Source organism: Myodes glareolus, chromosome 3, assembly GCF_982192425.1.
Source record: "Myodes glareolus chromosome 3, mMyoGla1.1, whole genome shotgun sequence".
Lineage (NCBI taxonomy): Eukaryota > Metazoa > Chordata > Mammalia > Rodentia > Cricetidae > Myodes > Myodes glareolus.
This window is the reverse complement of record NC_142028.1, coordinates 78431767-78568688: the sequence shown is the minus strand read 5'-3', so window position 1 is coordinate 78568688 and position 136922 is coordinate 78431767. Positions and strand designations below refer to the sequence as shown.

Genomic DNA, 136922 nt, shown 5'->3' with positions numbered 1-136922 from the left:
TCTTTGAAGGAAAGGGAGGGAAAAGAGAGAAACTAAGTGGGAAAGTGTTGTAGGAAATCCTACAGCGAGTAGCCTTTAAGTTACCCGCCCACTTGGACATGGCCTCTTATACTATTAATGCCTATGTAAAGCCCACTTGGCTTCTTTTCTGTCTGTGAGATTTGGTTGCAGTTCTCCATTCCAGCAGAGGAGTGTGACTTGTGAGTCTACCCCTAAATAAATAACCCTCTATTATTCTCAATTCTGAGCTAGTGTGGGATTTCTTTTAAGTGTCCGTCTTCAGGAGAGAGACATTAGGAGGTGATAGGTCCCCTTTGAGGCCAGGGAAGGAGGTGACATCTGCTTCCTGGTATTATGGATCCTCTCTAGACTGTCAAGACGGATCCCACGTATTTGACATTTGATACCTACACTTGCTCAACTCTAAGGTTCTTGCATGACTGAGCTTAGACAATGGTTTTTTTGTCTGTGAGCTCAGAGGAAGAAACACATCTCCTGTGAAAAAAAATAATGAGGCCTCTGGGCTATTAAAGTATTAATATCACTCACTAATCAGCCTCCAGTCTATTCAAGGATTAACAACCCTCCCATTTGATTCTTCAGAAGAGCACCAAGGCAGAACCTGATTTGACCTGAGCAAGAAAGGGTTCAGGTTTGGTTAGTAGGTGAGCCTTGGGAACCTTGCTCTTCATAATACTAAAACAGTGTAGCTTAGCCATACTATCGGCCAGCTTGTCTCACTGTAGGGTTAGTCAGTTCTTCAGAAGGCTTGGGGAATGGACAGATGCCCAATGAAGGATGAAAAGAGTTTAAAAGGGAAAATAGGCCTTGCTAGTGGGAGACCAGAAGCAGATCCTCCCACACAGGACTCCTTGGTGACCCTCTGCCTCCCTTTCTGGCAACCCTGAAGGAGAGAGGACCTCATCAATCCTGCTGACATCTGATAACTGCCTGAGTGTTGTTGCTCATGACCCTGGGGACTGTTGCCTACACACATCACCCATACACTTGTTTAAGTTTGCTGGGATGCTGTCTCTGCATCTAATACCTCATTTGAACTTAAACTTGCTTCTCTTGTTTCTTGTAAACACAAGTTTCTTGCTTTTTCAAACTATTTCTAGATCAAAACCCTGGATGCCATAGGCAGAACTCCCTGAGGCCCTCTGCTTGGGATATGATGTCATTTTTGCCTCCCTGAGTGACTTTCACGCCACTGTATTACCTTTAGGCAGGACCTTGCTCTCAGTTCCTTGGATTTTCAGGTAGCTAGATAAGGTCAGCTATGTTTTGAGAAGGAGCAGAAAAGGACAGGCTGGACATCCATACAGAAGGTTTTGAAAACACCCTGAAGACTGTTAGAACTGTAGAAAAAGTCCTAGTAGCCAGAGAACCTTGAGCAAAAAGAGCGAAGTTGGGAGAATTATAATAATTCACATTAAATTGTGTTACAAAGACCCATAAGATCCATTACATAGACACCAAATGGAACAGAACTCAGAATCCAGGAGCAAAGCCACACATTTACCACCAAGTTTTTTTTTTTTTACAAAGTCAATAGGAATGAATACGTTGAAGAATGGAAAATCTCTTCAAAGAAAGGGACTGGGGAAACTGAATCACACCTAGATCTATACATTTCAACCTGTAACTACTACAACAGAACATAGGAAGGAGACTTTGGGACACAGGACCAGACAGAATTTTTGGGATATTCTCTAATAGCACACTCAACAGATGTTAAACTAGACTAATGGAATATATCTAACTAAAGCAGCTTCTGCACAGCAGAGGAAACAACACAGAAAGCAGAGACAATGTGTGTTCCAGCTAATCATTCAACAAATTAACAGAATATGCAGCAAATTCAGCAGCAAAAACCCAGAAGAAGTCTGATTTTAAAATGGACCCAAATTAGAAATCCCTCAAACAAGAATGTACAAAGGGAAATAGATGTGTGAAAAGTATTCAAGATCACTGATCATTAGGGAAACACAAATAGCAATCAAAATGGAGCATTATCCCCTCACAGTTTAAACAGTCATAATCAAAAAGAAAAAAACAAACCTTAGTAAAACTTCAGAGAACACTCATATAAAGGTGTAGGAATATTAGTAGAGTCACTGTGTAAAACAAAAAAAAAACTATATAGAGGCTAGTGGGATCGTTTCTGGTACAGTGTTTGCTCACATTCGTGAGACCTTGGATTCAATCTACAACACCACAAAAGGAAAAAGGAAAAAAAGAAACTAGAAAGAGCCAAGGTATGATTCAACAATCTTACTGATGGGGTACATATGAAGGAATTGAAATTAGCGTGTTGAAGGGATGTCTGCACTCATGTGTTCAGGACAACTCTTTCCATAATAGCTAAGACATAAACCCAACACTGGGTACCCATAAACAGGCAAGAACACATCTGTTATGAGTTATGTTGTATGTATGCATGGTGAATATTATTTTGGGATACAATGCATAAAATTCTGCCATTGGTAGCAATTTGGAAGTAACTGAAGGACATTATACTAATGAAATGTTGAACACAGAAAAGGAAAGACTACATTTTTTAATATATGTGGAAGCTAAAAAACAATCTCAGTGAGGCAGAATAGAGAAATGGACATTAGTGCCTGGGAATGGAGTGAGGGGAGGAGTGATGGGAAGAGAAGGGTTAACAGATGAAGAGGTGCAGTTAGGAAGGAAGACTGACCTCAGATATGTAAAGCTCTATAGGAAAATTATGGTTTACAACAAGCAAGCAACTATATTAATAGATTTAGTATAGAGGATTTTGAATATTGAATTATTTAATGTTCCCAATGCTATGAGAGATGTCTGGAGTGATAGATTGCCAGCTACCTTAATGTGGTGACAACTACACATTGAAATATCGCAGTGTGCCCCATAAGTATGCCCCTTAGTAATAAATACTTCTTGTGTTTGAATGTTTGCATTGGTGTGCCACCGCTTAATCCATGGTGGTCCACTTAGGTAATTCTAACTTTAGGTAGTTGTATGATACTGATGGTGACATTTTAGCATGGAACATGTATTTCTGGAAGTTTCCCTTTTCTTTCCCTCCTCCTCTTCTTTTTGGATGTGACAGTGTATCTCAGGCTGACTTTGAACCCTTCTCTCTTCCATCTCCCAAGTACAAAGGGTTGTAGGTTTTCACCACCACGTCTGGCTTAGATATGATCCTAAAAGACAGAAGGACATGATTTTGCTAGCTTTTAGCTGTTGAATATTCATTTCCAAATTTGAATGATAAAATTAGAATGCTGGCGACACTAAGTGTGCTATGGAAGAAAGCCATTCTGAATGCCTCTAATCTGTCTGTGGCTTTAGAAGCCAAATCCTTGCATTGTCTGGTATCTGGAAAATTAAGAATTCTTGAAACACGACAGTAGAATTGGGTTTGAAGTATTTTGGAGGAACAGGAAGTGTTTGTATTTGTTCAGATAATAGGATAAAGAAATATTGGGTTATCTTTTCACAGGTTTTTTTTTTTTTGATTCTCTGTTTACTAGAACAACAGGGAAAAGGCTGAGGCCTGACTTTAGACATTCCTAACACCATGAGGATCTGGAGAGATCTAAGCCTATAGGTGGGAAGGTGGTTATAGAGTCTGAAAACCTATAAAGGTAAAAGGAACTCCCCACTCATGGTGTGCAAGATTAAGGAGTTACCCCAGTTATAGAGGTGATCAGAGATGGGTTAAATAGCAATGATAAAAACACACAGAGGAGATTCCAGTTGCTTTATCAGGGTATCTATCAGGAAATGGTGCCTGGTAAAGCAGAGAGGGGTTTTGGCTACCAAGGAAATTCATGCGATTAGGGTTCAATGATGCCTTTTGGTTTTAAGTTCAGAAGGTCTAGAGTCATTTTGGATATATGTGTAATAATTTGGAGGCCCTGTCTGTTGACATAATGGTGCACTGTACCAGGCTTTCTCTAGGGTCACCAACTCGTTCCTAAATCATGACACACAGAAACTTATTAGTTTTGAATCCTTGGCCTTAGCTTAGCTCTTTGCTTGCTAGTTTTTATAACTTCACTTGTTACTTTTCATCTACATTTTGTTTCAGGGCTTTTCCCCTTTTCTTTCTTTCTTATTGTCTCTGTATCTGACTGGCTGATGGTTGCCTGACTTCTGGCCCCAGGTATCATGTCCCTCATTCTTTCCTTTGGGCCCAGGTTTTGCTTTTTATTTTCTCTCTCTGCCTGGCTATTGGCTGTTCAGCTCTTTATTAGATCAATCATGTGCCTTAGACAGGCCAGATTAAACAAATGTAACACACTTTTACTTAATTAAATAAATGCAGCATAAACAAAAGTAAAACATCTTTGTCTAGTTAAAATAACATTCTACAGCAGCATACGCTCATTCAGTAAAGACAGGATCCTTTTGCTTTGACACCCACAGTGACAACTGTAAATTTACCCAAACTGGCAAGAATGGACAGATAGAGTTGCATAAAATTAACAAGCATTTTTACAGCAAAGGGAAAAAAATAAATTGTAACAGACTAGAGAATTGGAGAAAATCTTTGTCATCTATACATTTGACAAGGGGTTAAGATCTAGAATACACAAAGAACTAAAAATAAGTAAACACCAATGATAACTCTTTCTATTGAAAATAGATTCTTCTCTTATACAATACATTCTCAGCACCCTCCCTCCACTCTTTCCAGCTTCCCTCAATTCCCTCTCCGCCAGAACCACTCACCCAGCAGGCCTCCAAAAGATGACAGTCAAATAGGACAAAACAAAATACAATAAGACGAGGTGAAAACCCTCATATTGAGGCTGGATAACAGGAGGAAAAAGTCTCAAGAGCAGACAAAAGAGTCAGAGACACACCCGCTCCCACCATTAGGCGTCTCACAAGAACACCAAGCTGGCAGTCAAAACATACACAGAGGACCTGGTGCAGACCCATACAGGACACATGCTTCCTGCCTCAGTCTCTGTGAACCCACGTGATCCCTGTTGGGTTAATTCAGTGGACCATTTTCTCTTGAGTGTCCTCCAACCTCTCTGACTCCTACAATCTCCCCTCCCCAATTCCACAACGTTCTTCAATCTCAGAGAGGAGGGACCTGATGAAGACCTCCAATTTAGACTCTCTTTCTGCATAATTCCTGGCCGTGAGTCTCTGCACCCAACCCCACCTGCTGCTGAAGGAAGCCTCTCTGACAATGAGTGGACAAGGCATCCATCTATGAGTATAGTAGAATATCATTAGGAACTGAGTGACAGAAAACAAAATACAAAAAGCCAAAGGTAACTCTGCAGCTGCTGAACCAGTTAAAATGAGGCGCTTTGCAAGCTTGTACCCACTGTGCCTGGGACACACCATTCGGTTAATGGTCATGAATTTCCCTTCAGACCTTATGGACAAGTATGTGCACACATTCCTTAAGGGCATACACCATAGATCTAAAGATCTTTTCAATTAGATGAAACACTAGAAGTAGAAGGAAAACAATACCACAGAGGAGCAGTTCAGTCTGAGCAATGTGTGGTCCCAGATAACAAGTCAGCTGTGTTTGTTTTGGATTTGGTATGATACTTGTTGGCTTGAAGGTGAATTGAATGTAACTGGTGCTGGTTAGAGGAGCCTTATATTGTTATTATTACTATTATAATTATTTACTATATCTTGATATTTTTATGACATTATGACTGAGTTGAACATAACCAAAGTACATTGGTAACTGATTTCCCCTTCTCCCTGAATGAGTGAGGAGACGACTAAGCACCGATGTCGGCGTTCTTTAGCAGAATAGAAAGAGTAATGTTTGAGTGATGATTTGAATAGGAATGGCCCCATAAACTCAAATGTTTGATTACTTGATCCTCAGTTGATGGAACTATTTGGGAAGGATTAGGAAGTATGGTCTTGTTGAAGAATGTGCATCACTGGGGGCAAGTTTTGAGGTTTCAAAAACCTACACCATTCCTCCCCCCTCTCTCTCTGCCTTGTGGTTATGTTTCAAGATATGAGCTCTCATTTACTCCTTCAGTACTATGGCTACCTGACTGCTGCCATGCTCCCTATCATGATATCCATAGATCCTAACCCTTTGAAATGGTAAGCTGCAAATAAACTCTTTGCTTCAGAAGTTGCCTTGGTCATGATGTCTTATCACAGCAGTAGAAAAGTAACTAAAGCAGTTTGACTTCTGTTTCTGTTTGAAATGGTGTCGTTTTGACTATGGTCTGAAGCATTGAAACACTTGCCTGCACCTCCTTTCTCTCTTGGAGCTCTCACTGTTCAAACAGGACAGATTTGCTGAAATGATCAGCTGAGCTTTGCTTGCCTCCATTTACTCATTTTTGTATGAGCTCAATAGTTGCAGAGTCTTGTTTGAAAGGGATTTTTTCCTATTATTTAACATATTTCAGCTATTATTCATGAAGAGAGTAACTACATAGATCTGTGCTGAAAATCAAAAGAAATGCTAAAGTGAATTTGTTTATAGATCTGGATCATACCACCTCCCACCCCCCCTTTTTTGTAAATGTGCTAGCTAGTTTTATGTCAACTTGACACAAGCTAGAGTCATCAGAGAGAAGGTGGTCTCAATTCAAAATATGCCTTCAGAAGATAAGACTGTAGTCAGACAAGCCTGTAGGACATTTCCTTAATTAGTAATGATTGGGGTGAGGCTATCCCTGGATTAGTAGTCCTGGGTTCTATAAGAAGTCAGGCTGAGCAACTATGATGGGCAAGCCAGTAAACAGCACTTCTTCATGGCCTCTGTATCAGCTCCTGCCTCGAGGTCTCTGCTCCGAGTTCCTGTTCTGACTTCCTTCAGCGATGGATTATGATGTCAAAGCATAAGTCAAATAAACCCTTTCCTCCCTAACTAGCTTTTGGTCATGGTGTTTCTTCATAGCAATAGTAACCCTAGCTAGAATAATTAGCTATTTTCTTTATGTCAGTTTCTCATTTTAAATACAACTTTCACCTTCAAAATGGTATTAATTTCTTCCTACAAGGCACACATCTACTCTGGAGCACGCATTGGAGTTTAAACAGACTGTGTGCTCCTTGAGAATAAATATGTAGATCTAAATCTAAAAATTTTCATTTTTCCTTGTTTTTGTTGTTTGAGACAGTGTTACTTTGTCCTAGGCTGGCCTTGAGTTAGCCGCCTGCCTCTGCCTCCTGAGTACTGGGGTTAAAGGTGTGCGCCACCACCTGGCTCCATTTTCTCTCGTTCACCACAACTCAGCACATTACAGAGAGTACAATCATTAACAAGCCAAGCTTTGAAAAGCATGTTTCTTCCAGGGGTATTTTGGACTTTTGATTAGTTTCTTTTACTAGTAATCAAATAGTAGTGATCAATCTTTCTTTTGGGCCACCAACCAGCTCCCAAATCATGACATGGAGACTTATTGTTAGTTATGAATGCTCAGTCTTATCTTATGCTTGTCCCACTAGCTGTTACAACTTTTATTAATCTATTTCTCTTCATCTTTGTTTTACCTTGGGGCTTTTTACCTCACAAAAGGGAGTTCCTGGGTTTGGGGAATGGAAAGAAACATGGCCCTTCCCAGCAGGCAGACCTAAAATGGCAGCTGATTTGCCACCAGTGTGGGAGAGGGAGCAGGAAGTTTAAACTATTTACAAACTCTAAATATTTGTAGAAATGGGGCAAGAAAATAGTATTCAACTGTTTGTTGAATTGGCTTGGATGTATTTCAATAGCCAGAGTGGTTGGGGTTGAGCAGAAACAGATACAGAGATTTTTAGAGTTTTACTCCTAAGTTAGTCACCTTTTATCCGAGTGCTCCCTTTTTACTTACACCTGCAGTGTCTTACGTATCTGCAGTGTCTATCACGCTCTCTCTTGTACCACTGGCCACACATCTGGGAACCATCTGTCATAGCCCCACACTGGGGCAACATCTGTTGGGGTCCAGCCTTGCTGGATTTGGGGGTTCATACATTCCACAATAGCAGCATGTGAATTAGAAATGTCAGGCAGAACAAACAGAGATACAAAGGAGATACAGAGACATAGGATAGTGCCAGAGGGCAACCCAGTGAATTCTGATTCTACCTGTGTTTATTTCTTATGGTCTTTAAATACCCCAATTCAAAACAGCAGAAGAAAGCAAAGACTTTTTTTTGATACAAGGAACAAAATAAAGTGATTACCATCTTAATACCCAAAACACCAAATAACCACACCAAAGGCCAAGATATCTTTGTTAGTAGTCAGACCTTAAGTCAAATCTCCTGTCAATAACCTTGAAGGAGCAAGAACAGGCTTAAACTCTCTGACCTTTAGTCAAGCTGGAATGGATTCATTTCTGTGGACCCCCACAGGACCCCAGGGACAAATCATCCCCTCTGCTTGTCTTCTTAGGTATAATCTCCAAAAACTGTCGGGATCCATCTTAGCACTGTTTGGTTGGTGAACGAATAACCTTTCAGGATCTTATTTTTCTATTTTTGCTTTACTTATCCTACTTATCCTCCCTGGACAGAAATTACTCAAGCATAGCCCTAACAAACATCTTTTTCAGAATTTACCAACTTCGAGCTCAAGAAGTGCAATGGTAAAAGTAAAGTGCTATAAATCCCCAACAGGCAGCGGGCCATGAGACCCTGCCACAGGTTCCCAAAGTGGTGGCAGGCAGCAGGCAGTGGGTCCTGAGAGAAGCCAGTCCCAGGCAGGAACAGTGCAGTTCTCCAAGTGGCTGCAGTGGGCCACGAGAGTCCCAGGCAGGGAGCTACGTGGAGGGTGAGAGACCTCAATGGGGCAGCCAGTTCCACGAGGAGAGACAGATGAATGGGTAAGCCATGAGACCATGCCACAGGTCTCTGAAGGTGACTGGTCCCAGGCAGGGAGCCATGCTGGCAGGAGACAAAGGCATGGATAGGCACGCCATGCAGAGTGAGGTTAGATATTTATTTAGTGTGTTGTGGAAGGGAAGGGGAGAAGGGGTAAGAGGAGAGAGAGAGAGAGAGAGAGAGAGAGAGAGAGAGAGAGAGAGAGAGAAACAGAAAGGGAAGAGGAGAAATGGGGGATAAGGAAGAGACAGAAGCTGCCTCTTCGAGAAGGAGACAGAAAAGGAAAGACTGGAAGATCTGCTTGCCTCAGGGGTGGATGGGGTGGGGAGTGGGCAGGGTTTGTCTCTTAAAGGTACAGGACAGACCATTACAAGAAGTACTTCTGTAATTAATTCATGGTTAAGCTCATGATGGGCATTTGGGAAATGTATAAATATCTCACCCAGTTAAAGAAGTCACTGAGATACAGAGAGGGTAAATTGCTAACTGCCTAGTAGTGAGAGTCATCTGGACCTTGAGTTTCCTGAGTCCACTATTCCATCCTCCAGTAGCCCTGGGTTAAGATGGTAAGGTGGCTGACTCCAGCCCTAGGGAAAATATTATACACACACACATACACACATGCGTGCGTGCGCGCGCGCACACACACACACACACACACACACACACACACACACACACCAATTTATTTGGAATTCAACACAAACTCTTGGATCTTCAATAACTATATTTAGCTAGATGCGTTAACCTATCCGTTTTCATCTCTGAAGTCATCATAATAAGCAAGTAACTACAACTATTAGGCATTCAGAAAATTAGAATATGAATCCCTTGCTGGAGGCTAGGAAAGCAGAGTTTTGACTCCTTTCTCTTAGTTATCTCCCAGTGAGTGCCTTTGCCTGAAGGCAGTACGTGATCATGTGACTGGAATTGAGAGGAGACCTGTGGTTGTCCTCAGCCTCCTCCCCACACCTCATCTTTACTTCTTTCATTAAGTCCTTTAAAAACCCCTCAGATTACAGCTGAATGATAACCTTCCTTCAATACAGAAACTATTCTATCTCTCTTTGTCTCTCTTTCTCTATCTCTCTTCCTTCCCTATAAGTTCATTATTAACCAAAACTCTAAAACTCATTCTCTTGACCTATGAATGTTTTTCCTCACATCTGAGAGGCAAGAACCTAAAAGTCACTGGTTTAAGGTGGTTTGGTGGCCTTCAAGTCTCTGAAACCCTCACCTTCTAAGAGAGGTTCCATCATTTTCAAAGGTACCCTAGTAATACAGTATCATATCCATGACTATTCCCAAGGCCAGCTGATAAGGTGTTTATAAGGGCTCAGACGTGTCAGAGAGCATTCAGACAGACTGTGTCTTAGGACACAAGATTTTTTTGACACCAGAGAGAATATGGTGAGTCCATTGGGAAATAAGAGGATTTGGAAAAATATCAGAAAGGCAAAAAATATCCACTTGAGGAGTTGGTGAGATGACTTGGTAGTTAAAGTTCTTACTGCTCTTACAGAGGACTCATCACTCTAGCTCCAGAGGATCTGACCCTGTGGACTTTCCTGGGTACCAACACTCACATGAACATGCCCACTCGTGCACACACTAACGCTTATACATATTGCCACTAAATAAGTAAACAATAAAGACTGTTGAGAGGAAGAGGGAAGGAAAAGTTTGAACTGTGGGGTGTTAAGGAATGACCCTGCTTACTGTGTGACAGAGGGAGATGTGGGCACTGGCCACTTTAAGGTGTCTTGGTTGGGCAGCAAATGCATCCTATCAGAGATCCAAGAATCAGCTATGAGAACCAAGCTACCACAGATGAAGCAAATTGCCTCATCTTTGGGATTTGAGCCTTTCTTTTCTGAAGTCCAGGAACCCCCAGATACGTTGTAGACTTGCAGACATATATTTTGCAAGGTGCCTGCTCATAATCATAAGACTAAAGGAAATGTGGTCTGATGAGTTCTAAGTTCAAATCTAACAGATTTGAATTCACTATTTGCTGAAGTGGATCTTTTTGATTAATCACCTCTGGACCCTGAGGCCACTGGCTGTCCTCTTCTTTTTCCCTCCCACAGGGAGGTGGGACAAATTACACAATATCTAAATGTAGGTGTTCAGGGAGTTCAACAACAGTCAGTTATCCACAGGCCATTCCATTATGGGTTTCTTTGCGCTGAACCACATCACAAATGTGTTTGGTATCTCTGGACTCCTCCAAGTGCTCTCCTTGCTTGGTCTGCTGCTGCTGCTCTCCAAAGCTGCCCAATACTACCTACACAGACAATGGCTCCTCAAGTGTCTCCAGCAGTTCCCATCCACGCCTTCCCACTGGCTTTTTGGGAATCTCCTAAAGGTAAGAAGACTCAGCCTGTTATAGGATAAGCATGTGATCTCTGAGAACTTCTCAATCTACTTACTGTGAGATAAGTGTACAGCCTTTTTCTGAGGGTTGATCTGTTGTCAATACATGTATTTCAAATGTGTCAAGGCAAAGAGAAAAATAAAAAGAACCAGACTTTCTTGTGGGGGAACATATGAGGTACAGGATACAAGTGACGAGACTGAGGTAATTTCTGAAAGTGGTGACTTGGGGGGGCAATCATGCAAGCACTGCCCTATTAAGCGGACGGATTTAATTTTGTGCTTTATTACACACTCCCAGTACCATGAGCTCCTAACCATCAAGAACAGCATCTCATTTACACTAATACCTAGCACAGAACCTGGCACATATATGAAGTCATGAAAAATGACTGTAAAGGGCTTCCTGAAGGATGGGGTTAGGCATCACCTTGCTTCTGTGTCTCCAACTCTGGTGTAGAGTACTGTTTGGTAAGTGATTGTATGGAAAGGCACTCGGCAAGACTTCTGCACTGACCACACTTACGAATAGAAAGAGTATGTGGAGCTCCTACCCAAGGGTGAAGTTCTTACTGAGGAGGAGCGCTCCATCCAAGGCTATAGTATCTAGTGAAGACAAATCTCAAGACACAGCAAAGGTCTGGATAATAATGCATACAGGTCATCAAGCTGATCTGAGCCCCACTTTCTGCTGAAAAATTCTAAGTTGTCCCTGTGGAGGTCCTTCCTTTCTCATTTCTTATAATAAAGTAATTACATGATTATTTCAAAGTTATTTCTTTTTGTGTGTCTGTTCCCCAAGGACCAGGAACTCCAGCAGACACTTTTATGGGTAGAGAAATTCCCAACCACCTGTTTAAAGTGGTTTTGGGGGAACAAAGCAAGTGTTGTGATCTACGACCCTGACTACATGAAGCTGATACTGGGGAGATCAGGTGAGAGCAAACCACACTGTGGCTGCGGTAGACAGGTTCTGCAGGGTTTACAACCTGGGTCTGTGAAATTCTAGGAAAGGATGACATTTCAGTCAACAATTTCTAAGTACTGCTAATCATTCCCCTTGGTCTAACCCACATGTGTACAATGACTTAGACTTTAAAGCTCTAATTGTTGATTTTCTGAGGTCATTGAGTTACGAAAGCCACAACTACCTACAGAAGAGCCATAAAGCGCTCTTACTCTTCTCCTTTGAAAACATGACTTGTGTTTCTTTCTGAGCATCACAGTGACAGAAGCAATAAAGCCTGCTTTCTGAGGCCAGCTTTGAGAACTGGGATAGAAAAGGATGATGAGGGTGTATAAAATAGCCACTGAAAGTCATCAGGAGTTTCTGACAGGTCAGAATCTGAAAAACAGTCTGCTCAGGGATGTTTCATCGGATCTTGATTAGCTGTTCTTATCGGTCTTCTCTTGCAGATCCAAAGCCTGTAAAATCATATGGTTTCTTTGCTCCCTGGATTGGTATGTATGTCTAAACCAGGACTGAGAATTCTACCCACTTAGTTATCCCAATATGTCTTTGTATCATAGGGTAACTGGTGCCTGTGGCTTCTGTCATGGTCTCTCCCTAAATCAAGTCTTATTTTTCTTCTTCTAGCCAGACTCACTTCTTTCTAATGCTGAGCCCACCAAAAGTTCAACTTTTGGCACATCATTCCTCTGAAATTCCAATCAGCACTTATGTTCTTCACGACTGTTTTCCAACCTTGAGCTCACCGCTGTCACGATCATGGCAATCACACCACCCTATCTCCATGACTTCCATTTCTGAAGTACATTATGCTGTTTAAGCCTTTGTCCAAGAAATTCTACCTTCTTTGGGGGGTTGTTTTGCATATTTTAAATTATAGTTCCTTCTAAAATGTCCAAATGGTCTCTGGTTCCCTCTTTCTTCAACAAATATGTATACATATCTCTGGCCTAGGCTATGGGTTGCTCCTGTTGGAAGGGAAGAAGTGGTTCCAACACCGGCGGATGTTAACTCCAGCATTCCACTACGATATCCTTAAACCTTATGTGGGAATCATGGCAGACTCTGTCCGTGTGATGCTAGTGAGTATCTGTCTACCTAAATGTCAATCTATCATCTGTCTGTCTGTCTGTCTATCTATCTATCTATCTATCTATCTATCTATCTATCTATCTATCTATCTTCCCCTCTTTTCCATACCATTTTATTTCCTCTGTTCTTCTTCTTTCATACCCATACAAGTATTCAAGGTGCCTATGACTCAACACTCACACATTGGCCCAACCATACCTATTACACACAGTCACGAGGAATGCCACTCATCTCATTACTGTAGTGAGTTTCCCCAGTGTGGATTAATGGAGAGCTCACCATAAGCAGACCCAAGCCATACTGGAATCATTTTCTAAGACAGAGAGCATCTCAGTAATTATAGGCCAAAGTCTTTATCACAATGGAATCCCAGCAGAGAGCATGACTGTAAGTTCCAGGGCGACCTGAGCAATGCCAGCTTCACTGTCAGAAAGGACCACTTCCAAGGATGTCACAAAATCAAGTTTTTTTTCCTGGATATCTTGAGTGACTCAAGGCCAGCACTTTTCTATCCAAATGTTCTGCACAATCACCATCTGTTAGACCCTGATTTCTGATTCACAGTGATCAGAATATTTTTGGTAAGTGAAGAAATTAAAGTCTGTGGTAGTCCTGCTGAGGCATATTTATGCAGGCTAGCAGGCTTTCTTCCGCTCTCACATGTGTCCTCATCTGTGTGTTCCCTCTGATTCTATGAGCCTAGTAATCCATCAGAAAACTGAAGGGCGACCCAGGCCCATTTCATCAAAAGTCCTAAGTCTTTTCACAGAAGTGAACATTATGTTCTGACATCATTAAGTGATGCATTCAATTTTGTTAAATTTTGTAATAAACAGACAACAGATTATAAAACTTTGATTCATGCTGGTTTTTTCCCCCTGATCTCAAAGATGTGAGATTCTGATCAGATTGTCTGTAGATTCAAAGACAGACCACAGTCTCTTTAACAAAGATATTTAGTAGAAAATAAGGTAATTCCCCATTCTTATCACAGGACAAGTGGGAACAGCTTGCTGACCAGGACTGCCCTCTGGAGATTTATCAACACGTCTGCTTAATGACCATGGAGATAATCATGAAATGTGCGTTCAGTTACCAGGGCAGTGTCCAGCAGAATGAGTAAGTAACCATCCCTGAGCTGCATGATCCTTGGTGCTACCAACTGTTGTGAATTTACTTGAAGGCATTTTAGAGGGACAACTCAGATGCTCATAGCCACAATAAGCAAGGTTCTGACCCAGCTCTCGGCCAAGTTAAACTCCAAGCCAGACACAACCCAGACACCAAACAGGAGCCCATGGGAACAATAGCAGAGTGAGTGCAGAAGCCTGGGTGTAAGCAGAGTTTTTCTGGCTATTTGGGAGCAAGTAGTCGGGACAGACATGGATCCTTAATATGAATTATAAATGCTTGGCTGATAGCTTAGGCTTGTTCCTAACTAAGCTCTTTCACTTAAATTAACCCATATTTTTAATCTAAGATCTACTACGTGGCTCATGGCTTGTTACTTCATTTTCTACATGTCCTGCTTCCTCAGCGGCTGGCTGGTGTCTCTCAAACTCTACCCTTCTTCTTTCCTGTCCTTTGTTTGGTTTTTCTACCTAGCTTTATCCTGTTGAGCTATTGGTCAATCAGTTTCTTTATTAGACCAATCACAGTGTAAAGGAATATTCCACAGTACCTGAGTGTTCACCCATCTTCAAAAGCTTAAGGATCAAAATTGCTGTAAGACAGAAGTGCTTTGTACCCCAGTGTTCTAGGTTCCAACAACTGGGGGAATATCTACAGATACCTTACTATGTCTGTAAATCAGGCATCACTGTGACCAATATTTTGTGCCTTTTAAGCTGCGAAAATTTCAGATCCTACGTTCAGGCGGTTGAAGAGCTGACTCGTGGGGTTCACTCAAGAGTGAGGACTGCCTTTCACCAGAGTAATATCATCTACAATCTGTCCTCCAGTGGCCGCGCATTCCACCGTGCCTGTTGGGTTGCCCATGAACACACAGGTTCTGACCTCCCTCCCTTCCAGTCTCTCTTCCTTTCTCAGGCTCATCACAAAAATATGATCGTGCCCTCCCTCAGGCTCAGTCTACCAGGTCTGGCCCCTCTGTAGGACCTGGCATACATTTGTGTGGGGTGCTGCTTTAGCACAATTTGGGGAGCTATGGTATCAGCATGAAATGCTTCCCAGGATTTACCAGTGTCATTACATTATTGATGCTTTGTGAGACCCATGGGACAATGTTTGCCATTATTTTGGTGGGCTGTGAATCTGAATAGAGACATGGTCTAAATAATCTAATACTAGACTCTTAATCCTGATCCTCATACTCATGTTTACATGCATCCTGGGTTCTGCTGGACACAAAGATTGTAGAATCAAGAGTACTTGCATTGCACTAAAGTTTACCTCTAGTTGGTAACTGTTGTCCTTGGACAGACAGAATGATTAGTATGAGGAAGACTCAGCTGGAGAATGAGGGAGAGCTGGAGAAGGTGAAGAAGAAGAGGCACTTGGATTTCTTGGATATCCTCTTGCTTTCCAAAGTGAGTGGAGTTCAGGAGTGTTTTTTAGCCCAGAAACAAGGTTAGATAGATACCCAACGCTGCTCTCTTACCTGTGCTTTTCCTCAGATGCAGGATGGGAAGAGCTTGTCTGATGAGGACCTGCGTGCAGAAGTGGATACATTCATGTTCGAGGGCCATGACACCACAGCCAGTGGAATATCCTGGATTTTCTATGCTCTGGCCACACACCCTGAGCACCAACAGAGATGCAGGGAGGAGGTGCAGAGCATTCTGGGTGATGGAACCTCTGTCACTTGGTGAGAAAAACTCAAGATGAAGGAGACCCCTGCCTTCTTAGAGGAGAGGCCTTCTAGCCCTCCCAGATCTGTGTGACTTTTGAGGATGGGCCTCATTTCAGGGACCACCTGGACAAGATGCCCTACACCACCATGTGCATCAAGGAGGCCATGAGGCTCTACCCACCTGTACCAGCAATAGCCAGAGAGCTCAGCACACCTATCACCTTCCCAGATGGACGCTCTTTACCCAAAGGTATGAACTCCCCAGACAGACCTAGGCCCCCAAGAAATCATGTTTCTGATGTTCTCAACCTCACTTGGTCTCTCACTTCTTAGTATATTGGATCTTTACTCTGAAGCTGGAAGAAGGCTATAAAATCCCAGATACTAATATAGCATGAATTCTAATTGGTCTTAATAATAAAATCCCGGAGTCAGATATAGGGGTTAATGATGAAAGATCAGAGAAGCAGAGCCACTAGTCACTGGCTCTTATCTCTAATGACTCCTCAGCCTATAGCGGCAATTCTGTCCCTAGGAATCCTCAGACGGAATGCATCCTTTCTCTATGAAACCTCAGACTGCATCGGAGCTCCTGTCTCCTCCACCTTATAACCTTTTCTCTGCCCAGCCATATCACTCCTGTCTCTACCTCCTTAGTGCTGGGATTATAGGCATGTGATCCCAGCACTTTGTGTGAGCTGTTCCTCTTTTAGACAGATTCAATCTCGTGTAGCCCAGGGTGCCTTGAACTCACAGAGATTCATCTGCCATTGTCTTCTGAGTGTTGGGATTAAAGATGTGTGCCACCACTGCCTGGCTTCTATGGCTAACTAGCGACTTAGCTCTGCACTCTGATCTTCAGGCAAGCTTTATTTGTTAGATTACAAACAAAATATTGCTACATACTAATGCTTTCCTCTGCAATGTTTTGAGAAATAATGTGACCCACTAGTTAAATGTCATTCTCAGCCTTGAAACATCCATTAATTTAAAAAATCAGGTCTGAAAAGGAATGAGACAAGTCCTTGTGGGGATGAAGTTTTGTCTGTGAGTGAATGCAAATGAGAGAGATAAGGGAATCCCATGCTATGTGCTAAATATTCCCCAGTTTCTCAGAAACCTCCAATTTGGTGAAGAAGAGAGATGATGGTGATACAATCTGAGTTTCCTGTTGTGGTAGTCAAACACAAATTAACTAACTCACCACGAGGTGTGATCTCACCTCTGACTCATCCAAACTGTGTGAACATAAGAAATATAACTAGCCTCATTGAGACTCTGCAAATGAATATAAAACAATGTCTTCCTTGGCTGGGCAAGGGTCTTAGAGGTGTCATATGAGCTAATGTATAGTCCAAAAACTGATGGAAGGCTGTGTATGTATTTTCATTTATGTGCTTATCACAAGCAAGACCCCTTGATTCATTATTGCTAGGTGCACTTTTTTTTTTTCTAATGGATTCTTTACTCAGTTCCTCATCCCCAATAGGAACATTTTGCTCTGTGATGATTTATGGATGCAAACCGTTAGTGTATTTTTATCCCTCACTTCCTGAGGGTCTAAAAGCTCTACATCTTTTTTTGCTGTTATTTTTTAATTGATTTTTGTTGAGCTCTACATTTTTCTCTGCTCCCCACTCTGCCTCTCCTCTCCCCTTCAACCCTTTCCCAAGGTCCCCATGCTCCCACTTTACTCAGGAGATTTTGTCTTTTTCTACTTCCCATGTAGATTAGATCTATGTAAGTCTCTCTTAGGGTCCTCATTGTTGTCTACATCTTTGGCATAATTACCTGCCCATCTATGTCCTTTCTGCCCCACAGGTTTCACGGTTAGTCTCTCCTTCTATGGCCTTCACCATAACCCAAGATTGTGGCCAAACCCAGAGGTATGAAAACCCTGGGAGGAGAGGAGGGTCTCTCAATTTCTAATATAGGCATTCTATTCTTTTATGCATTGGAAACAGGGTCTTAACTCCCATTCGTCCTGGCCCTCATGCTCTCTCTACAGATCTTTGACCCTTCTAGATTTGCACCAAATGCTGCCCGTCACAGCCATGCCTTCCTGCCCTTCTCAGGAGGAGCAAGGTAAGGAGAATGGGATAGTGGACATGGTTGGCATATGCCAATGTTTGATATTTCTCATTGCTTAGGGCTTTATGAGGCCTGTTTACACAACAGTTCTCATATGCATTTAGGTGACATGTGTGTCTGTATCAAAAAAAAAGAAGGCATTTCAGTCCAAACCTCAGAAATTTAACCCACTGCTCTGTGGGCACTGAAAAAAAATCTATGTTAAAATTAGTATATTTTCTTATATCCTTGATTTTTGAATATCAAATTTTCAGAATTTCATATGAACCAACTTTAAAGTGTTCTTTTCAATTGTCAGAAACTTGAAGGGAGAATTTCTTTTACCCAAAATCTCAATAGAGCAAAACATATTTTTTCTGTTTCTTTTCTTTTTCTTTTTGTTTTTTTGAGACAGGGTTTCTCTGGAGCTTTGGAGCCTGTCCTGAAACTAGCTCTTGTAGACCAGGCAGGCCTCAAACTCACAGAGATCTGCCTGCCTCTGCCTCCCGAGTGCTGGGATTAAAGGTGGGTGCCACCGCAGCTGGGCTTCCCAACATGTCTTTTCAATTATATCAGCAAGGGAATACTACCATGAACTTATGTATACTCATTTATATATATGAGATACATATAGAGTATTCACATTTAATACTGTAATGTGACATGTTAGGTAGCAACCTATATTTCAATGTATTGGAAATCAGAGCTTTGCTGGTCCTTCTGTTGAAGTCATGTATGTGTAAGATTACAGATTATTGTAGGCTGGACACAGTAACAGCCATCTCACACGTTTTTGACTCTTGGCCGCACAAATATTCACCGTGTATAAAAATTCTGGCAATTTTCCCTGTTTGAAAAATTAATCATGAGGAAAGGGACTTAGTAAGCAGGCTTGGCCTGCCAAGGAATGTGGTGGCAAAGGACTGCTCCTGAGAAAATCCCTCTGCATGGTGCTGCTGGCTGAGACAAGCAGCAAAGTGCTGCTGCGGAAACCCACCAGATCTACAGGATGCATCTTATAGATCACAAATGGCCCGAACCTCATAATGAATGGGTCCAAAGGTTGCTCTTCTGATTCAATAGTTCTGTGACTTCTACAATGCCAATTCAAATTCCATTGAGCAAGTTAGAGGTACAGTGCTTCACTGGAAGGAATATTTTTAGGATAAAGTTTATCCAGGTATAAGAGTTTCATCTTAACAAGCTTAAAAAAACAAAACAAAACAAGGTGCAGCCACTGGATGTCAGGAGCCTAGAGGATACATGGCTACAGATGCTGGTAGTTTGAAGGACTAATGGATGACTCTGACCCCGAATGGAAAGAGGATTAAGGGAGCAACTTGAGAAACACCAAGATGATGTTTAACTTTTCACTAATGCTGAAATCATTTATATGTTTGATATAGAGATAATAATGTCCAGGAATGTGACCCACCCCTTAGCGTATTGCCCCAAACCGGAGAATCTAAGCTGGAGATCCAGGGATTGTTAGTGAGGGAATCGACTGACTTTTAACTCATTAAAAGTCTCGTGTGGAAGGACTCTGTGCCCCATAGTGCTGGCACTATTCAACTGATATACCTTGTGTCTGAGGGCAGGACCAGGGTCAGAGCTAGTCCTGGAAGAGTAAAAGACTTTGTCAAAAATCAGGAGTCAGTCTAGGACCATGAAGGAGGACCTAATACCCGGCTCTGAATGGGGATCATGGGCCAATGCTTAATTAACTAAGAACAGGTCTGAGGCTAAATCTTAGTTTACTGTCTCTGCCTGGCCCAGAAACTGCATCGGGAAACAGTTTGCCATGAATGAATTGAAGGTCGCCGTGGCCCTGACCCTGCTCCGCTTTGAGTTGCTGTCAGATCCCACCAAAGTTCCGGTCCTCGTGCAAAGAACTGTGCTAAAGTCCAAGAATGGGATCTATCTTCGTCTCAAGAAGCTAAAATAACACCAGTGGAGAAAAGCACAGCCTTGGAGGCCTTTTGCCTGCAGTACTTTCTGTCTATCTCCTGCTTTGTTCCTGGTTATCTATACTTATTTTGCTTACTTTCTGGCCCCCATCCCCTTCTCCTATGCTGACTATAATGTCTCCTGTCATCCCGCCTTTCTGTCCTTTCTCTAACTCTCCCCAGACTCCTTACAAGATTGTGTGTGTACCTGTTCCCACCTGGTTATGTCTCTGATTCACCACACAACCCCTGAACACCTGCCTGTCCTCAGTGTACCCTTTATAACCATTGCTCCCATGGATAAATGGATACATTAAAAGAAGACACCTGTGTCCCTCCTTATGGTTGTCAGATTATTGAAGAGATGGACCCGAAGGAATTAAAATGTCCTTAGAAATCCTACACTGGGAGTAAAATAAGGCTAATATTCTTGGTGCCAGCTAGAAGAATTTGACTCTTAAGAGGTGACTTTGCACAATTATGAAACCTTTTTTTTGTGCTTAAATTAACATATATGAATCTTTGGGGTTTACTTCATATCTTTTCTATAAAATGATATCACTGCTACCAAAATGATGGAGAAAAATCAGTAGCATTTATCATGTTGTTTTGATCTAGGTGTAAATAAATTCACTTTCCATTACCAATTTTCTTTCTTTTCTTTTTTGAAAAATTTATTCTTCTCCTGTACAATATATTCCACCTGCAGTTTCCCCGTTCTCCACTCCTTCCAGTTCTTTCTCCACCTCCTGAGATTCACTTTCTCCACCTCCTGAGATTCACTTTCTCCACCTCTCCCTGAGATTCACTTCTCCATTTCCCTTCAGAAAAGGGCAGACCTCCCAGGGATATCAACCGAACATGACATAATGAGTTACAAAAAACTAGGCACAAACCCTCTAATTAAGACTGTAAGAGTTAACTCAGAAGGAAGAATAGGGTCCCGAGAGCAGAGACATCCCCCAGCCCCACTGTGTTAAAAGTCCTACAAGAACACCAAACTACACAATCATTGCATATACAGAGGACCAAGTTCAGAACCATACAGACTCTATGACTGTCAATTCAGTCTCTGTGAGCCCTTATGAGCCCTTCTTAGTTGATTCAGTGAGTCATGTTCTCATCGTGCCCTGGGCCCATCTCTAGCTCCTACAATCTTTCCTCATCCCAGTCTGCAAGGTTCCCTGGGCTGCACATAATGTTTGATGGTGAGTCTCTGCATCTGCTCCAATCAGTTACAGGATGAAGCCTCTCTAATGATGATTGGGCTAGGATCCAAACTATGAGTATAGCAGATATCATCAGGGATCATTTAATTGATTTTTTATTTTAGTTTGTGTCCAGTCATATTTGGTTCTATCCTAGGTCCCTGGGCTCCTGAGCCTATGTTCCTGGTCATCCAGGCTATGTCAGGCATGGGCTCCCTCTAGTGGTGTGAGCCTCAAGTTGGACCAGTCATTTGTTGGCCACTCCCACAAAGTTTGCACCTCTCTTCCCCAAACACATCTTGCAGACCTTACAAATTGTAGGTCAGAGGTTTCGGGGCTGGGTTGATGTCCCATTTTCACCACTGGAAGCCTTGCCTGGTTACAGAAGATGGCCACTTCAGGCTTCATAGCCCGCATTACTAGGAGGTCACTAGGGTCACCCTCATAGATTCCAGGGAGTTTCTACTGTACTAGGTTTCCACAAAGCCTCCCAAATGTAGTCCTCTCTCCCAGTACTCTTTCCGACCACCCCTCCCCAATTCCCACCTGACCCTTCCTGTTCTCATCCTCACCTGCCCCCAGTCCACCCAAAAGATCTATTCTATTTCTCATTCTCAGGGAGATCCATGTGTCCTCCCTTGAGCTCTCCTTGTTACTCAGTTTCTTTGGGTCTGTGGATTATAGCATGATTATCCTTTACTTAACAGCTAATATCCACTTATAAGTGAGTACATCGTCTGTTTGTCTGTCTGGGTCTGGGTTACCTCACTCAGGATGATTTTTCTAGTTCCATCTATTTGCCTGCAAATTGCATGATGTAATTGCTCTTAACAGTTGAGTAATACTCCATTATGTAAATAAACCACATTTTCTTTATCCATTCTTTGGTTGAGGAACACCTAGGCTGTTTTTGGTTTCTGGCTGTTATGAATAAAGCTGCTATGAGCATAGCTGAGCAGGTGTTCTCATGGTAAGAACACCTTATGGAGCATCCTTTAGATATATGCCCAGGAGTGGTATAGCTGGATCTTGAGGTAGACTGATTCTCAATTTTCTGAGGAACCACCATATTGATTTCCACAGTGGCTATACAAGTTTTCACTCTTTCCAGCAATAGAGGAGTATCCTTTACTCCAATCCTCTCCAGCATGAGCTGTCACTTGTGTTTTTGATCAGTCATTTTGACAGCTGTAAGATGGAATCTCAAAGTAGTTTTGATTTGCATTTCCCTGGCAGCTGAGGATGTTAAGTGTTTCTCAGCCCTTGAGAGTCCTCTGTTGAGAATTCTTTGTTTAGATCTGTATCCCATTTTTAGTTTGTTGTTATCTAGTTTCTTGAGTTCTTTCATTATTTTGGTTTTAGCCCTCTGTCATATGTGGAGTTGGTAAAAATCATTTCCCATTTTGGAGGCTGCTATTTTGTCCTATTGATTATATCCTTTGCCTTATTAAAGCTTTCCTGGTTCATGAGGTTCCATTTATTAATTGTTGATCTTAAGTTTTTAGTGTTGGTGTCCTATTCAGGAAGTTGTCTCCTGTGCCAATCAGTGTGTTCAAGGCTGTTCCCCACTTTTTCTTCTCTCAGGTTCAGTGTATCTAATTTTATGTTGAGGTCTTTGATCCACTTGACTTAAGTTTTATGCAGGATGATAAATATGAATCTATTATGATTCTTCTACATGCAGACATCCAGTTAGACCAGTTGTAATGAATATTTCTCTATCCCACCTGCCAGCTTCCAAATAATGACATGGAGACCTATTATTAATTATCAATGAATAACCTATAATTTAGGTTTGTTTCTAAGTAGGTCTTAATTAATCCATTTCTTTTTTACTTTTTAAAGAACAATTTGTTTATTTATTTATTTATTTGGTATACAGTTTTCTGCCAGCATGTGCGCCTACAGACAAGAAGAAGGTACCAGATATCATTACAGATGGTTGTAAGCCACCATGTGGTTGTTGGGAATTGAACTCAGGACCTCTGGAAGGGCAGTCAGTGCTTTTAACCACTGAGCCATCTCTCCAGCCCCAAATTAACCCATTTTTATTACTCTACAATTTACCACATGGCTTTTTACCTATCTTTAATTCTGTATGTCTAAATCCCTCCATCTTTTGTTGGAATCTCCTACATACCTAGATTCCATCTACTTCCTCTCTCTACCCAGAAGTCCAGCCTATGCCTGCTGCCTAGCTATTGGCCATTTAACTCTTTATTAAATCAATCATTGCAATGTATCTATACACAGTGCACAACCAGCACCATCTGTTGAAGACGCTTTAGTTGTTTTTTTTAATTGTATATTTCTTGGTTCTTAATCAAAAATCAGGTGTTTATAGGTGTGTGGATTTACATCTGGGTCTTCAATTTGATTCCAGTGATCAACCAGTCTGTTTTTATGCCAACAGCATGTGGGCTTTATTACTATATCTTTATAGTACATATTGAAATCAGGGATGGTATACATCTAATAGCTCTTTTGTTGTTCAGCTATTTGGACTTTTGTTTTTCTATATGAGGTTAAATATTGTTCATTCAAGGTATGCAAAGAATTATGTTGGAATTTTGATGGGTTGCTTTCTGTAAGATGGTCATTTTTATTATGCTTATTCTACCATTTCATGAATGTGGGACATCTATCCATCTTTTGACAAATTTTTTAATTTCTTTCTTCAAAGACTTGAAGTTTTTGCCTTACAAGTCCTTCACTTTCTTGATTTAAGTTATCCCTAAAATATATTATATTATATTATATTATATTATATTATATTATATATAATATATGTGCCTATTGTGAGGGTGTTGTTTTCATGATTTCTTTCTCAGCCCATTTGTTATTTGTAATTAGAAAGAGTACTGATTGTTTGAGCTAATTTTGTGTCCAGCCACTTCACTGAAGGTGTTTATCAACTGTAGGAGTTCCCTGGTAGAAGTCTTGGGATCACCTGTGTATACTATCATATTATCAACAAATAGTAATACTTTGACTTCTTCCTTTCCAGTTATATACCCTTGATCTCCCTTAGTTGCCTTATTGCTCTATCTGGAGCTTATATACTATATTGAATAGATAGAGAGTGGACAGCCTTGTCTTCTTCCTGATTTTAGTAGAATTGCTTTGAGTTTCTCTCCATTAAATTTGATGTTCGCTATGGGCTTGTTGTAAAGTGCCATTATTGTGTTTAAGTATGTCTGTTACATCCCTGATTGCTCCAAGAATTTTATCATGAAGGGGTGTCAAAACTTTTTCAGTATCTAATAAGATGACCATGTTGTTTTTTTCTTTCAGTTTTGTTATATGGTGAATTACATTGACTAATTTTCATATGCTGAATCATCCCTGTATCACTAGGTAGATGCCTATTTCACAATGGTGAATTATCTTTTTAATGTGTTCTTGGATTCTGATTGTTCGTGTTTGTTAAGTGTTTAGCATCTATGTTTATGAGAGGAATTGTCTGTAATTCCCTTTCTTTGTTGGATCTTTGTGTGGTTTAGGTATCAGTGTGACTGTACCTTCATAAAATGAATTGGGCAATGTTCCTTCTATTTCTATTTTGGGATACTCGATTAATCTAAAAACTCAGAGATATAAATTAAGGTTCAATCTGAAGACCAGAAAAGCAAAGCAGCCAGCCACTAGCTCATACCTGGACCTCAGTCCGAAAATGGTGATCCTGCCTCCAGAAATCTCAAAATTAGACTGAGACTGAGAGGTGTCTCCTCCCATTTTATAATCCACTCTAGGGCTGGAATTAAAGACATGCCCCCACTGAGATTAAAGGCATGCACTGCCTGGTTTATATGGCAACTAGTGTGGCTACTGTTATTAAAGGTATGTGTTACCACTGCCTGCTATGTAAGGCTGATGAGTGGGGCTGTTTTTTCTTTATTTACTTTTTAAATTGATTTTTATTGAGCTCTATGTTTTTTCTCTGCTCCCCTCTCTGCCTCTTCCCTCCTCCTTAAGCCCTCCCCCAAGGTCCCCATGTTCCCAATTTACTCAGGAGATCTTGTCTTTTTCTTCTTTCTATATAGGTCCATGAATGTATCTCTTAGGGTCTTTTTTGTTGTCTAGGTTCTCTGGGGTTGAAGACTGTAGGCTGGTCAATTTTGGAGAAAGTCCTGTGAAGTGCTCAGAAGGTAAATTCTTTTGAGTATATGTTAGGTCCATTTGGTTCATAACATTTGTTACTTCCAGTGTTTCTTTGTTAGTTTTTATCTAGATGACCTGTTCATTGGTGAGAGTGGAGTATTGAAGTCTCCCACAATATCAGTGTGGGAAGGTCGATATGTAATTTAAGCTTCAGCAATGTTTCTTATACAAATGTGGGTGCCCTTGTGTTTGAGGCATAAAGGTTAAGCATTGATACTTTATCTTGCTGGGTTTTTCCTTTAATAAGTATGAAGTGTTCTTCTCTGACTCTTTTGAACAATTTTGTCTTGAAGTCTATTTTGTTAGATATTAGAATTGCTACACCAGCTTGCTTTTTAGGTCCATTTGCTTGGAAAACCATTTCCCAACCCTTTACACAAGATAATATCTATCTTTGATGTTGAGGTGTTTCTTGTATGCAGCAGAAGGATGAATCCTGTTTTTTCATCTATTCTGTTAGTCTGTGTCTTTTTTATTGGGGAAATGAGTCCATCGTAAATGACATCAGTGACAAATGACTGTTAATTTCTGTTATTTTTTTTTGTTGCTGTGAGTGTGTGCACAAGTGTGTATATGTCTCTCTCTCTTTCTCGCTCTGTATGTGAGTGTGCTTGTGTATGTATGTGTGTGCGTTCTGTTCCTTTCTTTTTGCTGATGTGAGATTATTTATATCATCTATTTTAATGGGTATAGTTAACATTCTTGGGTTGGACTTTTCTTCTAGTATCTTTCATAGGACTGGATTTGAAAATAGATATTGTTTGAATTTGATTTTTTCATGGATTATCATGATTTTTCTATCAATGGTCATTGCAATTTTTTCTGAATATAGTAGTCTGAGGTGGCATTTGTGGTGTCTTAGAGTATGCAAGACATCTGTTTAGGTCCCTCTGGTTTTTAGAGTCTCCACTGAGAAGTCAAGAGTAATTCTAGTAGATCTTCATTTAAATGTTACTTCATCCTTTTCCTTTGCATGTTTTAGTAGTCTTAATATTCTCACTTTGTTTTGTATGTTTAGTGTTTTGGTTATTATATGTCAAGGAATCTTTCTTTCTGATCCAATAATTTGATGTTCTCTAAGCTTCTTAAAATTTTTCTTCTATGATCTTGTTGAAAATATTTTCTGGATTTTTGAGCTGGGATTCTTCTCCTTCTTCTATTCGTCTTATTCTTAGGTTAGGTCTTTTCATAGTGTATCAGATTTCCTGGATTTTTTTCATATCAGGAATTTTTTAGGTTTAACATTTTCTCTCTTTCTTTTTCCCTTTTTAAACAAGTTTTTATTTTACCTAATAATTCCAATCCCCCCCCGCCTCCTCCTCCTGCTTCCTCACCTTCACCTTACCTCCGTCTTCTCCTCATAGAGGATAAGGCCTCCATGGGGAGTCAACAAAGTCTGACACATCACATTGAGGCAGGACAAAGGCCCTTCCCCTGTATCTAGGCCAAGCAAGGAATCCCTCCATGGGGAATAGGCTCCAAAGAGCCAGTTCACTCACTAGGAATAGATCCTAGTCCTGCTGCCAGTGGCCCCACAAACTGCTGAACCATACAACTGCCGCCTGCATTTAGAGGGCCTAGTTTGGTCCTATGCAGGTTCACCTGCTGTCAGTCCAGAGTCAGTGAGCTCCCACTAGCTCTGGCCAGTTGTTTCTGTGGGTTTCCCCATAATGATCTGGATGTAGGTTCCATTTATCTCAACCATCCCATTCCCTAAAGTTCTTCTTGCCAACCTACTTCTGCCCTCTTCCTTTCTTTCTACCACCCCTCATGCTCCCAATTTACTAAAGAGATCTTATCTATTTCCTCTTTCCAGGGGGATCCATATATATCTCTCTTAGGGTCCTCTTTGTTATATAGCTTTTCTGTGGTTGTGGATTGTGTTCTGGTTATCTTTTGCTTTACGTCTAATATCCACACAGACCTCAAACACACTTTCCCATTCCTTCTGCTTTTTTTTATGGATTCTTTTTCCCAGCAGCAACTTTTGCTTAGGAGCCAAACAGAGATAAAATGAGGTCCAAATGACAACCTTGGAGAACCCGGTCACAACTGGTGGTAAGACATATGAACTCCTCTTCCTTGGTTTGACACAATGGCATTTTTTTATTCTGTTTGTTTGCTCTGCTGTTTTGGGCTTGGCTACCTCAGGACACTTCCTCCTGCCCTGTGTGTCTATCTCTTGCATCTTTTAGATCCCATGAAAACTTTTGTCCTGATGGGGAATGGGCCAATTTTATCAGAGAGCTGAACTCAAAAAGAAGCAACCATGTAACTTGGCCAACATCTTAGCTAATATCAAGAAGGTGACACCATTGAACTTGGCTAGTTAAATGGCTTGGCTAGTGATGTCATCTAGATGGCAGCAACCAAATAACTTAGCCACCATCTTGACTAGTGATGTCATCAAGAAAGTGGCAATCTTGTGATTGGTCACCATCTTGGTTAGTGACATCATCAAAGTGATGATACCTAAGTGATTCCCTTCCAGTACCACTGAGCCTCCAAGGTGATCACACACACCTAGGATTTCCATGCCGCAGGCATTCAGTCACACCCCAGTTCTTTGCTCCCAAACTTTCCTTTTTGGTTTTCACTGTTCTGGACTCCTAATGGGATCATGGTAATGAGACCCAGATGAGACTTCCACACAAGCCCTCTTGTACCAGACCACTGTGGTTTGTTGTTGGGGGACATAGCCTTGCACTGTCCTTCCAAACTGCCAAAAGTTAAACCTTGATTCAGATGGCAATCCATGTTCAGCTGGCCACAATAAACCATTGAGTAATTTTGGCTGAGCCAGATGAGGATAGAGAGACACAGGAAGGAATAGGGAGAGGCCTAAAAGTTTGGTGAGCCTTTTTATCTGGAAAGATGGAGAGACGGGTCAGTTGATCATTTTGCCATGGCTTTTTGGTTTATACCCTAATATCTGACTCCTGAATTTTATTTATTTACAGAAAAATGAAAGTAGCCATGTTAGTAGATCCTTTGTATTTTTACATATTGTTTTACAAAACATATTTACTGCTTCTTCCTCTGAATTCATTTATTTGGAAGATAGAACACAGTCATTCAAAATTGTGAAATACAGCATTAACATAGAAAATTAGGTCAGAAAATAAGAGAAATTGTTATATTCAATTTGCATAATAAATATTTTTTACTCTTTATTTATTGAATTTATTTTAATACCAACAACAGTTTCCCCTCCCCCATCCTCCCATTCCCACCCACACCTACAATAAACATTTTTAAAGAAGCAAATGTAGACTTTTAAAAGCTTCACTAGGCACCAAGTCACACACCATTAAGTTTTCTACCTAAATTAACTGGTTTTGATGTCAAATGATTATAATTATGTATCAATTACATGTCATTAAATAGAAATACATAAAAGTATATTTAAATATATAGTATAATGTAAGAGGGAAAGTTATTCTACAATAATTCATCCTTCTGGCTTGGTATTAAATAAAAAGAGTGCTGGAGAGCAACAATATATATTACACAGATTATCCACCTTTAATGATTTGTTAAGTGAATTGCATATTTCTGATACAAAATATTTTGTCAGAATGGTGCCTATTTTTGGTAGACTTAGAATTTTCTAACTCTTTGGTCACCTAGCCACTTGAGCTACTTGACTTAGGAGACTTGGGAGTGTCTCCAGCCTCGTGTCGCCAACAGTGACCAGCCACCAGGGGGAGCTTTGAGATAGCTAGACCCAGGAGGTTCTATGTGAATTTACAGCAGTCTAGAATTGAGTCTTGGAAAAGCATAGATTCCAGTCAGGACCCAAATGATAGGGTGCCAGGCGCTGGACAGGCTGTTGCCAGAAGGGACAGCTGTGGTAGCTGAGATGGGATCGGCTTGCTTGTGTGGGAGGCTGGAGACAGATGCACGTTTTGTGATCTTGATGCTTGCTCAATTTGTATTTTAAGGTCTCTTTCCTCTGAGATAGAATGCACACACATACACGCACACGCACACACACATGTACGCACACATGCAGGCACCCCTCCCCCCAAGATTTCTTTTCTCCACACTCTTCTGGCTTTCATTTTGCTCCCCAGATGCCCTTAATTTTGTTTTAGTTGCTGTTGTTATTTGTTTTACTTTGTGGTTGCTATGACATAGACAGGCTAAAGAAAACAAGCATCCTGATGCCATCTCCCTCCATGGTTTTTTTTCATGTCTTTGTGTTTGATAATCTCTAGATTTCAAGGACTTAAATCTAAGTTATGTGTGGTAAATTACAGAGAGGCTCTCCTAATCCATACACTCTAACTGGTAGGCCCCTTTAAATGAGAAATTCATCCCATGATCTGTCACACTTGTTTCTTAGCTAGATTGAGAAATATGATTGGGGGGGTGACAGATTTATGAATTTTAAGTAACAGGAGACAGTAGAAATAGCATTTAATGAAATTGTCAGAGGCTAAACAGACAAGAAAGCCAAGACACTCCCTTGTCTATATAAGCATTAGAAGTTACCTTAGGCTTCCCTGGCTTGTGGTCTTTATTTATTTTGGTTGAAAGTCCTACACAAGCAGGCCAAGATTCACCAGAATATGTAGAATCAATCAAGGTCAAAGGGTATCAAGGTCATGTGGAATCACATGGGTATGACCAGACTCAACAGGCTCTCCTTCACCGTTGCTAAAGAGTGAAGAGGTGACACAGAGAGCTTTTCTCCAGGAAGAACAACTATTCCAACAAGTTGCTTCTTTCCCAGTGGTCATTTGTGAGGGAAGGAAAAATAAAGTAACCTACATGCAATGCTCTTGGGGTGGGAAGACAAAGGGTTCCACTATGTTCCCTTAGTCTTACGAGGTGGTAACAAAGCACTATGAGATAGCATCCATTTGACCCAGACTTTAAAAAAGAAAACACTTGATGTATTTCTTTATTTGAGCCTGGCATAAAGTGAGGCTGAAGTCTAAGAAAGCGACCTCTAGTGGGAGACATCAATCATTATCTTATAACTTGATATTTATTTATTTATTTATTTATTTAAATTTTCCACCTCCTCCCATCCTCCCATTTTCTCCCACTCCCCCCACTCTCCTTCCCCATTCCTCTCCAGTCCTAAGAGTAGTCAGGGTGCCCTGCCCTGAGGGTCAAAGGCCCTCCCCACTCCATTCGGGTCTAGGAAGGTGAGCATCCAAACAGACTAGGCTCCCAAAAATCCAGTACATGCAGTAGAATCAAAACCTGGTGCCATTATCATCGGCCTCTCAATCCGCCCTCATTGTCAGCCACATTCAGAGAGTCTGGTTTGATCACATGCTTGTTCAGTCCCAGTCCAGCTTGTTCAGCTTTTCAGGTTACCTGGCTCCACTTATAAACAGTGACTGTGGGTACCAGTCTTCCAAACAGTTGGTCCTCACTGCCAAATGTAGACAATGTGAATCTCATGTTAAACACTAGTAAAGACATATACTTCTGTTAGTTTGATCCCTCTTGATCATGAGTAGCCCCTGCCACACATCACGACTTTACAAAATTTAAAGCACATAACCCTTCAGAATCAAGCATTTATCCCTAATATCATTCTAAGGGAGAAAATGGTTTTGATCTCTGGTCAGTCCCCATTTCTGATGCATAGCCCAGCAGATAAGACATACCTGGGTAAATCCATGCAGGTTAGAAAGAGGACAGGTGTTCTGGGTTCTGCATATTGCGACTGGACTCAACACAAACCTGTTCAGCATACACCACTGGGCTCCTTCTTTGTCCCTTCTGTTCTTTTAGAACAGGTAACGATTTGATATGATCTTCTATATTATAGAGGAGCAAATGTGTCTTTTGCAGATATATTGATGAACTGTCACATACTGTGTGAATTCATCAAGAAACTTGCTCTGGAGAGGAGATCTGGCTTTCCTACTTCAGATCTGTGTGTGCTTGTCTCCAAACATCGTCCAAAACCTGTGAGATAAACTAGATAAAAAGTCCCTATTGCTGAAAACACTGTGTTCTTTGGCCCAAGATATGGAAAAGTAAGCCTGGGACTGAGTTGCAAACTCTTTCATTTCTGGCTGGTTTTCACGGTGTTGAATAAACTACAGAGGATTCTGGGAAAGAACTATCCCCACACCGACATCTGGTACTTTGGAAAACAGGCCCAGCTGGGAAGGCCACTGTTGTTCTGCTCCTGTCAGGTTGTCTTTTAATATCTGTATCTACCCTGCCACACACATAGGTTACTCCTGCTGTCAGATTCTATGCCAGGAACCTCTCACCCCAGTAATAGACCATATAGTCTCAAGCTCCTAAGACAAAAAGTTGCTACAGCGGTGTGGCCTAATACTCTGTCATAGGTGAGCAAAAGAATTAAATATCTATATTCCACTCTCTTAGGCTCAGAGAATATTAAGCAAGAAAAAATGGAAAGAATGTAAGAGCCAGAGGAAGGAGTATAGTATTGTATACCTATTTCTTCTGAATGGAAATACTCCGTTAAAGCACAAGAAGTCAACACAACACAGAAGTCCCAGGAAGCTTCCTAAAACTTAAAAAGGTTCACAGTGGCATTCTCCAAGACTGTGAAAGCTGGAACAACTACAAGGGAGAAGAGACTGACCAACTCACCTGCCTAGAAGTTAAAATCCAAAGCTCCAAATTTCATTAACCGTCACCCAGTTTGGGATGGGCTTTTTGGTGATTCAAATAACTTTGGGTCACCCATGCCCACTAAGTCACCCCTGTTATACTTCTGTAAGTAACCCGAATAAACTTACTGCTTCACTGAGCTGAGCTTGGCTGTAATCCTTTCTTTGTTGTCAGTGTCCTATCCAGAGTAAATAGACATTAGTTCAAGTTGTCTTAGGAAAACACAGATGACAGTCACAAAGTCAAACAAACTGTTTAGTAAATAGCTCAACTAAATCTTCAAAACATTCTCCTTTATTTTACTGAAAATATGAAAATATATTTTTAATAAAATATATTATGATTATGGTTTCTACCCTTCTAAACCTCTGAGTTCCTTTCCACTTCTCCTCCCAATTGAACCCATACCCCTTCTGTCTCTCATTAGAAAACAAACAGACATCTGAAGAATAAAAATCAAATATGATAAAACAAAAACCAACATACTGAACTATGTCAAAAAATAGAAGAAAAAGAGTCAAAGAAAAAGCCTGAGAAACATGTATAGATACAGAGACATACCTTCATACACATAGGAATCCCTTAAAAACACAAAACTAGTAGCCATAGTATCGCAAAGGACCTATAAGGTGAAAAAAATTCTCTAAGAAAATATTACGAGATGAAGAACCTCCAAAGATGTTATTGAGTTTTTCTGTTAGTTATCTACAGCTGAGCATGGAGTTTGCCTTGAGAGTGATTTGTATCCCCAGTGAGATTCTGTGGGACTGTCTTAGGGTTTCCACTGCTATGAAGAGACATCGTGACCATAACCCTTATAAAGAAAAACATTTAATTGAGGCTGGCTTCCAGTTCAGAAGTTTATTCTATTATCATCATGGTGAAAAGCAAAGCAGCATTCAGGAAGACGTTATGCTGGAGAAGGAACTGAAAGTTCTACGCCTTTATTCACAGGCAACAGGAAGAAATCTGTGTCCACACTGGGTGTAGCTTGAGCATATGAAACCTCAAAGCTCACTCCCACAGTTGTATCCTTCTTCCAACAGGACACACCTATTTCAATAAGGCCACACATCCTAATAGTGCCACTTTCTATGAACTTATAGGAGCCAATTAAATTCAAACTACCACAGGGAGAAAACTAATTTTCATTTGCAAGTAGTTAGCAATTGCAGATAACCTCTGGGTTATGGATGGGGCTTGTGTCTACTTCTCCACTCAGCAATGGAACTCCATCTGGTGCAGATCCATGTAAGCCCTATACATGCTGCCTCAGTTCCTGTGAGTTCACATGTTCATCAGTCCTGCTGTGTTTAGAGCATCTTGGTTTTCTTGGTGTCCCCCTTCTTCTCTGACTCTTATGATCTTTCTGTTTCCTCTTCTTCATGATTTCCTGAACTCTGAGGAGAGAGATTTGATGGAGACATTTATTTAGGACTGAGTGTTCCAAGGTCTAATTCACTACACATTGTCTAGCAAGGGATCTCTGTATTTGTTCCCATCAACGGCATGAAGAAGTTTCTCTGATGATGTCTGAGCAAGGCACTAATCTATGAGTATAGCAGAATGCCACTAGGAGTTGTTACATGTTCCTGTAACAGAAGAGTAGTCCTTTGTTTTCACTTGGGTTCCTGGCTTATCCGGCCTTAGGTTCTTGGCTACCTGAGCATTGTTGGATGTGGATGGATTTCATTGGCTGGACCTTAAATCTGAATCAGATATCACTTGTTTACTATCACAAGCTTTGTGCCACTATTGCACTAGCACATCTTGCAGAAAGGTCATCCTTGTAGATAGAGGAGCTTGTAACTAGATTGGTATTTACCTTTCTCCTTTGGCAGAGTGAAGAGTATGTTATGAACACTAACTAGTCCACAGGAGTGAAGGCACTAGGTAGGCACCAGCTCTACTTTGTGTTCAATAAATTGTATAAGTGTTGTCTTCAGCAGTAGGGTCTTACTGTATGTTTGTGGAGAGCAACCAATAGCCTTAGCAATGGCTTGGGTTGTTTGGGGTTTCTCATGGAAAAACTTTGCCCAACAATTCAATTAGATGTAACCCATTCCTGGTACTGAAGCACCATTTGGTGATGAGCGATCTGGTTATCTCTGTCTCTCCCATTATTTGATAATTTTGTTTGGATTGCCTTCATACCTGAATATATTTTAGGAGGGTTCTACTGTATTAGGCTTCCATACGACCCCTCAAATGGCCTTTAGTTTTAGCTATCCCTTTTCTTATCCTCCCTCTGCACCCCTCTTCCATCCCATCCTTGTTTGCTCCTCCAGTTCTCTCTCCTTCCATCCATTTATAACTATCTATTTTATTTCCCTTTCCTAGGGAATGTCATCGCTTCCTCCCCCATTTCCATACTCTATCCTAACCTCCTTGGTTATATGGATTATAGTTTGCTTATCGAAGACTTAACAACATTCACAGATAATACATACTATACTTGTCTTTCTGGGCCTGAGTTACATTATTCAGAATATTTTCTCATTCTATCCATTTACCTTAAAATTTCATTATTTCATTTTAAATAGATGAATAATATTTCATTGCAAAAAACTAGGTTGCTTCCAGTTTCTGGCTATTTCTAGTTTCTGACAATTATGGCTAGTGCAACAATGAACAAGGTTGAGATAGTGTCTCTGTAATAGGATGAAGGGTCCTTTAGGTATATACCCAAGAGTGTTATAGCTGAATGTTGAGGTAGATCAAGTCTCACCTTTCTGATTTGCATAGTGGCTATACAAGTTTGCACTCTCATTAGCATTAGATGAGAATTCTTCTTACTCTGCATCCCCACCATCATGAGTTGTCATTTGTTTTACTGATCTTGGTCATTCTTGGCGCTGGTGTAAGATGAAATCTCAAGGTAGTTTGATTGGCATTTCCCTGATGACTAAGGATGTTGAAAATTTATTTGTTTCTTGGCCATTTGCATTTCCTCTTCCGGAAATTCTGTTTAGATCTTTAACCCCATTATTTTTTTTTAATTGGGTTGTTTTTTTTCTTAATGTCTAGTTTTTTGGGTTATATATTTCAGATATCAGTCCTCTATCAGATGTGTAACTGCTAATCTTTCCCCATTCTGTAGGCTGCTACTTTGTCCAAATGATGGTGTCCTTTGGTATACAGAAGCTTTTCAGCTTTATGGGGTCACATTTACTAATTACTGATCTTAAGGCCTGCTATTGGTGCTCTGTTCAGAAAGTCTTTTCCTGTTCCAGACTATTCTCCACTTTCTCTTCTATCAGTGCATCTGGGTTTATGTCCATTTGTAATTGAGTTTTATACAGAGGGATAAGTATGGATCTATTTGCAATATTCTACATATAGGGCATTCAGTTTGACTAGTATAATTTGTTGAAGATTCTGGGTTTGGTTTTCCAGCATGACTTTCTGGCTTCTTTATCAAAGATTAGGTATCAATAGGAATGTGAATTCATTTCTGTGTTTTCAATTTCATTCCATTGATTTATGTGTCTATTTTTATACCAATACCATAGTGCTTTTATTATTATATCTTTGTAGTATAATTTAAGGTTGGAGATGGTGATACCTTCAGCAATTCTTTTATTATTCAGAATTGTTTTGTTTGTATTATTCTGTCTTGTTTTTTTGCTTGGTTTTTTTTTTTTGATTCTTTCTGCGTGTTTCCATCTTAAAATGAGAGATTTTAGGGTCACTTGTGGATATTAGCATATCATCTGCTAAAAAAGTACTTTGACTTCTTCCTTTCCAATTTGTATCCCCTTGATCTCCTTCAATTGTCTTATTGCTCTAGCTAAGATTTTAAGTAGAATATTGAATTAGTATAAAGAGAATGGGCAACCTTGTCTTGTTTTTAATGGGAATGCTTTGAGTTTCTCTCCATTTAGGTTGATATTGGGTGTGAGCTTTCCTTAAATTTCCTTTATTATGTTGATGTATGTGCTTTGTATCCTTAGTCTCTCAAGGACTTTTGTCATAAAGGGTTATTAGGTTTTGATGAAGGTCTTCACTGCAGCTAGTGAAAAGATCATGTGTTGCTTTCCCCTATGATGTTTATATGGTGGGTTATATTTATTGAATTATATACATTGGACCATCCCTGCAACTGTCTGAGGAAGCCAATTTGATCATGGTGAATGATCTTTTTATGTGTTCTTGGATTTTGTTTGCAAGTATTTACTGAAAATTTTTGTGTATATGTTTATAAGAGAAATTGTCTCATATACACTGTCTGTTTTTCAGAGTAGCTATGGCCTTTAAAAGTGAATTGGGCAGTGCCCCTTATGTTTCTATTTATGGAATAATTTGAGAAGTATTGACCTTACTCATCTCTGAAAGTCTGGTAGAACCCTGTGTTAAAATCATCTGGCTCTGGGAATTTTTTTGTTGTTGTTGTTAGGAGACTTTTTATTATTGTTTCTATTTCAAATGAGGTTTTAGGTCTAGTTAAATGACTTATCTGTTCTTGAATTACTTTTGTAGGTAGTATATAGCCAAAAACCTATCTACTATTTTTAGTTTTTTCAGTTTGATAGAGTGCAAGTTTTAAAATATTTTCTTACAATTCTCTAGATTTCCTCAGTATCTGTAGTTATGTCATCCTTTTCTTCTCTAAGTTTGTTAATTTGAATCTTCCCCCCTCCACCTTTTAGTTAATTTGGCTATTGATTTTCTTAAAAAAACTAACTCTTTGTTTTCTGTTATTGTTTGTTTGTTTCTATTTTATTGACTTCAGTCCTGAGTTTGATTATTTATTGCCATCTACTCCTTTTAAATTTCTTTTTTCTTGTTCTTCTAGAGCTTTCATATATGCTGTTAAGTTACTAATGTCAGATCGCTCCAATATTAGCACTTAGTGGTATGAATTTGCTTCTTAATATTACCTTCATTATGTACCATGGATTTGAATATATTATTTTTATTTTCATTCAATTATAGAAAGTTTTTATGTTCCTTCTTGATTTCTGTCTGGTCCACTTTCCATTCAGTAATGTATCATTCAGTTTCCATGAGTTTTTAGTTTTCTGTTCTTGATATCCAGCCTTAATCCATGGCGATCAGATAGGATGTTTCTAGTTTTATTGTATCTGTTGAGACTTGTCCAAATACATGACCAGTTTTGGGGAATGTTCTATGAGGTGTTGAGAAAAGGGTCTATTCTTTTGTGTTTGGGAGAAATGCTCTGAAAATATCTGTTAGGTCTGTTTGGCTTATGACATCAATTAGCTCCAGAACTTTAGTTTAGCTTTTGTCAGGATGACCTGTCACTGGTGAGAGTGTGGTATTGAAGTCACTGTGTGAGAGTCAGCATGTCGCAGTCATACTGTAGGCGCTATAGTCATACTGTACAGTCAGATGTAGTAGTGTTTTATGAACTTGGATACTATGTGTGCGGCGCAGAGATGACAAACACTTTTCCTTATAGTTAGTGCTGTTATCGCCAAAGAATCCGGGTCCAGCTCATGTGAGTTTAGCAGGAATTCTTCAAATCTCTGAATTGAATAACTAGGTACTCTAAGCAAATAAGGTCAGGTTAAAATCAGAAAACTCCTTAGCTTTACCAAATCATCAGTCTGATATATAGACAGCCAACTCAAAGGGTCACAAAGCAAAGAAAACCCCTCAAGAGCTGAGAATTCTACCACACCCTAACAGTAGGGACCAGACAGTAACAAGATTCCCTGATGGCTGGCTTGCCAAAGCCCCTTTGGGACACTTAGGTTCATGTGTGCATCTGAAACAAAAATAGGAAACAGAAGTAGATAAAGTAAAATGGATTTATTTTCAGTTTGGATCAAAGTAGGAAAAACTATTCATTTCTCTGTAACAGTATTATTATTTCATAAGAAAGATGAAGCAAATGCCAGGAAATCTGCACCCATTAACTTAAACAAGAGGCAAGTAGAAAGAATATGGAGAGCCTCTGCTTGTGAATCAAGTTCCTCTTCTGGGTGATACAGACTTTTAATGTTAATTTATCCTAGCATGTGATTCCTAAGGACATTTTAATTCATGGTGTCCACTGTCTCAAGAGTCTGAGAGCCAAAGGGAGAGGCTTAAGTGTCTCCATTTAAAATATTTCTTCTTTCCGGGTGATGGTTATTAAGGGTAAACTGAGGACAGGCAGGTGTTTAGGGGTTATGTGGCCAGTCAGAGACACAACCATGTGGCAGACAGGCACACGCACAACTGGAGAAGAGTCTAGGTAGAATTTGAGAAAGCAGGAAGATGGGATGACAGGAGACGTCACAGACAGCAGAGGGACAGGTGTCAGAAAGAAAGCAGAAGTACAGATAAGCCCGGGGCAAAAGCAGGTGACAAGTAGAAGGCCCTGAGGACAGCAGGCCCCCAGAATTGTCCTTTTTTCCTCCAGATTCATCTTAGCTTCTTGAGACGCAGGTGGATCCCATCCTTGGACTTCAACACAAGTCTGAACAGGGGGACCGGGGTCCTGGTGGGATCTGGCAGCAGCTCAAAGCGGAGTAGGGTCAGGGCCACAGCCACCTTCATCTCATTCATAGCAAACTGCTTTCCAATGCAGTTTCTGAACCAAGCAGAGACATAAAGTGAGATGTGTCCTCAGACATGTTGGGAATTAGGGTCCCCGTCACGGTACCAGCCTAATCATTTTCCATATAGGTCACACACCTAAATTGTTCCCTTGCTTTGAGATCACACAACCACACTCATGCAAAGACTCCTGAGCTATGACAAATTTTCACTCCTCTAGGGCTACCTCTAAGCCTAGTCCTGCTCTTGGTTGTGAGAAATGTCATTTGAACAGTGCCAGTATTGTGGGACATCGAGTGCAAGCACATGAATTATTTAATGAGGTAGTCATTAGGTTATCAAATTCTCTCCTCAAAGATTTTGGATCTCCACCATGAACACCCCTAATAGGTATAAGATGAGGACGGATAAGTCACCATACTGGGGATTATCATCTATGCATAAAAACTGAATTGATCGTATAATGGGAGTCAATTATCAGTAGTAGAAACTTCTGGTGAATGCATCTGATTGTTCCTCCATCTTCCTCTCGCTCAATTGTTGGGCTCCGACCCCTCATCCCTCTCAGACTGCCATCATTCACAGCAATAAGAACATCAGACCCAAAAAATACCTCATTTACATTTTTCACTCTTTGTTGTACACACTTCTTCCTATGCACTCCATCAGGTAGAACAGCATCCAGATGCTCCAGCCATAACCACACTTAATGCAGGATTGCTGAGTCTCTAGCCTCACTTCCTATTTCAGAGCACACTGCTGAAGTTGCCAGAGATGATCCTCAGTCCCCTCACTATCACATCCACAGGACAAGCTAAGAGCTAACTAGCTCTGTATTCTCAGTGGTTGATGTCCGTTCCCATATGAATGACTTGCAAATTGGGAAATTATATAAGTTCCAAACATTTGTCTATGTGGTAAAATTTTTGGAGGTTAGAAGCCAAAACCATGAGACAATGGCCTCTGGTGTCCATCCTACAATGAACTGTGAACTCTTATATATATTACTTTAACAGAAACGCTCATAAAATTTCTAGAATTTTCTATATATCACCTTTAATACTCAAAATATATTAATTACATATATGTTTATAGGTACATATATTTCAGAGATACATAGAAACATCCAGCTGTTGAATTAATAAGAAAACCTACTGGGCTTTAATGGGAATTTTGGGAAAGAAAAATTCTCCCTTTAATGTTATTGAAAACTAAAATTCTTGGTTTAGCTTGCATAAGGCATTTAATTCTGAAATATGAAGTTCAGCATTTGTGAAAATACCAAAATATACTAATTTTTCTTACAAATATTTCAGTGACCACCGGGCAGTTGGTTAAAACCCTCTGTGGCATACTGAATTGTCATCTTTCTTTTTGGCACACGTATACCTGACACTATCTTTCCATATATACCAATAATACACAAAAGTAGACCAAATGAAACATAAGAGATCAGAAATAGAAAATATTAATATGTGCCAGGGACTCCCCTTCTTTCCAACCCTTTCCCATCACCTTGCTCCTCCTGAGAAGGGCAGGAAAGCGTAGCTGTGCCTAGAAGAATCTGGTGCAAATCTAGAGGGGTCAAACACCTGTAGAGAGAGCACAGGGACCAGGAAAAACTGAAGTCAAGTCCATTTCCAACGCAAAAGGAGACAGAATGTCTAAAGTTGCAATTGAGTGGCTCTTCTCTCTTCTCAGGACCTTCATACCTTAGGGTTTGGCCAAAACCGTGGGTTATGGTGAAGGCCATAAATGCTGATTGCGACTGTGATACCTGTGAGGGGAACAGAGAAGACATGGAGTGAAACATAATTAAGCCAGAGAAATGGGGCTCTAGACTCACATTCAATAGGAAACTGGCATGCGCTTAAGGAGTCATCACTTAGAGCTGATGATCCTTTGGGCAATAAGGAGCTTATCAAAGCATGCCTTAGAGAACCATGAATCCGGTGATGTCAGAGAGCAGTGAAGTATGGGAGCATCTGCTTCTAGTAAGTGAAGTGTCAACACCCACTCATCAAATCTTTTACATGAACCATTGAAGAACATACATTAGCTCACAGAACACTCACGAGTCCCTCCCCACCGTTTCTAAAGGTGCTGTTTTATGCTCATTTTTCATATGAAATACTCAATTCTCCATGAGGCCCGTTGTCTTTTCTTATGTTTACACTGCTAGTATGTGGCAGAGGTGGGATCATACCCAATGATCAGTTCACTAATATGTGTTTTCCTGAGGAGACAAGGAGCCCAGATCTTATCACTGCCTCCTATCCTTCATCAACTCAAAATTTCCCGAGACACTGGGAAACATTGCACCAACATGTAGCATTCTATTATCTTTCTTATTTGCTTTTACTCATGAAGAAAACTGTATCGCCACAAGACTTGAGTCACTCTTTTCAACCCTGAATATCTCAAGTGACTGCAATTTCAACGCTGAGAATGATATTTAACTAGGGGGTGGCATATCTTCCAGAAGACTTCCTCACTCTCAATTTTTTGACCTCATCTAAACTTCAAAATAAGGATCCAATTTATTGAGACAACAGAGCACACATGAAGACTTGTACAACTGGTTCTTGTTACCTTTGGGTAAGGGGCGTCCATCAGGGAAGGTGACAGGTGTGTTGAGTTCTCGACTCACATTTGGTACAGGTGGGTAGAGCCTCATAGCCTCCTTGATGCACATGGTGGTGTAGGGCATCTGGTCCAGGTGGTCCCTGAAATAAAAGCCACCCTGAAAAGTCACACAGAACTGGGGTACTAGAAAAATACCATCCTAAGCAAGGCAATCCAGACCCAGAAAGACACACATGGTATGTACTCGCTTATAAGAGATATTGGCTGTTAAGTAAAGGGTAACCACACTACAATCCACACACCCAGAGAAGTTAGATAAAGAGGAGAGGTCTAGGGTGGAATATGAATCTCCCTGGGAAGGGGAAATAGAAGAGATTTTGTGGGTTGACTGGAGACAGGTGGGGATGGGAACAGGCAGGATCAGGAGGGGAGGAAGGGACAGAGAGAAGATATAGGGCTTGAACCAGCCATCTTCTATAGCCAGGCAAGTCTCCCAGTGGTGGGACTGGGACACCAATACAGTCACAAACTTATGATCCACAAGGTATCTTGTGGTCATCAAGATACACTGGAACAATGGTGTCCCCGAATTCGTGGGGATGGCCAACAAATGGTTGGTCTAACCTGATGCCCACACCTCTATTAAGAGCTCATGACCAACACTGCCAAGGCAGTTGGAATCAAGAAGCTGGATGGATAAGAGATCTATGATTGAACCAAACATGACTGAACAAAAAAGTCAATGAAATTATTCCTGATGATATTCTGCTATTGTTGTGAATCTGTGTCTCACCCAGTCATCACCAGAGAGGCTTCCTCCAGAAGCTGATGGGAACAGAAACAAAGACCCACAGCCAAACATTAGGTGGAAGCCTAAAGAAAAGGGGAAGTGAGGATTATAGGAGTCAGATAGGTTGAGGACACCCCAAAAATACAGTCACAGAATCAACTAATCAGGGCTCATAAGGGTTCACAGAGACTGAAGCAGTAACCACGGAGCCAGCATGGGTCTGAACTAGACCTTCTGCATACATGATGTGATTTTTTAGCTTAGGGATTTTGTTGGATGCCTAACAGGGAAAGTAGGATTATCTCTGACTCTTTTGCCTACTCTTGAGGCCTTTTCCTCCTACAGGGTTGTCTGCAGCAGCCTTGAAATGAGGGTTAATGTCTAGTCTTACTTGTTATGCAGTGTTTGCTTGATATCACTTGGAGGCCTGCTCTTTTCTGAAAACAAATTGAAAATCAGTGGGTCTAGGGGAAAGGGAAAGGGAAGAGGTGTGGAAGAGACAGGAAGTAGGGAAGGGGGAGAGGCAGTGGTCAGGGTGTATTATGTGAAAGAAGAATAAAGAAAAAAAACCAATCTAGAAAAGTTCTCTCTCTTAAGAAGGCAGGAGTCTCTTTCATCTTAAGTTTTTCTCACCAGGTGACAGAAGTTCCATCACCCAAGACACTTTGAACCTCCTCTCTGCATCTCTGTTGGTGCTCAGGATGTGTGGCCAGAGCATAAAAAATCCAGGATATTCCACTGGCTGTGGTGTCATGGCCCTCGAACATGAATGTATCCACCTCTGCACGCAGGTCCTCATCAGACAAGCTCTTCCCATCCTGCAACTGAGGAAAGGCACAGGTAAGAGAGCAACATTGGTATCTAACCTTGTTTCTGGGCTAAAAAACACTCCTGAACTCTACTCACTTTGGAAAGCAAGAGGATGTCCAAGAAATCCAATCGCCTTTTCTTCTTGACTTTCTCCAGCTCTTCCTCATTCTGCAGTAGAGCTTTCCTCATCTTGATCACTCCATCTACCCCATGATAGCATTTATCAGATAGATCTCAGAGCTTCTGTAACTCACAGAATCCCTAAGCCCAATCTGGATGTCCTAGGGAGCCCAGGATGATGGCAAAACGGCCATCAGAGGACATTTTGTAGATGGTGTTATTCCCATAAAAGGCACTCCTTATGATTGAAGGCTGCACAGCCTCATATCCTACAAGACTCCAATCAATATCATGGGCCGCAGAGCCATGTTAAAGGCTGTTGGATGTAACTCCTGCAGTGTCACCAATGCAATTTAATGAAACTGGGAATGCTTGTAATTCTAACTCCCAAAATTATATCTTAGTAGTAACTAACATGAGTCCTATAGAGGCTTTTGGTAAACTCATTCTGTCTGAGATGTATCATCATATCTTTGCAATGAGCCTGATAAAGGAAGAAAGGCGTGGAAAGGCAGACCTGTGTGCTCATGAGCAAGCTGGCAGGCATGGTGGAACAAACGGCCATCAGACGACATCTTGTAGATGGTGTTATTCCCATAAAAGGCACTCCTTATTCGATGGAATGCCAGATTGTTCAGGTCCTCAACAGCCTTTGTGTAGGACCTGGAATTTCTGATGATAGAAGATACAATGTACTGGTTATGGGATTGTCTGAGCCAAGAATAGAGTGGGCTCTGCAGTCATCTTTTTAACTGTGGGACACACAACACCAAGACACATATCTTTTGTGTCTTATAGGTATTTGAATCCTTGAGCATTTAGAAAATGAGCATCTACATTTGCTAGAGTTCTACTTTGTCTTCCTGGGGCTGGCTTGAAATTAGCGCTTGGCCTAGGCCTAGGTGAGAATCTTGCTTTCTATAGAGGAAACTGTCTTCGTTACCACATACCTCTTACTAAGCCACAACAGATTGGTAAGAACAAAGACTACAATGAAGACTTCACTCACTCATCCAACTGGACACTGTCCCGGTAACTGAAAGCACACTTCATAACAGTGTCCAGCGTCATCATGGAGATGTAGTGAAAGACCTCCAGAGGGTGGTCCTGTTCAACGAACTTCTCCCATTTGTCCTGTGGTGACAATGAAACAATTGTTTTCTTTAGAAGACCTGTGTTTGGGTTAAGATTTTTCAGTTTCTCTACACATAATCATTCTGTAGTACCTCAACATCAAGATCATATGTGTGTAGCAAATTAAAGGCATGAAGCGAATGTTTGTAGTCTGATGCCTACTTCTTCCAAACCTTTTAACAAAACAATAAGCCCTTTCATGGTGTTCAGTTATTGTTTGTTTGTTTTTAAAACAAATATAATCCTTTAGTTTACAAAAAAGGCCCCTTCTGTTTTTGAGAGTGAATGAGACTTAAAAAAATATTGCAAGCGATAATATAGGCATAAAATGTGTGAAGGGAAAGAAGCTGTGGACCTAAATGAGCATGTCTCATGAGTGGTTTTAATTCTGTTTCACTCATCAAAAGTTTGCTAAATATGGCGAGAACAGAAATTGGGCCTAATAAAAGTGATGATATGTCAGAGGTGAATGTCAGAATGTGGACCTTGTGTCCTCTTTTTTGTGGGTCACTCAAGATTATGCTGAAGCAGTTGGTCCAAGACATTCTTGGTCCTATAACATCTTGAAGTAGCCACTGTCCAGTCCAGCCAGAGACAAAGAGTTTCTATTGCATGGTGTTTTATCCTCTGTGGTAAATTCTTGGTCATGTTCTTATCACAGTGCTCTCTGAAGAGTGTTATCCACTCTGATAAATGGAAGTGCTCCGATTTATGTTTTTGTGGAACACTTACTTTATAGCATGAGTTATTAGTCTATGCGACAGTCTGAAATTTGTCTGAGAGTGCGGTCATCGTGAGTGTGTTGTGAGTGGGTGTGAAGAAATGAGATGAACCAGAGCAACTCACTAGCATTGTATTGACGGAGTCCGCCATGATTCTGACATAGGGTTTGAGGATATCATAATGGAAGGCTGGAGTCAACATCCGCCGGTGCTGGAACCACTTCTTCCCATTCAACAGAAGCAAACCGTAGCCTGGGCCAGAGACTGGTATGTGAATGTGTCCAGTAGAAGTGGAATCAAGGGTACCCCTGGGATCATTTGCTCAGATTCATTGGGATGGAATAAGGAATGGAAATTACAGTAATGGTGGATTTTCTCACACAAAAACATAGAAAGTGATACTCCAAATTTGTTTAATAAATCCTCTGTGACTAAGAAAGAAGTAAGATAAAGGATGAAAACATGTTGGTATCAGATCAAGGGGCATATTTAAACATCTGGCCATGAATGTCTGAAGATGTGATGTGGCAGAAACTGGATATTGTGAGCACTTACACCAGCAGTAGCAAGGACTAAGGACTGACTAGAAGAAGAGAAATAAAGCCTTATTTAGGGATGTATCATGGGACTTGTGGCCAGGCACCTATTGTTCTCCATTAGCCCAAGAGCAGTCAGGAAAACATATTATTTATTTTTATATACTTACCAATCCAGGGACTAAGGAATTGGTAAACACCGGAAGCCTTTGGATCTGAAAAGTAACATAGATATTTCAGACCAGATAAACAAGATAATGTTCAAAGTGCAAGTCTTTATGAATTCTTTAGTTTTTCAGAATTTAAACTATATGTATATATGTGTGTGTGTGTGTGCATACGTGCATGCACTTGCTACAGTGTCTGTCTGGTGTTAAGAAGACAACTGTGGAGTTGGTTCATCCTTCTCAATTTCCGTGTGGGTTTCAGGGCTCAAACTCAGATCATCAGGCTTCAGCAGCAAACCCCGTGACCAGCTGAGCCATTTTAGCAACCACGCTGTCAGTTCTTGGCGGATTTCTGCTGACTGTTTTTCCTTATCACCACTCTCTGCTTCCCATTCCTTTCTATCTCTGTCTTGCCAGTTATCTGGGTTTAGGAAGACAGACTTCATTGCACCAGCAGCTGAATGTCTCTGTCACGCTGATTTTTAAAAAACAAAACCAAACATCTCAAAGCCAAACAATAACAAGAAGACTTGAGTTTTTTCTATAATCGACTCTGGCTCATTATCCTATGACCCAGGTAGGTAAGAAATTAGAGATTTTGAATCCAGGTCTCTAGATATAAAATTTGTTCTTCATCTACATGGAAATTTGTAAAACACATTGACTCAATTTGTTTTAAAAGAAAAAAAGTGAATAAAAAAAGAAATTAATCCCTGTGCAGCTATTTTAATTAATTAATTTAATTAATTTAATGTTAATAATAATTAACTATGTAGGTATTGTTAGTCATATGTTGGTCTCTGCACAGGGAGAGCGGTAGTAGATACCAGTTAGAAATCGATGGCTGAATGACACTCTATTCTTAAATGCCACAGACTTGGGGTATGAACGTTGGGTGGTAGACATGCTGCAGCTGCAAGGAAGCTACTGGACTCTTACCTGATCGCCCCAGTATCACCTTCACATAGTCGGGGTCATAGAGCAAGACTCGTACACGACTCCCCGAGAGCCACTGTAAGCAGGCACTTGGGAATTTCTCTACCCAGTTAAGAATCTGCTGGAGCTCCTTATCCTTTTGAAGCAGATACCAGGAAAAAGATAAATTAATGAAATTATTCTTTGACATCTAGTATTTTGTTTGGTAGGGGAGAGGCAGGACTATCACAGGGACATAGCCTCTGAAATGTTCAGAAAAAAAGACAGAATTTTGGGTCAGTTCGACAATCTGTCTTTTCTTCCATCCAGACACTTGCTGTGTCCCAGAATTTCCCTGTCCAGATCCTAAAGTCTGGAGCTACTAATCCAGAGGAAGTTATGGAGCTATTGATCCATAAAGAAGTTATGGGGATAAGAGCCTCAGCATTCTCTCGGAGCTCTAAGTTTCTTTATTCTTAAATGTGACCCGTGTGTGATCCTCACTGAGGACCTCTTCATACAGCCCCTTACCAAACTGTACTCTACTGACTGCTAGTAGCAGTCAGCCATCCTTACTGCTTATACACACTTGGGGATGGAGGAGACTAGTGAATCCAGCCAGTTTCAGGAACTTTTTGAAGCCTTTGAGTTGCTTGCTTCCTGGACTTAAGGACTTCCACTGCAGGATGGGATGGTTCACCTCCCCAAAGAACTTCCAGTAACTTAGGGGCTTCCTTTCTGAATGAGATATTTTACATCTCTTTACAACATCCTGTGTTGTAATCACAAGTTTCTCTTCAAAATGAACAGTTTTAATCTCGGAGGAAACTGATACATAACATGGCCCCAAATCATCATTTATAGAAGCTCTGTCAGTCTTAACAAACCTAGATAGTTGTTCTCTGTACCCGACATCACTCACCCACTCCATAAGGACAGGCTGTTTCCCTATGCCTTTGGACATCCTGAGTCTATTGACAACACACATCTTCTTAAAAGGGTGTGTGCTCCTCATGGTTAAGGCAAGCTCACTCTTAGAAGTGAAATGAATATTCTTCTTTCAGAAACCACCTGCTCATCACACAGCAAACTGCCCCATGGACTGAAACTAAACTATCAGAGCGCCAGCTTTTCTTGTCCTTCCACTCTCTCCCTTCTTCCTACCTTCTGGTGGTGCCCCCAAAGCCAATGGGAAGGAGTGGATGGGAACTTCTGGAGGGTCTTGAGCAGCCACTGCCTTCTTAAGTAGAACTGGACTGCCTTGAAAAGCACCAGACATAGGCTGAGCAGGAAGACCACTTGGAAGAACCCAGAAACACCATCCAAGCTTCTGGTGGGGCTAAATATAGAGAAACCCATGGTTAGTGGCTTCTGATCACTGGCGGCACTGAACCTTTGGAACACCCACATTTAAGTGATGAGAAAGTTGATCCGCCTACTTTGGGGAGGGATAATGGAGAAGACAGACAGGTATTGACCTCAGGTTCCAAAGTTTATTAATATGAAACAGCATTGGGAAACATTGAAAACAGAGCCTTAGCAACTGACCAGGGTCATTGCTATATAAGCACAAACTTTCCTGTATCTCCTTACTGCTCACAAATACTTATTGAGCACGTAATATATGTTATGTACCATCCTAGTTGATGAGTTATGGAATAGACATAATTAGCCTTGATATTCAGAGATTCATATTCTAACTTCCTAAACATTTAATACGGTTAGCTGCTTGCACAAGATGAAAATGATGACAATGAATAAGTTGGTGTGTTCAGACGAATGTAGTTGTAGAGAGTTTCTACACATAGTGATCATTGCAGCTGGACCCCAAATCCAACTGTTTCTTATATTTTACTTAGGGTTAATCCTAACCCTTCTCCAGTTATGATCTGGGATGAATGTGTCAATGGGTGAATCATTGCAGCTGCAATTATTAGTGCTCAACCCCAGGTTAGCCTCACTACCCATGTAGCCTGCTACAGTCTTTCTGTGCCTCAGTATCTTGACTGGGTAGGATAATAATACCTTTACAAAATTCTTAAAATTCCCATCATCATCACAATATGTTAAGACATATTTCTTGAACTCAGTTTGCATAAATTTTAAAAAAGTAATCAGTGCAATGATACATGTTATGGTTGGCCTCAAAAAATATACCCACCCAAGATTAATAAAGAAAAATTATAAAAATGGGGCCTTGAAGAATTAGTAACCCATCAATTGAACAGTGCTGGGATGGTTTCCAAAAAATTTATGGATATTATACTTAACAAAGAAGGGATGATTTGTTTGTGAGCCTAGCTGCTAACATGAATTTGGATGGGTAAAAGGATGGGGAGGATCTGGAAGGAGCTGAGGAAGGCGAATAATATAATTAAAATGTTATATTGTACTGAAAATTAAATAAAAAATAAATTTTAAAATGGCAAAATAATTTTAAAAAAGAACAAATAGAGAAGAGAAGGGATAGAGATGATCATTTCTTTGGGGTCATCATCCTTGCTTTGAAAATGATTATCTTCTGTTAATGAACTCAAATTGTACAGAATTCATAGTAATGCACAAAATATATTTTATAAGGAGTTTCTAGGAATCCAGCTTATTTTCTGTTACTGGAATATGTGTTTGCCCTAATCTGGTTTGTCATCTATCCAAATGTTTTCTTCAACACACTTCTACTTTGTCTTTCCTTGTAACATAACATGTATTACATAACCTAAATATTTTCTTTCTTTCTAAAATCCCAAGCTCCTGTCAAATCCAAAGACAGAGGAAACAAGCAACTATGCACATTCCATTTGTCTGAACATTTAACCCAGTTTGTGGTCATTTTACAACTTCAAATATTTGTTGAATGAGTGAACCATTGAAAGACCAAGGTATAATGTGGACATTTAGCCAAGACATTATGATCCCATCCCACTGAATAGGTCATCCAGTACCTTTACTCCTTCCCTACTTGGATCATTGCCCACTATGCATTCAAAGACTGGGAGACTGTGGTGAAAAGAGCTTTGGCATCTGAGACTACTGCTGAATTTTAGTTTGTGACTGCTTCCCTTTCTAAATCAGAGTTCTTTATAGTTTCACTCACATTGTCTCACCCCATCTGTTGTCTGCCATGAGGAAGGGAGAGACAACACTTACGAGTTTCAAAGACTTTAATAAATCACACATAATTGGGCTCACTGACTGACAGGGCTGAAGGACAAGGAATCAGGAGTCTTGCTTTTCTTGGCAATCCTGAGAGTGGAAGAAGGAGGATTTATAAGCATAAAAATGTAAACTCAACTGTGCCAAGTTATAGGTATAATTTTACCAATCAAGAGTCAAAGACTAGGACTATCCCTATGTATTCAATCATTGTCAACTGACACAAATGTAAGCTTTTCAGTCCACCCAATCAGATCCATGTTTTTCTTTGCTGTTAGGAACAACCATAATACTTTAGGAAATTAAGGGGGCATAACAGACTATTTATATTGTCTAAAGGTGGATCAGTCATTGAAAAGTTCTCAGCTCCCCTAAGGCCTGAGAACCTGAACTTTGTGTCACCCTACAGATAAAATGGAGTCTGAAATTAAAATGGCAGTGCTTAGCACAAGATGCTTTTGCCTGCTCCCTTCAATGTTATGGTAATAATGAACATGGAGTGAGTAGGTATTGCATTCAGGGCACTGCTACAAGGCAGTTTCCCTGCTTCCTCCCTCAACAATCCTCCAAAAGAATGTTGTTAAAAGTATCAGGGAATGACGTTGAAGGTTTAATATGTCTTTATCACTACAGCACTTTCTCAGCAATTTTACCATTTTCATAGATTTAGCAGCTGCCTTCCAGGGACCTACATTCTGTCCCCAGGCTCTATGTAGTAGCTTACAAGGAACCATCTGAAGTCCCAGTTCAAGGGGATTTGACATCCCTTCTGGCCTCTTCAGGCAGTACGTTCACGTGGTACACAGACACACATGGAATCAAAATGCCCGTGAACATTAAATAAATAATTTTTAAAATCAGGGAATCATCATAGAAATGGGTGATTGGAGGTGATTCATTTCTTCTTTCCAACTTTAAAATAAGAAAGTCAAAAGGAAGTTAAGATAAATTTTAATCTACTAGACATAGAAGCACCAAATCCTGAGGCACCAAATTTCATTAACAGATCTAATACCAAAGATTGGCTCCAACACAGTAACAGTGGGTGGTTTCAACACCCCACTCTCACCAATATACAGGTCATTTCTGCCACAAAGAAACACTGGACAGATAAACCCTGAAGCCATCTGACATCACACCAAAAGGACCTGGCAGACATCTGCATTCCACCAAAACTCTCAAACCACCTCACCTGCTTCCAATGCTATATGGAGTTGTTTACCACATTTTCACAGCTCTTGAGAAGCTTCAAACTGGCAGATGTGCAACTCACAGCAAAGAGATGCTAAAGACAGAAAAGGCAAGACATCATAATTCCTCCTCCTCAACTAGTGAACTCAAATGTTACTAAAATAGGTAAATGCTAGGTGATGATGTCAAAGGTTTTCCAGCAAAATATAACCAATCACCTGAAAGAACAAGCAGATGAATCAAATTCATGACCTCATGACCGGGAGTAGAAAGACAGAAATGAAAGAAAAAAAAATGAAAAGAATCAACTAAACCAGTTCACGACCACAAAACCAACACTGTGAAAGATACTTGAAAATATTATACGCAGAGAAGAAATAAAGACAACCTCAATTATATGAAATAATAAATTCCTTGAAAGGAATAGATAAATTAAAGCTCGGGAAATCTATGGTACCAAACACAGTAAACCAACCACCTCCTGAGCTTAATAGAGAAGCATGTAGAGAACAAAGCTTGCTCCAATACTGAGGGGACTTAAGAGGTATGAACAGCCATGTGGTGGGACACTCTACTCTTTAAGACCTCCACAGTGGGATAAAACCCCGGACCTCTCCCCAACTCTCTTGGCTTTTCTAACCATCCAGCAGAAGACTTTTCTGCAGGTAGGTTCCCCTCAAACCCATTTACCTGACCTTTCAAGCTACTAGCCCCATCCATCCTCCAAACTTGCATTTCCTCCCACTCTTCAACTGGTCTTAGGGAGCCCAGCCTAATGCTCCACTGTGAATCTTTCCTTCTGTTCTCATAAGTTGCTGCTTGAAGGTTCTATGGTGACATTTAAGACAGTCGGCAATCTGACTACAGGGCAAGTTCAGTAGTGAACCCTCTCCATTGCTGCTTAGGGTCTTAGCTTGGGTCATTCTTGTAAATTCTTGGGATTTTTCTCTAGTGTCAGGTTTCTTGCTGGCCCCTTAATGGCTCCCTCAATCAAGATCTCTTTCCTGGCTCTCCATTTCTGTCTCTCCTCCATCTTGACTATCCCATTCCCTCAAGTTCTACTCCCCTCCTTCTCTCCTCCTCCTATTCTACCTTCCCTTCCCCCAACCCCATGCTCCCAATTTTCTCAGGAGATCTTGTCTATTTTTTAGCTTCTCTGGGGTCATGGACTTATTATCTTTTTTTAAATTAATTAATTTATTTATTAAAAATTTCCACCTCCTCCCTGCCTCCCTTTCCCTCCTCCTCCCCACCTTCCCCCTCCCTGTCTAGTCCTAAGAGCAGTCAGGGTTCCCTGCCCCGTAGGAAGTCCAAGGTTCTCCCCCCTCCATCCAGGTCTATAAAGGTGAGTATCCAAACAAACCAGGCTCCCACAAAGTCAGTCCAATTTGATGGTAGAATCAAAACCCAGTGCCATTGTCCTTGGCTTCTCAGTCAGCCTTCATTGCCAGCAGGACCACGAGGGGTGCGTCCACCCACTGAGACAGTGGGACTGATCTAATAGGAGCTCACCAAAGCCAGCTGGACTGGGAGTGATAGAGCATGTGATCAAACTGGACTTATTATCCTTTGCTTTACAGCTAGCATCCACTTTTGAGTGAGTACATAGCATGTTCCTCTTTCTGGATCTGGGTAACTTCATTCCAGATGATTTTTTTTCTATTTCCACCTATTTGCATGCAAATTTCAAGATGTCATTTTTTTTTAATCACTGACTGGTACTTCACTGTGTAAATCTACCACATTTTCTTTATCCATTCATTGATTGGGGGGGTATTTAGGTTGTTTCCAGGACCTGGCCATTACAAATAATGCCTCTATGAACATAGCTGAACAAATGCCCCTGTAGTATGACTAAGCATCCTTTGGGTATAAGCCCAAGAGTGGTTTTTCTGGATCCTGAGGTAGGTTGATTCCCAATTTTCTGAGTATTGCCATACTGATTTCCAGAGCGATTGTACAAGTTTGCATTCCCACCAGCAATGGATGAGTGTTCCCTTTACTCCACATCCTCTCCAGCAAAAGCTATCATTGTTGTTTTTTATCTTAGGCATTCTGACAGGTGTAAGGTGGTATCTCAGAGTTGTTTTTATTTACATTTCCCTGATGGCTAAAGATGTTGAACATTTCTTTGAGTACCTTTTTGGCCATTTGAGAGTCTTCTATTGAGAATTCTCTGTTTAGATCTGTACCACATATTAATTGAATTATTTGATATTTTGACATCTAATTTCTTTTTTGAAAGTAATTTTATTAAATTATAAAAGTTTCCATTTCCGCCCCTCTTCCCAACACCCTCCCACTCCCCCCACTCCCTCTCCTCCTCCCTCTTTGTTCCTTAGGGCAGTCAGGGTTTCCTGCCCTGTGAGAAGTTCAAGTTCCTCCCCTCTCCCTCCAGGTCCAGGAAGGTGAGTATTCAAACAGAATGGATCCCCAAAATCCAGTATATGCAGAGGAAACAAGTCCCAGTGTCATTGTCAATGGCTTTTCAGAAAGACTCCGGGCCAGCCACATTCAGAGAATCCGGCCACATTCAGAGAATCTGGTTAGATCACGTCTTCATTCAGTCCCAGTCCAACTGGCCTTGGTAAACTCTCATTAGATCCATCCCCTTGTATCAGTGGGTGATAGCATCCCTCGCAGTCCTGATTTCCTTTTTCATGTTCTTCGTCCTTCTGCTCCTCATTTGGACCTTGGGGGGCTCAGTCCGGTGCTCCAATGTGGGTCTCCGTCTGTATCGCCATCCATCGCCGGATGAAGGATCTATGGTGATAAGCAAAATATTCATCAGTATGGTTATGGGCCAAGGCCGGTTCAGGCACCCTCTCCTCTGTCCAGAGAACTATCTGGGGATCTCTCCTTGGACCTGGGATCCCATATATAATCAAGTCTCTTGTAAACCCTAAAATGACTCCCTTAGTTGAACTATATTCTTCCCTGATCCCATATTCATCCTTCCTCCATCCCCCACATCCCGGTCCACCGAGCTTTCCCCATTCCTCCCCTACTCCCTTCTCTCTAACCCTCTCCCCTTCCAACAACCCTCCCACCCCCCCCCCCATGCACCCGAGGTTACCTGGGACTCTTGACTATTTCCTACCTCCTGGCGGATAGCTAAATAATCTTCATCAGGTTCCTCTTCTTATTTAGCTTCTCTAGGATCTCGAATAATAGGCTCAAAGACCTTTAATTATGGTTAGAATCCACTTATGAGTGAATACATACCATGTTCCTCTTTTTGGGTCTGGCTTACCTCACTCAGTAAAGCATTTTCTATTTCCATCCATTTGCATGCAAAATTCAAGATGTCATTGTTTTTTACTGCTGAGTAAAACTCTAATGTGTATATGTTCCACACCTTTTTTAACCATTCTTCTATTGAGGGGCACCTAGGCTGTTTCCAGGTTCTGGCTATTACAAATAGTGCTGCTATGAACATAGTAGAACAAATGCTTTTGTAGTATGTTAGGGAATCTCTAGGGTATATTCCCAAGAGTGGAATTGCTGGGTCCTGAGGGAGGTTGACTCCCAATTTCCTGAGAAATTGCCACACTGGTTTCCACAGTGGCTGCACAAGTTTGCATTCCCACCAACAATGGATGAGTGTTCCCCTCACCCCACATCCACTCCAGCATAGGCTATCGTTGGTGATTTTGACTTTAGCTATTCTGAGAGGTGTAAGATGGTATCTCAAAGTGGTTTTGATTTGCATTTCCCTGATCGCTAAGGAGGTTGAGCATGACCTTAAGTGTCTTCTGGCCATTCGAAGTTCATCTGTTGTGAATTCTCTGTTCAGTTCAGTACCCCATTTTTTAATTGGGTTAATTAGAGTTTTAGTGTCTAGTTTCTTGAGTTCTTTGTATATTTTGGAGATCAGACCTTTGTCTGATGAGGGGTTGGTGAAGATCTTCTCCCAGTCAGAAGGCAGCCTTTTTGTCTTACTGACAGTGTCCTTTGCTTTACAGAAGCTTCTCAGTTTCAGTAGATCCCATTTTTTCATTGTTTCTTTTATTGTCTGTGCTACTGGGGTCCTACTTAGGAAGAGGCCTCCTGTGCCTATATCTTGTATACTACTTCCCACTTTCTCTTCTATCAGGTTCAAAGTGGACGGATTAATGTTGATGTCTTTAATCCATTTGGACTTGATTTTTGTGCATGGTGATAGATATGGATCTACTTTCATTCTTTTACAGGTTGACATCCAGTTATGCCAGCACCATTTGTTAAAGATGCTATCCTTCTTCCATTGTATACCTTTAGCTCCCTTGTCGAAAATTAGGTGTTCATAGGTTTGTGGGTTAATATCTGGATCTTCTATTCGATTCCATAGGTCGACTTCTCTGTTGTTATGCCAATACCAAGCTGTTTTCAATACTGTAGCTCTGTAATAGAGTTTGAAGTCAGGGATGGTAATGCCTCCAGAAGTTCCTTTATTGTATAAGATTGTTTTGGCTATCCTGGGTTTTTTGTTTTGCCATATAAACTTGATTATTGTTCTCTCAAGGTCTGTGAAGAAGTTTGATGGGATTTTGATGGGGATTGCATTGAATCTATAGATTGTTTTTGGTAGAATTGCCATTTTTACTATGTTGATTCTCCCAATCCAAGAGCAGGGGAGGTCTTTCCATTTTCTGGTATCCTCCTCAATTTCTTTCTTCAAAGACTTAAAGTTCTTTTCAAATAGATCTTTCACTTCCTTGGTTAGAGTAACCCCAACATATTTTATGCTATTTGTGGCTATCATGAAAGGTGATGTTTCTCTGATTTCCCTCTCTGCTTCTTTGTCCTTTGTGTATAGGAGGGCCACTGATTTTTTGGAGTTGATCTTGTATCCTGCCACGTTACTAAAGGTGTTTATCAGCTGTAGGAGTTCTTTGGTAGAGTTTTTGGGGTCACTTATGTATACTATCATATCGTCAGCAAATAACGAAAGTTTAACTTCATCCTTTCCAATTCGAATCCCCTTGATCTCCTTATGTTGTCTTATTGCTATTGCTAGAACTTCAAGCACTATATTGAAGAGGTATGGAGAGAGTGGACAGCCTTGTTGCATTCCTGATTTTAGTGGAAAGGCTTTGAGTTTCTCTCCATTCAGTTTGATGTTAGCTGTCGGCTTGCTGTATATTGCTTTTATTATATTTAGTTATGATCCTTGTATCCCCAGTCTCTCCAACACCTTTATCATAAATGGGTGTTGAATTTTTTGACATCTAATTTCTTGAGTTCATTATATAATTTGGAAATCAGTCCACTGTCTGATTGGGGTTGGTGAAGATCTTTTCCCATTCAGTAGGCTGCCTTTTTGTCTTTTTGACCATGTCCTTTTATTTACAGAAGCTTCTCAGTTTCAGGAGGTCCCATTTATTTATCATTGCTCTGTGTCTGTGTTACTGGGGTTATATTTAGGAAGTGGTCTCTTGTGCCATGCATTGAGGCTACTTCATACTTTCTCTTATGTCATATTCAGTGTTATTGCATTTATTTTGAAGTCTTAATCCATTAACCAATTTGACTTGAGTTATGTGCATGGAGATAGATGTGAAATTCTTTGTATTCTTCTATGTGTTGACATCTAGTTATGCCAGCACCATTTGTTGAAGATGCTTTCCTTTTTCCATTGCAAATTTTTAACTTCTTTGTCAAAAATCAGGTGTAAGTTAATATCTGGGTATACAATTCGAATCCATTGATCAACCTGTCTGTTTTTATGCCAATACTAAGCTGTCTTCATTACTGTAGCTCTGTAATAGAACTTGATGTCAGAAATGGTGATGGCCCTGGAAGTCCCTTTATTGTACAGGATTGTTTTGGCTATCCTGGGTTTTTGTTTTTTCATTCAGAGCTGAGTATTGTTTTACAAGGTCTGTGAAAAGTTGTACTTGAATTTTGATGGAAATTGCATTGAATCTATAGATGGCTTTTGGTAGGATTGTCATTTTTATTATGATTCTACCTATCCAAGAGCATGGGAGATCTTTTCATTTTCTGGTATATTCCTCAATTTCTTTCTTCAAAGACAATGTTCCTCTTGAATAGGTCTCTCACTTCTTTGGTTAGTGTTACAACAAAATGTTTTATGTTATTTGTGGCTATTATGAAGTGTGATATTTCTCTGATTTCTTTCTCAGCATCTTTATCATTTGTATATAGGAGGGCTATTTATTTTTTGAGTTGATCTTGTACCCTACTACATTACTGAAGGTATTTATCAGATGTAGGAGTTCTTTGGTAGAGTTTTTGGGATCACTTATGTGTGCTATCATATCATCTGTAAATAGCAAAAGTTTGACTTCTTTCTTTCTAATTTGTATTCCCTTGATCTCCTTTTGAACAAGCTGGTGTAGCTATCCTAATAGCTAACAAAATAGACTTCAAACTAAAATCCATGTTATAGAGGGAAACACGGCAGATCCAGATAGTCAGCTGTTTTGCTGATGACTTTCACATGAACACTTATCTGTGTGCCAGGCAGGGTGGTAGGGAGTGCACACATAATAAGAAAAATAGACACCAATCTTGGCATAAATCAGCATTGTTTATCAGATGTTCAGTAACTGTGGTTAACTTATCCTTCTCCTTATTTTAGTGTGGGAAACTGATAACAGATAGGCAACATGTTACTGTAAAAAGAAAACAAATCACTGAGAGTCTATGGTGCAGTCACCTTCCATATTGGACTACAAGACTCCCTCCCCAGAAGCTCCTGACATGCTCCCAAGTGTTTTCTCCTCTGCCTTTTGTAATAACAAGGGATGTATTTCTCAACCCACAGGACCAAAGGTCCTTTCTTTCTCTCCTAAATCCCATGCTCTATCAAAAACTAGAGCAAAGGGGAATGCAACAATTTATACTCCCATCTCACTGGACTTTATCGGAGTTTCATGACTACTCTTGATATCTACATGATGCTCTTCCCCTCTGACTTTGGGCTCTTGCATGGTAACCTTTTGCCTCTTTTGCCTCAGAACCTCTTTTTTGACCCTAAAATGAGTCAATAGATGAAAGATTTTGGGAGTTTGAACTGGACTCTCAGTTACAGTTGCGTCTTTTTTCTTTCTTTTTTATTTATTTATTAAAAATTTTCACCTCCTCTCACTTCCCTTCCCCCACTACCCCTCCTCTCCCTCTCCAGTCCTAACAAAAGTCAGAGTACCCTGCCCTGTGGGAAATCTAAGGCCCTTCCCCCTCCATCCAGGTCTAGGAATGTGTGCATCCAAACTGTCTAGGCTCCCAAAAAGCCAGTACATGCAGTAGAATCATATCCCAGTGCCATTATTATAGGCTTCTCAGTCAGCCCCCATTGTCAGTCACATTCAGAGAGTCCAGTTTGGTCACATACTCATTTAGTCTCAGTCCAGCTCACCTTGGTGAGCTCCCATTAGATTAGTCACACTGTCTCAGTGGGTGGACAGACCCCTCACGGTCCTGGTCCTGACTTCCTTGCTCATCTCCCTCCTTCTTCTCTTCATCTGGACCTTGAAACCTCAGTTCAGTGCTCCAATGTGGGTCTCTGTCTCTATCTCCGTCCTTTGCCTGATGATGGTTCTATGGTGATATTTAAGATATTCATCAGTGTGGATATGGGACAAGGCCAGTTCAGGCACCCTCTCTTCTGCTGCCCATGGACCTAGCTGGGGACATCCCCTTGGACACCTGGGAACCCCTCTAGAACCAAGTCTCTTGCCAAACCTAAAATGGTTCCCTTAATTAAGATATCTTCTTCCCTGCTCCCATATCCACCCTTCCTCCATCTCAACCATCCCACTCTTCCAAGCTCTCCCCAATCCTCCCCTTATCCCTTCTCTCATGCCCTCTCCCCTCCCCCCCACCCCAATCACCACCATGCTCCCAAGTTTTATTGGGCAATCTTATTTACTTCCAATATCCAGGAAGATCTATATGTTTTTCTTTGGGTTCACCTTATTATTTAGCTTCTCTAGGATCCCAAACTGTATGCTCAGTGTCCTTTATTTCAGGCTAGAATCCAATAGTGAGTGAGTACATACCATATTCATCTTTTTGGGTCTGGGTTATCTCACTCAGTAAAGTGTTTTCTATTTCCATCCATTTGCATGCAAAATTCAAGATGTCATTGTTTTTTACCACTGAGTAGAACTCTAACATGTATATGTGCCACATGAGAATTTTATACAATATAATTTGATCATATTCATCCCCTCTCTCAATTCCTCCCAGATCTGTGCCCCACTTCTCTAATACTCCTCTCTGTGTCTACTACTCCCACCCCAAACCTGTCAAGTCCAATTTGTGCTGCCCATGTATTCCTGGTGTGTGGCCATTCACTGCATTAGGTTGATCTACCAGGGTTTTTTTTTAGGGCTCACTTTGTTACTTAGTTTATCTAGGATCATGAACTATAGGTTCAGTATCCTTTGCTTATAGCTAATATCCACTTATGAGTGAGTACATACAATATTTTTGCATCTGGGTTACCTTCTCTGGATGGTGTTTTCTAGTTTCATCCATTTGCATTCAAAATTCAAGATGTCATTGTATTTTGTTTTGTTTTGTTTTTTAACCACTGAGTAGTACTCTAATGTGTAAATGTGACACATTTTCTTTATCCATTTTCAGTTGAGGGGCATCTAGGTTGTTTCCAGGTTCTGGCTATTAAAAATAATGCTGCTATGAACGTAGTTGAACATATATCTTTGTAGTATGATTGAGCATATTTATTTCTTTTTATACTTTCTCAATTGAAAGATTTTTTGTTTGTTTTTAATAAAGTCTGTATTTTTTCCACATCTTTTCAAGTTTCCTTAGAATCATCATTTTATGTTTTTTCTTAAGACATTCATTCCATTAATTTCTTTTGTAACACTTACTGGAAAGATATTCTTTATTATGTTAGTTGTTTCTTCATTCTAATTGCTGTGTGTGTGTGTGTGTGTGTGTTTTTCCTGACAGGTCCCCTTAGGAAGTTCGCCTCTCCATAGCTGCGAGGACAATGCATGCTTTTGTGACTCAGGGTGGGTGAGTCACACTTTAGTTTCCATTGTTTACACCAGGTAGGGCAGATTTGATGAACCCAGGGAAGCAAGGCATGAATGACACAGCACTGGAAAGGAGGATGCTAGCCAGTTTCTGAGAGCCTCAAGGAACGAGACTGCTGAAAGATTACAAAGGCACATCACTGGGTGCATAGTAGTGCATAGTAGTGCTGGGGCTGTGTACAGCAGGGTTTCTTTGCGTAGTCCTTGACATTCTGGAGCTCTCTTTGTAGACCAGGCTGGTCTCATGAAGATCAACTTGTCTGTGCCTCCCGAGTGCTGGCAATCAAGGTTTGCATTACCTTGTCCAATCTCTGTAAGTTCTGATCAGACAACACAGCAAGCCTGGCCGCAGGAATGTGGTAGGCCTCAATGTCTCTGCTGTCCCTGCACGGCTCCAGGGACAGACCTGACTTGAGAGTTGAGAGAATGAAGAAATGACAAACACATATACAGAGACACAGACACACAGATATAGCTAGGATTCAGTGGAATGGGGTCTCTGGTGGAAAAGCTGAAGTTCCCCATTCACTAGCTTAGTGTGTTTGTATATATGGTTGAACAGAGAGGCAGGGTTTTTCACACAACTCAATCAAGGGGGGGCAGGCTTAATTAATCATGGTAAAGATTCTTTAGGTGAACTTTCTTCATGCTCTCCAGGGGAGACAGACATGGTGGATGCTTTCTGCACACGCTACCAATGTCTGTACACTGACCAGAGGAGGCTTTGCTGTTCCTCTGAGATTCACCTCAGGAAAGTGAGGCTTTGCCATTTTCTTACAGGTTTGAGGCTAGGCTCCTTGACATGGCCATGCCCGTGTCAACAACACACATTCACTCAAGGCTTTATCTAATCGGGGCTTTTTCCGCTCCCCACAATTGTCTGAGGACCATGCAGGAGCTAAGGTATAATAGCAGGCTCAGCTAGGAGATCAGTTAATGTTCATTGGCTGCACACTGTTTCTTCATGGGGACTTTACTCACTGAATTGATCAGGGCTGGCTGCCCAGGTACTCCTAGGGCTTCTGGTGGGAGGAAAGGGCCTCTAAGCAGTTTCCTATGGCCTTGGTAGGGCAGGCTGCTTTGTGGAAATTGAGGAAGTTGATTGGTGATGATTCACTACATTGTGTGGATTTGGAGAAAGGGTGGAGCTCAAGATGGTGTCTAGCAGGAGAAACCTGAGTGATGTCTGTGCCTGAGTTAATGCTGTAGTGTGAGATTATCTGAGAGCACTGCCAACTGGGCTCTGGCATCTCTAAGAGCAAGTGTTTGAGATGCTTGTGTGTTGGACAGGAACTGCTCCATGCATTCACTTTGGCATGAAGCTTAGGTTTGATCTCATGTGAGGAACTGTAACAGTAGATATTGTGTCCTCCTTTACTAGGACAGCTTGGGTCTCTGGGCTCTGTGCGGTGTTTGTTTCTACCTTCATGCCCCAGCCAGTGGAATAGAGCTTCATTTACTTGGCTTTGGCCTTGTTTAGAGCATGGCAAATACATCTAGTCAGATGTTTTGCTGTTTTGCTGTTGACTTTCCCCTGAACTCTTAAATGTGTGCCAGACAGGGTGGTAGGGACTGCACACATAACAAGAAAAAGAGATACTAACTTTGGTTTAAAAGACCTCAGTCTTGTTTATCAGATGTTGAGTAAGTATGGTTAGTTTACCCTTGTCCTTATTTTAGTGATGAGAAACTGATAACAGATAGGCAACATGTTACTGTAAAAAGGAAATCAATCACTGAGAATCTATGTTAAGGTCACCTTCCCTATTGGACTACAAGACTCCCTCCCCAGAAGCTCCTGACATGCTCCCAAGTGTTTTCTCCTCTGTCTTTTGTAATAACAAGGGATGTATTTCTCAACCTACAGGACCAAAGGTCCTTTCTCTCCTAAATCCCATGCTCTATCAAAAACTAGAGCAAAGGGGAATGCAACAATTTACACTCCCATCTCACTGGACTTTATCAGAGTTTCATGACTACTCTCGGTATCTACATGGTGCTCTTCCCCTCTTATCTTGGACTCTTAGATGGTCACCTGTTCCCTCTTTTGCTCCAGAACCTATTTTTTTAACCCCTAAAATGAGACAATAAATGAATTATTTTGGGAGTTTGAACTTGACTCTCAGTTACAGTTGTGTCTTTTTTCTTTAAAAATTATTTATGAATCTTTGAGAATTTTATGCAATGTAATTTGATCATATTCATCCCCTCTCCCAATTCCTCCCAGTTCTGGGCCCCACTTCCCTAATATTCCTCTCTGTGTCTTCTTCTCCCACCCCAAACCTATCAAGTTCAATTTGTGCTGCCCATGTACTCCTGGTACGTGGCCATTCACTGCAGCATGGTTGACCATGTATTTGATCCTTTTCTCTACATCTTTGCAGAATTTGTTGTCAGAGAGGAACGCCATGGAGCTGGCAGAGTCAGATATATTGAATCTTTCCCAGTAAGCCACTGCCACGTGGTGATATATAGATTAATAGAAATGGGTTAAACCAAATTGTAAGAGTTAGTCAATAAGAGGCTAGAGCTAATATGCCAAGCAGTTATTTAGTTAATACAATTTCTGTGTGGTTATTTTAGGGCTAAGGTAGCCAGGTGTCCAGGATGAACAAGAAGACCCTCCTTGCTACAACTGACACTCCAAAGTGGTTGACTATATCCATGTAAAACCTGAGAAATTTTAGACACAAAAATACAGAGTTTAACACAGCTTTTTGCTGTTTGCTGGTGGCATGCCACAGCTCCTTTAAGAGAGATTTTTCTGACTCAGTCATAGCAAAAGAAAAAATGTCACACAATTTTAAAATGCCAGATTTCTGGGCTATGTTGCTCATGTGATCTCAGGCTCTTGCAGGATACAGAGCATTTGGATGGGGTTTGTGAGTAAAGTGTGATGGCTTGCTTGATGGCAACGTGGACTCCCTGTGTGTCTGGAAGTGGGGCTGAGCAGGAACTACCATATTTATCATAGTAACAGCACAGATTAAATTTTAGACTGGGTAGGCAAACAGGTGTTAACACATTACTCCTACTAATGGCGTAAATTAAGTTTTTAAGAAGCACTTAGCATTGTAAGAAGTGTTCCTGGACAGTAAAGATCTATAGATTCACAATACAACAGATTCAGACATAAATGACCTTTAAATGGGTCACTGTGTTGTATATATGTACGTAGGCTTGGGAGAAGAAAAAGAGTATACCTAGTCATAAAATAAAGTTAATGTTTTTGTTTTTTTTTAAAAACGTAAAGCTTTTAAGGAGAAAGAGTACAGACAGTCATGGTTTAAAAGGATTAAAGAAAAATAAGCCATGTAAAGATGGAAAATTCACAGAGAGTCTGGATTCTTTATATTATTGTGTTTTCTTTGAATTTTTCACTGTGAAGGAGCTAAATACAGACAGACATTTCTTTGTATAGGCTGCTAAGCTACACCAACATGTATATTATAAAGGTATCTTGATTCCAAAATTTGAGTCTAAGGATATGTTGCTTTGGAAAAGAGGTTTTTCTTTTGTTTCCATGAAGATGAGAATCTGTGGACTACTTCCAGACAAATATGGTTTGATAGACCATGGCCTCCCAAAATGTTGCTGTGAACACACTCAAAAAATTACTTCACCCAACTGCTGACTGAGATGAACCTACCACATAGGATAGACCATGAAAGACCTGATTAACAGTGCCCACAAACAGCAGGAAGCAATATGGACAAAACTCTGCCCATATTTTCAAATATTGTTTATAATTGTTCTTTTATATTTAAAGGGGGATATACTATAGAGATTTGCAATGGTATGGATCTTGCTTTATTGATACAAATTTAAGGTCAATTTTGTTAAATGTATATTTCTGCTCTTAATTAAAGTATTGTGATTATGTAGCTCATTTAAAAAATGTCATGTATAATTAACAAATATAGGTTAATAGATAGTCATTTTTAATAGTCAAGCTTGTTGTCATAGTCATGTTAGATAGACTTTTTAGATGTATAGAGATATATTTCAGTTAGATAGGTATTCTTCAAATCTTTCAGAGACCTTCAGAATATGGCATTTAAAATGTCTTAATAACTTAGGATTTTTCATGATGGTGAGGCACATCTGCTCCTGGCAGCAGCAACTACTTCAAGAGGAAGATGGGCATTGAAGAGGCTCCTTATGGAGTTGGTTAGTCATTTGGGAAAAAACCTGCTCTTGCCTGGACTAATACATAAACTGGACACAAAGAACCTGCAGAAAGAGGACTGCTGAACTTGCCTAAAGGTGAGATGATTCTTTGGGGTTCCTGCTTCATAAAAGGGTCTGTGAGACATTCTGTAGGACACAGAAGAAAGTGACTGAATAGTCTTTGAAATTTCCTGCTTCATGGAAAAGTCTGCTAGATATTATGGGCCTGTAGGGTGAAGATGGATGCCCCAATGGTACAGAAGAACTTTGGGTGACTGTGCAGGCAGCAAGATGTCTCTGTCAATTCTAGAGTTTTGGAGGTTCCTTATAATGCACTTCCTGTTTACTTATGTAATATTATATCCTTCTGGAGTCTTTGATGGAGTTGAAGAATAGATAAAAATGATATAGTTTTCCTTAGTTACAATAAAAAATAAAATAGATATAAATATTTTACTGTAATTTTTCTTTGATAACTGGTTTGTTATATGTAATTTACTATGTTAAAACCTATCTTTTGTTTAAACAAAAAAGGGGAAATGGTGTGGGGGGCTCTTCTATTAATATGTTGCTTTCATTGGTTAATGAATAAAGAAACTGCTTTGACTTGATAGGGAAGAGTGTATGTAGGCAGGGAAGATGGAACCGATTTCTGGGAGGAAGAAAGCAAAGTCAGAGAGGAACACCATGGAGCCTCCAGAGTCAGACATACTAAATTTTTTCCTATAAGCCACTGACATGTGGCAATATATAAATTAATAGAAATTGGTTAAATCAAGAGAGTTAGGCAATAAGAGGCTAGAGCATTAATTTAATTTATGCATTTTCTGTGTAGTTATTTTTGTGCTAAGCTAGCCAGGTGGCTAGGATAAACAAGAGGGCCTACCTTACTACATCCACTCTGTGTTGTGGCTTCATAAAAATGGTCAGACCTGAACCTGACATGTAGTAGACACCTAATAAATGGTATCTCTTATTATTAACAGCATAGTAACATCCTGAGAGCTAGTCAATTGACAGTCAAAGGCTACAATAAATAGCTGCTGCCTAGCTGACTTCATGGTGGCTTGGGTTTACTGTTCTTGTTTCCATTCCACAGATGTCTGTGTTAGACACTGTTCTCAGTACCTGGCTACTGGAGCTGTTGCTTATGATGATTAAAATACTTTGAATATGACCAAGACCTCAGTATCACTGTCAGTGCACAGACAGAAGCTAGTGTCCCAGATAGAAGGACATCAGGGGGTTCAGGCCTAATGTGAAGGTGACCTTGGCTGCCTCATGATCCCTTGGCATCAGCCTCTTCTGCTCACAGGCAGCCTGATCTCTATGAACATCTGTGTCTTCCCCAGGAGCAGTGCAGTGTGGCCTGACCCAGAAGTACTGCATCTCTGGGCTTGGAGGGCAGATATAACATGAAGGGCTAGCTTGTTGGGGTTTATGTCCTGCCCAGTTCTCCACAGCTGGCAAGTCCCAAAGAAAATCACACAGAGATCTCTATAAGTTATAAAACTGATTGGTCCATTAGCTCAGGCTACTTATTAACTCTTGTAGCTTATATTAACCCATTATTCTTATCTATGTTAGCCATATGGCTTGGTACCTTTCTCAGTGAGGTAGCTCACATCTTGCTTCTCTCTGTATCTCTCTTCAGATTTTCTGCCTGACTTTCTACTAAGCCATTCCCTGAAACAGCTTCTGTAATAACCAATGGTAATAAAACATATTCACAGCAATCATAGGGGATCCCACATCATCACCCCTTTTCTCTCTAAATAAAAAGGGAGGTTTTAACTTTAACATAGTTTGTTGATTGTTTCCCTCAGTGTCTGTGCTACTGGGGTTATATTTAGAGAGTGGCCCCCTGTGCAATGCGTTGAACCACCCCTGCATTTCTGGGATGAAGCCGACTTGATTTTTCACTGGATGATTTTTTTAATGTGTTCTTGAATTTGATACATGGGGGAAATTGATCTGTAATTCTCTTTCTCAGTAATGTCTTCATGTGGTTTGGGTATCAGGGTAACTATAACCTCATAAAAATAGTGTGGGAATATTTCTTTTGTTTCTATTGTGTGGAGAAATTTGAGGAATATTGATATTAGATCTTCCTTGAAAATCTTAAAGAATTCTGAGCTGAAACCATCTGGCCCTGGGCTTATTTTAAGGAGACTTCTGTTGAATATTTCTACTTCTTAACAGTTGTAGGTCTATTTAATTTGCTTATCTCATCTTGATTAAATTTGAGTAAGTGTTATTCATCCAGAAAATTGTCCATTTCCTTTAAGTTTTCCAATTTTGTGGGGTACAGGTTTTTAAACTATGGTCTAATGTTTCCCTGAATTTCCTCCATGTCTGTTCTCATGTCCCCCTTTTCATTTCTGATTTCGTTAATGTGGATATACTCTCTCTGCCTTTTGGTTAGTTTGGATAAAGGTTTGTCAAATTTGTTGATTTTCTCAAAGAATCAACTCCTTGCCCATTGATTCTTTGTATTGTTTTCTTTGTTTCTATTTTGTTGATTTCAGCTCTCAATTTGATTTCCTGTCATCTAGTTCCCCTAGGCAAGTTTGTTTCTTTTTGTTCTATAGTTTTTAGGTGTTCTGTTAACTCACTAATGTGTAATTTTTCCAACTCCTTTATGTAGGCATTTAGTGCTTTGAATTTTCCTTTTTTAACAGCCAATGACAATAAAACACCTTCATAGCGCATAGAGGGAAATTCCACATCTGTGAATGGGATTTAAGAAAGTCCTTTTTCATATGTCTTTGACCCGTTGTGATTTTCTCCTGAGAATGTGGGAGGATGCTAACCCTTTACCAACATGCCTTTTTCTGCAGGGCCAAGGTAGATAGAGGGATAACATTCTTAGGCCCCCAAGACTGGGAGTGAAAATTGAGGGAGGCATAATTATGGAGCACTCTGTGACAAGAGGGCCTTTTGCAGACACACATGGAATCAAAATGCCCACGCACATTAAATAAATATTTTTTTAAAATCAGGGAATCATCAGAAAAATGGATGATTGGAGGTGATTCACTTCTTCTTTCCAACTTTAAAATAAGAAAGTCAAAAGGAAGTTAAGATAAATTTTAATCTACTAAACATATATGCACCAAATCCTGAGGCACCAAAATTTATTAACAGATCTAATACCAAAGATTGGCTCCAACACAGTAACAGTGGGTGGTTTCAACACCCCACTCTCACCAATATACAGGTCATTTCTGCCACAAAGAAACCCTGGGCAGATAAAACCTGAAGTTATCTGACACCGCACACCAAAAGGACCTGGCAGACATCTACATTCCACCAAAACTCTCAAACCACCTCACCTGCTTCCAATGCTATATGGAGTTGTTTACCACATTTTCACAGCTCTTGAGAAGCTTCAAACTGGCAGATGTGCAACTCACAGCAAAGAGATGCTAAAAACATGAAAAAGCAAGACAACAAAATTCCTCCTCCTCAAATATTGAACTCAAAGTTACTGAAATAGGTAAATGCTAGGTGATGATATCTGGTAAAATATGACCAATTACTGAAAGAACAAGCAGATGAATAAAATTCATGACCTCATGACCTGGAGTAGAAAGACAGAAATGAAAAGAAAAAAAAGAAGAATGAAAAGAATCAGCTAAGCCAGTTCACAACCACCAAACTAGCATATGAAAGATACTTGAAAATATTATACACAGAGAAGAAATAAAGACAAACTCGATTGTATGAAATAATAAATTTCATGAAGGTCATAGATAAAGGAAAGCTAGGAAAATCTATGGTACCAAAGACATAAAACAACCAACTCCTGAACCTAATAGAGAAGCATGTAGAAAACAAAGCTTGCACTAATACTGAGGGGACTTAAGAGGTATGAACAGCCATGTGGTGGGACATTCCACTCTCTAAGACCTCCATAGTGGGACAAAATCCAGGGCCCTTCGCCAACTCTCTTGGGTTTTCTAGCCAGCCAGCAGGAGACTTTTTTGCAGGTAGGCTTCTCCTAAATCCATTCACCTGACCTTTCATGCTACTAGTCCCATCCTGCCCCCAAACTTGCCTGTCCTCCTGCACCCTTGGCAGAGCTCTGAAACACAGCCTGCTTCAATACTGAGGGTACTTAAGAGTGAAGGGACTCAAGAGCAACCTCGGTCAAACTCTGAAACAGAGCTTTATCCAATACTGAAAGAACTTAAGAGCTTGCTACAATACTGAAGGGACTGAGAGCTTACTACAATACTAAGGGGACCAAGAGCTTGCTACAACACTGATGTGACCAAGAGAAAGGACCAAGGGAGCAAACCAGGAGAGAAGACCAAGGCCTCAGAGGCTTGCAAAGACACAGGCATTGACAATACAGAGCAGACCATGAAAAATTTCCAAATATTCAGACAGCCACTGCAAGGACTGGACCAAGGTGCAAAGATACTGCTGGCCTCATCTGAAGAGAGAGATGGTTAGGCACCAATGCAAGAATTCATTCAACAACCTAAAAAGCAACATGGTAGCTCCAAATCCCAGTGGTAACACAGCAGGAAGATTTGATTATCCTAATCCAGAAGAAGCAGAAGAAAATGACTTTAAACATAATTTTGTGAAAATGATGGAGACCTTTAAACAGGAAATGAAAAACTCCCTTAAAGAAATGTAGGAAAATACAAACAAAAAATTGGAAGAAATTAAAAAATCCCTCAAAGAAACCCAAGAAAAAACAATCAAACAGGTGAAGCAAACAGCTCAAGATTTGAAGACTGTAGGCCCATATTTCTATATTGGTGTGGCAGCCATGTTCTTAAGCCATAGGCCTGCAGACAGCCTATCACTACCCTCAACAATAGCCAGGATGTGCTACTCCTTCTCTTTTGTTATAAATGTAGATCACCTAGGTGTTTGCTGAGGCTGATGACTTAATTGCAGGTGCTGTTCCTAGCCTTGCATTCCTGGAAAGAGACTATTAATGAGGTATCCCACCTCAGTTGGGGGATTAAGAGATGTTTTGAGATAATAAACCCGGGTAGATCTTGAGGATGGGAACAAGCTTGAGATGCCCTTTCGTGATGACCCTGTAAGCTGTGTCTGGTTATTCCTTGTGCCTCCAGTGAGTGCCAATCCAGTGAGGGAAAATAGTTTTCTATGTCAGGGTCCATGGACCCTGACAAAAGACTGAAATAGAGGTAATAAAGAAAACACAAACCGAGGAAATTCTGAATATGGAAAATCTGGGTAAATGAACAGGAACTGCAAAGAGAAGTATAACCAACAGAATACAAGAGACAGAAGAAAGACTTTCAGCTGTTGAAGATACTCTAGAGGAAATAGACTCATTTAGCCAAAGAAAACATTAATTCCAAAAAATTCTTAACATAAAACATCCAGGAAATCTGGGACACTATAAAAAACAAACCTAAGAATAATAGGGTTATTGACCTCTTTGCTCATATCATTTCTCCCACTCTCCAACTGGAGTTTGGGAGCTCAGTCCAGTGCTCTGATGTGGGTCTCTGCCTCTGTTTTCATCAGTTGCTAGATGAAGATTTTATGGTGATATTTAAGATATTCATCAGCCTGAGTATAGGGTAAATCAAGATCCGGCCTCCTCTACTCCATTGCATAGGGTCTTAGCTGGGGTAATCCTTGTGAATTCCTGGGGATTTCTCTAGAGTCAGGTTTCTGCCAACCCTATAATGGCGTCCTCAATCAAAATATTTCTTTCTTTGTTCTCATCTCTGGGTACACCCACTGAAACAGTCTACCTGAACTAATGGGAGCTCACCAACTCCAACCGGACTGGAAAGGAACAAGCAAAGGACCAAACTAGTCCCTCTGAATGTGGTTGACAGTTGCATGGCTGTGGCAGAGTGAAGAGCCACAGGCAATGGCACCAGGATTTATTTCAACTGCATGTACTGGCTTTTTTGGGAATCTATTCCCTTTGGATGGATTCCTTACTCAGCCTAGATATAGTAAGGAGGGCCTTGAACTTTCCCCAAAGCAAAATATGTTACACTATCTGAGAACTGGATGGGGTTAGAGTGGGAGAGTGTGTGGAAGGAATGGGTATATGGGAGTAGGGTAGGGGGTGGGAAGTTGGATTGGTATTTTCTTAAAAGAAGATCTAAATAAAAAAAGAAAGAAAGGAAGAAAGAAAGAATAATAGGGGTAGAAAAAGAAGAATTTCAGCTCAAAGGCACAGAAAATATATTCAGCATAATCATAGAAGAAAACGTTCCCAACCTAAAGAAGGATATCCCTACGAAGGTACAAGGCTACGAGGTACAGACCTCCAAATAGATTGGATCAAAAAACAAGTCCCCCTCACCACATAATAATCAAAATGCAAAATACAGAATAAAGAAAGAATATTAAGAGCTTCAAAGGAAAAAGGTCAAATAACGTATAAAGGTAGACCTATCAGAATTACACCTAACTTCTCAATGGAAACCATGAAAGCCAGAAGGTCCTGGGCAGATGTGCTGCAAACACTAAGAGACCACGAATACAAACCCAGACTACTATTCCCAGAAAAGCTTTCAATCATCATTGATGGAGAAAACAAAATATTCCATGACAAAAATAGATTTAAATACTATGTATCCACAAACCCATCCATACAGAAAGTAGTAAAAGGAAAACCACAACCCAAAGAAGCTAACTGCACCCACAAAAACACAGGCAACAGATAACTCCCCACCAGAAAAACCCAAAGAATGGAAACACACAAATACTACTACCAAAAATTAACAGAAATTAACAACCATTGGTCATTAATATCTATTAATATCAATGGACTCAACTCACCTATAAAAAGAAACAGATACAAAAGAAGGATTCAGCCTTCTGATGTATAGAAGGAACACACCTCAACCTCAGAGACAGATACTACCTCAGAGTAAAGGGTTGGGAAAGATTTTCCAATCAAATGGACCTAAGAAACAAGCGGGTATAGTTATAGTAATATCCAACAAAATATATTTCAAACTAAAATCAAGCTGAAGAAATGGAGAAGGACACTTTATACTTAAAACAGGAACAATCCATCAGGATGTAGTCAGAACATCTATGTCCCTAACACAAGAGTACCCACATATGTAAAAGAAACATTACTAAAACTTAAATTGCATATCAAACCCTACACACTAATAAAAAATTCATCACTCTACTCTCACCAATGGAGAGGTCAACCAGACAGAACCTAGACAACAAAGAGGACCATAAGAGAGACATATGTGGTTCTACATAGAAAGGAAGAAAAAAATGATTCTCCTGAGTAAATTGTGAGCATGAGGGTCACGGGGGAGTATAGAGGGAAAGAGGGGAGGAAGACAGTGGAGTGGAAAAAAGTGTATAGTTCAATAAAAGCAATTAAAAATGCAAAGAAAATTTAGTCCCCAAAATGGTCCCCCAGTTGTTTTAGTCTGGTTTTTCAGGTGAGTCAAAAATCTTTCAAAAAGGGGTTACAGATCATCACCAAAGTAGCACCTGGGAGAAGTAGGATTTTGACAGAATGAGGTGTGAGACAAAGGGTGATCTCCTGATGTTGCAAGGGTCGATCTAGTATCTGATCATCAGTTCATCTCTCCCATCAACCTGAGTGCTTCTCAGGGACTAGACCATATATGACATGTGGCTCCTTGATCTCCTTCATCTGCTTTGACCCAGGAAAGAAACACATCTCCCTAGCCTCTGTCTGATTCTTTATTTATTGGGTACATCCCAGTGAATAGAATTTGAGAGATAAAGTCAGAATACCATATTCAAAGGTTTCTTTGTCAAGAATTTTCCAAGAATTGAGTCTATACATATACATATCTCTGTGTGTGTATGCGTGTCTGTGTGTTCTGTGCATGTATAAATGTAAAACCATCAGTGCAGCAAGATAGTAGAAAATCCTGTTTCATATTTGGATTAAGAATTAGGGCTGCTAGTTGGGCTCAAGTGTAGTGATATTTCATTTGTGTTTCAATAAATAAAGCTTGCCTGAAAGTCAAAGAGTAAAACAGTTGCACTGATCAGCCTTACAGATCAGGCAGTGGTGACACATAACTTTAATCCCAGTAGCCATACTAGTTTGCCATAGAAACCAGGAGGTAGGGGTGAACTTTTTCAACTCAAGCCCTAAGGAGAATTATAAAATGGAATTAGACAACTCTCATAGACACAGTCTCATTCTGAGATTCCTGGAGGCAGGATCACCATTTTGGACTGAGGTAGAGGTAAGAGCCAGTGACTGAATGTTTTACTTTTCTGACCTTCAGGTAGAACCCAATTTCTGTCTCAACATTTTTCTTAATCATGCTACATTTGGTGCCCAACGTTTGGGGTACAAACTCATGAAAACAACCATTTGCCTGAGGCTTTTCAGCCACTGATACAGTTCAGAGCCAAACCCAAACCTAGCCACTTGGATTCAGGAGAAAAAAGAGTGCTCCCAACTCCCGTCTTCCCTGGCTTAACTTCCTCTCCTGCCCCACCTATCTGTCTGCAGCTTCCCTTGGCACCCACAGCTGGCTGCTACCCTGAACAGTACTCTCAAGGCTGTTATATGACTATTCTGGAACTTAGCCATAGCTGCTGTTATTTTGATAATTCATATTATATCATTAAAATGGTTTGATAACAGAGTCAAGAATGAGAAACTTTTAGAAATCATGCAGACTTTACAGACTAGTAATGAGAAGTTGGCTCAAAGGATTCATAGCATTGAGAATGGTAATCATGCTTTGACATAAAAAAGTTCACTTCACGATAATGGGTTAAGAAACCTTACAGAGAGCAGCCCTCAGAGATCCCGTGGATCTGTGTCTTGCTTCAGCAATGTTTGGACAGAACAGACCCCGGGCCTCCCTTTGTTAGCTTCCACCGCTCCTCATCTGCAGTCGCAGCTTCCGGGACCATCTCCTTGCTGCTTTCAGTTCCCAGAATCAGCCAGCACCATCTTTGCGGGTAGCTCCAGACTGTGTCTCAGCCATGACCTCCCAGGTTTGTCAGAATTATTCCACCGAAGTGGAGGCTGCCGTGAACTGCCTGGTCAACTTGCACCTGCAGGCCTCCTACACCTACCTCTTGCTGGGCTACTATTTTTGATCCGGATGACGTGGCTCTGGAGGGTGTAGGCCACTTCTGCGAATTGGCCTAGGAGAAGCACGAGGGCGCCCAGAGTCTCCTCAAGTTTCTGAACGACCGCGGAGGTGCACTATTTCAGGATGTGCAGAAGCCATCTCCAGATGAGTGGGGTAAAACCCAGGAGGCCATGGAAGCTGCCCTGGCCTTGGAGAAGCACTTGAACCAGGCCCTCTTGGATCTTCATTCCCTGGGCTCTGCTTGCACAGATCCTCATCTCTCTGACTTCCTTAAAAACCATTTCCTGGATGAGGAGGTGAAGGTCATCAAGAAGATGGGCAACCACCTGACCAACCTCCGCAGGTTGGCTGCTGGGCCCCAGGCACCTCTGGGCGAGTACTTCTTTGAGTGGCTCACTCTCAAGCATGACTAGGGGGCCTCTCTCTCCTTCCGAGGGGCTCCCACCTCTGCTCTGCACCAGACAGCCTCAGGACCTTCACCCGAACCTCTCAAGAAGCCACTAGGCAGCTTTTTAACGCCCTGGAGCCCCTCTCAAGTCTTGGACCAAGTAAAAATAAAGCCTTTTGAAACAGCCAAAAAAAAAAAAAAAAAGAAAAGAAAAGAAAAGAAAGAAACCTTACAGAATGGTACTGAGAGATTATCTGAAAGAATTCATCCTATTGAAATTGCCTCAAAATCTATTAAAAAGTTATGACAAGCTACCAGATGGAACATGCCCCCAGATAATCTCTAAGGATGAGAAAATATCATTAATGGAAAAACTTAAAGACTCAGAATCGTATAGACATGAATAGAAGCAGAAATTAACTGATTTGATAAAATCATTAGAAATATTCAAAGGTTAAGAAATTCAGACTCTACAAAAGTGAGTGGTACATAGATTTGAAACCATTGAGGACGTCATCAGAACTGATAAATAAGGGATGAAGTACATGCAAAAGACAATAATAAAGACTTAATACCACAAGTACACCTCAGAGATTATCTACCAAGAGTGTTAGCTACTTATCCTATTAGTATTTTTGAAAAGCCAGCGAATAGTAAATACCTCAAAGAATATACAGAATGTAAATTGGAATATATATATATATATATATATATATATATATATATATATATATATGATTTAAAGATATTAAAAGACAGCAGTATTATCTTTTGGCACGTGTTCACCATATGTGAGGCAGATGGTAAAGAAATGGGCTTCAGGCCTTTTTGTCTGTGAGGTTCTTGGAATCCTGCAACAGACCCTGCTCCAGTGCTGAGGGGACCAGAGAGCCAACGGGGGGTGTTCCTGCTGCTGGGCTTTCTTTCTCCCATCCCACCCTGTTCCCAAGTCCACCTTTTCATGTACGAAGTCCTTGGATCCCAGCAAAAGACCCTGCTCCAGTGCTGAGAGGACTGGAGAGGTGAGTCAGTGGCCACAGGGCCGGACAGCCGGAAGCGCCACTCTCTGGGACCTTCCCAGGGGAACAGAATCAAGGTGTCCCCCATTCCCTAAGCTTTTCTGGCCATCCAGCAGAGTGTGTTCCTGCTTCTGGGCTTTCTTTACCCCCATCCCTACCCGGTCCCCAAGCCTGCCTTTTTGCCTGCAAGGTCCTTGGAACCCTGCATCACAGCTTGCTTCAGTGCTGAGTCGATCTGAGAGGTGAATCAGCGCCACAAGCCTGGACAGCCGGACGCCCCACTTTGCAGGACCTTACCAGTGGGCCAGAACCTAGGGGCCCCTCCACAACTTCATAGCTTTTTTTGCCAGCCAGCTGAGAGTGTCCCTGCTGCTGGGTTTTCCCCGAACCCACCCTGTCCCAAGCCTGACTTTTTCACCCGTGAGGTCCTTGAAATCATGCAACAGAGACTGCCCTTGTCAGGAGAAGCAGGTAAGGAGAATGGGGTAGTGGACATGGTTGGCATATGCCAATGTTTGGTATTTCTCATTGCTTAGGGCTTTCTGAGGCCTGTTTACACAACAGTTCTCATGCGCATGTAGATGACATGTGTGTCTGTATCAAAAAAAAAAAAAAAGGCATTTCAGTCCAAACCTCAGAAATTTAACCCACTGCTCTGTGGGCACTGAAAAAAAATCTGTGTTAAAATTAGTAAATTTTCTTATATCCCTGATTTTTGAATAACAAATATTCAGAATTTCACATGAACCAACTTTAAAGTGTTCTTTTCAATTGTCAGAAACATGATGGAAGAATTTCTTTCCCCAAAATCTCACTAGAGCCCAACATATTTTTTCCAATTAATTCAGCAAGTTGAATACTAAAAAGAACTTATGAGTACTCACTTATACATATGAAATACATATAAAGTATACACATTTAATACTGTAATGTGACATGTTAGGTAGTATCCTATATTTCAATATATTGGAAATCAGAGTTTTCAGGGCCTTCTGTTTAAATCATGTTTGTGTAAGATTACAGATTATTGTAGGCTGGACACAGTAACAGCCATCTCACACATTTTTGACTTTTGACCTCACAAATATTCAACATGTATAAAAATTCTGGCAATTTGTATATAGTTTTTCCCTGTTTGAAAAATTAAGCATGAGGGAAGGGACTTAGTAAACAGGCTGGCCAGCCGAGGAATGTGGTGGCAATAGGACTGTTCCTGAGAAAATCCCTCTACATGGTGCTGCTGAATGAGACAAGCAACAAAGTGCTGCTGCGGAAACCCACCAGATCTCCAGGGTGCATCCTGTAGATCACAAATAAATCGAACCTCATAATGAATGGGTCCAAAGGATGCTCTTCTGATTCAGTAGTTCTGTGACTTCTACAATGCCAATTCAACTTCTATCGACTAAGTTAGAGGTACAGTGCTTCACTGGAAGGAATATTTTGAAAAAAAGTTTATATAGAAATAAGAATTTCATCTTAACCCGCTTGAAAAACAAAACAAAACAAGGTGCAGCTGGTGGATGTCAGGAGCCTAGAGGATACATGGCTACAGATGCTGGTAGTTTGAAGGACTAATGGATGACTCTGACCCCGAATGGAAAGAGGATTAAGGGAGCAGCTTGAGGAACACCAAGATGATGTTTAAATTTTCACTAATGCTGAAATCATTTATATGTTTGATATAGAGATAATAATGTCCAGGAATGTGACCCACCCCCTAGCGTATTGCCCCAAACCAGAGAATCCAGGCTGGAGATCCAGGGATTGTTAGTGGAATTAGTTAGGAATTGACTGACTGTTAACTCATTAAAAGTCTCGTGTGGAAGGACTCTGTGCCCCATAGTGCTGGCACTATTCCACTGATATACCATGTGTCTGAGGGCAGTACCAGGGACAGAACTAGTCCTGGAAGAGTAAAAGACTTTGTCAAAAATCAGGTGTCAGTCTAAAACCATGAAGGAGGACCCTAATGCCCGGCTCTGAATGGGGCTCATGGGCCAATGCTTGATTAACTAAGAACAGGTCTGAGGCCAAATCCTACATCGCTGTGTCTGTCTGGCCCAGAAACTGCATCGGGAAACAGTTTGTCATGAACGAATTGAAGGTCGCCTTAACCCTGACCCTGCTCCGCTTTGAGTTGCTGTCAGATCCCACCAAAGTTCCAGTCCTTGTGCACAGAACTGTGCTAAAAACTTGTGCAGCCACTGTGGAAATCAGTGTGGCGGTTTCTCAGGAAACTGGGAGTCAACCTCCCTCAGGACCCAGCAATTCCACTCTTGGGAATATACCCTAGAGATTCCCTAACATACTACAAAAGCATTTGTTCAACTATGTTCATAGCAGCACTATTTGTAATAGCCAGAACCTGGAAACAACCTAGGTGCCCCTCAATAGAAGAATGGTTAAAAAAGGTGTGGAACATATACACATTAGAGTTTTACTCAGCGGTAAAAAACAATGACATCCTGAATTTTGCATGCAAATGGATGGAAATAGAAAACGCTTTACTGAGTGAGGTAACCCAGACCCAAAAAGAGGAACACGGTATGTATTCACTCATAAGTGGATTCTAACCATAATTAAAGGTCTTTGAGCCTATTATTCGAGATCCTAGAGAAGCTAAATAAGAAGAGGAACCTGATGAAGATTATTTAGCTATCCGCCAGGAGGTAGGAAATAGTCAAGAGTCCCAGGTAACCTCGGGTGCATGGGGGGGGGGGTGGGAGGGTTGTTGGAAGGGGAGAGGGTTAGAGAGAAGGGAGTAGGGGAGGAATGGGGAAAGCTCGGTGGACCGGGATGTGGGGGATGGAGGAAGGATGAATATGGGATCAGGGAAGAATATAGTTCAACTAAGGGAGTCATTTTAGGGTTTACAGGAGACTTGATTATATATGGGATCCCAGGTCCAAGGTGAGATCCCCAGATTGTTCTCTGGACAGAGGAGAGGGTGCCTGAACCGGCCTTGGCCTATAACCATACTGATGAAGATTTTGCTTATCATCATAGATCCTTCATCTGGCGATGGATGGCGATACAGACGGAGACCCACATTGGAGCACCGGACTGAGCCCCCTAAGGTCCAAATGAGGAGCAGAAGGACGAAGAAAATGAAAAAGGAAATAAGGACTGCGAGGGATGCTATCACCCACTGATACAAGGGGACGGATCTAATGAGAGTTTACCAAGGCCAGTTGGACTGCGACTGAACAAGGAAGTGATCCAACCAGATTCTCTGAATGTGGCCGGATTCTCTGAATGTGGCTGGCCCGGAGTCTTTCTGAAAAGCCATTGACAATGACACTGGGACTTGTTTCCTCTGCATATACTGGATTCTGGGGATCCAGTCTGTTTGGATATTCACCTTCCTGGACCTGGAGGGAGGGGGGAGGAACTTGAACTTCCCACAGGGCAGGAAACCCTGACTGCCCTTAGGGACGAAGAGGGAGGAGGAGAGGGAGTGGGGGGAGTGGGAGGATGTTGGGAAGAGGGGCGTAAATGGAAACTTTTATAATTTAATAAAATTACTTTAAAAAAAAAGAACTGTGCTAAAGTCCAAGAATGGGATCTATATTTGTCTCAAGAAGCTAAAATAACACCAGTGGAGAAAAGCACAGCCTTGGAGGCCTTTTGCCTGCAGTACTTTCTGTCTATCTCCTGCTTTGTTCCTGGGTTATCTATACTTATTTTGCTCGCTTTCTGGCCCCCATCCCCTTCTCCTATGCTGACTATAATGTCTCCTGTCATCCCGCCTTTCTGCCCTTTCTCTAAGTCTCCCCAGACTCCTTACAAGATTGTGTGTGTACCTGTTCCCACCTGGTTATATCTCTGATTGACCACATAACCCCTGAACACCTACCTGTCCTCAGTGTACCCTTTATAACCATTGCTCCTATGGATAAATGGATACATTAAAAGTAGACACCTGTGTCCCTTCTTATGGTTGTCAGATATTGGAGAGATGGACCCGAAGGAATTAAAATGTCCTTAGAAATCCTACACTGGGAGTAAAATAAGGCTAATATTCTCGGTGTCAGCTAGAAGAATTTGACTCTTAAGAGGTGACTTTGCAAAATTATGAAACCTTATTTTATGCTTAAATTGACATATGTAAATTTTCTGAGGTTTACTTCATATCTTTTCTATAAAATGATAACACTTATATCAAAAAGATGGAGGAAAATCAGTAGCATTTATCATGTTGTTTTGATCTAGGTGTAAATAAATTCATTTTCCATTATCAATTTTCTTTCTTTCATTTTTGAAAAATTTATTCTTCTCCTATACATTATATTCCACCTGCAGTTTTCCCATTCTCCACTTCTTCTAGTTCTTTCTCTGCCTCCTCTCTCACTGAGATTCACTTCTCCATTTCCCTTCAGAAAAGGGCAGACCTCCCAGGGATATCAACTGAACATGGCATAATGAGTTACAATAAAACTAGGCACAAACCCTCTAATTAAGACTGTAAGAGTTATCCAAAAAGGAGGAATAGGTTCCCGTGAGCAGGGACATTCCCCAACCATGCCACATTAGGAGTCCCACAAGAACACCAAACTACACAAATGTAGCATATACAGAGGACCAAGCTCAGACCCATACAGACTCTATGATTGTCAATTCAGTCTCTGTGAGCACTTATGAGCCCTTCTTAGTGGATTCAGTGAGTCATGTTCTCATCGTACTCTTGGCCCCTCTCTAGCTCCTACAATCCTTCCTCCTCCTGTTCTGCAAGGTTCCCTGGGCTGCACCTAATGTTTGGTGGTGAGTCTCTGCATCTGCTCCAATCAGTTGCAGGATGAAGCCTCTCTGGTGACGATTGGGCTAGGATCCAAACTATGAATATAGCAAATATCATCAGGGATTATTTAATTGACTTTTTATTTCAGTTTGTGTCCAGTCATGCTTAGTTCTATCCTAGGTCCCTGGGCTCCTGAGCCTATGTTCCTGGTCATCCAGGCTATGTCAGTCATGGGTTCCCTCTAGTGGTGTGAGCCTCAAGTTGGACCAGTCATTTGTTGGCCACTCCCACAAATTTTGCATCTCCCTTCCCCAAACACATCTTGCAGACCTTACAAATTGTAGGTTAGAGGTTTTGGGGCTGGGTTGATGTCCCATTTTCACCACTGGAAGCCTTGCCTGGTTACAGAAGATGACCACTTCAGGCTTCATATCCCGCATTACTAGGAGGTCACTAGGGTCACCCTCATAGATTCCAGGGAGTTTCTACTGCACTAGGTTTCCACAAAGCCTCCCAAAAGTAGTCCTCTCTCCCAGTACTCTTTCCGTCCACCCCTCCCCAATTCCCACCCGACCCTTCCTGTTCCTACCCTCACCTGCCCCCAGTCCACCCAAAAGACTTTTCTATTTCTCATTCTCAGGGAGATTCATGTGTCCTCCCTTGAGCTCTCCTTGTTACTCAGTTTCTTTGGGTCTGTGGATTATAGCATGATTATCCTTTACTTAACAGCTAATATCCACTTATAAATGAGTACATAGCCTGTTTGTCTGTCTGAGTTTGGGTTATCTCACTCAGGATGATTTTTCTCATTCCATCTATTTGCCTGCAAATTGCATGATGTAATTGCTCTTAACAGTTGAGTAATACTGCATTATGTAAATAAACCATGTTTTCTTTATCCATTCTTTGGTTTAGGAACAGCTAAGCTCTTTCCAGTTTCTGGCTGTTATGAATAAAGCTTCTATGAGCATAGCTGAGCAGCTGTCCTTATGGTAAGATGGAGCATCCTTTAGAAATATGCCCAGACACTCTGAGCCTGGGCTGTGGGCTCAGCCGGGCAGGGGCAGTTCCTGTGCTCTGAGAGCCTGCCTGACAGGCAGGCCCTGAATCACCTCAGCCACATTCCTGGCCAGCAAGAGACAGTGATCTTCTAGCAGACATCCATTGGAGGAGGGGTGAGTTGCTCCTGGCCCAAGGACTTCGGCTAGGAGGAATTCAGACTTTCCCCACCCCCTCGACTTTCTGGTTGCCCTGCAGTGGTGTCTATACCCTGCTGAGCTCTCCCAAATCCCATCCCAGCCCTCATCCAGGTACACCTCCCTCTCTTTCTCCCCTCCCCCTGGGGCCACAAGATCTCCCCACAGCTGCTCCCTTGCGTGCTGGGACGGGGCTGTGAGTGCAACCCAGCACGAGGGAGTACCTGTGTTTCAATAGACTGCCTGAAGAAAGGTAGACATTCTGTCAGTGAAGTCCCTGCTCAACAAGGGAACCTGACCTGGTACCAGAAGATCCAATATAGAGCAGTTGAAGGAAAAGATGAGCAGACGCCAAGGCAAGAACTCCTCCAACAATCTAAAAAACAACATGAAATCACCAGATCCCAATGACCCTACAATAGAAGGACTTGAACCTCTTAATTCAGAAGAACTGGGAAAAAAATGCCATGATGAAAGCAATAGAGTCCCTTAAACAGGATATGAATAATTCCCTTAAAGAACTGGATGAGAAGTACAACAAAAGGATTGAAGAAATGAGTAAAGAAATGGATGAGAAATATAACAAATAGTTTGAAGAAATGAGTAAATCCGTGAATGATACACTGGGAAACCAAGAAAAAACAATCAAACAGGTAATGGAAATAATTCAAGAATTGAAAACTGAAATGGAGGCAATGAAGAAAACACAAAACGAGGGCCGGCTGGATATGGAAAATCTAGGTAAACGAACAGAGACTACAGAATCAAGCATAACCAATAGGATACAAGAGATGGAAGAACGAATCTCAGAGTCTGAAGATACCATAGAGAAAATAAATGCTCAGATCAAAGAAATCAGCAAATCAAACAAATTCTCATCACTAAACATTCAAGAAATCTGGGACACAATAAAAAAACTAAATCTAAGAGTAATAGGGATTGAAGAAGAAGAAGAACTGCAGATCAAAGGCCCAGAAAATATATTCAACAAAATTATAGAAGAAAACTTTCCCAACCTAAAGAATGATATTCCTATGAAGGTTCAAGAAGCATACAGAACACCGAATAGACTGGATCAAAAAAAAAAACATCCCCTCGCCATATAATAATCAAAACACAAAACATACAGATTAAAGAAAGAATATTAAGAGCTGCAAAGGAAAAAGATCAAGTAACTTATAAAGGTAAACCGATCAGACTAACACCAGACTTCTCTATGGAAACCATAAAAGCCAGAAGGTCCTGGATAGAGGTACTGCAGAAACTAAGAGACCATGGATGCAAACCTAGACTACTATACCCAGCCAAGCTATCATTCACTGTCAATGGAGAAAACAAAATATTCCAGGATAAGAACAAATTTAAACAATTCGTAGCCACAAACCCAGCCTTACAGAAAGTAATAGAAGGAAAATCGCAACCCAAGGAATCCAACATCGCCAACACTGCCTACAATAACTCAGACATCTAGCGACCCTTCACGAGCTTAACTCAAAGAAGGGACACATACAAACTCTATTAAACAAACAAACAAAAAATCATAATAACCGGAGACAACAACCACTGGTCATTAATATCACTTAATATTAATGGACTCAATTCACCTATAAAAAGGCACAGACTAAGAGATTGGATACGAAAACAGGATCCAACATTCTGCTGTTTACAAGAAACACACCTCAACCACAAAGACAGACATCTACTCAGAGTAAAGGCTTGGGAAAAGGTTTTTCAAGCAAACGGACCTAAGAAACAAGCAGGTGTAGCCATTCTAATTTCCAACAAAATTGACTTCAAACTAAAATCAATCAGAAGAGATGGAGACAGACATTTTATACTCATAACAGGAACAATTCACCAGGAGGAAGTCTCAATCCTGAATATCTATGCCCCTAATATAAAGCCTCCTACTTATGTAAAAGAAACACTTCTAGAAATCAAGGCAGTCATCAATCCACAGACACTAACAGTAGGAGACTTCAACACTCCTCTCTCACCAATGGACAGGTCAATCAGACAGAAACGCAGCAGAGAATTAAGAGAATTATTAGAGGTATTGAATCAAATGGACTTAACAGACATCTATAGAACATTCCACCCAAATAGGAAAGAATATACCTTCTTCTCTGCAGCTCATGGAACCTTCTCGAAAATTGACCACATACTCGGTAACAAAGCAAACTTCCACAGATACAAAAAAATATTAGTAACCACCTGTGTCTTCTCAGACCACCATGAATTAAAGTTAGAATTCAACAACAGTGCTACCACCAGGATGCCAACAAATTCATGGAAGTTGAACAGTCAACTACTGAATCACCCCTGGGTCAAGGAAGAAATAAAGAAAGAAATTAAAGTCTTCCTTGAATTTAATGAAAATAAAGACACAACATACTCAAACCTATGGGACACTATGAAAGCAGTGCTAAGAGGAAAGTTCATAGCACTAAGTGCCCAATTAAAGAAAACGGAAAAAGCACACATTGGAGACTTAACAGCACACTTGAAGCTCTAGAAAAAAAAAAAGAAGCTGATACACACAGGAGGTCTAGAAGACTGGAAATAATCAAACTGAGGGCTGAAATCAACAAAATAGAAACACAGAAAACAATCCAAAGAATCAATGAATCAAAAAGCTGGTTCTTGGAGAAAATCAACAAGATTGACAAACCCTTATCCAAACTAATCAAACGGCAGAGAGAGAACTTGCAAATTAATAAGGTCAGGAATGAAAAGGGGGACATAACGACAGACATAGAGGAAATTCAGAGAATCATTAGATCTTACTACGAAAATTTATATGACACAAAGTTGGAAAATGTAAAAGAAATGGACATTTTTTTTAGATAAGTACCATATACCAAAGTTGAACCAAGACCAGCTGAACAATCTAAATAGACCTGTCAGTCGTGAAGAATTAGAAGCTGTTATCAAAAATCTCCCTACCAAAAAAAGTCCTGGACCAGATGGTTTCAATGCAGAATTCTACCAGAACTTCCAGGAAGAGCTAATCCCTATACTCCTTAATGTATTTCACAATATAGAAACAGAAGAGTCATTGCCAAACTCTTTTTATGAAGCTACAGTTACCCTGATACCAAAACCACACAAAGACACAACCAAGAAAGAGAATTACAGACCAATCTCACTCATGAACATTGACGCAAAAATACTCAATAAAATACTGGCAAACCGAATCCAAGAATACATTAGAAAAATCATCCATTATGATCAAGTGGGCTTCATCCCAGAGATGCAGGGTTGGGTCAACATACGCAAATCTATCAATGTAATCCATCATATAAATAAACTGAAAGAAAAAAAACCATATGATCATTTCATTGGATGCTGAGAAAGCATTTGACAAAATTCAACACCCCTTTATGATAAGGGTGTTGGAGAGATTGGGTTTACGAGGATCATACCTGAATATAATAAAAACAATATATAGCAAACCGACAGCTACCATCAAATTGAACGGAGAGAAACTCAAAGCCATTCCACTAAAATCAGGAACACGACAAGGCTGTCCACTCTCTCCATACCTCTTCAATATAGTGCTTGAAGTTCTAGCAATAGCAATAAGACAACATAAGGGAATCAAGGGATTCGAATTGGAAAGGATGAAGTGAAAATATCGTTATTTGCAGACGATATGATAGTGTACATAAGCGACCCCAAAAACTCTACCAAAGAACTCCTACAGTTGATAAACACCTTTAGTAATATGGCAGGATACAAGATCAACTCCAAAAATCGGTTGCCCTCCTATACACAAAGGACAAAGAAGCAGAGAGGGAAATCAGAGAAACATCACCTTTCACGATAGCCAAAAATAGCATAAAATATCTTGGGGTAACTCTAACCAAGGAAGTGAAAGACCTATTTGACAAGAACTTTAAGTCCTTGAAGAAAGAAATTGAGGAGGATAGCAGAAGATGGAAAGACCTCCCCTGCTCTTGGATTGGGAGAATCAACATAGTAAAAATGGCAATTCTACCAAAAGCAATCTATAGATTCAATGCAATTCCCATCGAAATCCCACCAAACTTCTTCACAGACCTTGAGAGAACAATAATCAAGTTTATATGGCAAAACAAAAAACCCAGGATAGCCAAAACAATCTTATACAATAAAGGAACTTCTGGAGGCATTACCATCCCTGACTTCAAACTCTATTACAGAGCAACAGTGTTGAAAACAGCTTGGTGTTGGCATAACTACAGAGAAGTCGACCTATGGAATCGAATAGAAGACCCGGATATTAACCCACAAACTTATGAACACCTGATTTTTGACAAGGGAGCTAAAGGTATACAATGGAAGAAGGATAGCATCTTTAACAAATGGTGCTAGCATAACTGGATGTCAACCTGTAGAAAAATGAAAATAGATCCATATCTATCACCATGCACAAAACTCAGGTCCAAATGGATTAAAGACATCAATATTAATCCGACCACTTTGAACCTGATAGAAGAGAAAGTGGGAAGTAGTCTACAAGATATAGGCACAGGAGACCACTTCCTAAGCAGAACCCCAGGAGTGCAGACAATAAGAGAAACAATGAATAAATGGGACCTACTGAAACTGAGAAGCTTCTGTAAAGCAAAGGACACTGTCTGTAAGACAAAAAGGCTACCTTCCGACTGGGAGAAGATCTTCACCAACCCCTCATCAGACAAAGGTCTGATCTCCAAAATATACAAAGAACTCAAGAAACTAGACACTAAAACTCTAATTAACCCAATTAAAAAATGGGGTACTGATCTGAACAGAGAATTCACAACAGATGAAATTCGAATGGCCAAAAGGCACTTAAGGTCATGCTCAACCTCCTTAGCGATCAGGGAAATGCAAATCAAAACAACTTTGAGATATCATCTCACACTTGTCAGAATAGCCAAACTCAAAAACACCACTGATAGCCTATGCTGGAGAGGATGTGGAATGAGGGGAACACTCATCCATTGTTGGTGAAAATGCAAACTTGTGCAGCCACTGTGGAAATCAGTGTGGCGGTTTCTCAGAAAACTGGGAGTCAACCTCCCTCAGGACCCAGCAATTCCACTCTTGGGTATATACCCTAGAGATTCCCTAACATACTGCAAAAGCATTTGTTCAACTATGTTCATAGCAGCACTATTTGTAATAGCCAGAACCTGGAAGCAGCCTAGGTGCCCCTCAATAGAAGAATGGTTAAAAAAGGTGTGGAACATATACACATTAGAGTTTTACTCAGCGGTAAAAAATAATGACATCTTGAATTTTGCATGCAAATGGATGGAAATAGAAAACGCTTTACTGAGTGAGGTAAGCCAAACCCAAAAAGAGGAACACGGTATGTATTCACTCATAAGTGGATTCTAATCATAATTAAAGGTCTTTGAGCCTGTTATTCATGATCCTAGAGAAGCTAAATAAGAAGATGAACCTGATGAAGATTATTTAGCTATCCGCCAGGAGGTAGGAAATAGACAAGAGTCCCAGGTAACCTCGGGTGCATGGGGGGGGGGTGGGAGGGTTGTTGGAAGGGGAGAGGGTTAGAGAGAAGGGAGTAGGGGAGGAATGGGGAAAGCTCGGTGGACCGGGATGTGGGGGAGGGAGGAAGGATGAATATGGGATCAGGGAAGAATATAGTTCAACTAAGGGAGTCATTTTTGGGATTACAGGAGACTTGATTATTTATGGGATCCCAGGTCCAAGGTGAGATCCCCAGATTGTTCTCTGGACAGAGGAGAGGGTGCCTGAACCGGCCTTGGCCTATAACCTATAATATAATATAACTATATTATAAGCTATAATATAACTGATGAATATTTTGCTTATCACCATAGATCCTTCATCTGGAGATGGATGACGATACAGACGGAGACCCACATTGGAGCACCGGACTGAGCCCCCTAAGGTCCAAATGAGGAGCAGAAGGACGAAGAAAATGAAAAAAGAAATAAGGACTGCGAGGGATGCTATCACCCACTGATACAAGGGGACGGATCTAATGAGAGCTTACCAACGCCAGTTGTACTGGGACTGAACGAGGACGTGATCCAACCGGATTCTCTGAATGTGGCCGGATTCTCTGAATGTGGCTAGCCCGGAGTCTTTCTGAAAAGCCATTGACAATGACACTGGGACTTGTTTCCTCTGCATATACTGGATTTTGGGGATCCAGTCTGTTTGGATTCTCACCCTCCTGGACCTGGAGGGAGGGGGAGGAACTTGAACTTCCCACAGGGCAGGAAACCCTGACTGCCCTTAGGGACGAAGAGGGAGGAGGAGAGGGAGTGGGAGGAGTGGGAGGGTGTTGGGAGGTGGGGCGGAAATGGAAACTTTTATAATTTAATAAAATTACTTTAAAAAAAAAGAAATATGCCCAGGAATGGTATAGCTGGGTCTTAAGGTAAACTGATTCTCAAATTCTGAGGAACCACCGTATTGATTTCCATAATGGCTATACAAGTTTTCACTCCTTCTCGCAACAGAGGCGTATCCCCTAACCCAATCCTCTCCAGCATGAGCTGTCACTTATGTTTTTGATCAGTCATTTTGACAGCTGAAAGATGGAATCTCAAAGTAGTTTTGATTTGCATTTCCCTGACAGTTGAGGATATTAAGTGTTTCTCAGCCCTTGAGAGTCCTCGGTTGAGTATCCTTTGTTTAGATCTGTACCCCATTTTTATTGTGTTATTTAGTTTGTTGATATCTAGTTCCATAAGTTCTTATTTATTTATTTATTTATTTAATTATTTATTAAAAATTTCCACCTCCTCCCCGTCTCCCTTTTCCCTCCCCCTCCCCACCTTCACCTCCCTCTCTAGTCCTAAGAGCAGTCAAGGTTCCCTGCCCTGTGGTAAGTCCAAGGTCCTCCCCCCTCCATCCAGGTCTATAAAGGTGAACATCCAAACAAACCAGATTCCCACTAAGTCAGTCCATGTAGTTGAATAAAAATCCAATGCCATTGTCCTTGGCTTCTCAGTCAGCCTTCATTGCCAGCCACATTCAGAGTGTCCATTTTGATCACATGCTTCAATACTCCCAGTCCAGCTGGCCTTGATGAGCTCCTATTAGATCAGTCCCACTGTCTCAGTGGGTGGACACACCCCTAGTGATCCTGACTTCCTTCACGTTCTCCCTCTTTTGCTCCTCATTTGGACCTTGGGAGCTAAGTCCAGTGCTCCAGTATGGGTCTGTGTCTCTGTCTCCATCCATCGCCAGATGAAGGTTCATATTCCTCTTTTTGGGTCTGGGATACCTCACTCAGTAAAGAGTTTTCTATTTCCATCCATTTGCATACAAAATTCAAGATGTCATTGTTTTTTACTGCTGAGTAAAACTCTAATGTGTATATGTTCCACACCTTCTTTAGCGATCAGGGAAATGCAAATCAAAACAACTTTGAGATACCATCTTATACCTGTCAGAATAGCTAAACTCAAAAACACCAATGATAGCCTATGCTGGAGAGGATGTGGAGTGAGGGAAACACTCATCCATTGTTGGTGGGAATGCCAACTTGTACAGCCACTGTGGAAATCAGTATGGCGGTATCTCAGGAAACTGGGAGTCAACCTCCCTCAGGACCCAGCAATTCCACTCTTGGGAATATATCCAAGAGATGCCCTATCATACTACAAAAGCATTTGTTCAACTATGTTCATAGCAGCATTATTTGTAATAGCCTGAACCTGGAAACAACCTAGGTGCCCCTCAATAGAAGAATGGCTAAAGAAGGCGTGAGTTCTTTCATTATTTTGGTTTTAGCCCTCTTTCAGATGTGGAGTTGGTGAAAATCATTTGCCATTCTGCAGGTTGTTGTTTTGTCCTATCGACTATGCCATTTGCCTTATTGAAGCTGTTCAGATTCATGAGGCCCCATTTATTAATTGTTGATTTTAATGTCTGTTGTATTGGTGTCCTTCCTAGGAAGTTGTCTCCTGTGACAATGTGTTCAAGGTTGTTCCCCACTTGCTCTCACTCAGGTTCAGTGTATCTAATTTTATGTTGACGTCTTTGATCCACTTGACTTAGGTTTTATGCAGGATGATAAATATAGATCTATTTTCATTCTTCTACATGCAGACCTTTAGTTAGACTAGCTGTAATGAGTCTTGCTCTATCCCACTAGCCATCTCTCAAATAATGACATGGAGACTTATTATTAATTATGAAAGAATAACCTATAACTTAGGCTTGTTCCTAAGTAGGTCTTATAACTTAAATTGACCCATTTCTTTTTTATTTTCCTTTTAAAAACTATTTATTTATTTATTTCATATATAGTTTTCTGTCATCATGTATACAAACAGACCAGAAGAAGGTACCACTTCTCATTACATATGGTTCTGAGCAACCATGTGGTTTCCAGGAATTGAACTCAGGACCTCTGCAAGAGCAGCCAGTGCGCATAACCACTGAGCCATCTCTCGAGCCCCAATTTAACCCATTTCTATTAATCTACATTTTACCACATGGCTTTTTACCTTTCTTTAATTCTGTATGTCCAATTCTCTCCATCTTTTGTTGAAATCTTCTGCATACCTAGATTCTTCCTACTTCCTCTCTCTACCCAGAAGTCCAGCCTATGCCTGCTGCCTAGCTATTGGCCATTTAGCTCTTTATTAAATCATTATAGTAATGTATCTTTACACAGTGTACAAATATCCCATAGCAACCAGCACCATCTGTTGAAGATGCTTTGTTTTTTTTTCATTGAATATTTCTGGGTTCTTAATCAAAAATCAGGTGTTTATAGGTGTGTGGATTTACTTCTGGGTCTTCAATTTAATTCCATTGATCAACTGGTCTGTTTTTATGCCAACAGCATGTGGGCTTTGTTATTATAGCTCTATACTGAAATCAGGGATGGTATACATCTAATATCTCTTTTGTTGTTCAGGATTGTTTTAGCTATTCTAGGTTTTTGTTTTTCAGTATGAGGTTAAATATTGTTCTTTCAAGGTATGCAAAGAATTATGTTGGAATTTTGATGGGGATTGTGCTGAATCTGTAGGTTGCTTTTGGTAAGATGGTCATTTTTATTATGTTTACTTTACTATTTTATGAACGTGGGAAATCTATCCATCTTCTGATAAATTCTTTAATTTCTTTCTTCAAAGACTTGAAGTTTTTGTCATACAAGTCCTTCTCTTTCTTGATTGAAGTTATCCCCAAAATATATTATATTATTTGTGCCTGTTGTGAAGGGTATTGCTTTCATGATTTCTTTCTCAGCCCATTTATTATTTGTATATAGAAAGAGTACTGTTTGTTTGAGCTAATTTTGTGTCCAGCCACTTCACTGAAGGTGTTTATCAACTGTAGAAGTTCCCTGGTAGAATTTTTTGAGAACACTTATGTATACTATCATATTATTAACAAATAGTAATACTTTGACTACTTCTTCCTTTCCAGTTTATATACACTTGATTTCCCTTAGTTGCCTTATTGTTCTATCTGGAACTTCAAATACTATATTGAATAGATATAGAGAGTGGACAGACTTGTCTTCTTCCTGATTTTAGTGGAATTGTTTTGAGTTTCTCTCTATTTAATCTGATGTTGGCTATGGGCTTTTTGTAAAATGCCATTATTGTGTTTAAGTATATCCCTTACATCCCTGATCACTCCAAGAATTTATTCATGAAGGGGTGTTGGATTTTGTCAAAGCTTTTTCAGCATCTAATGAGATAATCATTTGGTTTTTTTTTCTTTCAGTTATATAGTGAATTACATTGACTAATTTTCATATGTTGAATCATCCCTGCATCTCTAGGTTGAAGCCTTTATCATAATGGTGCATTACTTTTTTGATGTGTTCTTGGATTATGGTTTTTTTTGTGTTTTGCTAAGTATTTTGCTTCTATGTTTATTATGGAAATTGTCTATAATTCACTTTCTTTGTGGAATCTTTGTGTGTTTGGGTATCAGTGTGACTGTACCCTCATAAACTGAATTGGGCAATGTTCCTTCTGTTTCTATTTTGGGATACACAATTAATATAAAAACTCAGAGATATAAATTGAGGTTCAATCTGAAGACCAGAAAAGCAAAACAGCCAGCCACTAGCTCTTACCTGGACGCAGTCTGAAAATGGCGATCCTGCCTCCAGCAATCTCAAATTTAGATTGAGACTGAGAGGTGTCTCCTCCCGTTTTATAATCCACTCTAGGGCTAGAATTAAAGACATGCACCACTGGAATTAAAGGCATGCACTGCCTGGTTTCTATGGCAACTAGTGTGGCTACTGGGATTAAAGGTGTGAGTTACCTGCTATGTAAGGCTGACCAGTGGGGCTGTTTTTTTCCCTTTTTTTTCTTTTTAAAATTGATTTTTATTGAGCTCTACATTTTTCTCTGCTCTCCTCCCTGCCTCTTCCCTCCCCTTCAACCCTCCCTCAATGTCCCCATGCTCCCAATTTACTCAGGAGATCTTGTCTTTTTCTACTTTCCATGTAGATTAAATCTATGTGAGTCTCTCTTAGTGTCCTCATTATTGTCTAAATTCTCTGAGATTGTGCTTTGTAGGCTGGTTTTCTTTGCTTTGTGTTTAAAACCACCTATGAGTGAGCATATTTGATAATTGTGTTTCTGTGCCTAGGTTACCTCACTCAAAATAATGTTTTCTAGCTCCATCGATTTTTCTGCAAAATGGAAGATGTTGTTATTTTTTTCTGCTGTGTAGTACTCCAATATGTAAATGTTCCACATTTTCCTTATCCATTCTTCGGTTGGGGGGTATTTAGTTTGTTTCTAGGTTCTGGCTATAACAATCAATGCTGCTATGAACATAGTTGAGTACATGTTCTTTTACTCTTTGATCTTCAGGTAAGCTTCATTTATTAAAATGCAAGTAAAATGCCACTAAAATTTTTGGGATAATTTGACTAGTATTGGCATTAACTTTTCTTTAAAAGTCTGGTAGACTTCTGTGATTAAACTCTCTGACCCTAAGCTTCTTTTGATTGGAAGATATTTTTCAATTTTATTTAATTTACTATTTTTAATTGAGCTATACATTTTCCCCACTTCCCTTCCTTTCCTCTTCCCTTCCATCCTCCCCCATGCCTCTACACTCCCAATTTACTCAGGAGTTCTTGTCTTTTTCTTCTTCCTAGATAGGTCCATGTATGTATCTTTTAAGGTTTTTTTTTTTTTGTTGTCTAGGTTCTCTGGGATTCATGAATGTAGGCTGGTCAATTTTGGAGAAAGTTCTGTGAAGTGCTCAGAAGATAAATTCTTTTGAGTATCTGTTAGATCCATTTGGTTCATAATATCTGTTACCTCCAGTATTTCTGTTTAGTTTTTATCTAGATGACCTGTTTATTGATGAGAGTAGAGTACTGAAGTCTCCCACAATATCAGTGTGGGAAGGTCGATATGTAGTTTAAGCTTCAGCAATGTTTCTTTAACATATGTGGGTGCCCTTGTGTTTAAGGCATAAATGTTAAGGATTGATATATTATCTTGCTGGATTTTTCCTTTAATGAGTACAAAATGTCCTTCTCTGTCTCTTTTGATTAATTTTGGCTTGAAGTCTATTTTGTTAGATATTAGAATTGCTACACCAGTTTGCTTTTTAGGTCCATGTTCTTAGAAAACAATTTCCCAACCCTTTACATATGGTAATATCTATCTTTGATGTTGAGTGTTTCTTGTATGAAGCAGAAGGATGAATCCTGTTTTTCATCTATTCTGTTAGTCTGTGTCTTTTTTATTGGGAAGTTGAGTTCATTGAAAATGAGAGATATCAGTGACAAATGACTGTTAGCTTCTGTTATTTTTGTTGTTGCTGTGAGTGTGTGCACGAGTGTGTATATGTCTCTCTCTCTTTCTCTCTCCGTGTGTGAGTGTGTGTGTATGTATGTGTGTGTGTTCCATTCTTTTGGTTTTGCTGCTGTGAGATTATTTATTTCCTCTAGTTTAATAGGTATAGTTAGCTTCCTTGGGTTGGACTTTTCTTTCTAGTATCTTTTATAGGACTGAATTTGATTTTTGTCATGGATTATTTTGATTTTTCCCTCCATTGTTATTGAATTTTTTCTCAATATAGTAGTCTGAGCTGGCATTTGTGGTGTCTTAGAGTATGCAAGACATCAGTCTAGGCCCTTCTGGTTTTTCAAGTCCCCACTGAGAAGTCAAGTGTAATTCTAATAGATCTTCATTTAAATGTTACTTGGTCTTTTTCCTTTTCAGATCTTAATATTCTTAATATTCTTGCTTTGTTCTGTATGTTTAGTGTTTTGGTTATTATATGGCAAGGAATCATTCTTTCTGATCCAATGGTTTATTCTCTATAAGTTTCTTGAAACTTTATAAACAGATCCTTATTTAAGTTAGGAAAAAAATTTCTTCTATGATTTTGTTGAAAATATTTTCTGGACCTTTTAACTGGGATTCCTCTCCTTCTATTCTTCTTATTCTTAAGTTAGGTCTTTTCATAGTGTACCAGATTTCCTGGATTTTTTCATATCAGGATTTTTTTAGAGTTAACATTTTCTTTCTTTCTATCTTTCTTTTTAAACAATATTTTTATTTTACATAATAATTCCAGTTCCCCCTGCTTTCCCTCCTCCTGCTTTCCCACTTTTACCATACACTCCATCTTCTCCTCTTAGAGGGTAAGGCCTCCACGGAGAGTCAGCAAAGTCTGGCACATCACATTGAGGCAGGACCAAGGCCCTTCCCCTGTATCTAGGCTGAGAAAGGAATCCCTCCATAAAGACAAGGCTCCAAAGAACCAGTTCACACACTAGGAATCTGGTCCCACTGCCAGTGGAACCACAAACTGCTGAATCCACACAACTGTTGCCCACATTTAGAGGGCCTAGTTTGGTCTTATTCAGTTTCCCCTGCTGTCAGTCCAGAGTCAGTGAGCTCCCACTCGCTCAGGCCAGTTGTTTCTATGGGTTTTCCCATAATGATCTGTTTTATAAGAGTGTCTTCTTTCTATGTGTTGCTTTCATTGGTTAAATAAAGAGACTGCCTTGGCCTTTTGTCAGGACAGCAGTTTTGATAGATGGAGTAGACAGAACAGAATGCTGGGAGAAAGGAGGCAGAGACAGAGAGCCACCAGTCATGAAGCTGCCAGGTCAGACATGCTGAATATTTCCAGGTAAGCCACGAACTCGTCGTGACATACAGATTATTATAAATGGTTTGAATTGAGATGTGAGAGTTAACCAATAAGAGGCTATAACTAATGGACCAGGCAGTGTTTAAATGAATGCAATTTGTGTGTTGTTATTTTGGGGTATAAGCCAGCCAGGCAATCAGGAGCTGGGCGGCGGTAAGCAGCCTGCCGCTCATCTTAACAAAAGATCTGGATGAAGGTTCCATTTATCTCAATCATCCCATTCCCTCAAGTTCTCCTTGCCAATCCCCTTCTGTCCTCTTTTCTTCTGCCATCCCCCATGCTTCAAATTTACTAAGGAGATCTTGTCTATTTCCCCTTCCCAGGGGGATCCATGTATATCTCTCTTAGGGTCCTCTTTGTTATATAGCTTTTCTGTGGTTATGGACTGTGTTCTGATTATCTTTTGCTTTATGTCTAATATCCACACAGACCTTGGACACACCTTTCCATTCCTTCTTCCTTTTTCATGGGTTCTTTTTCCCAGCAGCAACTTTTGCCTAGGAGTCAGAGATTAAATGAGGGCCAGATGACAACTATGGAGAACCTAGTGACAACTGGTGGTAAGACATCTGAACTCCTCTTCCTTGGTTTGACACAATGGCATTCTTTATTCTGTTTGTTTGCTCTGCTGTTTTGGGCTTGGCTACCTCAGGACACTTCCTCCTGCCCTGTGTGTCTATCTCTTGCATCTTTTAGATCCCATGAAAACTTTTGTCCTGATGGGGAGTGGGCCAATTTTATCAAAGAGAGCTGAGCTCAAAAAGAAGCAACCATGTAACTTGGCCAACATCTTAGCTAATATCAAGAAGGTGACACCATTGAACATTGGCTTGGCTAGTGATGTCATCTATATGTCAGAAACCAAATAACTTAGCCACCATCTTGACTAGTGATGTCATCCAGAAAGTGGCAACCTTGTGATTGGTCACCATCTTGGTTAGTGACATTATCAAAATGATGACACCTAAGTAATTCCTTTTCAGTACCACTGAGCCTCCAGGTGATCACACACACCTAGAATTTCCATGCCGCAGGCATTCAGTCACACCCCAGTTCTTTGCTCCCAAACTTTCCTTTTTGGTTTTCACTGTTCTGGACTCCTAATGAGATCGTGGCAATGAGACCCAGATGGGACTTCCATACAAGCTCTCTTGTACCAGACCACTGTGGTTTGTTGTTGGGGGACATAACCTTGCACTGTCCTTCCAAAACTGCCCAAAGTTGAACCTTGATTCAGATGGCAATCCATGTTCAGCTGGCCACAATAAACCATTGAGTAATTTTGGCTGAGCCAGATGAGGATAGAAAGACACAGGAAGGAATAGGGAGAGGCCTAAAAGTTTGGTGAGCTTTTTTATCTGGAAAGGTGGAGAGACGGGTCAGCTGATCATTTTGCTATTGCTTTTTGGTTTATGCCCTAATATCTGACTCCTGATTTTATTTATTTACAGAAAAATGAAAGTAGCCATGTTAGTAGATCCTTTGTATTTTTACATATTGTTTTACAAAACATATTTACTGTTTCTTCCTCTGAATTCATTTATTTAGGAGATAGAACACAGTCAAAATTGTGAAATACAACATTAACATAGGAAATAAGGTCAGAAAATGAGAAGAATTGTTATATTCAATTTGCACAATGAATATTTTTCACTTTTTATTTATTGAATTTATTTCAATCCCAACTGCAGTTTCTCCTCCCCCATCCTCCCATTCCCACCCCCACCTACAACAAGCGTTTTCAAAGAAGCAAATGTAGACTTTTAAAAGCTTCACTAGACACCAATTCACACACAATTAAGTTTTTCTACCTAAATTAACTGGTTTTGATGTCAAATGATTATAATTGTGTACCAATTACATGTTATTAAATAGAAATACATATAAGTATATTTAAATATATAGTATAATATAAGAGGGGAAGCTATTCTACAATAATTTATTATCCTTCTGGCCTTGGTGTTCAATAAAAAGAATGCTGGAGAGCAACAATATATATTACACAGATTATCCACCTTTAATGATTTGTTAGGTGAATTGCATATTTTTGATACAAAATGTTTTAATGTCAGAATGGTGGCTATTTTGGGTAGACTTAGAATTTTCTAACTTTACTGTTACCTAGCCATTTGAGCTACTTGAGTTAGGAGACTTCTGAGTGTCTCTAGCCAAGTGTTACCAACACTGACCAGCCACGAGGGGAGCTGAAACCTTTCAGAAAGCTAGACCCAGGAGGTTCTATGTGAATTTACAGCAGTCAAGTGTTGAGTCTTGGAAAAGCACAGATTCCAGTCAGGACCCAAATGATAGGGTGCCAGGCGCTGGACAGGCTGTTGCCAGAAGGGACAGCTGTGGTAGCTGAGATGGGATCGGCTTGCTTGTGTGGGAGGCTGGAGACAGATGCACGTTTTGTGATCTTGATGCTTGCTCAATTTGTATTTTCAGGTCTCTTTCCACTGAGAGAATGCTCTCTCTCTCTCTCTCTCTCTCTCTCCCTCCCTCCCTCCCTCCCACACACGCACGCAAACACCCCCTCACCCCCAGATTCCTTTGCTCCACACTCTTCTGGCTTTCATTTTACTCCCCAGATGCCCTTCATTTTGTTTTAGTTGCTGTTGTTATTTATTTTACTTTGTGGTTGCTATGACATAGACAGGCTAAAGAAAACGAGCATCCTGACGCCGTCTCCCTCCATGTTCTTTTGCATGTTTTTAGTATTTTGTGTATAATAATCTCTAGATTTCAAGGACTTAAATCTAAGTTACATGTAGTAAATTGCAGAGAGGCTCTCCGAATCCTTACAGTCTAACTGATAGGCCCCTTTATATGGGAAATTCACCCCATGATCTATCAAAGTTGTTTCCTAGCTAAATTGAGTAATATGATTGGAGGGGGGCTGAAAGATTTATGAATTTCAAGAAAAAGTGCCAATATTGGAGAGATCTCATATTAGTAATTTAATAGCATACACGAAAGCTCTGGAACAAAAAGAAAAATAAAATCTAAAAAGAGTAGATGCAAGAAATAATCAAACTCAGGACTGAAGTCAGTAAAATAGAAACAAACAAACAATAACAGAAAACAAAGAGTTGATCCTTTAAGAAAACCAATAGCCAAATTAGCTAAAAGTGGAGGGGAAAGATCCACGTTAACAAAGTTAGAGATGAAAAGAAAGACATGACTACAGATACTGAGGAAATCTAGGCACTCAGTGGTATGAATTTGCTTCTTACAACTAACTTCATTATGTTCCACGTATTTGAATATGCTCTTTTTATTTTCATTCAATTATAGAAGGTTTTTATGTTCCTTCTTGATTTCTGTCTTGGTCCACTTTTCATCCAGTAATGCAATGTTCAGTTTCCATGAGTTTTTAGTTTTCTGTTCTTGATATCCAGCCTTAATCCATGGCGATCAGATAGGATGTTTCGAGTTTTATTGTATCCGTTGAGACTTGTCCAAATATTTGATCAGTTTTGAAGAACGTTCCATGAGGTGTTGAGAAAAGGGTCTATTCTTTTGTGTTTGGGTGAAATGCTCTGAAAATATCTGTTAGGTCTGTTTGGCTTATGACATCAATTAGCTCCAGAACTTTAGTTTAGCTTTTGTCAGGATGACCTGTCACTGGTGAGAGTGTGGTATTGAAGTCACTGTGTGAGAGTCAGCATGTTGTAGTCATACTGTAGGCGCTATAGTCATACTGTACAGTCAGATGCAGTAGTGTTTTATGAACTTGGATACTTATGTGTGCGGCGCAGAGATGACAAACACTTTTCCTTATAGTTAGTGCTGTTATCACCAAAGAATCCGGGTCCAGCTCATGTGAGTTTAGCAGGAATTCTTCAAATCTCTGAATTGAATAACTAGGTACTCTAAGCAAATAAGGTCAGGTTAAAATCAGAAAACTCCTTAGCTTTACCAAATCATCAGTCTGATATATAAACAGCCAACTCAAAGGGTCACAAAGCAAAGAAAACCCCTCAAGAGCTGAGAATTCTACCACACCCTAACAGTAGGGACCAGACAGTAACAAGATTCCCTGATGGCTGGCTTGCCAAAGCCCCTTTGGGACACTTAGGTTCATGCCTGCATCTGAAACAAAAATAGGAAACAGAAGTAGATGAAGTAAAATGGATTTATTTTCAGTTTGGATCAAAGTAGGAAAAACTATTCATTTCTCTGTAACAGTATTATTATTTCATAAAACATTGAAACAAAAGCCCTGAATCTGCACCCATTAACTTCAACATGAGACAAGTAGAAATAATATGGAGAGTCTCTGCTTGTGAATCAAGTTCCTCTTCTAGGTGATGCAGACCTTTAATGTTAATTTTCTCCCAGCATGTGATTCCTAAGGACATTTTAATTCATGATGTCCACTGTCTCAAGAGTCTGAGAGCTAAATGGAAAGGCATAAGTGTCTCCATTTAAAATATTTCTTCTTTCAGGGTGATGGCTATTAAGGGCAAACTGAGGACAGGCAGGTGTTCATGGGTTATGTGGCCAGTCAGAGATATAACCATGTGGCAGACAGGAACACAAACAACTGGGGAAGAGTCTAGGTAGAGTTCGAGAAAGAGCAGGAAGATGGGATGACAGGAGACATCACAGACAGAAGAGGGACAGGTGTCAGAAAGAAAACAGAAGTACAGATAAGCCTGGGACGAAAGCAGGTGACAAGTAGAAGGCCCTGAGGACAGCAGGCCCCCAGAGTTGTCCTTTTCTTCTCCAGATTCATCTTAGCTTCTTGAGACGCAGGTGGATCCCATCCTTGGACTTCAACACAAGTCTGAACAGGGGGACCGGGATCCTCGTGGGATCTGGCAGCAGCTCAAAGCGGAGTAGGGTCAGGGCCACGGCCACCTTCATCTCATTCATAGCAAACTGCTTCCCAATGCAGTTTCTGAACCAAGCAGAGACATAAAGTGAGATGTGTCCTCAGACATGTTGGGCATTAGGGTCCCCTTCACGGTACCAGCCTAATCATTTTCCATATAGGTCACACACCTAAATCGTTCCCTTGCTTTGAGTTCACACAACCACCAGTATCCCTTCTCTTCGTTATAGATTTCTGTTCTATGACAAATTTTCACTCCTCTAGGGCTACCTCTAACACTAGACCTGCTCTTGGTTGTGAGAAATGTCATTTGAACAGTGCCAGTATTGTGGGACATCGAGTGCAAGCACATGAATTATTTAATGAGGTAGTCATTAGGTTATCAAATTCTCTCCTCAAAGATTTTGGATCTCCACTGTGAACACCCCTAATAGGTATAAGATGAGGATGGATAAGTCACCATACTGGGGATTATCATCTATGCATAAAAACTGAATTGAACCTATAACGGGAGTCAATTATCAGTGGTAGAAACTTCTGGTGAATGCATCTCATTGTTCCTCCATCTTCCTCCTGCTCAGTTGTTGGGCTCTGATCCCTCATCCCTCTCAGACTGCCATTATTCACAGCCATCTGATCTGACCCCAGAAAATACATTATTTACATTTTTTGCTGTCTTTTTTGTCCACACACTTCTTACTATACACTCCATCAGGTAGAACAACATCCAGATGCCCCAGCCATAACCACACTTAACGCAGGATTGCTGAGTCTCTAGCCTCACTTCCTATTTCAGAGCACACTGCTGAAGTTGCTAGAGATGCCCCTCATTACCCTCACTATCAGGTGCAAGGGACAAGCTAAGAGCTAACTAGCTCTGTATCTGCTGTGACTGATGTCCCTTCCCATATACATAACTTTTCAAATTGGGAAATAAAAGTTGCAAACATTTGTCTATGTGGTAAAAATTTTTTGAGGGTAGAAGCCAAAAATGTGACATGATAGCCTCTGATGTCCATCATACAATGAGCTGTGAACTCTTATATATATTACTTTAATAGAAATGCCCATAAATTTTCTATAATTTTCTATATATCACCTTTAGTACTTAATATATATTTATTACATAGATGTTTAAAGGTACATATATTTCAGGGATTCATAGAAGCATCCAACTGTTGAATTAAAAGAAAACCTATTGGGCTTTAATAGGAATTTTGGGAAAGAAAATTCTTTCTTTAATATCATTGAAAACTAAAATTCTTGGTTTAGCTTGCATAAGGAATTTAATTCTGAAATATGAAGTTCAGCATTTATGAAAATACCAAAATATACTTTTTCTTATAAATATTTCAGTGACCACCGGGCAGTGGATTAATACCCTCTATGGCATACTGAATTGTCATCTTTCTTTTTTTGGCACACATATACCTGACACTATCTTTCCACACATACCAATAATACCTAAAAAGTAGACCAATGAAACATAAGCTATCAGATAGAAAATATTAATATGTGCCAGTGACTCCCCTTCTTTCCAACCCTTTCCCATCACCTTGCTCCTCCTGAGAAGGGCAGGAAAGCGTAGCTGTGCCTAGAAGAATCTGGTGCAAATCTAGAGGGGTCAAACACCTGCAGAGAGAGCACAGGGACCAGGACAAACCAAAGTCAAGTCCATTTCCAACGTAAAAGGAGACAGAATGTCTAAACTTGCAATTGAGTGGCTTTTCTTTGTTCTCAGGACCTTCATACCTTAGGGTTTGGCCAAAACCGTGGGTTATGGTGAAGGCCATAAATGCTGATTGCGACTGTGATACCTGTGAGGGGAACAGAGAAGACGTGGAGTGAAACATAATTAAGCCAAAGAAATGGGGCTCTAGACTCACATCCAATAGGAGACTGGCATGTGCTTAAGGAGTCATCACTTAGAGCTGATGATCCTTTGGGCAATAGGGAGCTTATCAAAGCATGCCTTAGAGAACCATGAATCCGGTGATGTCAGAGAGCAGTGAAGTATGGGAGCATCAACACCCACTCATCAAATGTCTTACATGAACCATTGAAGAACATACATTAGCTCACAGAACACTCACGAGTCCCTCCCCACTGTTCCTAAAGGTGCTGATTTATATTAATTTTTCATATGAAATACTAAATTCTGCATGAGGCTCATTGTCTTTTCTAATGTCTACACTATTAGGATGTGGCAGAGGTGGAGTCATACCCAATGATCAGTTCACTAATTCATGTTTTCCTGAGGAGACAAGGAGCCCAGAACTTATCACTGCCTCCTATCCTTCATCAACTCAAAATTTCCCGAGAAACTGGGAGATATTGCACCAACATGTAGGATTCCATTATCTTTCTCATTTGCTTTTACTCATGAGGAAAACTGTATTGCCAAAAGACTTGAGTCATTCTTTTTCAACCCTGAATATCTCAAGTGACTGCAATTTCAACGCTGAGAATGATATTTAACTAGGGGGTGGCATATCTTCCAGAAGACTTCCTCACTCTCAATTTTTTGACCTCATCTAAACTTCAAAATAAGGATCCAATTTATTGAGGCAACAAAGCACAATTAGGACATAGGAAACTGGTTCTTGTTACCTTTGGGTAAGGAGCGTCCATCAGGGAAGGTGACAGGTGTGTTGAGTTCTCGACTCACATTTGGTACAGGTGGGTAGAGCCTCATGGCCTCCTTGATGCACATGGTGGTGTAGGGCATCTGGTCCAGGTGGTCCCTGAAATAAAAACCACCCTGAAAAGTCACACAGAACTGGGGTACTAGAAAAATATCATCCTGAGCAAGCATCCCAGACCCAGAAAGACACACATGGTATGTACTCCCTTGTAAGAGATACTGGCTGTTAAGTAAAGGATAACCACACTACAATCCACAGACCCAGAGAAGTTAGATAAAGAGGAGAGGTCTAGGGTGGAATATGAATCTCCCTGGGAAGGGGAAATAGAAGAGATTTTGTGGGTGGAGTGGGGACAGGTGGGGATGGGAACAGGCAGGATCAGGTGGAAAGGAAGGGACAGAGGAGAGATATAGGGCTTGAATCAGCCATCTTCTGTAGCCAGGCAAGTCTCCCAATGGTGGGACTGGGACACCAATACAGCCACAAAACCTATGACCCACAATGTGTCTTGCCATCAAGATACACTGGAACAATGGTGGCCCCGAGCTTGTGAGGGTGACCTACAAATGGTTTGTCTAACTTGACGCCCACACATCTATAGAGAGCTCATGCCCAACACTGTCAAGACAGTCAGAATTAGGAAGCTGGATGGATCAGAGACCTAGGATAGAACCAAACATGACTGAACAACAACAAAAAAGTGAATGAAATTATTCCTGATGATATTCTGCTATTGTTGTGAATCTGTGTTTCACCTAATCATCACCAGAGAGGCTTCCTCCAGAAGCTGATGGGAACAGAAACAAAGACCCATAGCCAAATATTAGGTGAAGCCTGAAGAAGAGAGGAAAAAAGGATTATAGGAGACAGATAGGTTGAGGACCCCACAAGAATACATTCCACAGAATCTACTAATCAGGGCTCATAAGGGTTCACAGAGACTGAAGCAGCAACCACGGAGCCAGCATGGGTCTGAACTAGACCCTCTGCATACATGATGTGATTGTTTAGCTTAGGAATTTTGTTGGATGCCTAACAGTGAAAGTAGGATTATCTCTGACTTTTTTGCCTACTCTTGAGGCCTTTTCCTCCTACAGGGTTGTCTGCAGCAGCCTTGAAATGAGGGTTAATGTCTAGTCTTACTTGTTATGCAGTGTTTGCTTGATATCACTTGGAGGCCTGCTCTTTTCTGAAAACAAATTGAAAATCAGTGGGTCTAGGGGAAAGGGAAAGGGAAGAGGTGTGGAAGAGACAGGAAGTAGGGAAGGGGGAGAGGCAGTGGTCAGGGTGTATTATGTGAAAGAAGAATAAAGAAAAAAAACCAATCTAGAAAAGTTCTCTCTCTTAAGAAGGCAGGAGTCTCTTTCATCTTAAGTTTTTCTCACCAGGTGACAGAAGTTCCATCACCCAAGACACTTTGAACCTCCTCTCTGCATCTCTGTTGGTGCTCAGGGTGTGTGGCCAGAGCATAAAAAATCCAGGATATTCCACTGGCTGTAGTGTCATGGCCCTCAAACATGAATGTATCCACCTCTGCACGCACGTCCTCATCAGACAAGCTCTTCCCATCCTGCATCTGAGGAAAAGCACAGGTAAGAGCAGCATTCGTATCTAATCTGTGTTTCTGGACAAAACCTCATCACTGAACTCCACTCACTTTGGAAAGCAAGAGAATGTCCAAGAAATCCAAGCGCCTCTTCTTTTTGACTTTCTCCAGCTCTTCCTCGTTCTGCAGCTGAGCTTTCCTCATCTTGATCACTCCATCTACCCCATGACAGCATTTATCAGATAGATCTCAGAGCTTCTGTAACTCACAGGATCCCTGAGCCCAATCTGCATGTCCTAGAGAGCCCAGGATACATGTGCATATGGGAGTTTGGTCATGATTGAAGGCTGCACAGTCTCATATCCTACAAGACCCCAATCAATATTCTGGGCCACAGAGCCATGTTAAAGGCTGTTGGATGGAACTCCTGAAATGTAACCAATGCAATGTAATGAAACTGGGAATGCTTGTAATTCCAGCTCCCAAAATTATATCTTAGTAGTAACTAACATGAGTTCCACAGAGGCTTCTGGTAAACTCACTCTGTCTGAGATGTATCATCATATCTTTGCAATGAGTCTGATAAAGGAAGAAAGGCGTGGAAAGGCAGACCTGTGTGCTCATGAGCAAGCTGGCAGGCATGGTGGAACAAACGGCCATCAGACGACATCTTGTAGATGGTGTTATTCCAATAAAAAACACTCCTTATTCGATGGAAAGTCAGATTGTTCAGATCCTCAACAGCCTTAGTGTAAGACCTGGAATTTCTGATGATAGAAGATACAATGTACTGGTTATGGGATTGTCTGAACCAAAAATAGAGTGGGCTCTGCAGACACACTTTCAACTGTGGGACACACAACACCAAGACACACATCACTTGTGTCTTATAGGTATTTGAATCCTTGAGCATTTAGAAAATGAGCATCTACATTAGCTAGGGTTCTACTGTGTCTTCTTGGGGTTGGATTGAAATTAGAGGTTGGCCTAGGCCGAGGTGAGAATCTTGCTTTCTATAGAGGCAACTGTCTTCATTACCACAAACCTCTTACTAAGCCACAACAGATTGGTAAGACCAAAGACTACAATGCAGACTTCACTCACTCGTCCAACTGGACACTGCCCTGGTAACTGAAAGCACACTTCATAACAGTATCCAGCGTCATCATGGAGATGTAGTGAAAGACCTCCATAGGGTGGTCCTGTTCGATGAGCTTCTCCCATTTGTCCTGTGGTGACAAAGAAACATTTGTTTTCTTTAGGAGACCTGTGTTCAGATTAAGATTTTTCAGTTTCTCTACACATAATCATTCTGTAGTACCTCAACATCAAGATCATATGTCTGTAGCAAATTAAAGGCATGAAGCGAATGTTTGTAGTCTGATGCCTACTTCTTCCAAACCTTTTAACAAAACAATATGCCCTCTCATGGTGTCCAGTTATTGTTTGATTTTTAAAAAGCAAATATAATCTTTTAGTTTACAAAAAAGGCCCCTTCTGTTTCTGAGAGTGAATTAGACTTGAAAAATTAGTGGAAGTACTAATATAGTCATTGTGTGTAGAAAAAGAAGTTTTGGTCCTAATGAACATGTCTCTTGGGTGGTTTTATATCCATTTCACTTATGAAAAGTTTGCTAAACATGGTGAGAACAGAAATCAGGCCTAATAAAAGTGATGATAGGTTAGAGATGAATGTCAGGATGTGGACCTTGTGTCCTCTTTTTTGTGGGTCTCTCAAGATTATGCAGAAGCAGTTGGTCCAAGACATTCTTGTCTTATAACATCTTGAAACAGCCACTGTCCAGTCCAGCCAGAGACAAAGAGTCCCTGTTGCATGGTGTTTTATCCTCAGTGGTAAATACGTGGTCATGTTCTTACCACAGTGCTCTCTGAAGAGTGTTAGCCACTCTGATAAATGGAAGTGCTCCGATTTATGTTTTTGTGGAACACTTACTTTATAGCATGAGTTATTAGTCTATGCGAAAGTCTGAAATTTGTCTGAGAGTGCGGTCATCGTGAGTGTGTTGTGAGTGGGTGTGAAGAAATGAGATGAACCGGAGCAACTCACTAGCATTGTATTGACGGAGTCCGCCATGATTCTGACATAGGGTTTGAGGATATCATAATGGAAGGCTGGAGTCAACATCCGCCGGTGCTGGAACCACTTCTTCCCATTCAACAGAAGCAAACCGTAGCCTGGGTCGGAGACTGGTATGTGAATGTGTCCAGTAGAAGTGGAATCAAGGGTACCCCTGGGATCATTTGGTCAGATTCATTGGGATGAAATAAGGAAAGGAAATTCCAGTAATGGTGGGATTTCTTAGACAAAAACATGGAAAGTGAGACTCCAAGTTTGTCTAATAAATCTTCTGTGACTAAGAAAGAAGTGAGATAAAGGATGAAAACGTGTTGGTATCAGATCAGCGGGCTTTTATAAATGTCTGGCCATGAATGTCTGAAGAAGTGATGTCTCAGAAACTGGATATCGTGAGCACTTACACCAGCAGTAGTAAGGACTAAGGACTGACTAGAAGAAGAGAAATAAAGCCTTATTTAGGGATGGATCATGGGACTTGTGGCCAGGCACCTATTGTTCTCCATTAGCCCAGGAGCAGTCAGGAAAACACATTATTTATTTTAATATACTTACCAATCCAGGGAACAACTAATTGGTAAATACCGGAAGCCTTTGGATCTGAAAAGTAATATAGATATTGCAGACCAGATAAACAAGATAATGTTCAAAGTGCAAGTTTTTATGAATTTTTTAGTTTTTCAGAATTTTAAACTTATTTTGTATGTGTGTGTGTGTGTGTGTGTGTGTGTGTGCATGTGTGCATGCACGTGCTACAGTGTCTGTCTGGTGTTAAGAAGACAACTCTGGAGTTGGTTCATTCTTTTCACTTTCAGTGTGGGTTTCAGGGCTCAGACTCAGATCTTCAGGCGGCTGCAGCAAACCCCGTGACCAGCTGAGCCATTTTAGCAACCACGCTGTCAGTTCTTGGCGGATTTCAGCTGACAGTTTATCCTTATCACCACTCTCTGCTTCCCATTCCTTTCTATCTCTGTCTTGCCAGTTATCTGGGTTTCGTAAGACAGACTTCATTGCACCAGCAGCTGAATGTCTCTGTCACTATGATGGTTAAAAAACAAAACCAAACACCTCTCAAAACTAAACACTAACCAAAAGACTTTAGTTTTTTCTATAATCGGCTCTGGCTCATTATCCTATGACCCAGGTAAGTAAGCAATTAGAGATTTTGAATCCAGGTCTCTAGATGTATAATTTGTTCTTCACCTACAAGGAAATTTGTAAAACACATTGACTCAATTTGTTTTAAAAGAAAAAAATAAGAAAAACAATATTAAGCCTTGTGCAGCTATATTAAGTGTTGAGAACTATGTAGTAAGTATTGTTAGTCATATGTTGGTCTCTGCACAGGGAGAACGGTAGTAGATAGCAGTTAGACATCGATGGCTGAATGACACTTTTCTAAAATGCCACAGACTTTGGGTATGAACGTTGGGTGGTAGACATGCTGCAGCTGCAAGGAAGCTATTGGACTCTTACCTGATCGCCCCAGTATCACCTTCACATAGTCGGGGTCATAAAGCAAGACTCGTACACGACTCCCCGAGAGCCACTGTAAGCAGGCACTTGGGAATTTCTCTACCCAGGTAAGAATCTGCTGGAGATCCTTATCCTTTTGGAGCAGATACCAGGAAAAACATAAATTAATGAAATTATTCTTTGATATCTGGTATTTTGTTTGATAGGGGAGAGTCAGGACTATCACAGGGACATAAACTCTGAAATGTTCAGAAAAAAAGGCAGAATTTTGAGTCAGTTTGACAATCTGTCTTTTGTTTCATCCAGGCACTTGCTGTGTCAAGAATTTCCCTGGCCAGATCCTGAAGTCTTGTTAGATGGAGCTAATGATCTGTAAAGAAATTATGGAGCTATTGATCTGTAAAGAAGTTATGGGGATAAGAGACTCAACATTCTGTAGGAGCTCTAAATTTCTCTATTCTAAATGTGACCCGTGTGTAATCCTCACTGAGGACCTCTTCATACAGCCCCTTACCAAACTGTACTCTACTGACTGCTAGTAGCAGTCAGCCATCCTTACTGCTTATACACACTTGGGGATGGAGGAGACTAGTGAATCCAGCCAGTTTCAGGGACTTTTTGAAGCCTTTGAGTTGCTTGCTCCCTGGACTTAAGGACTTCTACTGCAGGATGGGATAGTTCACCTCCTCACAGAACTTCCAGTAACTTAGGGGCTTCCTTTTCTGAATGAGATGTTTTACATCTCTTTACAACATCCTGTGTTGTAATCACAAGTTTCTCTTCAAAATGGACAGTTTTAATCTCGGAGGAAACTGATACATGACATGGCTCCAAATCATCATTTATAGAAGCTCTGTCAGTCTTAACAAACCTAGATAGTTGTTCTCTGTACCCGACATCACTCACCCACTCCATAAGAACAGGCTGTTTCCCAAGCCCTTGGACATCCTGAGTCTATTGACAACACACATCTTCTTAAAAGGGTGTGTGCTCCTCATGGTTAAGGCAAGCTCACTCTTAGAAGTGAGATGAATATTCTTCTTTCAGAAACCACCTGCTCATCACACAGCAAACTGCCCCATGGACTGAAACTAAACTATCAGAGTGCCAGCTTTTCTTGTCCTTCCACTCTCTCCCTTCTTCCTACCTTCTGGTGGTTCCCCCAAAGCCAATGGGAAGGAGTGGATGGGAACTTCTGGAGGGTCTTGAGCAGCCACTGCCTTCTTAAGTAGAACTGGACTGCCTTGAAAAGCACCAGACATAGGCTGAGCAGGAAGACCACTTGGAAGAACCCAGAAACACCATCCAAGCTTCTGGTGGGGCTAAATATAGAGAAACCCATGGTTAGTGGCTTCTGATCACTGGCGGCACTGAACCTTTGGAACACCCACATTTAAGTGATGAGAAAGTTGATCCGCCTACTTTGGGGAGGGATAATGGAGAAGACAGACAGGTATTGACCTCAGGTTCCAAAGTTTATTAATATGAAACAGCGTTGGGAAACAGTGAAAACAGAGCCTTAGCAACTGACCAGGGTCATTGCTATTTAAGCACAAACGTTCCTGTCTCTCTACTGCTTACAAATACTTATTGAGCACCTAATATATGTTATGTACCATCCTAGTTGATGTGTTATGGAATAGACATAATTAGCCTTGATATTCAGAGATTCCTATTCTAACTTCCCAAATATTTAATAGGGTTAGCTGCTTGTACAAGATGAAAATAATGACAAGGATTAAATTGGTGTGTTTAGACGAAAGTAGTTGTGCGACGCGCATCCTGACCAGCAGGAATGAACGCCACTAAAAACGAGAATTCCTTCCCTGGTCACGTCTTTATTCGGAGCATTTGATTGAGGAAAATTGGGGGAAGGGAAGATAGAGCAGGGACAAGAGAAAGCTTAGAGAGAGGAAGTAGAGCCCAGAGGCAGCTGCTTTTAAACGGTGGAGAGGCTTGAACGCTGTCCTGATTGGTTAATGCCATTCTGCTGGTCTGAGCATGTGCAAGCAAGGGTGCAGGCAAGGGTGCTCAGCCCCACGTGGCTAAGCCAGGTATGGACTTGTATACCTCCAAACTGCAGGACCACCTGTGCCTCCAGGTGGCTTCCTACATAGTTGCAGAGAGTTTCTACACATAGTGATCCTTGCAGCTGGACCCCAAATCCAGCTGTTTCTTACATTTTACTTAGGGCTTATCCAGACCCTTCTCCAGTTATGATCTGGGATGAATGTGTCAATGGGTGGATCATTGCAGCTGCATTTAGTAGGGCTCAACCCCAGGTTAGCCTCACCACACATGTAGCCTGCTATAGTCTTTCTGTGCCTTAGTACCCTACTAGGTAAGATAATAATGCTTTCCCAAATACTTAATATGCCCATTGCCATCACATATGTCAAGACATATTTCTTGATCTCAGTTTGCATTAATTCTAAAAAAAATCAATGCAATGATACATGTTATGGTTGTCTGAAAAACATTAAATACCCATCCAGGATTAATAAAGCAAAATTATAAAAATGTAATCTTGAAGAATTAGTAACCCAAACTGTACAGTGCTGGGATGGTTTCCAAAAAAATTTATGGATATTATACTTAAGCAGAGAAGGGATGCTTGGATTGTGAGCCTAGCCATTAATGTCAAGTTGGATGGGTAAAAGGAAAGAGGTGACGGAGAGAAATAATATGATCAAAATATATTGTACCAAAATATTAAATAAAAAATAAATTTTAAAATGTCAAAAGTTAAAAAAAAGAAGACAAGGGATGGATATCATCCCTTCTTTGAGGTCATCATACTTGCTTTGATCATGATTATCTTCCCTAAATGAACTCAAATTTTCAGAATCTGTAGAGTCATACACAGTTTTATTTCAACAGGAGTTTCTAAGAATCCAGCTTATTTACTCTTCCTGGAATATGTGTTTGCCCTAACCTGGTTCATCATCTATCCAAAATGTTTTCTTGAGCACACTTCTACTTTGTCTTTTCCTGTAACATAACATGTATTACATAAACCCATACATTTTCTTTCTTTCTAAACTCCTGAGCTCCTATCAAAACCAAAGTCAGAGGGAACATGCAACTATGCACATTCCATTTGTCTGAACATTTACCCCGGTTTGTGGTCATTTTACAACTTCAAATATTTGTTGAAGAAGTGAATGATTGAAAGACCAAGGTATGATGTGGACATTTAGCCAAAACATTATGATCCCATCCCACTGAATGGGTCGTCCAGTACCTTTACTCCTTTCCTACTTGGATCATTCAAAGACTGGGAGACTGTGGTGGAAAGAGCTTTGGCATCCAAGGCTACTGCTGAATTTCAGTTTGTGACTGCTTCCCTTTCTAAATCAGAGTTCTTTATAGTTTCGCTCACATTCTCTCTCTCTGTTGTGTGCCATGAGGAAGGGAGAGAAACACTTATGGGTTTCAAAGACTTTAATAAATCACACATAAGTGGGCTCACTGATTGACAGGGCTACAGGACAAGGACTCAGGAGTCTTGCTTTGCCTGGCAACCCTGAGAGGGGCAGAAGGGGGATTTAAAAGCATAAAAATATAAACTCAACTGTGCCAAGTTACAGGTATAATTTTACCAATCAAGAGTCAAAGACTAGGACTATGCCTATGTATTCCATCATTATCAACTGACACAGATGTAAGCTTTTCAGTCCAATCAGATTCATTTTTTTCTTTGTTGCTAGGAACAGCCATAATACTTTAGGAAATTAAGGGGGCATAACAGACTATTTATATTGTCTAAAGGTGGATCAGTCATTGAAAAGTTCTCAGCTCCCCTAAGGCCTGAGAACCTGAATTTTGTGTCACCCTACAGATAAAATGAAGTCTGAAGTCAAGATGGCAGTGCTTAGCACAAGCTGCTTTTGCCTGCTCCCTTCGATGTTATGGTAATAATGAACATGGAGCGAATAGGTATTACATTCAGGGCACTGCTACAAGGGAGTTACCCTGCTTCATCCCTCAACAATCCTCCAAAAGAATCTTGTTAAAAGTATCAGGGACTGCAGGGTCTTCTGTGTTCCACTCAACTCTGCCCTCCCCCCCAAGTTTGCCCTTTTGTCTGCAGTGTCCTTGGAATACCAGGTGTCCCTATTTTTGTGCTGAGGAGTTCCATTCAGACCGGTGAGTGTGTGCCATCCCAGGGCGGATAGTCTGGGAAGGAACCACAAAACCCCCTCAGCTCCTGCTGCAGGGCCTTCTTTGTTACACATGACCCTGCCTTCCACAAGCCTGACCTATTGTCTGCAAGGTCCTTGGCCCAGGAACAGTTCTTCTTCTTCTTCTTCTTCTTCTTCTTCTTCTTCTTCTTCTTCTTCTTCTTCTTCTTCTTCTTCTTCTTCTTCTTCTTTTTTTGTTCAACCAATTTAAAATTTTTATTTCTGGAAATTTTAGTATTCTATAATCACAGTTGCATTAATGAAGTAAAGCTTTCAATTAAAAAAACTCCATCTAGCCACACTATTTAAAAATTCACTGGTATGAATTGAATGGTTTTTTTTGTGCTACAAATATTTATTGAATAGCAAGTATAATGTCCATTGTCCCAAAATGAAATAACAAATAAACAAAACCCCAAAAGCAATTGCCACTAATCTCCTGTGTTAACACAAGCTGTGTTTAAGAATTAATAAGATATAAGGCTATCAACACAGAGGGGTGAGTTTCTGGTGGCTATGCAGGCCTGCAAGGGAGTGCCAGGGCACCTTCAGCTTCTGTTGCAAGGTCTTCTGTGTTCCACTCGACTCTGCCTTCCCTGCAAGTTCGCACTTTTGTCTGTGGGGTCCTTGGGCTACCAGGTGTCCCTGTTTCTGTGCTGTGGAGTCCCATCCAGACTGGAACAGTTCTTTCTCCTGCACTGAGGAGATCCACCCAGAGAGTCAGTCACAGCAAAGATTGGACCAAGATGCCAAGACTATCCTGGCTGCATTTGAAGGAAGACATGGGCAGACACTGATGCAAGAATTCCTCCAACAACTTGAAAGGCAACATGACATCACTAGAATCCAGGGATTATGCAGCAAGAATTGAACACCCTACTCCAGAAGAAATAGAAGAAATTGACTTTAAACGGAACATTATGAAAATAATAGAGGACGATAAACAGGACATGAAAAACTGCCATGAAGAAAAGGAGACGACCAACAAAAAGGTAGAGAAAATGAATAAATCTCTCAAAGATACCAAGAAAAACAAGAAAAAGCAATAAAACAGGTAAGTGAAACAGTTCAAGACTTGAAAAATGAAATGGAAGTAATGAAGAAACACAAATTGAGGGAAGACTGGATATGAAAAATCTGGGTAAACCAACAGGAATTACAGAGACAAGTATTACCAACAGAATACAAGAGATAGAAAAAAGAATCTCAGACACTGAAGATACTATAGAGGAAATAAATTCATTGATTAAAGAATAAAACAAATCCAACAAATTCTTAACACAAAACATCCAGGAAATCTGGGCCACCATGAAAAGACCAAACCTAAGAATAACAGGGGTAGAAGAAAAAGAAGAATCACAGCTCAAAGGCCCAGAAAATATATTTAACCATATTATAGAAGAAAACTTTCCCAACTTAAAGAAGGATATTCCCATGAAGGCACAAGAAGCATACAGAACACCAAATAGATTGGATCAAAAAAAATTTCCTGGCCATATAATAATCAAAACCCAAAACATAAGGAAAGAATATTAAGAGTGGCAAAGGAAAAAGGTCAGGTAACATATAATGGTAAACCTATCAGAATTACACCTGACTTCTCAATGGAAACCATGAAAGCCAGAAGGTCTTAGATAGATGTGCTGCAGAAACTAAGAGACCATGGATGCAAGCCCAGACTACTATATCCAACAAAGCTTGCATTCACCATCGATGGAGAAAACAAGATATTCCAAGACAAAAACAGATTTAAACAATATGTAGCCACAAACCCAGCCTTACAGTAAATACTAGAAGGAAAATCACAAACCAAGAAAGCCAACAACACCCATAATAATACAAGCATCTGACAACTCTCCACCAGCACAACTCAAAGAAGGGAAACACACAAACATTACTACTAGAAAAAATAGCCAGAGTTAACAACCACTGATCATTAATATCACTTAATATCAATGGACTCAATTCACCTATAAAAAGGCACAGGTTAAGAGAATAGATGCAAAAGCAGAATCCAATATTCTGCTGCTTACAAGAAACACACCTCAACCACAAAGACAGACATTTACTCAGAGTAAAGGGTTGGGAAAAGGTTTATCGATCAAACAGACCTAAGAAACAAATGGGTGTGGCTATTCTAATATCTAACACAATTGACTTCAAACTAAAATCAATCAGAAGAGATGGAGATAGACACTTTATACTCATAAAAGGAACAATTCATCAGGATGAAGTCTCAATCCTGAATATCTACGCACCTAATATAAAAGCACCCACATATGTAAAAGAAACATTATTAGAAACATTATCAAAATCCACACACTAATAGTAGGAGACTTCAACACTCCTCTCTCACCAATGGACAGGTCAACCAGACAGAAACCTAACGGAGAAATAAGAGGATTAATGAAAGTAATGAATCAAATGGACTTAACAGACATATATAGAACATTCCACTCAAATAGGAAAGAATATACCTTCTTCTCAGCACCTCATGAAACCTTCTTGAAAATTGATCACATACTTGGTAACAAAGCAAACCTTCACAGATACAAAAAAAAATTTCAGTAACCACCTGTGTCATATCGGATCACCATGGACTAAAATTAGAATTTAACAACAATTCTACCCACAGAAAGCCTACAAACTCATGAAAACTGAACAGTCAACTACTGAACCACCCCTGGGTCAGGGAAGAAATAAAGAAAGAAATTAAAGTTTTCCTTGAATTTAACGAAAATAAAGACACAACATACCCAAACCTATGGGACACTATGAAAGCAGTGCTAAGAGGAAAGTTCATAGCACTAAGTGCTCACATAAAGAAAATGGAGAAAGCTCACATTAGAGACTTAACAGCACAGCTGAAATATCTAGAAAGAAAAGAAGCAGACTCACCCAGGAGGAGTAGAAGACTGGAAATAATCAAACTGAGGGCTGAAATCAACAAAATAGAAACACAGAAAACAACTCAAAGAATCAATGAAACAAAGAGCTGGTTCTTTGAGAAAATCAACAAGATTGACAAGCCCCTATCCAAACTAATCAAAAGGAAGAGAGAGAACGTGCAAATTAACAAGATCAGAAATGAAAAAGGGGACATAACAACAGATACTGAGGAAATTCAGAGAATCATTAGGTCTTACTACAAAGGCCTATATGCCACAAAGTTGGAAAATGTAAAAGAAATGGACTTGTTTTTAGATAAATACCATATACCACAATTAAATCAAGACCAGGTGAACAATTTAAATTGACCTATATGTCGTGAGGAAATAGAAGCTGCCATAAAAAACCTCCCAACCAAAAAGAGCCCAGGACCAGATGGTTTTAATGCAGAGTTTTACCAGAAATTCCAAGAAGAGCTGATACCTATACTCCTTAAGGTGTGTCACATAATAGAATCAGAAGAGTCTTTGCCAAACTCTTTTTATGAAGCTACAGTTACCCTGATAGCAAAACCACACAAAGACTCAATCAAGAAAGAGAATTACAGATCAATTTCGCTCATGAATATCAATGCAAAAATTCTCAATAAAATACTGGCAAACCAAACCAAGAACACATCAAAAAATAATCCATTATGATCAAGTAGGCTTCATCCCAGAGATGCAGGGCTGGTTCAACATATGAAAATCTATCAATGTAATCCATCATATAAATAAACTGAAGGAAAAAAATCATAAGATCATTTCATTAGATGCTGAAAAAGCATTTGACAAACAGACTAGGATCCCAAAATGCCAGTACATGCAGACAAAACAAGACCCAGTGCCTTTGTCAATGGTTTCTCAGTCAGCCCCCATGCCAGCCACATTCAGAGACTCCTATTTGATCACATGCTCATTCAGTCCCAGGCCAGCTGGCCTTGGTGAGACCTGGAGGGAGAGGGGAGGAACTTGAACTTCCCACAGGGCAGGAAACCCTGACTGCTCTTAGGACTGCAAAGGGAGGAGGAGAGGGAGTGGGGGGGAGGAGAGGAAATGGGGGGAATGGGAGGGTATGGGGAGGAGGGGAGGCAGTGGAAATTTTTATAAACAAATAAATAAATAAATTTAAAAAAATGAAAAAAAGCATTTGACAAAATTCAACACCCCTTTATGATAAAGGTCTTGGAGAGGTTAGGGATTCAAGGATCATATGTTAATATAATAAAAGCAATATACAGCAAACCAACAGCTAATATTAAATTAAATGTAGAGAAACTCAAAGTCATTCCACTAAAATCGGGAACCAAACAAGGCTGTCCACTCTCACCATATCTCTTCAACATAGTGCTTGAAGTTCTAGCAATAGCAATAAGACAACATAAGGAGATCAAGGGGATTCAAATTGGAAAGGAAGAAGTCAAACTTTCGTTATTTGCAGATAATATGATTATGTACATCACTGACCCCAAAAACTCTTCCAAAGAACTCCTACAGCTGATAAATACCTTCAGTGATGTGGCAGGATACAAGATGAACTCAAAGAAAATCAGTAGCTCTTCTATACACAAAGGATAGAGAAGCAGAGAGGAAAATCAGAGAAACTTCACCTTTCATGATAGCCACAAATAGCATAAAGTATCTTGGGGTTACACTAACCAAGGAAGTGAAAGATCTATTTGACAAGAACATTAAGGCTTTGAAGTAAGAAATTGAAGAGGACACCAGAAAATGGAAGCATCTCCCATGCTCTTGGATGGGTAGGATTAACATAGTAAAAATGGCAGTGCTACCAATGGCAATCTATAAATTCAATGCAATCCCAACAAAATTCTTCACAGAACTTGAGAGAACAATAATCAACTTTATATGGAAAACCAAAAACTCAGGATAGCCAAAACAATCTTATACAATAAAGGAACTTCCAGAGGCATTACCATCCCTGACTTCAAACTATTACAGAACTACAGTAATGAAAACAGCTTGGTATTGGCATCAAAATAGAGACGTTGACCTATGGAATCGAATTGAAGACCCGGATATTAACCCACAAACCTATGAACACCTGATTTTCCACAAAGGAGCTAAAAATATACAATGGAAAAAAGAAAACATCTTCAACAAATGGTGTTGGCATAACTGAATTATCAACCTGTAGAAGAATGAAAATAGATCCATATCTATCCCCATGCACAAAACTCAGGTCCAAATGGATCAAAGATCTCAATATAAAGCCAGCCACACTGAACCTCACAGAAGAAAAAGTGGGAAGTACACTTGAACACATTGGCACAGGAGACCATTTCCTAAATATAATCCTAGCAGCACAGACACTGAGAAAAACAATTAAAAATGGGACCTCCTGAAACTGAAGCTTCTGTAAAGCAAAGGACATGGTCAACAAGGCTAAATAACAGCCTACAGAATGGGAAAAGATCTTCACTAACCCCACATCAGACAGAGGTCTGATCTCCAAAATATACAAAGATCTCAAAAATTGAACACCAAAAGATCATATAATCCAATAAAAAAACTGGAGTACAGACCTAAACAGAGAACTCTCAACAGAAGAATCTAAAATTGCTGAAAGACACTTTAGGAAATGTTCAACATCCTTAGTCATCAGAGAAATGCAAATCAAAACAACTCTGAGATTCCATCTTATACCTGTAAGAATGGCCAAGATCAAAAACACTGATGACAACTTATGCTTGAGAGGTTGTGGGGTAAAGGGAACACTTCTGCATTGCTGGTGGGAATGCAAGCTAGTACAACCCCTTTGAATGTCAGTGTGGCAATTTCTCAGAAAATTAGGAAACAACCTTCCTGAAGCTCCATCAATACCACTTTAGGGTATATATCTAAAGGATGCTCAATCGTGCCACAAGGACATGTGCTCAACTATGTTCATAGCAGCATTGTTTGTCATAGTCAGAACTGGGAAACAACCTAAATGCCCATAAACCAAAGAATGGATTTTAAAAAATGTGGTACATTTACACAATAAAGTACTACACAGCAGAAAAAAAAATAATGACGTCTTGAATTTTGCAGGAAAATGAATGGAGCTAGAAAACACCATTTTTAACAAAGTAACCCAGACCCAGAAAGACAATTATCACATGTACTCATATCACTTATAAGTAGTTCTTAAATATAAAGCAAAGAAAACCAGCCCACAAAATCACAATCCCAGAGAACCTAGACAACAATGAGGATCCTAAGAGATACATACGTGGATCTAATCTATATGGGAAGTAGAAAAAGACAAGAACTCCTGAGTAAATTGAGAGAGGGTTGAACAGGAGGTGAGGGGCAGGGAGGGGAGCAGAGAAAACCTTAGAGCAAAATAAACTCAATAATAAATTCTACTTTGCTAGGTACTACTTCGGTGATGATCTGTAACCCTTTTCTGAAACGCATTAACTCATCTGAAAAACCAGACTAAAACAACTGGGGGAACACGTTGGGACTTTTTTTGCAGTTTTTATTGTTTTTATTGAGCTATACACTTTTTTCCACTCCACTCCCTTCCCCCTTTTTTCCCTCAAATCTCCTCCATGATCCACATGCTCACAATTTACTCAGGAGAACTCAAGTCACCCACATCTACCCATAGTGATGATGTTTATTAGCAAGACCTTTTGTGCAGGCATGTTCTCTACTGCCTCAGGAACCAAGGTTCACATCCTGGGTATAACCCACCATCTCCCCTATTCCTTTCTGCTCCACAGGTATCTCAGTCACACTCTCCATTTATGTACTCCACCACAACCCGAAGGTGTGGCCAAGCCTGCTGTAGAAGAGAGGACCTGCTTTTTGTCCCAGCCGCCCAGCTACTTACACCTGAAATAACCACACAGAAACTGTATTAATTAGATCACTGCTTGGCCCATTAGCTCTAGCCTCCTATTGGCTAACTCTCTCATCTTGATTTAACCCATTTCTAATAATCTGTATATCACCAGGAGCCATCTTTCCTGTGGCTTACCGGGAAAGATTTGGCATGTCTGACCTAGCATCTCCATGGCGGCTCTCTCTCTCTCTGCCCTTCTTCCTCCCAGCATTCAGCTCTGTCTACTCTGCCTACCTAAGTTCTGCCCTATCAAAAGGCCAAGGCAGTTTCTTTATTCAACCAATGAAAGCAACACATAAACAGAAGGAACTCCTACACCACAAACCCAGAGGTAGGAGGCTCCACAGGTGGGCAGGGGGAGATCCCTCCAGACCAAAACCTGTTGTCCCCACCTCTATCATCTTGTCCCCCCGTGGGTTGAAAGCAGCAGTTTAACTTCTGCCTGTCCTGACAAAGGTGTCATGTCCCTGCAGGTGTTTGGCCCTTCCAGGTTTGCACCAGATTCTCCCTGACATAGCCATTCATTCCTGCCCTTCTCAGGAGGAGCAAGGTGAGACATCCTGTGTATATTGATGTATACTGTGGGGATATTTCCAGCATACCTTGATGTTTTTCGCCTCATGCATACATGACATCTCCAGGTATATTATATTGGTGGGTATGGGGGAAAAGCTTCTTGGGGATGTGTCTGTGCACAAAAGAAGGATAGCATTGCAGGAGACACTGTGAAGACCTTGACCCATTGCTCCTCCCATTGGCCAGATTTCTATGTCAGTGAATGCCACAACCTTACACATGCTCTCATATATTAGGGGCTGGACTGTAGGTTGATTTTTTCCCTATGATTGTAAATTCTGGCGTCCAGCTTTTCAAGTTTCAGTGCTCTTATGTGCCATACCTTTTTACACACCTCAGTCAGGTCCACTATCCTTCCTGGGCACTTATCTAATTCTAGATTCACTGAGGCAAGAGATAAGTTTGTTCGGGTGTCAGTCATGGACAACTGTCCAGTCAGATCAGATACTTGAGGTATTATACTGTGTCTTTCTTTCTTTCTTTCTTTCTTTCTTTCTTTCTTTCTTTCTTTCTTTCTTTCTTCCTTCCTTCCTTCCTTCCTTCCTTCCTTCCTTCCTTCCTTCCTTATTTTTTTTTTTGGGGGGGGATTTTCGAGACAGGGTTTCTTCATAGCTTTTGGTTCCTGTCCTGGAACTAGCTCTTGTAGACCAGGCTGGCCTCGAACTCACAGAGACCCATCTGTCTCTGCCTCCCGAGTGCTGGGATTAAAGGCATGCACCACCACTGCCTAGGCACACTGGGTCTTGTAAGAAAAGGTTCACTCCAAGTGCATGGACTCCACCTGTGCAATCTCTCAGCACAATTGAAGAATCAGTGCCAATGTGTACATACCTCTTGTAATTGCCCAAGGCCAAATTTTGACAGATAATGTATATTACTTAGAGTTACTACAGACAATAAGAGTTAAAGAGGAGGAGAATAAATATTTTTTGTGAAAATGCTCTGTTGTATATACACATTTACTAAGGCTCATGATGAGTGAAATATAAAATCCTCTTGACATGGCTATTGAAGGCTTTCCAGGGGCTTCTAGGAAAATCCTCAAGGCTCCTGTGGGACCAAACTCACTGTTGGATTTAAAGGATTGTGCAGAAGCAGGTTTTTCTGAGCCCATACTTCATGAATTCCTCAAGCCAGTTGTTCTTCAAGACACAGGCTGTCTAGTATCTGGTACAATTCAGGATTGAACGTTCCCCTGTTAATTCAGCAAACTGTGTCACTGACACTAGAAGACAGCAGAGTTTTGGGTAACTCAGCTTAAGTTGGAATGAAGCATGCTGTTGTTGGCATTCTCTGAGACAGTCTCAGGCTTGCCTCGCGTTCATAATCCCTCGGCCTCAACTTCCCAAGTTCTGAGATTCATGTACAGGCCCACACACATTGCTTTGCTCAGAAGTTTTTTTTTTAAAAAAAATTCTATTGTATTTAACCCCATTTTTATTCCATAAATTCAAATCAATTACATTTTAGAACCAAGTAAAAATGATTATTTTGAATCAAAAGTAAATTATTAAGACACTGCTGTGTGTTAGGTGCTATTATAGATAAAAACATGGGAATAAATGATACTACACTATCCTTGCCTCCAACTCAAAGCTGTATTCCACAAAGAAAATATATCTGTGGTCAAAATATATTCTTCCTCCATTCTTTCACTCATTCAATGTGCAGGTTTAAAAATGTTCCATGTGCCTGACGTCAGCCCATGCCCTGAAGGAGGCATCTTCTTGACTACAGCACTGATGGTGCCATGGGTGCCCCAGAAGGACAGGGACAGTCAGTTAAGAAATGGGAGCCAGCTGCTCATTCCTGACCTTTGGGAATAGGTCATTTTCAAGGACATCAAAAACTTGATCTGAATTAAGTTAGATGGGCAGAAAAGAGATGAAGGCACCAGCCAGTCAAGGGTATGGCTGCAGCTAGGCATCTGATGGAGGTACAAAGAATCATTGTGGGGGTGGAGTCAGGGAGACCAGGGAAATCCAGGAGAGAAAACTGAAGCAGGAACAAGAGACATTTCTGAAATACAGTTAGATGGCTACAGATGCTGATTAAGGAGACAGAGGTACACTAAGTAGGAACCAGATGGAGCAGCCGATTGAAGATCCCCAAAACAATCCTCCTTAGAAATTTTGCTACTAAAATCTGACTCCTCTCCTTGGAAGCCATGACTGAGATCCACCTGGATGGAATAAACTAAGCAATGATTAACTTTATAAATAATTCACTAGTTTGAGCTCTAATGCTTAGAATACTGGCCTAACAGACTTCATAACCGTAAAAGAACTAAGGTCAAAGTAGCCTTGAAATACACAGAGGCTGAATCAAAAGTCAGGAGAGCCACAGCCTGGGGAAGAAGTGGGCATGACCTGTAATGACAGAGGTTAGACTGGATCTGTGAAGATAGCCCCTGAATGCTGTTCTGGGCTATTTCAGGGGCCTCTCTGCTCAGGTCAGAAGTCATTGAGTTTTATTGTCCCTTTCTGACCCAGAAATTGCATTGGAAAACAATTTGCTATGAATGAGCTGAAGGTGGTTGTGGCCCTGACCGTACTCCGCTTTGAGCTGCTGCCAGATCGCACCAGGGTGCCCATCCCCTTAATACGACCTGTGTTGAAATCCATAATGGGATCTACCTGCATCTCAAGAAGATCCACTGATTCTGGTAGGGACAAGGACAGACTCGATGAGCATGCTGCCTGACATCCCCTCTTCATGTCATCTGTTCCTGTCACCATCTGGCTCTCTGTCTGCTCATCTTTCCTCACCTCTTTGCTCCCATGCCTCCTGGCCTCCACCCCTCTTCTTCTAGATTCCCTATTTGTTTTCTGTCTCTTATTACCCGCATCTGATACCTAGTCTTCTCTGTCCTCCAGCCTCCTCTCCTGCCTTTTACCTTTCTGTTGTCTTATTTTTCCTACATGATTCTTCGTTACACCAATAACCAACTATCACAACCTTGGTGGTCTGAAATAACTGAATGTCATTATCTTACAGTTCTGGATCTCAGAAGTCTGAAATGGGTGTCACTGAAAGGAAACCAGTTGTTGATAAGACCAACCTTCTGGAGAGTTCTCTGGAGAGTCCGTCTCCTCCCCCTTTCAGTATAAACTACCATTCCATGTCACTGGACTGTCACCCTGCTTTAAAGCCAGCATCCTCCAAAATACTGTCTTCTAATTTCTTTCCTTTTTGCAAAGATTTTTGTGACATCATCAAGCCCACTAAAAAAAATCCAAAACAATTTTACCAGCTTAATATATTTCTCAGTCCAACAGACTAAGCCCTTTTGAATTATGAGGAACATTCATGGGCTCCAAACTCAGGGCTTGAACATCATTGTGAAGTCTGGCATAGTCTTTACATGACTGTTACCTGGTCAGTTTGTCTACATCTCTCCTGCATAGTCCCTCTCTACCTGACTGTCCTCTACACAAGTTTCTCCACTTTGTGGACAATAAAGTTCCCAGTGTCATACACAGTGTTTGCCATGTTTCCATAGTCAAACTGCTCGAGGATCAGGATCTGTGATGCCATGGACAGATTTACCTGCTATACCATGTTCTGTTTCTTAGAATGGGCTTCTCTGGAAGCCACTGTGTGTAACCAGGACCTCTTTCCTAACCTACCACTTTTCTAGGCTATAGCAGGCCGGTTCTGAGAAACTGCAGGAGAGGTCAGACTGGTTATTCAGTACCTGACCAAGGAGAGAGTTGGGCAAGAACATGAGCCCAAATTGTCGTACTCAGAATGTTCAAGTAGTACAGAAAATCTCATGCTGGCCATGCTGAGAACAAAGGAAAGTGAGAGCACAGAACAGAATGCTGGGTACCCAGGCAAAGACATGCCCTCTAACCACAGGATTCCAAATGGGATAAAATGTGCAACCAGAAAGCGATTCTACTGCCTGGACGCAATGAGCAAGACTGCCTGAGTTCACAGTCCTGAGCATTCCCCTGCATGACGCATGCAAAGGGACGTTCATGCAAGCACTCTCTACACACCCACAGCACATTCCACCCACAGGTGGACATTGCATGCCCAAGAACAGGGGAGCCTCAGTGTGTGTTTGAAAAGTCAGAAAGATGGGGACTGGACAGATTGTTCAGTGATTAAGATCACTGACTGCTCTTCCAGAGGACCCGGGTTCAATTCCCAACACTCACATGGCAGCTCACAACTGTCTGAAGATCCAGTTGCAGGGGATCTGACACCTTCACACCAATGCACATAAAATAAAGTTAAATAGACCATTTTTTTAAAAAAAATAAAAAGAAAAGTCAGAAAGATGAATGTGCCGTCATCTGTGATGGGCACCAGCTCCAGTGTTCACTCACTTCACCCAGGACGTCCCAATACACGCACGCATGCACACACTCAAAAGTGTCCATACACACATCAGATTCAGAGGTCTTGGCTTTATTCCAATTGATATCTACAATAAAGGAGAGCTGACATTAAGGATGGAGTTTTGAACAAAGACATCAAAGTCAGGAAGCCTCAGCTAAAGTTCCTGCTAGATCAATGCCCCTCAGGATCCTTACCTTAACATTAAAATGCAGTCACAGCTTTCTCCTATCAGAGAAGGGGTGCCTCCATCCTGTCCTTACTTCACAATGGCCAAACTCGTAAGATCTAAAACAAAATAGTTTAGATTCAGCTGCCACCCAGAGGCACATGGTGATTATGACTGCAGAATCAGCACTGAGTGATAACTTCTGAAACCTTACTACATTTGTTCAGAGAGGTCTATCTGGTGCTAGGAAACAAGGCAAGTTAGCTTAGGGCTCATAATCAACAGGCACAGTAAGATGGAAACTTTGCATTCAGCTTCTAATATACAAGGACATCTAGGTCATTACGGGGTTTAACAGTAGTTAACAAGTGTCCTGAGGAAGAACTGTCAAGATGTAACCTTCTTGCAAGAGGGAAATAATCTCTGGTAGGGAGAAAGAATATGCCTCATAATCCAGGACACCCTAGGGCAGTGGTTCTCAACCTTCCTATTGCTGCAACCCTTTAATCCAGTTTCTCATGTTGTGGTGACCCCCACCATAAAATTATTTTCATTGCTACTTCATAGCTGTAATTTTGCAACATTATACCTGTAATATTGCTACTGTTATGAATAGTAATGTAAAAAATCTGTGTTTTCTGAGGGTCTAAGGCTAATACCATGAATGAGTCATTAAAAAAAAACCCACCTGCATCCCCATTGAGTTTGGGTGCCCTAGAAACTTCAAAAAGTCCTAGGTACAGAATTCTTAGCTCCTGCCTGTGATCTTAGTTTCTTTTTTTAAATTAATTAATTTATTTATTTATTAAAAATTTCTACCTCCTCCCTGCCTCCCTTTCCCCTCCCTCTCCCCAACTACCCCTCTCTCTCTAGCAGTCAGGGTTCCCTGCCCCGTGGAAGTCTAAGGTCCTCCCCCCTATATCCAGGTCTATAAAGGTGAGCATCCAAACAAACCACGGTCCCACAAAGTCACTCCATGCAGTAGAATAAAAACCCAGTGCCATTATCCTTGGATTCTCAGTCAACCTTCATTGCCAGCCACATTCAGAGTGTCCATTTTGATCACATGCTCCAGCACTCCCAGTCCAGTTGGCCTTGGTGAGCTTCCATTAGACCAGTCCCACATCTCAGTGGGTGGGCACACCCTTCGTGGTCCTGACTTCCTTGCTCATGTTCTCCCTCCTTCTGCTCCTCATTTGGACCTTGGGAACTAAGTCCAGTGCTCCAATGTGGGTCTTTGTCTCTATCTCCATTCATTGCCAGTTGATGGTTCTATGGTGATATGCAAGATATTCATCAGTGGGGCTATGGGACAAGGCCAGTTCAGGCACCCTCTCCTCTGCTGCCCAAGGAACAATCTGGGTACCTCTTCTTGGACCTGGGAACCCCTCTAGAGTCAAGTCTCTTGCAAACCTTAAAATGGCTCCCTTAATTGAGATATTTACTTCCCTGCTCCCATATCCACCCATCCTCCATCCCACCCATCCCATTCCCCCAAGCTATCCCTAATCCTCCCCTTCTTCCTTCTCTCTACCCATCTCCTCTTACATCCACCCCTCCCCGTGCACCCAAGTTTGCCTGGCAATCTTGTCTACTTCCAATATCCAGGAGGATAACTATAGGATTTTCTTCAGGGTCACCTTCTTATTTAGCTTCTCTAGGATCATGAATTATAGGTTCAAAGACCTTTAATTATGGCTAGAATCCACTTAAGGTAGTACATACCATATTCCTCTTTTTGGATCTGGGTTACCTTACTCAGTAAAGTGTTTTCTATTTCCATCCATTTGCATGCAAAATTCAAGATGTCATTGTTTTTTACCGCTGAGTAAAACTCTAATGTGTATATGTTCCACACCTTCTTTAACCGTTCTTCTATTGAGGGACACCTAGGCTCTTTCCAGGTTCTGGCTTTTACAAATAATGCTGCTATGAACATAGCTGAACAAATGCTTTTGTAGTTGATAGGGCATCTCTTCGGTATATTCCCAAGAGTGGAATTGTCGGGTCCTGAGGGAGGTTGACTCCCAGTTTCCTGAGAAACCGCCACACTGGTTTCCAAAGTGGCTGCACAAGTTGGCATTCCCACTAACAATGAATGAGTGTTCCCCTTACTCCACATTCTCTCCAGCATAGGCTATCATTGGTGTTTTTGATTTTAGCTATTTTGACAGGTGTAAGATGATATCTGAAAGTTGTTTTTGTTTGCATTTCCCTGATTGCTAAGAAGGTTGAGCATGACCTTATGTGTCTTTTGGCCATTCAAAGTTCTTCTGTTGAGAATTCTCTGTTCAGTTCAGTACCCCATTTTTTAATTGGGTTAATTAGAGTTTTAGTGTCTAGTTTCTTGAGTTCTTTGTATATTTTGGAGATCAGACCTTTGTCTGATGAGGGGTTGGTGAATATCGTCTCCCAATCAGTAGGTTGCCTTTTTGTCTTAATGACAGTGTCCTTTGATTTACAGAACCTTCTCAGTTTCAGGAGGTACCATTTTTTCATTGTTTCTCTTATTGTCTGTGTTACTGGGGTTCTACTTAGGAAGTGGTCTCCTGTGCCCATGTCTTGTAGACTACTTCCCACTTTCTCTTCTATCAGGTTCAATGTGGTCAGATTAATATTGAAGTCTTTAATCCATTTGGACTTGAGTTTTGTGCATGGTGATAGATATGGATCTATTTTCATTCTTCTACAGGTTGACATCCAGTTATGCCAGCACCATTTGTTAAAGATGCTTTCTTTCTTCCATTGTATAATTTTAGCTCCTTTGTCGAAAATCAGATGTTCATAGGTTTGTGGATTAATATCTGGGTCTTTGATTCGATTCCATTGGTCAACATCTCTGTTTTTGTGCCAATACCAAGCTTTTTTCATAACTGTAGCTTTGTAATAGAGTTTGAAGTCAGGAATGGTAATGCCTCTGGAAGTACTTTTATTGCATAGGATTGTTTTGGCTATCCTGGGTTTTTTGTTTTGTCATATTAAGTTGATTATTGTTCTCTCAAGGTCTGTGAAGAATTTTGTTGGGATTTTGATGGGGATTGTATTGAATCTATAGATTGCTTTTGATAGAATTGCCATTTTTACTATGTTGATCTTCCCAATCCAAGAGCATGGGAGATTCTTTCTTTTCTGGTATCCTCTTCAATTTCTTTCTTCAAAACCTTAAAGTTCTTGTCAAATAGATCTTTCACTTCCTTGGTTAGAATTACCCCAAGATACTTTATGCTATTTGTGGGTATCGTGAAAGGTGTTGTTTCTCTGATTTCCCTCTCTGTTTTTTTGTTCTATGTGTATAGGAGGGCCACTGATTTTTTGGAGTTGATCTTGTACCCTGCCACAGTACTAAAGGTGTTGATCAGCTGTAGGAGTTCTCTGGTAGATTTTTTTGGGGTCGCTTATGTACACTATCATATCATCTGCAAATAATAAAAGTTTGACTTCTTTCTTTCCAATTTGAATTCCCTTGATCTCTTTATACTGTCTTACTGCTATTGCTAGAATTTCAAGCACTATATTGAAGAGGTATGGAGAGAGTGGACAGCCTTGTCTTGTTCCTGATTTTAGTGGGATGGCTTTGAGATTCTCTCCATTTAATTTAATGTTAGCTGTCGGTTTGCTGTATATTGCTTTTATTATATTAGGAATGAACCTTGTATCCCTAATCTCTCCAAGACCTTTATCATAAAGGGGTGTTGAATTTTGTCAAATGCTTTTTCAGCATCTAATGAAATGATCATATGTTTTTTTTTCCTTCAGTTTATTTATATGATGGATTACGTTGGTAGAGATTTTAGTTTCTAATACCAACCCTTGCCTATAGGGCTAATTCCTTGATTGGAACCTCTTACTGACCTTAGACCTTTGTAACATGACGGGGGCCGGCTTGTTGGGGTTTCCGTCCCGCCCGGTACCACAACAGCCAGCAAATCCCAAAGAGAAATTACACACAGGACTCCATAAGGTTATAAACTGATTGGCCCATTGGGTCAGGCTTCTTATTAGTCCTTGTAACTTATATTAATCCATTATCATTATCTATGTTAGCCATAATGGCTCAGTACCTTTTCCAGCGGGGGGCAGCTTACATGTTGCTTCTTCAGTGATCTGCGCAGGAGTGGCCGAGGGAGTTTCTTCCTCCCTAGCCTTATCCTATTCTCATTGCCCCGCCTCTACTTCCTGTCTGGTTGACACGCCTATACTTCCTGCCTGGCCAATCAGCGTTTTATTAAAATACATGATTGACAGAATACAGACAATTCTCCCACACCAGACCTTGAACTTCCAGTAGAATACCAATCAGTCATCATGTGAGCCCCCACCCTGACCTCTACCCCATTGGAGTTAACTCCTAGATTGGAACCTCCTACTGACCTTAGACCTTGAATACTGGAGATATTGTTACCCATAGCTATCAAGCTGCTGGTGCAAGGACTGCCAGGTAAAGACACTCAGGTATCACATGGGCCCCACCCTGACCTCCACCCCAAAAATCCTTCTTTGCATAGTCATGCCTTGTGGAAAAGAGTTCCTTTCTCACAGGAACTCACCTTAACACTACTCCAGCACCTTCCCTAGAAATATTGTGAAGGCCAGAGCACTGTGTGACTATGAGACACCACTATTAGGAAGGACAAGAATCCCACAGAGATGTCCCAAGAAAGACGTCACACCAGGAAAGACACCGCTCATGTTCCGTCATTTTGGTGGTGGAAGTTTGCTTTTACAATTATTCTTTATTTTTGGACAAATTTAGTTGAATCAATTTTTCTTTTTTTCATTATATTTGAAATACACACCAAGGCAGTTAAAGACATGCATGTCAATGAAGGGCCTCATTCTCTCCAATGATCCCTCCTTCACCTCCCTCCTCCACAGATCTCAAGACAACATTGCCATTGTCTTCACTAAGGTTTTTCAAGGCCTGGAATGCATGGTTCTGAATTTTTGCCTGTTTGTTTTAGAAAGACACAGAGTTATGAGAAAGAAATGAAGTTTCTAGAGAAAACCAGATGTTCAAAAAATGTTTGTAGAATGAAGAAATGAGCTCCAGAGTCCAGGCATTGAGTCATTAGACACACGTGTTTACAAGGGACAGCCTTCCATGAGACTGTCAGTCCCAGTGCTTTCACATCTATAAGTCCCCCAAAAGCTGGGATCCATGACGACTCCACATTCAGTCTAGGAGAGCAACATCCCTGGAAAAGCCACAGCCTGTGCTGTCCAAGCTGTGATCTCCAAAGGCCTGTTTCCCAGAGCCCAGTGAGTTCAGGTGGAGGTGGATGCTATTTTTAGAGGAGAGGACCAGCTGGGGAATCTTGATGGGCAGTTCTGAGGGATCCAGAAAGAATTCAAAGTGCAGCAAACATTGGGTTGTGACCACCTTCATCCTGCCCAAGGTAAACTGCTGCCCAGTGCAGATCCTGCAGCAAGCAACACAGAGGCATCGAACTGTTGCCTACCTAGTGTTCTTAGAGACCCACAAAAAAATCATAACTATTTTTGAATTCATTATTGTGAATGATTGTTTTGTTAGCCTAGGATTAAAGAGCAAATCTTAGACTCATGGTGAAGGGCTCCACTGGGAATTGTCTTGAAAGACCCGGATAAATCCAGACCCCTCTGGCAGAAAAAAATAGAGCCAAAAATCTAAGCAGAAAGAAGAATCAAAAATCTAGATTAACTGGTTCAGTGACTCTGTTCCAGGAACTAGCTGAAGATCAAGTTAGATTATAATCTTGAGAAACAGGGAGTTATCCCCTTGTGATTATCTCTGCTATTTTCGGAATTTTTCAATGACGCCCTCCCTACCCACTTTGGATGTTTTCTTCCCTTTAATACTCCTTCTCCCAGCTTCATGGGATGGAACTCTCTACTCTTGCACGGAAAATAAGTTTTGACCCCAGTGCACTGTTTCCTGTCCTGTCAATAAACCTCGTGTGATTGCAGTAAGGAGGTCTCTCATGAGTTTCTGGGGAGTCGTGTTATCCCGAAACTTGAGTGAGAATCTCCCCACTCTGGGGGTCTTTCAGTCCCATTGGGAGTTTCAGCTTTCACTCTCTCACATAAAGAAACACTACCCCACCCTTTTCCCAGGAATAAGAAAAAATACCAAAGTCCTGATTGTCGCAGAGCACTCCATAATGATGCCTCCACAGTGATGGCCTTTAATTTTGTACTCTCAGTCTTGAGGGCCTGAGAATGTTGTTCCTGTCCCTACCTGGGCCCTGCAGAAAAAGGCGTGGCATCCTGTCACATTCTCAGGAGAAAAGCACAATGGGTCAAAGACCTACAAGATAGGATATTTCTTAAATACTCACCTAATCCTGGCAGAGGTAACCCCGCAGCCCACACACCCTGTCTGCCCTCCAAGTCCAGAGATGCAGTACCTCTGGGTCAGGCCACACAGCACTGTTCCTGTGGAGGGCATAGATATGCAAAGAGATCAGGCTGCCTGTAAGCAGAAAAGAGGTCTGATGACAAGGGGTCATGAGGTAGCCAGGCTCACTTCCACATTAGGCCTGAATCCCCTGATGTCCCCCTATCTGGGACACTAGCCTCTGTCTGTGCACTGCCAGTGACAGTAGCACTGTCAAAGTATTTTAATCATCATAATCAACAGCTCCAGTAGCCAGGTACGAAGAACAGTGTCTAATCCAGACATCTGTGGAATGGAAACAAGAACAGTGAACCCAGGCAACCGCGAAGTCAGATAGGCAGCAGCTGTTTTTTGTAGCCTTTGACTGTCAATTGACTAGTGCTCAGGAAGTTATTATGCTATGATTAAGAATGAGATAACCTTCATTTGACGCCATTTGATGTCAGGTAAGGTCTGAACACTTTTATGAAGCCTCAGCACAGAGCAGACACGCTGTACAGGTGCTGCATCGTAGTCTATGTGAATCATCCCTGGTGTTGTCCAGGGTGAAGTCAGAGTAGGCACAGGGTGCGTGAAAACTCTGATGATCATTTTCTCTTTTTAATTCTGACAACTATGAAAAAATCTTTCCCACTCTGTTTTCATTTTTATGCTCATAGTTACAGTATATTTGCTAAGTAGTACCATAGTAGAATGATTTGATATGGTTTTAACAGAAGAAAAAGAAAAATTTCATGCTAAAAGAACCCCTTTCCTGGGAACAATAAAGCAACTGTACCCAGTAATTATCTGTGTGGGTTCTATTGCACCAATGGTCAAAAAGAAAGCCCAACTATCAAGATAGCTGCTTCAAAGGAATACCATGTTAGATTCTTTTGGAAGACACAATAATAGTTCTTGCTACTTCAATCCACAGAAAGTTGAATCAACATAACCTTCCTGAGATCCAGGAGAAAAATGAACTTTGTACTCCCTTACACAACTGGCCCTACTTTACAGAAGAGAAAGTGGAGGTGTGGGCACAGAGGAAGGTTTACACATACTCTATGAGGCTGGCTCTTGGGGTTATGCACACAAAGCCTCAAGCTCTTCAGCTAGTGATGAATTCTGTGGCAATTTAACATTCTGAGCAATTAGGGAAATGGTAACTTTGAGACTCATCTCATGCCAGACAGAATGACAAAGATCAAGCAAACAACTGATAGCAAATTCTGCAAAGATGTGGAGAAAAGGGTCAAACCCTGGTAGATCAACTTACTGCAGTGAATGGCTACACACCCAGGAGTACATGGTCAGCACAAATTGAACTTGACAGGTTTGGGGTGGGGAGAAGAAGACACAGAGAGGTGTATTAGGGAAGTGGGGCACAGATCTGGGAGGAACTTGCAGAGGGATGAATATGATCAAATTACATTATATAAAATTCTCAAAGAACGCATAAATAATTTTGAAGAAAAAAAGACACAACTGTAATGAGAGTCAGGTTCAAATTCCAGAACTCCTTCCAATTTATTCCCTCATTTTAGGAGTGAAATATAGGTTCTTAAGCAAAAGAGGGAAAAGGTCACCGTTGAAGAGTCTGAGGTCAGAAAGGAAGAGCATTATGTAGATACAAAGAGTAATCATAAAATTGTATAAAGTTCAGTGAGATGGGAGTATAAATTGTTGCATTCCCCTTTGCTCTAGATTTTGACAGGGCACAGTATTAAGGAGAGAAAGAAAGGACCTTTGGCCATGTGGGTTGAGAAATACATCCCTTGTTATTAGGAAAGGAAAGGGAGAAAACACTTGGAAACACGTCAGCAGCTTCTGCAGAGGGAGTCTTGTATTCCAATAGAGAAGGTAACCAGTACCAGCATGGACTCCCAATGATTGATTTCCTTTATACAATATCACCTTGCTTCTCTGTTATCAGTTTCTCATCACTAAAATAAGGGCAGGGATAAAGTCACCATGCTTCCTGAAAATCTGTGAACAATACTGAGGTCTTTTAAGCCAATGTTGGTGTTCCTTTTTCTTGTTATGTGCACACTCCCTACCATCCTGCCTGGCACACAGGTAAGGGTTCAGTGGAAAATCACCAGCAAAATCCACCATGATGTATCCACCATGTTTCCCTCTATAACAAGGGCCAAAGCCAAGTAAATGAAGCTCTATTCCACTGGCTGGTGCACGAAGGTAGAAACAAACACCGCACAGAGCCCAGAGCCCCAAGCTGTCCTTGTAAACAGGGACACACTATCCTAGCAAAGGAGGACACAATATCCACTGTAACAGTTCCTCACATGAGATCAAACCTAAGCTTCACGCCAAAGTGAATGCATTGAGCAGTTCCTGTCCAACACACAAGCATCTCAAACACTTGCTCTTAGAGATGCCAGAGCCCAGTTGGCAGCGCTCTCAGGTAATCTCACACTACAGCATTAACTCGGGCGCAGCCATCACTCAGCCTTCTCCTGCAGGACACCATCTTGAGCTCCACTGTTTCCCCAAGTCCCACACTTACTCCAGCACTACCTGGCGTAAACAACAGAAAATTAAATGTGACCTACACATCTTCAGACACAACAGCATGCTTTGTCTTCACAGCTATGGAAAGGCTAACTTCCTAAGGGGAACTGTCAGGAAGAGCACGCAAATACCTGTGGGTAGACCACTAAAACAAACACACATAGGCATCCTCAATATTGGTATAGTAAGTGAAGAAGCATCATGGAGACCATAATGCTAAGTCTAAAACCAGTATTACTACCCTACTGATACCATGGGTACCTTTACAGAAGAGAGTCTCTTGTAAAAAACACTCTCCTACCAAAGCAGCAGAGACAAGTGGTCAACCACACACACAACAATAAGAATGAAAACATTGCTAACATAACAAAGAATATTTTCCAGTAATTGTTACAAAAGAAATCTATGCAATACCTAAGAAAAAACACAAAATATGATTCTAAGGAAACTTCAAAATATGAGGAAGAATACAGACTTTATTAAAAACAAACAAAAAAATCCATCACTTGAATGGGAAACTATATAAAGAAATACAGATCATAAAAGAACCAAACAGTCTGGATACTGGGGGAGGGGATGGTCCAGCCTTAACTGGGTATGCCAGACTTCTTGACTCCCCAAGTGAGGTCTGACCCGCTCTGAGGAGTAGATGGGAGGTGAGAAGGGAAACAGGTAAGATAGAAGAGAAGGGGACAGAGGAGAACTGGGGTTGGTATGTGAAATGAAAAAGAATTTTTTAAATAAGAAAGAGAAGAAAAATAACCAAAAATCACCACAAAGAACTCAAGAAATGAAATTAAAAGTACTACTGAGAATTTCAACAGCAGATTATATCATGCAGAAGGAAGAATTCAGAGCTTGAAGATGGGGCTTTTAAATAACTGAACTAGGCAAGAGAAACAGAGAGAGAGGGGGGGAAGAAATAGGAAAAAGACAAAAAATAAAGAATATAAAACAAACAAAATTCTATAGATAAAAGTATGTGCATTGTAGTAGTTACAGAATGAAAAGACATTTACTTCGTGGGGGTTGGTGAAGTTTCTTAGTGCTTAGTGCTATTGTCCACAAGTGTGGCTAGTTGTCAGACCCTGTGCTCCCGAAAAAGGGAAGTAGTTGGTTCCTACCTAAAACAAAAAGTTGGATCTAAGGATTTAACTAAGTTCCAGTTCCCTTTACAGAAATAACTTGGAATTCCACCCAAGCAATGGTTTGCCTACAGAGTGTTTGGTCTAAGGCATGAGAGATGAATGTACCCCATGACGTTCAATGTGTATGCTAATACAATCCTTTTGTTTGACTTTTATATTTTGACATCAGGGATATATTAAGCTGTTGGAAAATAAAATGCAGCCAAATTTTCAGATCAGTGTTTTTGATCTTGGCCATTCTTACAGGTATAAGATGGAATCTCAGAGTTGTTTTGATTTGCATTCCTCTGATGACTAAAAATGTTGAACATTTCCTTAAGTGTCTTTCAGCAATTTTAGATTCCTCTGTTGAGAGTTCTCTGTTTAGGTCTGTATTCCATTTTTTTATTGGATTCTGTGACCTTTTGCTGTCCAATTTCTTGAGATCTTTGTATATTTTGGAGATCAGACCTCTATCTGATGTGGGGTTAGTGAAGATCTTTTCCCATTCTGTAGACTGTCATTTTGTCTTGTTGACCATGTCCTTTCCTTTACAGAAGCTTTTCAGTTACAGGAGGTCCCATTTATTAATTGTTTCTCTCGGTGTCTGTGCTGCTGGCGTTATATTTAGAAAGTGGTCTCCTGTGCCAATGTGTTCAAGTGTACTTCCCACTTTCTCTTTATAAGGTTCACTGTGGCTGGCTTTATGTTGAGGTCTTTGATCCATTTGGACCTGAGTTTTGTGCATGGTGATAGAAATGGGTCTATTTTCATTTTTCTACATGTTGATATCCAGTTATGCCAGTATCACTTGTTAAATATTCTTTCTTTTTTCCATTTGATCTTTTTGCTTTTTTATCAAATATCAGGTGTTTGGAGATGTGTAGATTGATATCTGGGTCTTCCATTTGATCCTCCTGTCTTTTCTTATGCCAGTACCAGGCTGTTTTCAATACTGTAGCTCTGTAGTAGAGTTTGAAGTCAGGGATTGTGATGCCTCCAGAAGTTCTTTTATTGCCAAGGATTGTTTTGGATATCCTGGGTAATTTGCTTTTCCAAATGAAGTTGAGTACCATTCTTTTGAGGTCTTTGAAGAATTTTGCAGGGATTTTGAAGGGCATTGCGTTGAAGCTGTAGATTGCTTTCGGTAAGATTGTCACTTTTACTATATTAATTCTCCCTACCCAAGAGCGTGTAAGGTCTTTCTGGTGTCTTCTTTATTTTCTTTCTTCGAAGATTTAAAGTTCTTTTCATACAAGTCTTTCACTTGTTTGGTTAGAGTTACTCCAAGATATTTTATGCTATCTGTGGCTATTTGTGAAGGGTGTTGATTCTCTGATTTCTTCCTCAGCCCTTTTAAAATCTGTGTACAGGAGGGCTACTGATTTTTTTTTTCAGTTAATCTTGTATCCTGCTACATTGATGAAAGTGTTTATGAGTTGTGGAAGTTCCTTGGTAGAAGTCTTTGGATCACTTATATAAACTATCATATCATCAGCAAACAGCGAGAGTTTTTCTTCTTCTTTTTCAATTTGTAACCCTTGATCTCCTTTTGGTGTCTTACTGCTCTAGCTAGAGTCTCAAGAACTATATTGAATAGGTTTGGAGAGAGTGGACAACCTTGTCTTGTTCCTAATTCCAGTGGAATCGCTGGGAGTTTCTCTCCATTGAGTTTGATGTTGGCTGTTGGTTTGCTGTATGTTGCCTTAATTATGTTTAGGAATGTTCCTTGTATCTGTGCTCTCTCTAAGACATTCACCATGAAGGGATATTGTATTTTGTCAAATGCTTTTTCAGCATCTAATGAAATGATCATGCGGTTTTTATTTTTCAGCTTGTTTATGTGGTGGATAATGTTGACAGATTTTTGTTTGTCGAATCATCCTGCATCTGTGGGATGAAGCCGACCTGGTCATGGTGGATGATGGTTCTGATGTGTTCTTGGATTCGATTTGGCAGTATTTTATTTAGTAGTTTTACATGAATGTTCAAGAGTTAGATGGTCTGTAATTCTCTTTCTTAGTACTGTCTTTCTGGGATTTGGGTATCTGGGTAATTGTAGCCTCATAAAAAGAGTTTGGCAATGTTCCGTCTGTTTCTATTGTGTGGAATAATTTGAGGAGTATTGGTATTAGTTCCTCTTTGAAAGTTTTGTAGAATTCTGAGATGAAACCATCTGGTCCTGGGCTTTTTTTTTTTTTTTTTTTTTTGGTTGGGAGACTTTTGATGACTGTTTCTCTTTCTTTAGCAGTTATATGTCTGTTTAATTTGTTTTTTTGGCCTTGATTTAATTTTGGTATGTGATGTTTATCCAGAAAGTTGTCTATTTCCTTTAAGTTTTCCAATTTTGTGGAGTACAGGTTTTCTAAATATGATTTGATGATCCTCTGTATTTCCTTTGCATCTGTTGTTATGTCCCACTTTTCATTTCTGATTTGTATATTCTCTCTCTGCATTTTGGTTAGCTTTAATAAAGGTTTGTCTATTTTGTTGATTTTCTCAAAGAACCAACTCTTTGTCTATTTGAGTCTTTGTATTGCTTTCTTTGTTTCTATTCTGCTGATTTCAGCTCTCAATTTGATTATTTCCTGCTGTCTCGTTCTCTTGGGTGAGTTTGCTTCTTTTTGTTCTAAAGTTTGCAAATGTTCTGTTAATTTACTGGTGTGAAATTTTTCAAGCATCTTTATGTAGGCATTTAGTGCTATGAACTTGCCTTTTAACACTCTTTTCATTGTGTGCCATAAATTTGGGTATGTTGTGTAGTCATTCTCATTGAATTTTAGGAAGTCTTTAATTTCCTCCTTTATTTCTTCCTTGACCCATTAATAATTCAGGTGAGCATTGTTTAATTTCCATGTGTTTGTAGATTTTCTGGAATTGGTATTGCAGTTGACTTCTAGTTTTAAAGCATGGTGATCTGATAAGGTTCATTGGATTATTCCGGTTTTTTTTTTTTTTTTTGATTTGTTGAGGCTTGTTTTGTTACCAAGTATGTGGTCAATTTTTGAGGAGGTTCCATGAGCGAGCACAAGTCTTTTGTGGAAATTTGGTCAATGTTCCCCTCCCACTGCAGGACAAATGGGAACAGCTGGCTGCACAGGACAGCTCTATAGAGGTCTTTCAACACATCTCTTTGATGACCCTTGACACCGTCATGAAGTGTGCCTTCAGCCACAAGGGTAGTGTCCATGTGGATGGGTGAGTTACAACCATTGAACTTCAAGGCCTTTGGTCTCAGCTACTGGGATGGCCTCATCTGTCATGCAGGAGGCAAGGCAGTATGGATACTTGCCTCGACGACAAAAAAAAAAAAATCAAGAAACTCTGCCCATTCCAGATCAATTTTTGACACATTCCAATCTGCCCCAACCACAGACCAATAATCCCCACCTAAGGTGAATGCCTAAATATTCATGCCATTTCCTGCATTCTTGAAAATTATAAGGGTTATAAGACAGAATTAATGTGTGCACCAATGCCGACTCTCTCACCTCTACAGAAACTCTCTTTCCACAATTGATCTATCTGCAGGTCAGTCCTCTCCATAGTCTAATGTATTTTTTTTCTGATTGCCCCAGGGCAACTTTAATAAGCTCATGGTTGAACCGGCTCACTGAGTGTTGGAGCATTAGTTACTGTTGCTGTGACATTTGGCTGGCTTCAAGGGAACTGAAGGTGTAGCTGTTGCCCCTTCTGCAAAGAAAACAAGTTCTCAATGTTCTGGACCACAGAGTTGGTCAAGGTTTTGCATTCTCATCAGTCCTCCTATCTCTTTTTCTTTTTTTTGCTTTTTTTTGTTGCTTTTTTTGTTTTTTTTTTTTATTAAATTATAAAAGTTTCCATTTCAGCCCCTCCTCCCAACACCCTCCCACTCCCCCCACTCCCTCTCCTCCTCCCACTCCATCCCCTAGAGCAGTCAGGGTTTCCTGCCCTGTGGGAAGTTCAAGTTCCTCCCCCCCTCCCTCCAGGTCCAGGAAAGGTGAGAGTCCAAACAGACTGGAGCGCCAAAATCCAGTATATGCAGAGGAAGCAAGTCCCAGTGTCATTGTCAATGGCTTTTCAAAAAGGCTCCAGGCCAGCCACATTCAGAGAATCTGGTTGGATCACGTCCTCGTTCAGTCCCAATCCAACAGGCCTTGGTGAACTCTCATTATATCAGTTCCCTTGTATCAGTGGGTGCTCGCATCCCTCGCAGTCCTGATTACTTTTTTTATTTTCTTCATCTTTCTGTTCCTCATTTGGACCGTGGAGTGCTCAGTTCGGTGTTCCAATATGGATCTCCATCTGTATCGCCATCCAACGTCGGATGAAGGTTTCCTCTGCCCTTGCCTTCTTTGCTCACGTTCTCTTTCCTTCTGCCTCTTATTTGGACCTAGGGAGCTAGGTCCAATGTTCCAACGTGGTTCTCCGCCTCCATCTCCATCCATCGCCAGATGAGGGTTCTATGGTGACATGCAAAATATTCATCAGTATGGTTGTGGGCCAAGGCCGGTTCAGGCACCCTCTCTTCTGTCCAGAGAACCATCTGGGATTCTCTCCTTGGACCGGGGATCCCCTTTATAATCAAGTCTCTTGTAAACCCTAAAATGATTCCCTTAGTTGAGGTATATACTTGCCTGATCCCATATCCATCCTTCCTCCCTCCCCCCCATCCCAGTCCCCCTATCTTTCCCCAATCCTCCCCTACTCCCACCTCTCTAACCCTCTCCCTTTCCGACAACCCTCCCACCCCCCCCCCCCATGCACCCGAGGTTACCTGGGACTCTTGTCTATTTCCCACCTCCTGGCGGATAGCGAAATAATCTTC

The 136922-nt window shown here is 40.7% G+C and overlaps 3 protein-coding genes, 1 long non-coding RNA gene and 1 pseudogene across 4 annotated transcripts; 3 read left to right on the top strand and 2 right to left on the bottom strand.

The window, feature by feature from the left end:
* The first annotated feature begins 10939 nt into the window (after positions 1 to 10939).
* LOC125412549 (cytochrome P450 4A2-like) lies at positions 10940 to 20423 on the top strand. The gene is made up of 12 exons (XM_048453414.2): positions 10940 to 11185; positions 11996 to 12128; positions 12610 to 12654; positions 13118 to 13245; positions 14250 to 14374; positions 15103 to 15263; positions 15698 to 15804; positions 15892 to 16082; positions 16184 to 16317; positions 17889 to 17953; positions 18076 to 18152; positions 19914 to 20423. Exons 1-12 carry the CDS (start codon positions 10991 to 10993, stop codon positions 20080 to 20082), a joined length of 1530 nt encoding a protein of 509 aa, XP_048309371.1. The 5' UTR covers positions 10940 to 10990; the 3' UTR covers positions 20083 to 20423.
* Positions 20424 to 37826: 17403 nt separating this feature from the next.
* Positions 37827 to 47755, bottom strand: LOC125412550 (cytochrome P450 4A14-like). The gene is made up of 12 exons (XM_087904722.1): positions 47522 to 47755; positions 46382 to 46514; positions 45446 to 45490; positions 44864 to 44991; positions 43893 to 44017; positions 43401 to 43555; positions 42860 to 42966; positions 42587 to 42777; positions 41170 to 41303; positions 40290 to 40354; positions 40093 to 40169; positions 37827 to 38611 (listed from the first exon to the last, which is right to left on the bottom strand). Exons 1-12 carry the CDS (start codon positions 47714 to 47716, stop codon positions 38443 to 38445), a joined length of 1524 nt encoding a protein of 507 aa, XP_087760848.1. The 5' UTR covers positions 47717 to 47755; the 3' UTR covers positions 37827 to 38442.
* A 25097-nt stretch (positions 47756 to 72852) lies between these two features.
* Positions 72853 to 73648, top strand: LOC125412648 (ferritin light chain 1-like; annotated as a pseudogene).
* A 23912-nt stretch (positions 73649 to 97560) lies between these two features.
* Positions 97561 to 107421, bottom strand: LOC125412552 (cytochrome P450 4A14). Its single transcript, XM_087904721.1, has 12 exons — positions 107190 to 107421; positions 106043 to 106175; positions 105122 to 105166; positions 104540 to 104667; positions 103576 to 103700; positions 103084 to 103238; positions 102583 to 102689; positions 102311 to 102501; positions 100891 to 101024; positions 100033 to 100097; positions 99836 to 99912; positions 97561 to 98346 (listed from the first exon to the last, which is right to left on the bottom strand). The coding sequence occupies exons 1-12, from the start codon at positions 107382 to 107384 to the stop codon at positions 98178 to 98180; spliced, it is 1524 nt and encodes a 507-aa protein (XP_087760847.1). The 5' UTR covers positions 107385 to 107421; the 3' UTR covers positions 97561 to 98177.
* Positions 107422 to 119864: 12443 nt separating this feature from the next.
* On the top strand, positions 119865 to 121062 carry LOC125412649 (uncharacterized). The gene is made up of 3 exons (XR_015000896.2): positions 119865 to 119968; positions 120078 to 120250; positions 120583 to 121062. It is a non-coding gene; the product is annotated as an uncharacterized LOC125412649 (long non-coding RNA).
* Positions 121063 to 136922: the final 15860 nt, after the last annotated feature.

Bases quoted from the DNA above. Each gene is read 5' to 3' on its own strand.
- LOC125412549 (XM_048453414.2), top strand. From the start codon at position 10,991: ATGGGTTTCTTTGCGCTGAACCACATCACAAATGTGTTTGGTATCTCT. The intron at 14,375-15,102 runs GTAAGTAACCAT...GTGCCTTTTAAG, and splicing joins GGCAGTGTCCAGCAGAATGA to CTGCGAAAATTTCAGATCCT. The intron at 17,954-18,075 runs GTATGAAAACCC...CTCTCTCTACAG, and splicing joins GATTGTGGCCAAACCCAGAG to ATCTTTGACCCTTCTAGATT.
- LOC125412550 (XM_087904722.1), bottom strand. From the start codon at position 47,716: ATGGGTTTCTCTATATTTAGCCCCACCAGAAGCTTGGATGGTGTTTCT. The intron at 42,967-43,400 runs GTCTGCCTTTCC...ATCATGGGGTAG, and splicing joins GCTTGCTCATGAGCACACAG to ATGGAGTGATCAAGATGAGG. The intron at 41,304-42,586 runs GTGAGAAAAACT...CTTTTATTTCAG, and splicing joins GATGGAACTTCTGTCACCTG to GGACCACCTGGACCAGATGC.
- LOC125412552 (XM_087904721.1), bottom strand. From the start codon at position 107,384: ATGGGTTTCTCTATATTTAGCCCCACCAGAAGCTTGGATGGTGTTTCT. The intron at 102,690-103,083 runs GTCTGCCTTTCC...GTCATGGGGTAG, and splicing joins GCTTGCTCATGAGCACACAG to ATGGAGTGATCAAGATGAGG. The intron at 100,098-100,890 runs GTAACAAGAACC...TTCCCCTCACAG, and splicing joins TGGACGCTCCTTACCCAAAG to GTATCACAGTCGCAATCAGC.